This window comes from Denticeps clupeoides, chromosome 14 (genome assembly GCF_900700375.1).
Source record: "Denticeps clupeoides chromosome 14, fDenClu1.1, whole genome shotgun sequence".
Lineage (NCBI taxonomy): Eukaryota > Metazoa > Chordata > Actinopteri > Clupeiformes > Denticipitidae > Denticeps > Denticeps clupeoides.
The window spans coordinates 7,084,837-7,225,128 of record NC_041720.1 but is presented as its reverse complement, the minus strand read 5'-3'; the positions used below and the strand labels follow the sequence as shown (position 1 = coordinate 7,225,128).

At 43.9% G+C, this 140,292-nt stretch overlaps 10 protein-coding genes and 1 long non-coding RNA gene across 30 annotated transcripts in view; 8 read left to right on the top strand and 3 right to left on the bottom strand.

Moving 5' to 3' along the window:
- The window catches only part of taf1a (TATA box binding protein (TBP)-associated factor, RNA polymerase I, A), a 7,240-nt gene extending 5,601 nt beyond the window's left edge, over positions 1-1,639 (top strand). The window contains exons 6-11 of one of the 2 annotated variants that reach the window (XM_029002306.1): positions 1-35; positions 140-206; positions 311-434; positions 545-687; positions 812-868; positions 958-1,639. The exon at positions 1-35 is cut by the window's left edge and continues 124 nt beyond it. In XM_029002306.1, the coding sequence (XP_028858139.1) occupies positions 1-35; positions 140-206; positions 311-434; positions 545-687; positions 812-868; positions 958-1,004 (473 nt within the window). In that variant the 3' untranslated portion in view covers positions 1,005-1,639. The remainder of the gene's footprint in view (positions 36-139; positions 207-310; positions 435-544; positions 688-811; positions 869-957) is intronic. The other variant, XM_029002307.1, reaches the window with a different exon arrangement.
- An 18,000-nt stretch (positions 1,640-19,639) lies between these two features.
- dusp10 (dual specificity phosphatase 10) lies at positions 19,640-27,195 on the top strand. 2 transcript variants are annotated; one of them, XM_028953672.1, is made up of 4 exons: positions 19,640-19,725; positions 20,813-21,643; positions 25,056-25,403; positions 26,367-27,195. In XM_028953672.1, the coding sequence occupies exons 2-4, from the start codon at positions 20,860-20,862 to the stop codon at positions 26,630-26,632; spliced, it is 1,398 nt and encodes a 465-aa protein (XP_028809505.1). In that variant the 5' UTR covers positions 19,640-19,725; positions 20,813-20,859; the 3' UTR covers positions 26,633-27,195. The 2 variants fall into 2 exon arrangements, with proteins under 2 accessions (XP_028809505.1, XP_028809504.1); XM_028953671.1 differs by lacking the exon at positions 19,640-19,725 and adding an exon at positions 19,787-20,262.
- A 7,491-nt stretch (positions 27,196-34,686) lies between these two features.
- Positions 34,687-41,068, top strand: gen1 (GEN1 Holliday junction 5' flap endonuclease). The gene is made up of 13 exons (XM_028953424.1): positions 34,687-34,855; positions 34,943-35,144; positions 35,795-35,971; positions 36,058-36,168; positions 36,272-36,345; positions 36,636-36,721; positions 37,444-37,594; positions 37,938-37,974; positions 38,050-38,130; positions 38,210-38,340; positions 38,476-38,537; positions 39,622-39,771; positions 40,023-41,068. The coding sequence occupies exons 1-13, from the start codon at positions 34,695-34,697 to the stop codon at positions 41,066-41,068; spliced, it is 2,469 nt and encodes an 822-aa protein (XP_028809257.1). The 5' UTR covers positions 34,687-34,694.
- Positions 41,069-42,187: 1,119 nt separating this feature from the next.
- On the top strand, positions 42,188-42,667 carry msgn1 (mesogenin 1). The gene has a single exon (XM_028953494.1). The coding sequence runs from the start codon at positions 42,188-42,190 to the stop codon at positions 42,641-42,643; it is 456 nt and encodes a 151-aa protein (XP_028809327.1). The 3' UTR covers positions 42,644-42,667.
- A 414-nt stretch (positions 42,668-43,081) lies between these two features.
- LOC114763344 (splicing factor 1) lies at positions 43,082-48,299 on the top strand. Of its 4 annotated transcripts, none has more exons than XM_028952977.1 (6): positions 43,082-43,277; positions 44,725-44,831; positions 44,920-45,066; positions 45,167-45,304; positions 45,635-45,736; positions 47,826-48,299. In XM_028952977.1, exons 2-6 carry the CDS (start codon positions 44,725-44,727, stop codon positions 47,965-47,967), a joined length of 636 nt encoding a protein of 211 aa, XP_028808810.1. In that variant the 5' UTR covers positions 43,082-43,277; the 3' UTR covers positions 47,968-48,299. The 4 variants fall into 4 exon arrangements, with proteins under 4 accessions (XP_028808810.1, XP_028808812.1, XP_028808811.1 ...); XM_028952979.1 differs by having other exon boundaries at positions 47,651-48,299; XM_028952978.1 differs by lacking the exon at positions 47,826-48,299 and adding an exon at positions 46,029-46,748.
- Positions 48,300-49,206: 907 nt separating this feature from the next.
- Positions 49,207-52,005, bottom strand: mrps10 (mitochondrial ribosomal protein S10). 3 transcript variants are annotated; one of them, XM_029002900.1, is made up of 8 exons: positions 51,671-52,005; positions 51,313-51,561; positions 50,904-50,956; positions 50,751-50,820; positions 50,313-50,452; positions 49,949-50,057; positions 49,739-49,828; positions 49,207-49,414 (listed from the first exon to the last, which is right to left on the bottom strand). In XM_029002900.1, exons 2-8 carry the CDS (start codon positions 51,382-51,384, stop codon positions 49,334-49,336), a joined length of 615 nt encoding a protein of 204 aa, XP_028858733.1. In that variant the 5' UTR covers positions 51,385-51,561; positions 51,671-52,005; the 3' UTR covers positions 49,207-49,333. The 3 variants fall into 3 exon arrangements, with proteins under 3 accessions (XP_028858733.1, XP_028858734.1, XP_028858732.1); XM_029002901.1 differs by having other exon boundaries at positions 51,810-52,005; XM_029002899.1 differs by having other exon boundaries at positions 51,313-52,005.
- Positions 51,834-72,834, top strand: tulp4a (TUB like protein 4a). 4 transcript variants are annotated; one of them, XM_029002897.1, is made up of 14 exons: positions 51,834-52,109; positions 53,432-54,255; positions 58,803-58,931; positions 59,031-59,192; positions 59,938-60,118; positions 61,473-61,580; positions 61,712-61,878; positions 62,079-62,303; positions 63,206-63,440; positions 63,843-63,987; positions 64,848-65,019; positions 65,108-65,201; positions 65,293-68,948; positions 69,578-72,834. In XM_029002897.1, exons 2-14 carry the CDS (start codon positions 54,004-54,006, stop codon positions 69,692-69,694), a joined length of 5,643 nt encoding a protein of 1,880 aa, XP_028858730.1. In that variant the 5' UTR covers positions 51,834-52,109; positions 53,432-54,003; the 3' UTR covers positions 69,695-72,834. The 4 variants fall into 4 exon arrangements, with proteins under 4 accessions (XP_028858730.1, XP_028858729.1, XP_028858728.1 ...); XM_029002896.1 differs by having other exon boundaries at positions 59,938-60,148; positions 64,875-65,019; XM_029002895.1 differs by having other exon boundaries at positions 59,938-60,148.
- Positions 72,835-73,131: 297 nt separating this feature from the next.
- Positions 73,132-80,856, top strand: tmem181 (transmembrane protein 181). 2 transcript variants are annotated; one of them, XM_028953529.1, is made up of 17 exons: positions 73,132-73,399; positions 74,646-74,749; positions 75,805-75,857; positions 75,973-76,063; positions 76,157-76,278; positions 76,687-76,812; positions 76,918-76,998; positions 77,089-77,188; positions 77,505-77,635; positions 77,744-77,835; positions 77,914-77,971; positions 78,065-78,167; positions 78,599-78,650; positions 78,829-78,911; positions 79,013-79,102; positions 79,238-79,304; positions 79,423-80,856. In XM_028953529.1, the coding sequence occupies exons 1-17, from the start codon at positions 73,260-73,262 to the stop codon at positions 79,505-79,507; spliced, it is 1,578 nt and encodes a 525-aa protein (XP_028809362.1). In that variant the 5' UTR covers positions 73,132-73,259; the 3' UTR covers positions 79,508-80,856. The 2 variants fall into 2 exon arrangements, with proteins under 2 accessions (XP_028809362.1, XP_028809363.1); XM_028953530.1 differs by lacking the exon at positions 73,132-73,399 and adding an exon at positions 74,269-74,407.
- dynlt1b (dynein light chain Tctex-type 1b) lies at positions 80,783-82,780 on the bottom strand. 2 transcript variants are annotated; one of them, XM_028953531.1, is made up of 5 exons: positions 82,610-82,770; positions 82,027-82,068; positions 81,514-81,637; positions 81,122-81,199; positions 80,783-80,991 (listed from the first exon to the last, which is right to left on the bottom strand). In XM_028953531.1, the coding sequence occupies exons 1-5, from the start codon at positions 82,634-82,636 to the stop codon at positions 80,921-80,923; spliced, it is 342 nt and encodes a 113-aa protein (XP_028809364.1). In that variant the 5' UTR covers positions 82,637-82,770; the 3' UTR covers positions 80,783-80,920. The 2 variants fall into 2 exon arrangements, with proteins under 2 accessions (XP_028809364.1, XP_028809365.1); XM_028953532.1 differs by lacking the exon at positions 82,027-82,068 and having other exon boundaries at positions 82,610-82,780.
- A 4,239-nt stretch (positions 82,781-87,019) lies between these two features.
- On the top strand, positions 87,020-136,426 carry sash1a (SAM and SH3 domain containing 1a). 8 transcript variants are annotated; one of them, XM_029002457.1, is made up of 20 exons: positions 87,020-87,378; positions 87,683-88,176; positions 118,450-118,578; positions 119,297-119,346; positions 121,615-121,655; positions 121,836-121,916; positions 122,573-122,685; positions 123,736-123,813; positions 124,612-124,741; positions 124,860-125,182; positions 127,261-127,332; positions 127,595-127,729; positions 128,570-128,702; positions 129,034-129,203; positions 129,586-129,837; positions 130,279-130,429; positions 130,530-130,658; positions 132,248-133,020; positions 133,121-133,252; positions 133,463-136,426. In XM_029002457.1, exons 2-20 carry the CDS (start codon positions 87,685-87,687, stop codon positions 133,712-133,714), a joined length of 3,636 nt encoding a protein of 1,211 aa, XP_028858290.1. In that variant the 5' UTR covers positions 87,020-87,378; positions 87,683-87,684; the 3' UTR covers positions 133,715-136,426. The 8 variants fall into 8 exon arrangements, with proteins under 8 accessions (XP_028858290.1, XP_028858284.1, XP_028858283.1 ...); XM_029002451.1 differs by having other exon boundaries at positions 124,860-125,650; XM_029002450.1 differs by having other exon boundaries at positions 121,833-121,916; positions 124,860-125,650.
- LOC114803164 (uncharacterized) lies at positions 115,273-118,204 on the bottom strand. Its single transcript, XR_003751886.1, has 3 exons — positions 118,010-118,204; positions 116,278-116,346; positions 115,273-116,113 (listed from the first exon to the last, which is right to left on the bottom strand). It is a non-coding gene; the product is annotated as an uncharacterized LOC114803164 (long non-coding RNA).
- Positions 136,427-140,292: the final 3,866 nt, after the last annotated feature.

The window sequence follows — 140,292 nt, the reverse complement described above, 5'->3', positions numbered from 1 at the left end:
ACGCGCCACAAAATAAGCAGTTAGAAATTCTCAAGGTGTGGCTCCAGTTTGCCTGGAGAAGGCTGTTATATTGCAGATGCACCAGTGTTAAACGTGCAAAACATTCATTGATTGCTGCGTTTTGTGTTCTGTCTTTCAGATTCTTCAGACTCTAGTGCCAAGTCACGAGTTGATGTTGGAATATTGCAACATTCTGCTGGGCACCGGTGAAATACAGTTTATGTTGAGCCTCTTCAGATGGCTGCTGTAGTGAGAGAAATTCTCCTTTGGTCAGATTAATAGCAACTTGTTAAAATGCTCCTTTCTGCAGGTTTGCACGATGACCTCAGGAAAGCTCTGACAGTGGTCATGGATCTCCTAGAATATACCAGCTGGAAGCAAAATGTAGATGCTTGGGAGCATCTCAATGAGATTATGGAACACCTAGGAAATGGGTAACTTTATTTATTTATTTAGTTTTAAATAAAAAAAGTTATGTTATTTGCATGTGCATGAGAAGAGTTTACTTTGGGGAACAGTGGTCTGCAATGCATCTCTCGTGTAGACATTGTTTGGGGGAGTGGGAGTCAAGGAAGAATCTGTGGCTGTCGCTGCACTTCACATCTTACCATGCCAGAAAAGATGCCATACTCAGTGTTAAACTGGTCGACGTCAAGATCAAGTTCCTCACTCCCCTGATTAAGAATTGTAAGTGTTCCCCATTCTAACTTGATACATTAATTTCTTTTGCTCACACGTAATTGCCAGGTCCTGGAGTAACGTTGGTCTGTGGTACTGTCACCTAACCATTTTCCATCATTATCATTTCCAGACCAAGAATACACGACCGCTGCTTATAGAGTGAAGAAAAGAAAGGGGAAAAATGGCAGTAAGTAGATATGCGCAGTCCACACTTATCTACTTACAAGTTTGTGTTGTTCTAATTTCATAACCATTTTCCATCGTTATCTTTTCCAGGCCAAGGATACAAGGCCTCTGCCAATACAGGAAAAAAAAAAAAATAAGTAGATGAGCATGGACGACTGTGCATTCACACTGTAACTGGACGCTGGACGACCAAGTTACCTCATCATATAATTCTACTTCTATTCAGCTCTGCAAAGCCATGGGATTTGTCTGTAAATTGCTTCTCAAGTGAAATGTGTGTGACTGACATGTATATTTTCTTCTTGTAAGTGTTACTTTCATATTTGTGTCCTGTTGGAGCCACTCGGTGGCGCTCTGACTCCTGTTCCCATTTTGATGAATGCAACAGCAGAAACTGATTATAACAGAGAGTTGCAGTACTGTGTTTGCTGCTACCCTCATTCACTATAACACATACAGTGTGTATATATACATATATACACACACGGGAATAATGGGAGTTTCATTACTCCCCTTCAAGCTGTGTGCTGTTGGCCATTGTTTTATTCAGACAAGCAGGGTATGAAGGTGCACTGTGCGACAGACAGATTAAAGCTGTAGGCGTTCTCTGCCCAGTGCAACGGTGTAAAGGTCTTTTGATGTTGGGTCAAACCCAGAAAGTCCTTTTTGTGTGAAAAAGAGAAATAAAGACTTCGATGATCCCAAAAGGACATTACTGAACAAGGTAGAGCTATTATATAAAAAAAATCCCACGTTGTGATGAAACATGGGTGCCAAAGACTTGTCTTTTTCTGTTTTTTTTTGTTTTAAATGCACAATGCTTACAATAAAATCTCCTATGTTGATACTTATTAAAAGGTGTAAAACTAACTTTCTATCATTGATTTATTAAGACTGAAAGTGTGTGTATGTATTAAGCCTTCATGAGGTGGGCTGGGTGTGTTGACAGCGTTTTAAATGGGACCTTGTGGAGAGAATCGGTTCATCCCTGAGCAGTCAGCATCACCGCTTTGTCTTGAGACGTGCATCTTGGATGCAGTGTGAGGTTAGGCTTTACCTGACAGCCAGTTTAGTCTCCCTGGGCTCATGCATAATTCACAGAGCGCCGTCAGATCGTAATGCCCTGAACTCCGCCTGTGTCACCTGCTGCGACTGCCACTGTCATTGGAGAAGAGGACTCTTAATTTGTGGAAGTTCAAGATTTGTGTCAAAACATCTTTTGCATGCTTGATGTTTAACTGCAGTTGTGTCTTCAACACCTTTTTACTGACATTTCATTTTCAGTTTTTACATTTCTACAGTTTTAAAACAATACAAATATAAAGCCTCACTTCAGGATGATGATCACTTCACGTCACTCACCTGACTTATTTGAAGAATCGATGTAAGGCCAATTCTTCTCATTTTCCTTCAGGAAGCATGGAAGACTGTGATGCCATCAAATGCAGCTTCCTGTGGACAACGCGTGACAAATCTGTCCCCCACACACGTAAATATTCATTGCGAAATAAATTCTGGATCAAGGGCGGAGTAATAGATCACTATCATGTAGCAACAGCTCTTTTATTTTAATGGGATGCTGTAAGGATGGATGTCAAGGCCAGACTGCAAGCGATGCTAAAGGTGAACCATCAGCATTTCCTCCAAATAAATATTCCGCTTCAGCAGCCCAGAGAATGAGGGGTGTGGTACCAAGAAGTTCGTGTATAACTTCACATCGATCAGACTCTAGGTGTGTTCATGAATTTTATCCTCAGTACTCCGGCTCTCGTCACAGATTCAGTTTTTTTTTTTTTTTTTTTTTTAAGTAATCAGATTTTAGTGAGCCCAGAAGCATGACTGGCCACAGCAGGGGACACCTTAACACTCCCTCACCTTCCTGTTCAAATGACGAGACCTTCTGTACACTTGTTGGGCTTTTGATTAGACCAGTCGTGCTGTGGTACGCTGGGAGAAAGTTGGTGACTCTGCAGCCATTATGTAACCGAACCCCAGAGCGATGGCCCAGCCACGGGAGCAGCTGCTTGTGGGAGCGGACGGGGGTGGGGGGGTCTGCGACGGGGTACATCACAGAGACGCATCGTCTGAGAATTTATGCTCCAGGGGAACCGAGGGAGCTGTTTCTCAAAAAGACCAAAACCTCATAAATGGGGTCAGACTGGTTACCATGGTTTCCATTATGGTAACTAGTGTGCATGTGGGCATGTGGCCATCACGTATAACGGGCTTGCCATTGACCTTTCTGAAGTGGCATCGATTGAAACGTATTGATCAAACCTCTCCAAGTTGAGATTCAATTTAGTCAGCTAAGCAGACACTTTACCCAACAGCAACGTTCAATTTATTATCCTCATCTTGAGTGAAAACAGGGCTTAGAACTCACCATGCAGCTAATGTCCCAGTTGCTACAACAGAATCACAGATGCACATGTGGTCCAGCACAGGAGACAAAGAGAATTTTATTTTATTTTTTTGCACCACAGGATTGCATCATTTGCATTATTACACTGGAGACACACGTCAACATGTATTTCTGTTTTCGGTTTATGAGATGAATGGCTATAATCCCACAGTACAATTTACATTTATGGCATCTATCAGACACTGTTATATAGTAATATCCGGGGTTAATGTCAAGGGGGTAGGATTAGTGTTGATTGATGACCCTTGACCTTGACCTCAAAGGTCACAATCAATCAAAGTTGTTTACCAAAAAATCTGACAGAATATTAAAGATGTTGAAGCATGTAATTGGTTGTCAAGTGTTTTAATTGTAATGTTCCATGACCAAGATGTTACAATGAAAGATGTCCCACCTGTTTTGAACATGTCAAGGGTTGTCAAAAGAGTTGTTTTTATGGGAAACCTTGTGTTAAAGTATGTCTTTTAGCTGACATAAACTATTGATTCCAGCAAGTGGGGAAGAGAGAGAGACGCCCCACATCGAGTCTGGTGTGGCAATGTTTTTCCTGGCTGAGCAGCAGAAAGTGGCATCATGTTGTCTGCAAGCTCTTGGGTCGTACTGGCTACCATGGATCTCTAGTTATGATGGGAAACAGCACGAAAAATTATGTGCTCTGACATTTTCCTGTGTATTATATACATTTATACACATTTTTATATTGTTTTATATACGTTTTTATTTTCATGACCATTTCATGACCATTTACATTGGTAGATTCTCACTGAAGGCATCATTTCAGGTGACGATCTCTTGAAGCTCAGAATATAACTAGAATACAAAACATGTTTTCAGTCATTTCACACACACACACACACACACACACACACACATATATATATATATATATATATATATATATGATATGATATGATATGATATGATATAGAGAGAGCTCAAAAATATATATCTTGAAGTGTCATGATGGCAGGACATGGCAAGGAAAAATGGAATCACTCAACTCAACTTACCACAAGGCACGTACAGACAGCATCAGATGGACTATACACAACAAGGATACATTTATACACCAAGTGAACACAATCAGGGCAACAGGGACACACCAAGCCAATACCAAAACTCTGGAACGGAACACAGAATCGGAGCACCCAGCAAAAAATATTTTATAGTTTCTGTTTTGCTGGGATTGCAGACCTGAAACAGTGACCTGGATAAATGTTTTGAGAGTCAGTTTTCATTGCCATGACGGGGTATTTTATATCCACAGATGAACCCTGCTGACCTTCCCAGCAAGCTGTCCCGTGACCCTGCGGCCAGCTTTCGCTCTCACTGAGGGCAAGGCGTGCACCTGCACGCACACACCTGTCCAACTGATGATGAGTGTGAAGATGAGTCATATGGACACTAAGGGGGGCACTGCTGTCCAAGAAAGGCACAGCCCCGTCTCCACAGGGCCCCCGGGGAGCTTTCCTTCCTTAATTGTATCACAATATGTCACATTTCCTGGGTTCTTACATGAACATTTTTACCCAGGAAAGTATCTACTGCAGAAGAAAAAAGTTCCAAATAGACATTTTCTCCCTGTCGTGAAGATTTATATGTGGTCTGAAAATCCATCTCCCACTCATTCAGTGTGTCTACAGTATCTCTGCTTCTTGACAGTTTTAGAGTTAATGAGTATTATTTAAGAGCCTCCTCTAATCTCTCATCCTGCCTGTTCAAGTGTCTGATATAAAACCATCCTGTGGAATATGAGTTTATAATAAGATTCTACACTTCATGCAGAATAATTTTTTTTTTAATCAAATAGATGAAACTTATTACGATGAAATATATTACTTGCAAATATTAAACATGCTTAAACAAATGCAGCTGACTGGTTGTAAATATTTTACAGTCTGTCACAACACGTTATTTAGCCACAAAGGCTCAAACTAATGGTTGTTGAGCAAGACATATCAGGTATGTCTGCTGCTTCCAAAACATTAAAATGTGGGTAACAAAAGGCATTAAAGTTGTACTGAACAGTAAGATGAAAGCTTTCAACAGTGAGGACAGGCGAAGTGTCACTTGTGATACACAGCATCACAGCACACAGTGCACACAGTGAAATTTGTCCTCTGCATTTAACCCATCAACCTCAGTGAGCAGTGGGCAGCCATGACAGGCGCCCGGGGAGCAGTGTGTGGGGACGGTGCTTTGCTCAGTGGCACCTTGGCGGACCGGGATTCGAACCAGCAACCTTCTGATTACGGGGCCGCTTCCTTAACCACTAGGTCACCACTGCCCCCCACTAGGCCACCACTGCCCCAGGTAATGGCAGCGGCTGATGTAGAGAGCTCAAAACCAGTGCAGGGAAAAGAGCTTTAAGAGGAAGCTTCAGAGGAACACCAAGGTGGTGTGGCTCTGTGCTGGAGGGGGATGTGGAGACAGCCAATGACCAGGCTATGTATTCGAATAGGCTTGACACGCCACTCTCCATTGTTCCTGTTTTCAAGAAAAAAATTCCCATGAAGAAAGTCACCATTTGGGGGTTAGATGTTGAGCTTATGGAGAAATACAGGTACCTAGGCGTACACTGGTCCAGGAACACAGACGCTTTCTTTAAGAAGAGTCAGAGTCGTCTCAACCAACTGAGGAGGCCCAGATCACTCAGTGTCTGGAGGACCATGCTGTGTATGTTCTATCACTCTGTGGCGGCAAGTGTGTTATTTTTTTACATGGTTCATCAAGAAAGCTGGTTCAGTTCTGGGAGAGGACTGGGAAGAGAATGCTTAGAAAATTCATCAGCATCTTGGACAATCCAGCCCAGCCTCCACATCACCCTGACCGGTCCCCACAGCAGCACACACAGTAAAATATCTTTCTCTGAATGTCAGACTCTTTAACTCGTCTCTGTGCTGTCTGCAGGACAACTGCAGTATCAATAAACACAATACATGTAGTACAGCAATTAACTACAGCTTATTATAGTCCATATTTTATTGATCTTACGTCACCTGTCTTATCTTATTGTTGTTTTTATGTCACTTTAGGCCTGTTTGCACATCTGTCATTTAGTGTACCTTTTGATAAAGGCCACAAATGTACATGCCTTCATAGAGTTTTTACAAGTTAAACTGTACTTTGTGCACTTCACATTAGTGGCTCTGTTTTTGTAATTTTTAGATTTTCTTAACTGTAGTATTTTAGTACTGAGCATGTAAAGGGCAAAAGAATGTCCCTGGGGATTAATAAAGTTATTCTTAATTTTAATCTCTTTATGTGTAGTGCATTGACAATCACTTGGCATAGTTGAAAAGATGGGGTTTTGCTTAAAAGAAATGCAGTGAACCTGTGCTGTAAATTGCACTCACGGTGCACGTTGTTACAATAAACAATAAAGTTTTTTTTTGTGTCATATATTTATGAACGAGCAACTCCCTTTTTTTTGTTTATTTTTGAGACACTGACGCCCCAGGGGAGCAGGAGATGTGGGTGCCTATGCACAAGAGCACACACCCCACCAAGAGCACCAACTGGCTGCTTGGTTAAATGCACTGTAAGTGAACCCATTAACACCTGCAGTCAGCAGACACACACAACACACACTCTTTTGATCGTTCATGCTCATGCTTAATGTCCGCGCTTAATGAGACCAGTAGAGGTTCCTGAACAGCTTGCTGGTGCTTGTGGGTGTGTGGTGCTATCTACAAATTTCAGCATCTCTTACTGTTTCAGATAAAAAAAAAAATCTGAGAGAGACTGGAACCTGCTGTCTGTGGTCAGTAGTTATATCTGCCAATTTTGATTGGACTTGGGTTGCAATATTTTGACCACAGCATGTTGCAACTCTGAATGAAATACTTAATGCTTATCATCTGAGGTAATGTCTGGGTTTTGACGGGAGCACCCAAACTTGTTCTGGGGGGTTTTCTGTGAGTTAACGATGACATTTTAAAGGAAATGAAATTTGATTAAAACAATAATAAGACAGAGGCAATTCTAAAAGGCAGATTAACCCAGGCCTAGTTGCATTTTACTACTTACCACAGACACCCGGTTCAATCTGATCTCAGATTTTATTTTTCCATCTAGAAAAACAGATTGCAGAGAAGCCATGCTCACCCAACTACTTTTCAGTAGCAGGTAAAACCCGTCTTCCAACAGAAGCCTAGAGCCTTTACAAGATGTTACTGGCCGGGCAGTGGCCCGCTCGGGTTCAGTGGATTGTCAAATTGAAGTGCCGGTAGCGCAGCTGCTGGGATCGGAGCTGAGACCGGGAGCGGGAAGGCTCATGAATTTGGAGGCCATAGTGGTGAATGTCAGATGGTGTGAGGACAGTGTGGTAGCACGAGGATGGGTTGTGCAAAGTTGCTGTACTGACACAACCTTCCTGACACTTGGTTCCCTGTACCAAGAAATACACCATCGGCATTGGCTGCCTCCTCTGTAAAGTGGTTAAATCTACCTACATAATGGTGGTACTAGGCGATCGAAATATTTTCAAGTCAAGTCAAATTTCCAAAGCACTTTAACAGCAGTTCCACTGCCCCAAAGTGCTGTTCAAACATAAGACATAAATGGACACACAAATATACACAAGATGTAAAAGTAAAATTATGAAAATGATAGCAAAGGCTCGGTGCCCTCAACTATCTAGGGGCTCACTGAAGATGAACAGGAACAGCTATGAAGGGTGGGGCCTGTCCATTTAGAGCCTTAAAAACCATCATCAAAATTATAAACTGAATTCTAAAATAAACCTGTGCAGAGAAGCAAGAACTGTTGTAATGTGTTGAGTCTTCTGAGTTGGTCCTCATTGCAAAAACAGTTTGAGATCCTCTGGTTCATACAATGAATGGATTTGCTACTCCACCGTAGTTTGTATGCTTCTCAGGGAGAGAAGCGGAAGGGGGAAAATGTTTTAATTTTATGCCTGACACAGCATGGCCCTGGAGAGGTTTTTTTTTTTGCTTCATGCTTCACATTGCTGTTAGCAGCGCAGGATGCAGTTTAATTGAGTTTTCTCTGGCTCCACTACTCTCTTGCTGCACGGGCCCCTGCGTCACAGCCACCGAGTGACTCGGGGACTTGCTTGACTTGGTCCGAAGGACTCTGAGGATTTGCAGAGCCAAGCTAAAAAATCCGGGACTTACGGGCAGGATGACATGCAGCCAATCGCTACAAGGAGCTCCGGGTTCAGCGTGTCCCTGAGGGAGGATTTGGGCTGAGCATGCAGTGGGTGTCACACAGAGGAGAGATGAGTGTGTGTGTGTGTGTGTGTGTGTGCTGGGTAGAGACACATGAGTGAGTCGGGGCTGAACATCTGTCGAGAACAGAGAAGGGGGGGTGTGCTATTCTGTGCAAGTCTTTTTGAATTTTGATGTCTTTGCCAGAGCGCAGGCTTCCAAGCAGCACGAGATAAAAGGAAAACCTTCCAAAACCTTCCATTCTGCATCTTCGTTTTTTTGTGACTCAATGAATAATTCCATGACTGCGTCCAAGCCTGGCACAGAAGTATGGCAGTGTGCAGCATGCATGAGATGAATTAGCTGCTTAATGACATTTCTGACTTGCTGTGGCCTATGTAATAAAAAAAACAAGGGATTTTTGGGTTCTGCATATTTGAGTGTTCCTGTTTTTTTTATGTGTTTAACCCTTAACGCTGATGATTGCCAGCATGCCCTATAATCCACATAAGCCATAGCCTCCGCGATGATATGAATGAATGAATGCCTTTTATTGTCACTATACATATATTTCACTGTGTGCACTGGGTGCTGTGATGTGTCACATGTAACAACTGATCACTTTAACTTCACTCACTTTCACTCACAAGTATATTGTTTGTTTGTTTGTAAGTACAATGAGCACCTCTTCCAGTGCAGACACATATATAGGACATTTCACAAGATAAAGTGAATATCTGGATGAAATTTCGAAAATTGTGCATTCCTCTACCAAGGGTGGCAGTACAAACCATTGGGCCTCCACACTGTTATCCCCCTGATAGCGCAGATGTTCAAACAAAAGGCTTGGGAGGTGGTGTGTGTGAGTGTGTGTGTGTGGGGGGGGGGGGGGGGGGGGGGGGGTGATGATAATACTAGTGCTCTGTCAGTGAGGATGGGGGAAAAGAAAATCCAACGATTTCTAGCGCCCTCCCTTCGCCTCTCTCTGATCTGCGCCTTCACTCCTCTCTGAGGTTACTTTTGGCCTCATTAGCTTGAATCTAAGCTGTAGGGGCCTTGCAGACCCCCAAAGATTCAGGTTGAGATCTCTCTTTCTCACACGGTCATGCTGTTACTTTACAGCTGTAGTTGCTGTTGAAGAATGTTCAGAATAATTGGCACTAGACATTTATAGATATTTATAGACTAGATATTTATTTTTGCTCTGAGGTAATACAATGATGAAAAAGCACACAAATGGATAAATATTACAATACACCATAATAATTATGATACTCGATACATTGCAGTACAGATGTCCATAATCTCTTCATGATTTCTGTCATGAAGTTACTCCAGGGTGGGACTGTCCCTGTAACCACTGACGGTAAGTTGCTCTGGATAAGGGCGTCTGATAAATGCTGTTAATATAAAATGTAAATGGAGGTACTGGACAGTGCAGAGTAGGTTTTAGTCCAGTGTCAAGGTGTACATTACTTGTCCATTATGATGCTACTGGTCCATTTGAAAATCCCTGAATCAGAATCGTATTTATTGGCCAAGTAAGTTCCATACAAGGAATTTGATTCCGGTAGATGGTGTCTCTCAAGTGAAGCTTTAGTTGTTACAGTCGTGGCCATGGTGACCCTCTGGTTCGTTTAGTAGTTGTCAGGAACCAGCACGAATTTATCTGCTGGTCTCTTCACTGGAGTCTGCCAGTAGTCTGTGCGCTTGATTCAGTATCTCGGAGAGAACAAACAGAAGCAGTGGCAGACGGTGTCATGGTACGCCTGGTACAGAAATATGTGGTTATAGGGGTTTATTTGAGCTACAGTGGCCCAGTACAGTAACAAGGACAGCCTAACTAAGGTGAATTTAACAGTGTCTGTGTTTGACTAGGTAACTGTGTGATAAAGTGGACTTAATAATTGACACTGTGTCTGGGACTTTGACAGAAGGCCAGAGAAAACAGATGTGTTTTCAGTTTAGATTTAAACACTGAGACGGTGTCTGAGTCCCGAACACTGACCATCCCTTTGTCTATACGCTTTAAAAACAGTGTTTCACACACAGGCTTAAGTGTTCAACTTAAATCAGCCTACTGATAATGCATAATCTGTTGTTCTATTGCATTATTGTCCCATGCCTAATGTGCATGTTCTGTTACTCTGTTACTTGTGCCTCAGATAGAACCACAGATAATTAGTATTAATGCCCGGCAGCAATGACGCCTCAATGTCCTGCTTGATTCTGCCAGTCAATGAAAGTAAAGGGGCAGAAATGCTGTTTCTTTAAAACATAGGACAGAGTATGAGCAGAGCAGAACAAAATGTAACATCGGCCCCATCGCTGAAGGTAAAAATCTGCATACTTGTTGCATTCTGGGAGGCAGTGATCTGAGTCATCAAAAAATATTTTATCTTAAGACCATGACACCATAATCAGACCTACAGTTGCACAGCCCTGTCTGCAGAGAGCGCTCTTGGGAACGAAATTGACATTTTTCCAACAATTGAGCTTCATACATCTGACGTTGCTGATGTTGAAAATGATTAAACAATCTGAAAATAAAGCAAATGTCACATGAAATCATCTTGTCCAATGTGTTAACCTGATATTTCAAAAGGCTAAGATTTCTAAATTTTAAACGCAAATAGGTCTGTATAGCCAAATGTTTGTGTGACACGGTAAATTTGTATAACTACTACATATTTATTGTAGTAGAAAATCTGCAAAACTTCCAAACAAAATGATTACACATATGATTCAATATTCAAGCCTGTTCAAGTTGGAAAAAGGTTGGAAACACACCAACTCCTCCTTGTTTGTCCTAAGACACACCCCTCAGAACCATGAATCATGGTAATGGGTAAGAGAAGAGACCCGGAGAACCAGACCTTATCTACCAAATTTTTGTCCTAATATACATATAGTCATATTTATTTATATAATTATAAATATGTATGTGTGTGTGTGTGTGTGTGTGTGTGTGTGTGTGTGTGTGAGAAAGAGAGATAAATTTGTTATAATGCATAATGTGGGCCGTAACGGGGTAAGGAAGCGGGAAAGGAAGCTGACCCGTAATCAGAAAGTTGCCCATTCAAATCCTGAGCAAAGCACCATCCCCACACACTGCTCCCCGGGTGCATGTCACGGCTGCCCACTGCTCACCAGGGGTGATGGTTAAAAGCAGAGGACACATTTCGTTGTGTCACCGTGTCATTGTCTGTTCGAAATGAAGGGTTCCAGCCAAGACTCGTCATAAAAAATTGATATTATTTCAATATTTTTAAAATTAGGTTATATATTTTAAGTTTTTGGATCAGCAAAATCCTCTTGATAAAGCAGCCCACGAGTTTCATGAGGGAACACAGGCTGTAGGTGAATCATACATAACCTCCTGTCATTCACGTTCACACAGCAACCGTTTCCCATGGCTGACTCACTGCGGCTCTTGTTTCTACCTCCTACCAAGGAACCTGTAGCCCACAAGAGTGGAAAGTTCATTGTCTGTGGCTGTTTCTCACTGTTCCTCTCAGGTGGAGTGGAGTTTTATAGGAACCATTGTCATTGTCCTATAATGACACAAATGAGCCCATGGTCGTTTCTGCCATTCATTATGACCATGGTTTTTCTAAAGTCCATTTAAAAGAGTACGTAGATGAAATAATGTTTTTGTACAATTGAAAGTACAACTTCATTTAACATGTCCATCCCACTCTGTTTCAAAATCGATTTCCAATTGCCTGTATTGTGCACAGCTTTTTGTTTTAGAAGTTTATTCCTTACATGCAGAAGCTCTAGATGAAATATTGCTTACCCCCAACTCATTTGTCTTTTAACTTTAGTTTTTTGGAGGCTCACTGTTTAAAAATGTGACGGTTGAGGCTGCCCATGTCTGAATACCAGTATTAACCAGTATACAATGGGAGAGTGAGACTAAGCCCTTTTTGCGACCTGCCTGACTGTCAGAAAGGGGTTGATGTCATCCACCGATTCAGACTGTCACCCGCCTCTGTCCAAACACCATCGACGAGTGGCGGAATTGGAGCCCCCCGCGTCTGTTCCATGCACCTTTCTGAGGGAGGTGCCTGTTCCGTGTGTGTTGTGATGTAGAATCACTTTTCGGAATAGCTGCGCTGACATTAGTCGCGCAGCCGCAGATAAAATGGAGATAAGATGCGATTCCCAGAACAACCGCTGAGGTCCTGTGATCGTTCCTCTAATGATTGCTGATTGACAAGGTGGAAAGTCCTGAAATACAATTCTGCAAAACAAACAAAAAAATGTGTATTTGTCTCAGATGCAAGAAGAAAATAACCACAAATAATAAATAATACATATGAAATGTAATTGTTTCACAAGAATATTATGAGGGAAAAATGAGGGAGCATCTGCCGTTCGTGCCCAAAGGCATATGCTGTTTGTGGCTTGATCTTCAGGCTGTAATTATTAGCATTTATGAAAAATAATTTGCATTTTGCTTCAGGTTCCTTATCAGTGGAGGAAAAGAGTCACACAATATGCCGCCTCAGCGTAGCGGGGATTTAAACCTCACTAGTCACTTCTGCTTGGTGTATACGAGACGTTGGCCCACATATTGTCTTGTGCATGAATTGAATTGAACTGAATAGACAATTGAACCTTCATGGCTAAATAAATAATAATTTGTGAATGATCTAGAATGACCCATAACCTCAGCTGGACACTGACCATCAACGTCAGAAAGCCTATAACGTCCCTCTCGCCTATTCTCATTACCTCCTAGCAGGGGACCATCAAGACCATTCTCTGTGGCTGACCTAACGTCTCTCCAGCATATGGTGAGGACAGCGCAGATCATCAGTGTCACCCTGATGTCACTCCATACCTACCACAGCCACATTCCAATGAGACTTTAAAGGGACTGTTGTGTTGTATGCTTTTATTACCTACACAGATTATGAATTATGAGTATATATACAGCTCTGAAATCTGCATCACCTGATATTTTCTGGCACCTCAATAGTATTGGGCTGCCTAAACTATTCAAATAAATTAACAAACAAAATTAATGTGCCCTGCCTTTTGGTGATCTCCTGCTCACTTAACCCTTCAGAGTACGACACATTTTAAGCAATGCCTTGTCCTAATTTGCACGATTATGTAACGCCTGTTTTATGGCACCACTTTCAAACTGGTGCTGAGTGCTAAACATCTGGCTTGTTCATTAATACAAGGTCAAGATTTACGAGAAAAGTCTCACATTTAACACGTAGTGCTGTACATAACACCAGGTTGAAAATATTGCGTTGTCTGTTTCTTTGTCATTCGTTATACTGTTTGCTCCAGAGGAATGTTGTATCAACTCTCTGTAGGTGAATCTGGAGTTTTGCTAATGAACAGAAGTGTCGTCAATCTGTGGGGACTCAATTGTGCCCACAGATTCAGCAATTCAAAGCAATTTTACCTTGATCTTTATCTAATTCCACAACACATACATTTAACGCATATCCCATTTGTTACTCTTTGGTTATGTTGTCTTTAAAAAAAATCCCATTATTCTTCCGATTTGCAGGCGCAGTGCGCGGGCTGTGTTGGATGTGAACCATTTATGGAAAGTCCTCGATACTTTGCCCTCACATGCAGATATGGCGCTCAGACAGCACATGCACAACAACTGTTCCGCTGCATTTAGCGCAGCATGTAAACAAGTGTGAGCAGAGGGTACATGTGTCTGCATCTGTGCGGGTGGGCGTGGCTGCGTCTTTCGGGGTTGGGTTGCAAACCCATGGAAGTTTGGATTTGTTTAGAAAGAGACTCCCACACCAGCCGTGCACCATTTAACAGCCAGGAAAAATATCCAGATAATTAAAAAAAAATTTGCATTAAATAATGACATTCTAGCAGTAGAGTTGAAAGTGACAAAAACATTTGAGACAACAACAGCCCCAGTGTTTACATTTATGTGTATGTGTGATTTATTTTTAACAAAAAATAAATCTGTTCTGAAGAGCCCGTCCTCCTCGCTCTGCAGCAGGTGACCCCCGTCCTGGAAACGGTTGCTGTTTGTGTGCGACTAACAGCGGCGGCGCAGCGTCATTGTTATTTTTACCGCGTGCTGCACAGGGCCCAGCTGATATCGTCGCCTCGCTGCCGGCCTTGGTTGCCGTTCTTCTGGCTCAGCAGGGCGCCCAAGTGTGTCTCTGAGCTGCTTTAAATGCACAGGTCGATCCCCTAAATGTCAGTGGCCCCGGGTCAAAGGTCATGCTGTCCTGAATGGGAAGAACACGCAGAAGCAAAGTGGAAATATGATATATTTTGTTCCATTCGATCAGCCTACACGACGTGAACATGAGCCACCACTGAAAGCATTAGACATAAACACGAGCGTAACGGCGCTCGGTCAGAGGAGCATCCCTGACCCTCTTCTCTGTCTAATATCTGTGTCAGAGCGAAGGACAAAGCAAAGCACGAATGCAATGCCGCTTGATTATTAAGAAAACAATATTTGGTAGTTGCTTAGAGACTGGGAGTGTGATTCAGCGCCCTTATGGTCAAGAGGACGTGCCAGCCTGAATGAATAATGCTGAGAAGGAGACCATGTGTGCAAACTGTCTAAGTGGCTCATATGAATTTTTATAAAAAATGCTGATTGAATATTGCCTGATTGCTACTTATATATTTTTGCTAATTTTTCTTTTACTAATATTCCTTTGTTTACATACAAGTTGAATTAAAAAGTTGTCAGATATATATCTATTTGCACTTTCTGGCACTTTCGTTGTTCAAACTGCATGGGATTGATGATGTCATCCCAGCATAACAAAAAAGGAAATGTGATCTGGTGATCTGATATTTAATTACTGGACTGGAAATGAACTTTAGAACTTTAAATGCTTCTTCATCTGACTCGTCACAGGATGTGACCAACAGTATTTTTGCAAAATACATCACACTGCTGTGACACAAATTTTGGAACTGCTGACCCACAATTTAACATACTATTTATTTATTTATTTACATAATTTAAAACAGCTTCAAACGGCTGAATCAAATGTCACATGATAAAAATGAAGCTTTTGCAATGATAAAAGTGGTTCATATCAACTATATAAAGATAGCCAGTAGTAAATAAGGAGAAATATACCAGAAGTAACATGATGCTGGTGATGTTGTATGCTTTTTAATTCTGTAAATTGTGAACAATTACAAATACAACTTGGTTTTAGTTGTATAGTATGTAGTATGGTGAATCATACTTTTTTCCAAAGGTCAATCAAAAAGGTCAAGATCATGCGAGAAGCTTCTTGGGACTACTGCTTTGCTTATGTGGATGTAATTATGTGTATAACCAAGAAGAATTGATGTGATGCCAAACACGTGTATTAGTGTTCATTCATCACTCTCATTAATGCCTCTCATCCTTTCTTCCTTCACCATTTTCATCTCATTTGGATGTTTGGATAAAATGTCAAATTGACTGGTTTTTCTGTACAAAAGTGCAGTATTGTTGCTAATGTCTGTCTGAAAGGACTGGGCCATGATGTTTCACAAGCTGTTGAATCTGCAACCGCCCCACTGGTCAGCCTCCCTGTCGCTAGGCTTCACAGATTTTGTGCTAAAATGAAAGAATAAAGATTGACACGATTTAATGCGCTGGAAAAAGTCAACCTTAGCTGTCGTTTCCTCGAAATGTGTTTTTTCTCATTACAGTAGTTAAAAAATATTAGTTCGCTCTTTTAAACTAAGCTAATTTATTCTTATGAGTAAAGAGTTTTTTTTAACTTCACTATAATCTACATACAGCAGGTCACATTGCAGCAATGCTAAAATATTAGGTGTGGCAGATTCCATTTTTTCAGTGTACATTTCACATCTTAAATAAATTTTTTCCTCAGGTTGCGCCAAAAAACGTGGACTGCAAAACCACCCCCTCCACATGTGCGTTCCTCCCTGCAGTTCTGACTCGTTTTTGGAACTAACGCTGTTCTCAATTCTAGTCCTGCTTTTAGGTACTGAGCAGGAAGTGGGTTTCGTCTTCCTGTAGTTCAGAAGCTGTAAATACCACACATGTCAGCATCACATTTTCCACTCACTCATGCAGACACACACACACACACACACACACACATCACATCACATACTAAACCTTACCACCACATCTGGCTCTATTTTTTTTTTTGTAATGAAAATGTATAATTTCAGATCAAAAGAACCACTTCCTCTTAACAGAATAATGCAGTAATTTCCCCGACCCTTGCTTTAGTTATGACGTGATGCACACTGAAGTCTGGAACAGTGCTCAATCTGAGTGTTCAGGCTTTAATTAGACTCTAACTCCACTGATTATGACCCCATGAAGTATGTATCCAAGTCATCAGTTTGCTGTGTATACAACATCAATTTTAATTAATAGACCAAATGAATGTTTTATCTTAGGATAATGAGGAAGGTTTAATGCATGGTTTCTACATGGTTTGTGGTTTTTATGTTTCCTAACCACTCGCAATCATAGAAAAGGTTTTCAATTATTATCATGTTGCTTTTTTACTGTCTGAAAGGTCACTGTTATACCAGCTAGAGTCTTATATAAACCGTACATGCAAAACACGGGGAAGTTGAGGTTTTACTCAACGCATATGACTCATTATTTCCTCATTCAGGCCTGAGAGGTGTGAAAAATAACTTCAAGCAACATGTGGAATGGGTCCAACCAAACGGTCACAGTTCACATTAGTTTTGATAAATAATTCAATGCCTGCACCTTGTCAAACTTACTTCTGGCTTTTTTAAATGATTATACTTTGATTTAGTACATCCTGAACTGTATAAATATCTGTACATCCTTCCAGAAACTATGGCCAAGCAGCCAAAACAGGTGAGGTTACAGAGCAGTAGCCGCTTCCACAAAGCAGTTTCACCTACAACATGTACGAAGGTTTTTACTGCCTGAGATGCTGAAAATGCCAGTGGGTAAAATGAATAAAAAGGTGAACGACGCAACCAATTTTCCATTATTCTGTATTCGACTGAAAGAAAGAAAAAAAAATATATTGTCTACATGAGTTATTCGCATTAGCAAGTTACTGAGCAAGATTGTAGGTTATTGACGTTCATTGTTGGACTGCTGTCCACACCCGGATTAACAATTCCTCAGGTGGAGATGCCGGTTCTGTTTCGGAATCCCTCTGTGTGCTTACAGATTCCTGTGTTTTTTCATTTACGTCCTTGTGCATGTAACACTTATGTCCCCAAAATGGCAATAGCTGATATATATACATATATATATATAACAGGCAGTAATGTGGAAACCAATAAAAGGGTTACAACACACAACAGTGGTTTCCTGTATTAGCGGCTACTACGACCTCTTCGGAAAATGACTTAATGCGCTTCTACTAACATTTAACATTACATCTAACATTTAAACTAGACAATATTTGTCCTTTCTGACATACACCGCCTCAACTTACAACTGTTGCCATTTGATTGAATCTATAAGCAAAATGTAGTTTATAGAAGTGAAGAGTTGCTCGGAAGCCGCAACGCATTCTTTAACAGAGCAGGTCTATCAGCTTTAAGCAGTCAGAGCCTGGGGCCAACCTCACACAACGCATGATATCACCACGTTGACTGAACTGGTTTAACCCTGTTCCAAAAAAAATAAAGGAATCATCGCTGTGGTTGCATCCAAGGGGTGTCACTGGCGTATGAGTCAGAGCTGTAGTAAAATCATCTGGCCTGTGGTCGAGGGTTAGAATGCTGCTTTTCCACCCGCATGGCGCTGTCACTTCAGCAAACAAACACAGATAAGCCTTCTGATTCTAAGCAGGGAGCGACGGATGAAATGCAAGGTACCGTGCTGGCAAATTAGGGCTGGGCCGTGTGTTCAAGAGAGCACTTTCCACATCATGAGCATCCCATTCGTCATTCGACTCTCATGTGAAGGTGCCTTTTATCAGAGGCAATTGGCAGTTGTATCAGTAAAAAGAGAAAAAGAAGGCCTTGCATTATTCAGAACTACAACCTGGTGAAAGTAGAAACTGTACAGAACAATTGCAGCTCTTTTTACATTTTTAAGATGCCCTTATCCAAAGATCCTTACAATCTGTAGTTACAAGGACAGTATTAAGTGTCTTTGCTCATGGACACAATGCTAGTAAGTGGGGTGTGAACCTGTGACTTTATGATCATCTGGTTCATAGGCACACTGGGTTACTACCACCCAGCCGCTTTACCAAAATGCACTTTTTGCCATATGTATTGTTAAAATGACCAGTGAATTATACTTCAAAATATGTAAATGAATGTTGATTTTTAGCTGTAAGCCTTTTATGTTTACTATTTAGCCATGTGTGTTTATTAAATAAAAATTTTTAAATAGGCTTTGCAAGAATTATTTGATTATTACGACAATATAATTGACTACACAGCGTATGAATGAGTTCGATATGAATGGGTCTGAATTCACTCGTGGACTGGGTCTAGACTGGTTGTACGTCATGGGGGGATGGGATCTTTCCTTTTATTTGTCCGTCTGTGTTAGATGCGTTTGCCCTACACGGGCCAATGGCTGACAACGCGGTTGCTCACCGGTGACCGGCGCGCTGAGTCAACGGCCGCTTCTGATTGGCTGCAAATGACATCACCCTCACGCTTATCCACGGGACCGAGCATTGTTCATCCAGCAGCCACGAGAAAGCTGACTTTACACCCAACCAAGTCCCGCCCATAACTTTTATGTTGCCAGATCTCGGGACTAAAACCGAAAGACTTGTATACTTGGCCTATAAATATTTTTTTTCTCGAAACAAAAAATAGTTACAAAAATAATTCTCGAAACCAAAAAATGATTTATGCTAACGTGCAGTTCTGACATTTTAGCTCTCTTTGTCATGTCTTAACACAACAAATATTTGTAATATTTGGACCGTTTGTAATTTCGCTTTTACAATAGAAGGCCAACCACCAGATACCACGTATATGTGCCAAAAAATGTAATTACGTAAGCCCAGAAAATCACTTGCTGTTGCCGAATACGTCGAATGTAGAATAAGCGGACTTGGCAACAACGCCGCTTTTCGCTTCAAAGACAGCGGGGCTGCGGCTTTAACTCGACCGGCACCGGCTGTTGGTCCGCGGCCGCGTCAATCACTCCGGGAGGCTGGCTGGCCCTCTTCTACATTATATTGCTGGGAGGGAGGCAAAAAAGTGAAAATGCATCGGGACGGGCTGAGTTGAGTCAGCGCTGTTGACAGAAACAAGTGCGATCGGGTCCGCTTTTTTTTTTTTTTACCAACAAAGGTCAGTCTCATTCAAAAAAATTCTGCTCGAGTTATTATTACTATTATTAATATTTGTTTTAAGTTGTGTGAAATGGAACTAATGCAATGACAGGTTCATGAATGCCCTCCATATGTTCAAGCTTTTTTATTGAAAATATATAGTAGATTTCACAATAATGTCTCACAAATCAAGTGAAATGTGAAATGCCTTGCGCACGCTGCATGCACTGCCTTCCACGAACGAGCAAAACGTGATTCGGCGTCCATGTGACTTTATTAATTCACGAGCTCGGTTATTATCGCCCCGTTGTCCATGTGCGATAAATAAAAGTTGTCCGTCCGTGGACCGGGATATATTCACGGCACGTCCCCATGCCGGCTCCTTCAGATGCTGGGTTGGAGCCTGTGGTCCCTGCAGCCCCGCCACGGACCTATGGGATGCCGTGGGACTGCGTGGATGTGTCACGGCCCGTCCGTCTGTGCCGGTGTAATATCGAATCATGCCACCTATCACCGGCTGACACGTTGTGGTGGGCAAACGGCGCACACAAATGCGGTATATTATTGCTGCAGTGTGTGTGTGTGTGTGTGTGTATGTGTGTGTGTGTGTGTGTGTGTGTGTGTGTGTTTTATATATCTGTCGATATTTTTTTTTTTACAGAGAACCGGCCATCTAAGGGGGTATTTGCAGTGTCTTATTCCTAATGCCATGCATATCCTCCTTATGTATTAAGAATATATATATATATATATATATATATATATACACACACACACACACACACACACACACACACACACACACACACACACACATATATATGTGCTTTGTTGGTTCATACATTTTAGCCACAGAGCTATTGGAGCTTGTGTGGTGTGCATTACTATCAAATCTGACTATCATGGAGTCCAGGATATGGCGGCCGGCCAGGAACGATAGCGCTGTTCCTAATTTACTGTCCGCCACTCCAGTGCCGTGGCTGGTGTCCGGACGCATCAGCGGATGTACGTGGACACTCGTGGGACTGCATTGGCGAGTGCTGATAACCACTCCTCTCTCTCTCTCTCTCTCTCTCTCTCTCTCTCTCTCTTGCCCCGTTTCATAGCCCGGGCTCCTGAATTCTCCCTAGTCTTGCTGCTCTTCAGCCTCCCCATGCCTCCGTCTCCCCTCGACGACAGGATTGTGGTGGCGCTGCCAAGGCCTATCCGACCTCAGGAACTTCGACTCCGCCTTGACACCAGCTACCTGGATTCCGTCACCACCGCGAGCAGCAAGACGACGGTGATCAGCACCACTGTGGTGAAGATCCGGGCGACCAATCTCTCGTATATGCCCTCATCCAGCGGCTCCACGCGCTCCCTGACGTGTGGATGCAGCAGCACCAGCTGTTGCACGGTGACCACCTACGAGAAGGACGGCAGCCGGCCGCAGCCCCAGAGCCAGGTCAGCGCCAGCAGCCCCAACTTGAGTTCGGGGGTCTGCTACGGAGGCGGCCCCTCCGCCCCGCACCCCACAGAGGCCCTCAGTGCCCCGAGCCTCACTTCCGGCCCGGCCCGCTCCGCCTACAGGCTCCTCCACCCCAATGAGCTGGCCAAGAAGATGACGCGCTGCCCCATGGGCCACCCGATGGGGCCGGTGCCCGTCATCATCGACTGCCGGCCCTTCATGGAGTACAACAAGAGCCACATCCAGGGGGCCGTGCACATCAACTGCTCCGACAAGATCAGCCGCCGGCGGCTCCAACAGGGCAAGATCACTGTGCTGGACCTCATCTCGTGCCGCGAAGGCAAAGACTCCTTCAAGGGGATTTTCTCCAAAGAGATCGTTGTGTACGACGACAGCACGGTTGACCCCAGCCGGGTGACGCCTTCACAACCCTTGCACGTAGTGCTGGAGTCTTTACGCAGGGAAGGGAAGGACCCCATCGTTTTGAAGGGTAGGTGGGAAAAAAAACATTCCCAATTTCTCTCAATCAATGTATTTTGTTAACAGCTAACTGATTGGGACTGGCTTACGTAGACTTCGTTCAGCGATGCTCCTTGAGGGGGGGTCTGTTACAGCCTCAGCTAAAATCAAGTGTGCTTCGATTGTCTAAACAGACACTCATTTGCATACCCCAGACAGAGATACAGATAGTGGTGCTAAAGATAGAGCTCATGAAACGAAATGCCAGTCTGCTGCGCTGGCATCGGAACACAGTGCAAAGCAGCTGCTGCCACCCAACGCAGCAGAGGGAACGCTTCATTTCTAAATGAATAAACGGAACGTAAAAAAGATCCCTCTCACTCACCGACTGTATGTTAAGTGCTCTGTCTTCTTTAATTCCTCCCCTGGTCAGGTTCAGCCACAGATCGGAGTTTCGTACTGTTGAGATATCTGGCTAGGCATGGCCATTATATAATTAAACTAAGAGGCGATGAATAGGCTCCATCACCAAACACGTCTTGTGTAATTAAGAGTCCCGCACTGTTTTTTGTTATTGGCGTGGAGGCGCTAATTTTTACTTTTATCTCGCCACTTTTTATTACGCAGCGTAATATTTAATATTACTTTTAAAATAATTCCGGAGGAACCGTCCTGAGGGATTAATGAAGTCCTACCTACCTAAATATCTGTTACATTATCATAATTATTAGCTAAACAATCTGGTCATATTTTACTGCGTCACAACATGAGTTTGAGAATATTGTGGCAAATAAAACATGCATATTATCGAGATTTTATAATGCAGAAGGCTGCTCTCATGTCAAGAGGAGAGGGTCAGGCGGTGAATTATATATGCGATTAATTAAAGCAGCATTTAATACTGACCTGAATAGCCACATTTTTCAGAAGGCCGGCCTTTGATTTTATTGTAGTTGCACAGTTCCCTGAATCAACTCGCCATCACTTCATCAATTGAGGGAATTGTACAAATAAAATGCTAAAAACACAACTCTGACGGATTCAAAACCAAATGATTAAAGTTCTTTGGTGGTCAAAGACCTGAAAGTAATAATTTCCATCCAGTTAATTCCCAACCGATCTTCTTTCGTTTTTTTTTTTTTTTTTTCATGCAATGATGATTACGCTTTTAGAGCCAAACATTGTTGTCGTGGAAATGTATTCGGGACTCACGTGACCGTGAACGAGACTTTGTTAACAAAGCCGAGTAGAGGAACTGTTTGCTTAAAAGAGGGTCTGTTGACACTTGAGAGGAGCGTTCACCTTCCTGGTTGCCTTGGCTCAGAGCCGACGCCGTGCAGTGACCCGTCTTGAGCGTGATGAGCTCTTACCATGAGAATCAGTCAGAGCATGTGGATTTCATCAAATCACATGGCTTTCACGGAATATTATTCATCTTATTTGAAGGGAGTGAAGTGGAATATTTTATAAGTGTGCGTGGTAGTAGCCCAGTGGGTAACACACTTGACTATGAACCAGAAGACCAGCAAGTTACAGGTTCAGACCCCACTTACCACCATTGTGTCCCTGAGCAAGACACTTAAGACACTCCTCTCCAGACACTGTCCCTGTAACTACTGATTGTAAGTCACTCTGGATAAGGGTGTCTGATAAATAAATTGTTGACTGTTTTTGGGAGGTACTTGACTTGACACCAGATTATTATAGAGAACAAATAATTGAGCAAGTCACAGGTGCAACTATATCAATATTTTTTTTGCATACACAGAAATGTGTTTAACAGTTACAAATATTACAGAATGTTATATTGGCCATATCACATTACTCACTATATTCAAGCATGTGACATTTCTTCACCCGCTAGACTCTGGCTGACTTGCCTTGGGCGTTTTTTTTAAGATAATGGAATGTGTGTTCATGTTTTTTTTTTCTTTCTGCAGTAAGAGGAATTGGTTGGATAAGACAGTGCAGGGGCCATTTTGACACTCACTTCCTCCAGGGTTCTGTGTTCAGTGTAAACAAAGCTTACCAAAGCAGAATGGCGAAGTCATTAGAGATACGGCCAACAGTTGGCATTATGCATGCAGAATGCAAAAAGGCCATATCTCAAACTGACAAATTCAAACCTAAATTTAAATAGAGATCAAACCACCCCGCCATTTTTTTAGTATCTTGATATAAGCATTTGATGTCATGTTATCCGGTTGCACAGCCCACCTGCTGAAATGCATAGCAGAACACTGATATCTAGGTACTGAGTTCAGTCGCTAAACTGGCCACCTGCTTCTTCAGATCAGATTGTACAAGAGTTCAGAAAGAATTCACTTTAAAATTTGGCACTATGAAGCCACCTCCCAGTCAATCATAACATGCACATGTGTGTGTGTGTGTGTGTGTATTATTTTTTACAGGCATGTGATTGGCATAGAACAAATGTACAGTTGTTATTACAGATGGCAACATTTCAGATCAAATTCAAATTTTATTTGTCACATACATAGTCATATATGGTATGACATGCAGTGAAATGCTTTAGCGACTGCTACAGACCACCAATATGCAAATATTGCAAACATAATCAAATATTACACTTTTATGTCTTTAACACAATACATAAAATATGTGTAACAGGTAGGGTGAAGGTGTGCAAATGAGTGAAGTCAAAGTAAAAAGTAAAAACAACAGATAACGCATCAATCTATAAAAATTCTGAGCCAAAACTTGATCTGAACTCATCGTCTCAAAGGTTGCAATAAGAGGATCTACTTTAATATCTTTCGCTAAAACTTTAGACATACAGTAGAGGTCAAAAGTGTGCACACACTTTCTCATTCAATGTGTTTTCTGTATTTTCATGACAATTTACATTGGTAGATTCTCACTGAAGGCATCAAAACTATGAGTTATGGAGTTATGGACCTAACACAAAAAAGTGAACTAACTGAAAACATATTTAATATTCTAGTTTCTTCAAAATAGCCGCCCTTTGCTCTGATTACTGCTTTGCACACTCTTGGCATTCTCTCGATGAGCTTCAAGAGGTCGTCACCTGAAATGGTTCTCCAACAGTCTTGAAGGAGTTCCCAGAGGTGTTTAGCACTTGTTGGCCCCTTTGCCTTCACTCTGAAGTCCAGCTCACCCCAAACCATCTGGATTGGGTTCAGGTCCGGTGACTGTGGAGGTCAGGTCTCCACTTTTTGTTAAGTACATAACTCCACATGTGTTCATTCATAGTTTTGATGCCTTCAGTGAGAATCTACCAACGTAAATGGTCATGAAAATAAAGAAAACATATTGAATGTGAAGGTGTGTCCAAACTTTTGGCCTGTACTGTATAGTGAAAAGACAGTTTTTTTAATGGCCAGGACATATACATATAGAGCTTTGGTGTCACATTCTTTTCCCATCAATTCCCTTACAATGTCTTTGTATGTCCTTCTCAGGGGGCCTCACTGGCTTCAGGCAGTCCCATGAGAAGCTGTGCGAGCACTCTCTCCACCTGCAGGAGGGCTTGGGGGATGGCGTGGGGGCAGCCAGCCTGCCCTCCACTCCTGACATCGAGAATGCCGAGCTCACGCCCATCCTGCCCTTCCTGTACCTGGGCAACGAGCGCGATGCACAGGACCTCGGCCTGATGCAGCACCTGAACGTCGGCTACATCCTCAACGTCACCACACACCTCCCACTCTACCACTACGACCTCGGTCTCTTCAACTACAAGCGCCTGCCGGCCACGGACAGCAACAAGCAGAACCTCCGCCAGTACTTTGAGGAGGCCTTTGAGTTCATTGGTGGGTTTCGTCACATGGTCGTATTTCGTGTTTGACCTGTTAGTCTATCTCTGCAACAAATGTGCCGGTCAAGGTCTAAGATTAAGACCTAGTTTAGGTCATCTCACCAAGCACCCACAGTATCAGAAATGACAGCAAACAGGACACTGTGATGCTGGGTATCTGATACGTTATTTATACTTGATGTGATGGCCCTTCTTCTAAAGTTAAAATATGACCTTTAAACTGTATATTGTGGAGCTGACATTGTTTTTATGGATAGTTATAAATAATAATATTATAGTAATGGCCTTAAATTATAACTCTGAACTGCCAAGGCTTAGCAGAGGCACCGCTAGTAACAGCAATACCAAGTGAAAGTGAAGTGATTGTCACACGTGATACACAGCAGCAAAGCACACAGTGCACACAGTGAAATTTGTCCTCTGCATTTAACCCATCACCCTGAGTGAGCAGTGGGCAGCCATGACAGGCGCCCGGGGAGCAGTGTGTGGGGACGGTGCTTTGCTCAGTGGCACCTCAGTGGTACCTTGGCAGATCGGGATTCGAACCGGCAACCTTCTGATTACAAGGCCGCTTCCTTAACCGCTAGGCCACCACTGCCCCTATACCAAGCGATTGCATTCAATGCATTCAGTTGGGTTCCTAGTGAACCAGAACTGATGGTAGCCTGAAAGCACGTTGGAAGTTGCTCTGGACAAGGGCTTCTGCAAAAAAAAAAAAAGTGAAAAGGTAAATGTAAATATTCGTAAACAAGACCTATAGTATTTTATGTCGCCCCCTAGATGTCCCCAAAAGCAATTGTTCCTGACAACAAATAACCTTTTTGTGTAGTTAGAATCTCACCTAAATGTCTCAAATATTCATGGATAAAATAATATAGTTTTTTGGCTGTGGCATGTCAAATATTATAAGTGGAATTGCAATTTTTATTTATGTGTGTGTGTGTGTGTGTGTGTGCAGAGGAAGCTCAACAGGCTGGACAGGGTCTCCTCATTCATTGTCAGGCCGGCGTGTCACGCTCTGCCACCATCGTCATCGCCTACCTGATGAAGCACTCGTGGATGACCATGACAGATGCTTACAAGTTTGTCAAGACTCGCCGGCCCATCATCTCACCTAACCTCAACTTCATGGGCCAACTGCTGGAGTTCGAGGAGGACTTGAACAACGGCGTCACACCCCGCATCCTCACGCCTAAGCTCATTGGTGTCGAGACCATGGTTTAAGAAGCCTCGCCGAAGGGCTGCGCGGGAGCCTTTTGCTTTTTCCCAAGGTGAATTGTGAGCGCGTTGTTGATGCCAACCGCCTCGTGCTTTTTTTGGAACTCTCTTGGTCTTGTCCACTTGGGCCGAGAACTCCTCTTCCTGTTGGTTTTTGAGAGCGGCAAGATGGAGGACAGCTGGAGAGTGCACGCCCAAATGGCCTGCTGTTAAGACATGGCGAACGGCCAGGCGTACCGGGTGGGAGTGACTGGGCTGTGGAGGGAAGGTTAGATGTATTGCTGTTTGAACACAGATGGATGCAAGGAAAATTGTGCAAAAGGAGAAAAAAAAATCGAATAATAGAAAAATAGAAGAAAAAACGGTTCAGCTGGCTCTTTTCCCCACTGTTATGCCGTGAGCACAAGTGGGCGGTCGCGTGTCCACACTGTGTGTCCAAGCTGCTGTTTTGGGCTATGCCCAAGGGGTCTCTGGCATTTGCTTGTCAGAAAAGATGAAGACTTGTTTGGTGTGTTCTTCTTCTTCTATTTTTATATATAAACGTTTACTGGTCTGACCATGACGAGCCACAGAGGGCTCTTTGTGCAATAATTTGGGAGTGTAATGGGCACTTATGTGTATATATGGGTTTGATGATTTATCATTTTCCTTTCCTCTGGCGATTAATGACAAAATGCTATTTTCGGTTGTTGCTCTGTTCATTGCTGTAATAATATTCACACACATTTCTGCCAGATGTCTCTCGGGCATAGAGACACCTCAGTTTCATTTTGTCTCTGCTTACTTGTGCCTCACTTTTGTCTGTGTACAGTGTCATCGGTCCATTTGATAAAAAATACATTTAACCATTTAACCTTTCTTTGTGTGTACTTAACCACCTTCATGTCAGCTTTATTTTACTCGCCCCCATGATCCCACATTGGCCTTCACTCCTCGCGAGTTTCAGTCATACAGATGAAGCGATGCAGACGTCTGCAAAGTCTTCGTTTTAGTCATCGCTTACTTCGGCTGCTGCAGGCTCACTTTTTCCAGAGCGCTTTTTGTCACCACTTCGCACAGGAAGCCATGAAGTAAGCGGTTTGAATACGGCCCTGGTTGTTCAGATGGGCTTTTCTGTGCATGCTTACCAAAAAGACAAAAAAAACCCTCAAAAGACAAGTCTCGCTCTCATTGTAGAAAAGTGTTAAAAACACCATCTGCTATCAGCAGACGTGTCCTCATGTCTCAAACAGTTTCTCATCATCATAGCACTATGTCCATTTGGATTCAAGCTTCTGATACCACTTATTAAAATGTTGCGATTCATTTTTTATTTTTTTATTAAAAATTAGTCATCTTGCTAATTTAACATGCAGTTGCTTTAATAATACATAAAGACTGTCCTTTGTTGCTTTAGTATTTTGATTTTTTTCTTCAAAGTTCCTGGATCATATTTTTTGGGATTCAGAAAAAGGTCTCAGAAGCTCGGACCCCGCTGAACGCCACGCTGTGTTGCCTCTGTGTTTCTTTTCCCCTCCTTTGCTTCATCACTCTCCAGTGATTTACTGTCGTCAGCTAATCCGACACAAGCGTGAGGGCTCTGACATAACCACAGACGGGCTGTCTGGCTCCGAACCGGACATTCCTACAGTCTTTCTTAAAAAGGTCACAAGCTGTGGTGTATCAAACCAAGGTAGCTCCTTATCCCACCCTACCCCCTGCCCGGCTTCTCAGCACAGACAGTAACACAGTGCCTCTACCGATGCCTTAATTCATGTCCACCCTGTCGGGCTGTGGGACTGGCGCTGGGGTGGACATGTCTTCCACGGACAGAAATAAAACGGCTGCATGCTTTTTTGATGTAACTGAGTTGGTCAGCACAAGTCCTTCACTTGCAAATGTGTCTTGTGTCCGAATTTCCAGAACGTTTTTCTAACGTTTTGTCCTGTTAACTCTTTAAATTTTTGCCCAAAAGATGTGCCTAATGTGGCCTTTGCAAATACCCGTTTTTTTTTTGCTTTTTTGCTTTGTAAGATTTATTACAACAGTTTTGTCCAACCCAAAAATTAATTTACATTTAAATGTACATTAATTTACATTTATAAATAAATGTTTTAAAATGAATAATTAATAGTGGCTAATAAATAAAGACCCACATCACTTAAAAAAAGAACACTCTGGGCTCTCCAAAATAATAGTAATAATAATAATTACAATTGAATTCTAACTCTATAAAACATAACAATAAAAACAGACAAATATTTTGGCAGCAAGAACTTCGGTTTTTGTCTAATGCAGTATTACAGAGACAGTTACATCACAAGAGAGGCTTCACACGTGCATCTGTAAATAATTGATACCAAATTTGAACCAACATGCAACGTCATTGAGGGGTGATGCGCCATACCTTTTACAAGCCAACATTTTTAACCTATTTAATGCAACTCCAAATTTAGGGGTGTACACCTAGCCATTGCACTGACTATGAGGACAAATAACAGAAAAATAAATCTCATAATGTTCCAATTACTTACTATTATGCATGAAATTATCAAATTTATTGTAAGATCTTACAGACTTCCTGTTTAATAGTTTGTAATCTAAGCGCTGTAATTACAAAGTCATGACTGTAATGTCATTATGCTTCTAATGCTTATGACAGTTTTATTCAGCCCCACACACCATGTGATCACTTAATGAATGTTACACTGGGAAGACACAATACCGGAAATCAACTGTAACCTTCAAGCAGTCATGCCAAAGGTGTATTTGGTCTGTTGTGCTGAAAAAAAAGAGTAAAAGAGCTTTTTTTATAAAGGTCTACAAAACTTTCTAACATGCTAAAGTTTCTTGTAAATGATATGACAATGAAGGCAAGTGTGAGCCGAGCAACTGAGCCGATGCAAAGCTCGTTGCAAACCTCCGGTACCTGTTGGCACAACATCCTTCCTGGGGAAGATGGGAACGTGTGGATTACTTCTCTAAATCACAAGACAGATGCTGCATGTGACTTTTATTTTTTTCAGGAAGTTGGAAAATGGGAAAATGTGGTTGTTTTATCCCGAACCTGCTTTGTATATTATGTCCATTCAGTCCATGTATTATTATTATTATTATAATTCTTACTGTAACTGCTGCTTCTGTTTGCATCTTTCATTCTATGCATAAATTCATGACTACGTTCTTGCACTGATGTTAAGGACAGCTGGATTATTTTTTTTCCACAAAGGTGCTATAACATTCGAGGCCTTTTTTCCACACCTTTTTTGCATGACCCGCTCAGTATTTTCCCTTAAAAATGTATCCTATTCCTGTCACAGGTTAAAGCACTGTAATTTTGTAACCTTTGACCTTCCTTGTTGGGCTTTAAATAAACAAGGTTTATGAATTGTGTTCTTCCTGGGGTATGTGGTTTACTTTCAGCTCATTTGGACGTGAGGAGACTGGTACACCTACTCATTTGGTTGGCCTGCGTCCTGTAACCACGCCTTATGACAGCAGAATGCTGTTTTTAAAAGCCAAAAATGCAGATATCATCACAGAATAATCACAGTTTGAATCAGTTGCTGTATAATATATCATATATAATAATATATTGCAAAATTTTATTATTACATTTAAAAAATGCAATGTTGTACTGTAACAGTCATAATGTAATATCATGTACTTCATTTTCAGCCCCCTCATGTTTGCCCTGTATCACATTGCTAACACATCAAACTATATTTACCCCATCACTGTAGGCCTCCTCACACACCGAGGCACACACACACACACACACACACACACACAGACAAGTCTGTGTGTGTTGGGGGTGTCATAGAAAGAGCAGGGGGTGACAGGGGCTTGGTGACCAAGCGCTTCAAGTTCTCGCACCATAGGAACAGCCTCCAAAAATAGTTTTTAGTGTTGTTTCTAATTAGGAGCGATGCGCGGCCCTGCCTCATTAATCCTCCGCTATCAGCAGCGGGCAGGCGGCGGCTCCAGAATAGCCCTGATCTTACTGCGACTGTATGCGCCCCTGGGAACGGGGCTTCATGGACGTATTAGGAAAAGCAGGCGAGAGTACTCCAGTGGAGGGCTTCCCTCTCAAACACACACACACACACACACACAGACCGGCTGGTAATATACTTTATATGGAGGCGCCGCGGCCCAAAGATCCGGTGAAATTATCCAGAGACGATGCCTCGGGTCGGATGCTGCTCACCGTCAAAACAGTGTCCTGTGTCACACGGTGCTGCAAACAGCCTGCTCTCACGCCATCCCGCCACGACCGGCAGACGGAGCCAAGGCCTGCTGGCTCAGGACGCCGTCCAGCCCCGTGGGCAGCCAGTGCTTTCTGTCGCCCTCACAGTCTGCTTTTTTTACATGCTGTTTTGGTGCTCTACACTAATAACACTCATTATAAAAAAGAAGGTTACATTGGCGCAAACGGAGTTAGTGCAGGAGATGCAGGAGATGCAGGAGATGCAGGAGATGCGGTGCTGACAGCAGGTGACCACACAATGATGCACGGACACTTTCTCCATCGATGGCCACTACGACCATCGCTTTTCATTCCCCTATGTCCGTCAAGACATTAAAACGAGAAAATTTTTCGCTCTCAAATGTGATGAGTGTGTCAGAATGACAGCGGCCTCCCTGTTTCTGTGCCGTCAGCTCTTTCTAGCCGAATATGAATTATTCTCTGTGTGAAAAAAAAACCCCAAAAAAAAAACTACCCCAAAAAATGGATCGAGATGAACAGCAGGGCCACGGAAGGCAGAACATTAGCATGAGTGGCCAGGCATGACGTGGCGATGCTCGCAACGGCAGCGGCGCAGAGAAAATCAATCTGCTGTCGCTCAAGGGGACCGAGGCTGAAGGCAACAACCAAAGTCCTGAAAGAGTACCATGACTGATACCACACCACAGCTAATACCACGTCACAGCTGACTGTATTCTGACCAGGGATTCTGGGTCATTTTTTTAATGGGATGTGTGCCCAAATACTTCTTCATATCTAATATGTAACTTTTTATTCAATTAATAATCAAATTAATTCAATCAAATTAACAATGAATTTCCATTCATCAAAACAGGTTCCTCTGGAGCAATACAGGCACATCATTGTTAGCAGAAGTTAGTAAAAGCTTGGTTCACTCGTCCTGATTTTGTGGTTCAACTGGCTGAGGTCATCGCCCTCTAGGCTACTGCTGCCCTAATAAGTTCCCCTCGTGACTTCCCTATCATAATTGAAACTGCAGACAAACCCTCCTGGTTTCAAAAGGGCTTGTTTTATTTCTGCCAAACACAAAATGGGCTGATTCATCTGACACCAGCATCAAGCATGAGGTTCTGTTTCATTGCATTAAAACCGATTCAAATCCTTTCCTGATTTCCTGCAGTTTGGTAGCTCATCTTCTTCGTAACATAATATTAAAATTAAACAGACAGCAGTCCTAGGACATAAAATGAAACAGACAGCAGTCCTAGGTACAGTACAGAAGTCAAAGCCTATTTACAATATAAAACATGCACAGTCGGTGTGAAATGTCAGAAATACACTGGCCTGAGCTTTAGGGGAAATTACGTTTGGTTTCGTAAGTACAGTAAACTAATAAGTGCCCCAGATAGGAGGGCATGAGCATGGCGTCAACTGATTTATGTGGGTGGGCCGTCTCAGCAGTCATCAAGGACTTGCTTTAAAATGTGATTTCATCCACCAGGGGAAATTCCCCTATCGGTGTCAGCTATCTATGTCTGTCGCCGTCTCAGGACCAACGGGCGTTAAATGTTTTATTTACTGATCCTCTCTAGTGTTTATTACATGCACACGTACACACACACACACACGCACACACAGCTACACATCTTGCATCGGTGCCTGCGGTGTAACCAAATAGGCCTATCAATTACTTCTGTTTCCTTGGACACCTCTACAAACAACAGCTGTTGAGTCAAACAGGCAACCCATGCAATCCTGCCACTTCTTCACCTCGAGAGACAGGCCATGCAATGAGCCGTGGCAAATAAATACCGAGCACCAAGTATATACTCACAGGGAACTTCTACTTTCGACGGTCAACAGTTAATCCTTTAATCACCATCTTTACCACTGAGTAACGGTGTGTATTTAATGCTGTAAAAAAAAAAAAGGGTGTTAACATGCATTTCTCTCAGAAATTGAATTTTTCGCACGTGCTGTGCCACTGTGACCTGCTTGTAGACGGTTTATAGGTCAAAGGTGGAATGTTTCCATCACACCTCAAAATACTCAAAAGCTGTCCTTGCATAGCTGTCAGAAATTTTTCCTCCTCGTTTTAGATGTCATTTGAACACCCGAGACTGGGACATGTTCAGGCCCACAACCACATGCACCCTATTTTTAGAGTGACATTCACAACAATCACAGTCTGCTGCCTATTTATAGGCCACACTCCGTTTCACACGCAACGCATCATCTCCTAATGGCAGAATTTACTCCTCTGCTTATCCAAGCACAACAGAGGGCTTTTATCTGCGAAAGCGTCACTGATGCATTGTCAGAACGCTTTTACAGGACAGATGCTGCATAGGCAAAACTTGGTTTCAGACTCTTTGATCCAGATTCAGATGCTTTATTAATAAAAACCATTATGTTCATACACATAAACAAGTATAAGAAGATATTACTGTTACTGTTGATTTAAAGTGAATGTGCATTGCCTCACATGGGGAATCACTGGAAACGGCTATTACCATAGAATTGGCCTCCCACAATGGCCTTTTCTGTAGCTGAGCTGCAGGAACCTTGTGTACAGGGCATGAATTTTCATCGCAACTCTAACACGGAACCAGCCTTGATGGCAGGTGGCTGCAAAACAACCTTCCCACAGCCTGGTGCAGCATCCTGCTTCACACTTTGAAGAACCTATGTTTCCATCTCAGGAAATATGATCTGCGCTGTGCCTTCTTGCAGACGACCTCAGGCGCATTTCAACGCCTCCTCATAGCAAGAGACACGTTGTCTTCAGGTGTTACATCTAGTAACGTGAACATTGTAAAAAAAAAACATGTAAAAAAGAATTCCAATGTAACGTTATGTCGCCATCTAGTGAGTGGTGCTTATAATTGCACACCGATGTGAAAGATTGTAACCCCCAGTGTGTCAACTAACTGAAGTTTAAGGTTTGAATGAGGTGTAAATGTGGCTTAAGTTAATAATAAAAATGCAATTTTCACAAGAAAAATACGCATGTCCACATGTAATACCACCCACCCAATTCAAATCTTACAAACATGACATCACCATCCACACTTTCGTAATGGCGACCCTTGTTTCTCAAACTGGTGACACTGGGGCTCACACTGTTGTGGTTATGCAGTTAATATTCGTAATATTAATAGTATGAATGTAGTACAGTAAAAAAGGCTGTACTGGTTGTGAAAAATCTGTGCCCTCGAAGTGTGAATATATTCTTCTCTTCACACAAACAAATGCAAAAAAATATACAGGGCAGTTGGGACTCTAATCAACAGTCCCCACTTTTCACGGTCGGAGGACTATAAAAAATACAGATTAAATGGGCATTTTAATTAAATCGTTGCTCATACGGGTTCTGGCCGGGAGCAGTTTACCCTCCAAACCAGCGGCGGCGCTCGTCAGTTTCAGGCCGCTGGTCTCCCCGTTTGATTCTCCTGGCGCTGGATTTGAAAAGGTAACTTGCTAATGTTATTCATTCCACGAATTCTTTATTGTATTATATATCTAACAACATATACATTGCCGATAATTTTGCCGTGTTTATTAGAATGATTCTTACTATTGTAATAACTGCATGGAGCACATTATTATTATTACGATTAATTCGCTGTTTACTCTTAAGTCATTGCTACGTTGTTTGAACACTTGTGCCCCAAAAAACTATGTTGCTTTTATATCTTTCTTTATGTCACTGAAGACATTCCTGATTAAGTGACTAGATTTAAAATAAATGTAAACGTCACCATTAAATCATCTCACTGCCTAAATTCATACCAATCAATCTGATCCATAATTATTGCACTTGATACTTTCTTGTCCTCCTGGTTTATTGAAAGTTTTGTCTGTTAGATTGCTCAGGACATGGGGGTGACTGAGTTATGGTCCATTTTGGGACCAGTTCGAGAGTCTGTGCCACTTTACAGTCTAACTGGAAAGACCCTGGCTGTGGACCTCAGCCTCTGGGTCTGCGAAGCCCAGAATGTCCAAGCAATGATGTGCAAGGTCATCAGGCCTCACCTTCGGTAAGATACACGCTGATAGATCCCCTAAGAAATTGGCAAGCCACTCTCATTATTAATTTCATCTGAAACCATACCACTTTTCTTCAGCAACCTGTTTTTCAGAGTGTCGTGTCTTACACTGATGGGCGTCAAGCTTGTTTTTGTCATGGAGGGCGAAGCTCCCAAGATCAAAGCAGAGACAATGAGTAAAAGAACAGACATGAGGTTTGGGGGATTTCAGAAGAGAGCCACACAACAAACCTCCAAAAAGAGCACCAGCAGGGGGCACTTTAAAGCTGTGCTGAGGGAGGTGCGTCCATCATGAGCTTCGTAGCACTTTTTGGTGTCCCTTTATTGATTCATATACTTTGAGGTGAGGTTAGGGTGACCAGGGTCCATGAACACTTTTAGCTACTTTGGGTTTTACAAACTACTAAAGATACAAAGGTTCCTAGTTCTTGCTGCTACTGTTTCACATTAACGGTGGTGACACATGCAGGACCAATCAGTCAAATGCAGGCATTTGATAAATGCAGCATTTATCAGACGCCCTTATCCAGAGCGACATACAATCAGTAGTTACAGTGACAGTCTCCCTGGAGCAACTCAGGGTTAAGTGTCTTGCTCAGGGACACAATGGTAGTAAGTGGGATTCGAACCCGGGTCTTCTGGTTCATAGGCGAGTGTGTTACCCACTAGGCTACTACCACCCTGGTAGTTTTAAAATTCTTTTCCTAGTCTTTTCCTTGTCATTTACAAATCTGTTCATACAATCTGTCTATGTGTGTATGAGATGTTACATTATTAAACCATTAGGAATAATAATAGTTTTATAATCAGACTGAAAAGTACAACATTGACAGAAGTGTCAGACAAATTAGTCAAGGAATGTTCAGGTTTCTGTATATTCGTTTCTTTGAACTAAAACTGAAAAGTCTGTTTTTAATATTGTTTTTATAGTGTGCAGAAATGCTGGATTGCTTGGGCATTCCATGGGTGACTGCCGCTGGGGAAGCCGAGGCCATGTGCGCCTTTCTGGACCTGCACGGCTTTGTGGATGGCTGCATAACCAATGACGGCGATGCATTTCTGTATGGCGCTCAGACTGTTTACAGAAACTTCAACATGAACACTAAGGTTTGGATACTTAACCACCTGAATAAAAATACTAGCTTCACCTCTTGCAAATGGTTTTCAGGGTTATGAATCCGTGAAAATTTCAGGATCCCCAGGTGGACTGTTATAAAATGGCCAGAGTGGAAAATGAGCTGCATTTAAATCGTGAAATGCTTGTCGGCTGGGGGATTCTTCTCGGCTGTGACTACATTCCTAAGGTATCTTTCTGTTTTCCTGGTTTCTTATATTCCACCGTCCTATTCCGAAAATTTGTAGCTCTTAGTAATCATCTGTTGTTTCTCCTTTTTTTCTTGTTCTTAGGGTGTACCAGGGGTCGGCAAAGAAATGGCCCTCAAGTTGATACAGAACTCAGAAGGGAAAACCCTGCTGCAAAAGTAATGGTTAAAAAACAAACAAACACACACACACACACACACACATATACATACACTGTCACTTGTCATCACCTTCATGACTACTGCTTTCACACTGTTGGCATCATCATAACCAGCTTAATGAGATATGCAGCCAACAAATGTTCAACATCTGACACACACTACCCCTTACACTGAGCAGTGCTGACAAGATGACAGTGTCTGGCCATTTTAAACACTGACATGATGGTGGGCTCCAGACACCATTTTCTTTTCCTCATTTTTAAACCTTAAATGATGTCCTTGGCCAGGTTCACAGAGTGGAGAGCTGCTGGCATGGAAGAGCAGGAGGTGGTGGTTAAGAAAGTCCCCCACTGCCATGTGTGTCGCCATCCTGGTAAGGAACTTGAAACCCTGGGCCAGAGGTGTAAAACTCTGTAGGTGTTTACAGATGAGGGAACTAAGTACCAAACAGTTGATTAAGTCTATTTCACGTGGGGCTTTTGATGTTGCCACCTACGTGCTAGACGCTTAAGTGTGTGGCTTGTGTGTAGTGGCTTCTTTTTTTTTTTTTAATCATTTGTTAAATTTACACAAAGACTTGAGATCAAACTTTGAATATTCTTTGCTGGAGGCGAATTTGTAATGACATTCATAATTATATATGTGTAAAGTCTTAATTGTGTTTTATCCAATTTAAGTGATTGTCATTGTGAAACACTGCAGCACAGCACATGGTGACACAACGAAATGTGTCCACTGCTTTTACCATCACCCTCGGTGAGCAGTGGGCAGCCATGACAGGCGCCCGGGGAGCAGCGTGTGGGGACGGTGCTTTGCTCAGTGGCACCTTGCCGGTTTGGGATTCAAACCCACAACCTTCTGATTACGGGTCTTCTTCCTTACCCACTAGGCTACCACTGCCCCAACAGAATATAAAATGCATATAGAGAGAAAATATAACATTTTGGGTGAAATTTACACATAAATGAAAGGCCCTTGAACTATTTTTACTGCACAAATTTATTCTTGCTCTATTTAGTCGTTTAGATAATCAGTATTGAAACCTCATTTTCTCTGTAGTCGGCCCATTAACTTATTTCTCCCTTGATCCACTAGGCTCTGCAAAGACCCATGAGCGCAGTGGCTGCCGCCTCTGTAACAGCACACACTTCTGCGAGCCTCAAGACTATGACTTTCAGTGCCCTTGTGACTGGCATCACACCGAGAAGATACGCCAGTTCAGGGCTGTTGAGGCATCGGTCAGAAAGTACGTGTCCTTATAATAATTTTTTTTTTTTTTGCATCCTGGAAAACCTGTGAAATTGCACAGAGTGGTAATTTCTGGTGGAAAAAATATATTTATTGCAGAGACAAAGCATGTAGACACAGTTTCCCAAAACAGCTGAAGAGTCTTTGACGGTGTGACGGATGTATGATGTAGTTATGGTAATGGTTTACAGGTAATTTTGGAGAATTGTATGTATTCATTTATGTAATCATTTATTTAATTTTAAACCAGGCCTTTGCAGAGAAGGGCACATTTCCTTCAGCTAGAGCAGCACTACGTATGTAAGTGTACACTCATCAGGACACTTTCTGTTTCTTTAAAGGAAAACCCTGGCCTGTGACCGCTTTCCTTTTACTGAGGTAAGAACGGTGTATATATGACTGTAATAGCATAAATGACAGAATAAAAGTAATAGTTTAAATATATTATTTCAGGTTATCAATGAATTTCTGGTCTCCAAGGATAAACCCATTCAAAAATTCACAAGGAGAAAACCCAACCTTCTGTTGATGCAGGTAGAATTTGTGGAAATAAATTGAAAATGTTTATATTAATCAAAGTGTGTTTTAAAATGCACGACAACCTCTTCTTTAGAAATTCGCCCTTGACAAAATGGAGTGGCCGAAGCACTACACCAGTGAGAAGGTCCTGGTGCTGATGACCTACACAGAGCTGATGAACAGGAAGCACGGCAGAGGAACCGCAAGTCAGATTCACCCCGTGCGGTGTGTGCAGCTTTCCGTGTGGTTTTGGCTCTTTTGACATTTTATGCTTCAGCTCTATGTTGAAACCCAGCTTTTGCTTGTACAGATTTTGCCCCATTAATGCATCCAGAAGGTAACCTCTGAAATCCTTTTCAGGATCTATAAACCAAGAGTCCGAAATGGCATCTCGTGCTTCGAAATCATTTGGAAGAAACCTGGTAAGAAAATGACTATTTGAAGAGGTTAGAATGGACATTTAAACAATTGGACACCAAACTGGTTTCATGTCTTAAGATCAAACGTAGAGCCGCTGTCAGCTTTATGCCTTTGTCAATTGATCCAGCGGTTGTTTTCACAATCCTTCCTGAGCCGACAAACCACATAAAAGTGGCGTGTTGTCACTTGGTGCCCTGTTAGTGTCTTGTTGTGAGGTCAGGTTGAGATGGCAACAAAGGTGACAGAACAGGCGCATCATCTTTAGGTGCTAAAGCAGCTTCCTCTGCTAACCGGGAAACACCACCTCGTCCAAGGTGGCACTTATGATCCTGCCATTTTAAAGCCTGTCGGGTAATATCCTGCCTTTTTTAATGCACGGTGAATAAAGCCAGGGTGGCGATATCTCATGATAGCAGTGCATGTTTTTAAAATCCGTGCGTCCGTATTTGCGTCTCTCCAACGTTGCTGTAACGGCAGCGTTTCACATTCATTGCTCCTCTCCACCACCTAAGTTAGACAACGGGGACGGTTTTTAACAGTCCTGAAGGTTTATGCTGAACGCTTTCTTATCATTCACTCATGTTAATGAGCATCTCATCAAGCGGCTTTTAAAAATGACAATAGTGAACAAAGTAGCCATGAAGGTAAAAAGAGGCGACTCTTTCATCAAACAAACTTCACTTTCTCCCGCTACTAACAATACTAAGTATGTTTCTTGCATTGGATTCTTCAAAATGACTCCATCTTAGTCTCCATAGCAACCACAATGTAGGTGCGTTGAAACTGGTAGTGAACTATGATGGTATAATCTTGTGTATTATGTGCATAGACCTGTAGGGGTCTGTAAGTAAGTAAAATTCCTGTGCTGTCTTTATTATATCTGTTGAAAACGCATGGTGTTTTTTCAAGATGTTCCACTTTTACACTTAAAAAGTAACCTCATGAATATGTGTATGACCTAGAGAGAACTGGTTGACTTTAGAAGCTCCTGGTTGATGAAGCCCATCTTCACATCACAGATTTTTTAGATGAAGAGTCCACGTTCAGGACTTTTCTTCATATGTTCAGGAGTTGCTTCTCTTGCAGAACACTACGCCTTTCCTGAGGATCAGCCGTCTGAGAGCCAGGATGTGGTGAGAACCGTGGAGGAGGAGTTACTATTCCGTGCAGCTTACCCCGACGTTGTGGACCTCTACATGAAGGAGAAAGAAAGTGTGGAGGAGAGCAAGAACGCAAGTACGTTTTCCCCCTTTCGTTCAGAGAAGATCTGTGGCCCTTTGTACTTGAGAAGGAACGTTTTGTTAGTGGCAGCCCTAAAGGGCTTTGATGAGCAGGAGGTGTCACACAGAAGCTGCTGTCAGTTTATCCCTGTTTGGGTGGTATTTCACTCCCCTCCCCACCGCTGTCACGTCACTCACACACACACACACTCACACACACACACACACACACACACTCATACAGATTTGCTTCTCTTTTTCACACAGAAAAGAAACAGAAGGCTAAAAAGGAGAACTCCGCGGACGCATGTGATGATGTTTCCGATCTCATGGGCCGAATGTCACTGCAGGGCTGCTCCGCGTCGACAACATCAAGCAAACCAGCCGCCACGTTCTCCTGCGCCGAAGCAGCGCGGAAAAGTCCCAAGTTGGCCGGAAGCGAGGTCATCTCTGAGGAGACCAGAGGAGCTATGCTGTCCCCTCTGTCACTGTCCAGAGTGATCGACCAGCTCCATCTGAGTGACATTGACTGGGAGGCCTTGTCCTTCACATCGTCCCCGGCCATGTGTGCGAAAGAAAGCATGAAACCCACCTCTCTCCCTAACACTGCGAAAGAGGGATGTTCACCAGCACAGGCCGAGCGTGCCAGGGACGGGTTCGTGTCCACGCGTCCACTTGAAGGCGCAGACGTCCAAGTGCTGTCAGATGGGAGCGTGAATTTCAAAGCAGACGTCCATCCTCCCAAAGCAGTCAACTGCCGACTTGTCTTTCCCGAGCCGACTCTGTCTCGGCTGACAAGATGCGGTGTCCGCAAACCAGAAACTCCGATCTCTACCACGGAACCACCAAGAACAGGAAAAGCAAAGTCCCCCACCAAGTTCAAATTTGTCCGATTGAAGAAGGCGTACGCCCCCGCCCTGCTGCGCCAGCAAGCCAGACCTCCTGAGCAGCCCGCCAAACACAGCGTTTGTGTTGGACGAGTGTCCTCGGGCGAGGACAGCGATGCGGAGAACCGCCGGGCAAGGGAGAAGACGTCCAAATCGAGACCGAAGGCCTCCAAACCCCCGAGAGCCTTCCCGGCAAAGCCAACCGGCCACGACGTTTCGCGGCCGCGCCTTGCCCCTGCAGGGAATGTCGAGCCTCGCCCGCCGCCCGGCAAGCAGCGGCCGCAAGTCCAGGAGGACGGCCCGTCATGTCCCGTTTCCCCACCGCCTTGTTTCTCGTACAGTAACAGTACGGGTAACGACTCTGACGTGTCCATCGAAAGCCCGTTACCGCTTGCAGAAAGGTTGCGGCGTAAGCTGCTAAAATAATCTCGTCTTAAAACCACGCAAATGTTTTGTTATTATCATTTTAATGGACGTTTTGCTGTTTGCCATTGGCTGGGGGGGGGGGCGGGGATAATAAATTTCTGTGTTTTGAGTGAGGACCACGTCTGCTTGTCAACCTGAATCCACCTTGGAACAGGAGATGAAAGTCGAGTAGAGATTTTTTTTAAACGTGTTGCTTCCTTTCACAGGACAGGCGTTGGTTTCACAGTCACCAAACCAGCAGCATCACTCGCTTTACGATGCGGCCAGCGCTGGTGTTCCTTGATCAGTAGTGATGCGTTGCACACCTTTCCCGACATGAAAGGCTGCGGAGACATGACAGCTGTGTCTGGTTTGGGCCCACCTATGCCTTTCCCATGAACAGACTCCAAGGTCAGATTAAGTCTCTCCAAATACACATTTGCTTTACCCCATTATTGGGAAAACAGGCCCAGGGAGAGCAAGCCCCATGCCAGTGATCTTGAACTTACGAGTCTAAAATAAAATGCATGTTTATCCCGTACATAAGTTAGTAACCTCAGTCACACTAGGACTTGAATACACCTTAAAAAAAACTGTGAAACACAAAAAACTAAAAAAAAAAAAAAAAAAGCTTTTTATTATATCACAAACTTAAGACTTCTTATTTTCTTATTTATTATTCTTTTTTTTTTCTAAGCTTTAACCTCAAACGGGAAATCTGGACAGTTTTCAGGCCTGTTACAGTACAGGTATAAGTACAGTTTGCGCTCTGTACTCTACTGGAGTGGAGCGGTCCGTTTGACATCCTGGTCCCAACACATGGGGACCTCGGGCGTCGTGTCAACGTCCCCGGTGCAGCAGGCCTGGTCGTCCCTTTCGTTTCGAAACGTTAACTGCCGCCAGACCAATTTAAAGAGCGATTTCCCACAAAAGCGAATCTAATTATTTGTCTTTCTGCTGCGCATTAGCGCGCTGGTGCGTCTTATTGGCACCTCGGTGAGAACCAACGCGCTCCTTGGGGAAGGTCGCGCTTTTGCCCCTCGGGGTCTCTTTGAACTGCGGCCCGAGCTGTGAACTAATGACACGCGAGAGCCGTATAAAGCCCCCTAATCCCGAGCCCACGGGCCACGCAGACACGCCATGGACGTCGTCAGCATGGACCACGACGTGGACGCCGTGACCGCAAAAATACTCTCGCAGTGGGACTGGAGAGCCGACGGCGCCTTCGGGACCGGACAGGACGCCTCGTCGCCGGAGTCTTCGTTCGACTCGATGTGCTCGTCGCCCGAGACGCCGGCGAGCGGCGGGTCGCCGACGTTCCCCTACGCGCTCTCCGCGTACGGCCAGTCGGCGGCGGGCGCCTGCGCGTCGCCGAGGCCGCCCAAGCCCAAGATGTCCACCAAGCGGCGCATCAAGGCCAGCGAGCGGGAGAAGCTGCGCATGAGGAGCCTGGCGGAGGCCCTGCACCACCTGCGCGACTACCTGCCCCCGGACTACAGCCGGAGGGGTCAGCCGCTGACCAAAATCCAGACTCTGAAGTGCACCATCGAGTACATCAGGGAGCTGTCGGACATTCTGAACGGCGCGCAGTTCTAGCCGCCCGTGGCGGACCCGTGTACATAAAGCCTGTGTATAATTCTGCTTCACCTGGCACTTGCAGATGTGTGGACCTGAAGTAGCCAGTTTCCTTTACGTGTTGACCCTGTTCTAATTAAGACGATGTGGTGTGTTTAATTTGTGTTGACGGCAAATATAGCTAGTAATTAAACGGCGTTAATGAAATGCTCTGGTCTCTCTCCAACCAAGACGTGTCCTAGTCATTATTCGGAAATATTAGCCAACGCTTCAATTAAATTTTAAGATCTTCCCGTAGGTGGCGCCAAAGACGTGGTTTCAAAAATATCAGCTGCTTGCGAGCGTTTGTGCCACCAATGACGACCCCACGTTTAACGTTGCGATGCGGGCGCTCGGCCAATCAGAATGCCAGTTTGTTTCCGGTGGGCGGGTCCCGTTCGCAATGACAAAGAAATCTGTGCCCTGGATGCGTCGGGTCGGCTCCAGCCGCCATTGCGCCTCATATGAGGGCACAGAGAGCTAAAGTTATATTTCTTTATTTCCTTATTTCTTTTAATTCTGTTTCAACAAAACTGTGAATAAAACAACTTTTTGGGGGGTGGGCTAATTGTTGATATTTTGGAAGCGTTTTTCTCTGTTGCCATTCCCGACTAAGGTAGGTCCATGTCCACATTTTATTTAATCCTTGTATCCCAAAACCTTAATATAGCGCCACTACACCAGAACCGCTTACAGTTTTTACCCTCTAAATGTAAAATTCCCCGACAAAACCAGCAGAATACGACTGTTATTCAGTGTCATGACATGCCGGGATGGCGTTGTTGTTTATTTAATTGAATCGAAAGTCTGGCCTGTTCAGTCCTGGTATCGGCCGTGCATTAATATTACGGAATAACGCCGTTGTTTTAGACCAAATTACTGTAAAGTGTGTCTTAAACGTTTAGAGGCAGCGCTATCGGCGTTTGCTGAAGTGTCGCCGATGTGTACTGTACCTGTTACTGGCTGCTGTTGGTTAAGCTGTTGCTTTATATTCGTGTGCTTCTTGGTGTGTGCTTTATATTCGATGCATTTCGAACCATAGTATGAAACGAACCAAGCAAAATAATACACCCAGAAGTACAGCACGTTTATTTGTAGATGTCGAGTGTCCATCAGTTAATAAAAAAGGGGTGGTTGTAGCCTAGTGGGTAACACACTCGCCTATGAACCAGAAGACCCGGGTTCGAACCCCACTTACTACCATTGTGTCCCTGGGCAAGACACTTAACCCTGAGTGTCTCCAGGGGGGGACTGTCCCTGTAGCTACTGATTGTGGCTCTGGGTAAGGGTGTCTGATTAATGCTGTAAATAAAAAAAGTTTCAGCGCTCATTGCTTTATTGGCTTCTGCATGCCAGAAATAAACAGGCAGGTGAACGTGTCGCGTCCTCATGGGTGGATCTGACTTTGGGACAGTTGCATGCGTACCTCCCCTGGTGCGGGTGCTGCATTCTGCACTATAAATACTCGCAGGCTGGATTTCCGAGCTGCATAAAGCCCTGTGTCGCGGGCCCGGGTGCCTGACCTCTGAGTCACAATCTCTTGATCTGCAGGGGTGCAAAGCTCACACAGTTTGAACGCACCACATATCAATTTCCATCTTATCAGAATCAATCAGAACAATCAAAACTTTACTAACCACAATGGAAATTGCTTATCCTGTTTCAATATTTATTACATTCTAATAATCATTTGCAGTTGCATGAACATTGGCCCATTTTGAAATACAATTTCATTTGTTCTTATCATGATTGATTAGTTTAATGCTTAATTTATTCATCTTTTCTTTCCTGATATTTTGTGATTTTTTGCTGTTTGTTCAGGCAGCAAAGGCTTCACTCACTTCTTGCCAAACTCATTAGTAAAAATATGTATGTAATATTATATAATTTATTCACATGTTATTATTTTTAATATATTACACCTATAATAATTTGACCTGTTAAAGTGTAACAATATTTCCATTATTGCTTTTGATGCCATCTAATGCATATTCGAAGAGGCCAAGCTATCAAATTTATTATAGATTCCAAAGAAATGCACATTTAATATTTTTACATCTTAGATGGATGTTGCCACAGAGCAAGCGGAGGAGCTCGCTGAAACCCCAGCAGCTTCTACAGAGGAAACGGCAACTGAAAACAAAGGGAGGTTGGAGTCACAACCGTCCAGGTGCACATACCTGTAAACCTTTATTCTTATGCATTTTTTGCTTAAATTTTCTATTAGGAGTATAAAGAGATGTTGTTTGTTTGCACAGGGATCGAGGGATGAAAGGTCATGCGCGAGGTGGGCGGATGGGCCGAGGCGGGCGTGGTGGACGTGGACTGATGAAAGGATACGGGCCCCCTGACCATGGCAGGTGTAGAGGTCGTGGTAGGGTCATGAATGGATTTGGTCCTATGAGGTACTAACTCTGTAAAATCCATGTTGCTGTTTGTGGGTCTTAAGATGTGAATGACAAGCCCACAAAAAAATGTGGTTTTTTTTTTTTTTGTTTTTTTTAGAAGAGGCATGGGAAGGATGCGACCCTACCCAGACATCAGAGGCCGTCAAGGGGGGAGGGGTTGTCACATGGGTATGGGCCCTCCCCCTCCTCCACCACCTCCAATGCACCTAAGGGGACCTTATCCACCCCTACACAGGTAGGTCACATGATATAGGTCTCCAGAAAACAAAGGTATGTCCTACAAACCAGATTTGAAAGTCTTAACCTTGACCTCAAAAACCACCCATGGACAGTGACCAGTCTGAGAATAATCTTTACTGTGTTGTTACTTGGCGCTAATGCTTTATTTGTTCTCATCAAATTGGTTGTACACGCGTACAGTACTATAGTTGGCTCTCAGACCCGTGTTCCAGGCAAATGGGCGTTTAGACGTGAGCCGTTATTCTTGTATAAGCACTCTCATTCGTCCCATATTTACCTTGAGTGAGCAGTAATCATGACTGAGGTGTGTTCTGTGCACGCGCAGGCATCCACCACCACCACCTCTTGGACACCCGGGCTTCAGAGGACGGCCGCCCCACCCCCGAGGCATGTCCCCAGGTCCACCTCGTCATTTCCACCCCAGAGGGTAAGACCCTAAATTTTAGCCCGCTACATTTCCGCTGTGCTTCAGTGCTGTGTTTCTCTATCAGCGTATGCTGGACCAAACGACACAAAGTAAAGCTAACTGATTAAAAGTACGGATGATTGGCAGGGCCTTGTCTTGGCCATGAAATGCATAATCCCTTTTAGGTTTGTCATGTAGCACATGAGCAGTGTAGCCCTTAATCTACTCAGGCTGTAGAAGCTGAGGAAGCTCACCTCCAAAATCACAGCAGACCACCGGAAGTCAAATTGTGTGACTTTGTCCTTTTGTACAGCTACCACAACGGACCGGCCCCTCCTCCACCTCACCCCCCACTGGGCAGGGGCCAGCAGTGGCCAGGTCCCCCTGGTGGCCGGCGGTTTTAAGTTTTAACTGAACTCTTAGCATACAAACCATAGTCGTCTAAAACCCAGCGTCCCCAAATGTTTGGAACAGAAATTCTCAGAAGAGTAGGGAATCAAAAAGAGTGAAGGAACAGAAACCACTCTGGACTATTGTAACCAATGAAGTGACATTTTTTTAATGCGTGACCTAAGTTGATCTATAAGACCTTTATAAGCCCTTGTTATGTTGTATTGTATCTTTGTGTTTCACTTGTGAGCTTTAGTCCTGGGGATAGAAAATACAAATATTTTAGACGGAGGGAAAGAGATGCACAACAGCCGTGATGCACCAGTGTTACAAACGTTCAAATTCCTGGACTCCTTGGACCTCCCTAATTTTCCCTTTTGTTACCTGGATTTAGCTTTTTTTGTAACATCACTAGATAGTTAAATGAAGGCACTATGCTACACAAAGTATTCGTTCTCTATTAACAGCTACATTTTATATGATATGATGTGCAGCTAATTCAATTTAATTGTTCGGAACAATTCATGTATGTGTTCTGCAATCTCTAATGTGGAAAAATGAATTTAGATTAATGACCATAAAATTGCTATTATAAATAACATATAGTATATATATTTGCATTTGTATGTCAAAGAAAATTATTCTTTTTAAAAAAATACTACTATCTGTGTGAAGTTTTGAAATGTGACACTTCTACCTTGTGTTAACGTACCTAAGCTATGTGGATTTGTGAATGTACGTTTGGTAAACGGACGAGTTTTGACATAGTCGTGAACAAAAGAAAATAAAGTAAAAATAAGTAAAACCTCTCCTTTTTTTTTTACTGTTTATTTAAATTCAACTCATATGTCCGTTCTCTGTCCAATGGACAGTTTAAAGTCATTGTTCCATCTCCACACTTCCAGATCTGTTACTACTGATCTTGTGCTGCAAGGATAATTTTTCAAATAACAATTGCACATCATAACTCACTACTGCACACACTGTACATTACATTTTCTTTTGCATCATTTATACAATCGAGAGAATGTGGAGGACCAAGAACCCTTCGGGAAGTTAATTAGGAGTAAAACGGGACATAAGTGTCTGAACTGTGTGGTCCTGTATGTAGTCATTAATGCATAGGGCTGAAGCATTTCAAAAGTCCCGTACTTTATGATAAAAAAAGTTCACCGATGGACACAAGCTGATGGGTTTATGTTTGTCATTTGGCTTTGGATAAAGGGGCTGACGCTACCTTCTTTCTGCAGCCAGTTTAAAGGGACATGGATCTGCATGTAAAGGTGCAATGCCTCTGGACAGGTGTTCGTCTCTGCTAGGTTAAACAGGAGCTTCTGATGCTTGTTTGGTTTTTTTTTTTGCTAAATGCATTTTCAAATATGTGGATGTGTCCATTTTTTTTAGACCATTCTGCTATAAACGGATGTGCTCACCAGGCTTCCTTCAGCTCTTCTTTTGTGCCCCTCTCTCCTCTGCGTCTGAATGCTTCTCTGCTGCTGCTGCTTCTAACAGTGATGACGGACTGATTGTTGTTGTCTCCTGAAGGGGTGCATAGTCACCCCTTTTGAAGGTGATGGGACCCAGAAGCAGACCAACCCCCCCCTCTCTCTATCCCCCATCCCAGCGGTGTGCAGTGCGGCGCCCGTGCCCCTAACACAGCCCAGGTGAGCCTCCTCTTGTGTCCAGACCACCTCTAGCTTTTCATACCTTTTTCTTCCAGGCAGGAGGTGGGGAAAGACAGCTCAGTGCGTGATGCTGTAACAGATGAGATTTCACTGTTTCAGGTAAAAAGGTATACAGGAAATCATTATGGAGACGTACCTATACTGCGAAGTCCAGCCCATGTCCTGAACACAGGGTAGTTCGAGGTTCTTGTCTTAAATCCCAAGTCATAGCCTGAGCATATGGTGTCAGTCACCAGATTCATAACACGAACCATGTGACTCCAACGTGAGCATCAATTAGGAAGTGTCGGTGTAGTTTAACTAGAATTTACTTCTGTGCATGACTCATAAGTCAGAGAAAAATATTCACGACATTGGCGTGAGGTGTGAATCCTTTTTATATAGGTCCTGGCACGATGTGTTGAAGGGACTGAAACAGAATAGTCCAACAAGAGAAAAAAAGAAACAGCCCATCCCAAACTACTATAGTGCTGGGCGAATAAGATAACATTAACTGACCACTCTGAATTGTGTTTTTTTTTTTTTTAAATAATTGTGTTCATATTCATCATTAAATATTTCATGTTTGCAAATCATTGAGTTTCTATGTTTTCATTTACATTTACGGCATTTGGCAGACGCCCTTATCCAGAGCGACTTACAACGTGCTTTCAAGTTACCATCGATGAAGAGATCAATTCCGGTTCACTAGGACCCCAACTATGAATACATATTTTTATTCACTCTGTTCGACAACAAGAAAATTACAATTTAATCCAAATATTCTTTAAAGAGGAAGGTCTTGAGCTGTCGTTTGAAGGTGCTCAGTGACTGAGCTGTTCTGACCTCGAGGGGCCAAGACGGAGAAGAGTCTAGATGAATGTTTTCCTTTTACCTTCAGAGATGGAGGGACCAGGCGAGCAGTACTGGAGGCTCGGAGTATATGAGGTGCAGTGTGAGGTGTAATAAGGGCTGTGAGGTAGGATGGTGCTGCTCCATGTTTGGCTTTGTAGGACAGCATCAGTATTTTGAACCTGATGCGTGCAGCTACTGGGAGCCAGTGGAGGGAACATAGCAGAGGGGCGGTGTGGGAGAATGTGGGAAGGTTGAAGATCAGTCGTGCTGCTGCATTTTGTATTAGTTGTAGAGGTCGGATGGTACGTAGTGGTAGACCAGCTAGAAGGGAGTCCAGTCGTGAGATTACTAAGGACTGAACCAGTAGTTGGGTGGCCTGGGTTGACAGATAAGGGTGGATTCGTCTGATATTGTAGAGAAGGAATCTACACAAGTGGGAAAGATTGCTGATGCGAGTTGAGAAGGAGAGTTGATTGTCATCATCCAAGTTTGAACATAAGGAATTATGAATCAACAGCAGTAATTGATCAAAATATAACTTTTTACAAAAGGAGTAAAAATGACAGAAAATGCTCATAAAGATTTGTTTTTGATCAGAAATGTATTATTATAATACATGTACACATTCAAAGAAAAAAGAAAATGTCTGTATAAATAAACAAGTGTCACAGAGCTAATGAGTATCCAGATCATGGGGCTCTGCACTTCCTCATTTGCTTGTCTGTGCCTTCTGCACAGCATCATCCCACATAGGCTTCTCAATGTGTTCTGGAACCTTCTCTATGGCCACCTACAGGAGTAGACACAATAAATCATACATTTTAACTTCTGATGTAGGTTTGGTGTGTCGACCTTTTCTTATAATAGTGTGGTAGTGCACATTCGCCCATGAGCCAGAAGGTGACAAAGTCACACGTTCAAACCCCACTTACTACCGAGTGTCTCCAGGGGGGACTGTCCCTGTAACTACTGGTTGTAAGTCGCTCTGGATAAGGGCATCTGATAATATGGAAATGTAAAAAATACTGGATCTGATGTTCTGCCAGGCTGATATTTGGTTTATTGCTAGTACAGGTCAGAGCGTTACCAACAACCCTTTTCACTCAGAACTTACCTTCTTTACTTCCATGGCCACACCTTCTGGTAAGTTCCGCTGAATGTACTCCAGGTATACACGTGCAGTGGAGCCGGTTATATGAGAGAGCTAGTAATGAAGAGGGAAAGAAATACATAATAGATATTAATAATATATTCATATTTTGCTGAAAAAAGCAGATCACATAAAATATTTAGCTACTTCAGAATGTTGCAACCTTCCTCTCACCTCTATGCACCGATAGTGTGTCCTCATTTCATACTGAACTCTGTGCTTCTTGAAGATGTGTATGGATTTGAGCAGTGTGAAGCGCTCAATGTCCTTGGGAGGCTCATATCTACGTAATTCAGAAATACAAATATGATGTGCACTAGTCAATACAACAGAACCAAACAGTATGGCATGATAACAATATTTATCAGGTTATACTCCACAGAACAACAGTGCCTGCCTACACAGGTATATTGACAGGAATACTGATCCACAATAGCAATACTAAAATATTACCCTGAAAGAAATGTGACATTTTACAATGTTATGGCTGTTGTGACAACATTTTACAGTAGGGTAACAAGAAGATGGTCACACTCACACTTTGCCAAGTTTGATGCCTAACTCATGTGCAGCCATGGATGCGAAGAATTCGTAGCTGTCCAGGACAGCCTTGTCATGACCCTTAACCAGAACTGTTATCTTTTTGAAGAGCAAGTCAGCTTCATCTGTGACAGTCACCTTATGGTGAACAAACACAAAGTAAGAAAACACCGGACATCTGGTGGTAATGAGGGTGGTAGTAGCCTAGTGGGTAAGACATCGATGAACCAGAAGACCCAGGTTCAGACCCCATTTACGACCATTGTCCCTGAACAAGACACTCCAGGGGAGACTGTCCCTGTAACTACTGATTGTAAGTCGCTCTGGATAAGGGCGTCTGGAAAATGCCAGAAATGTAAATGTCCCACAGCTTCTTATTCCTCACATAGCTCTACAATTTAAACCAAGATAAGTAGGAATTATGAAGCCTACTTACAGATGGAGAAGCACCTTGAAACACGGCTCCAGTGTGAAACTGGGTCTGCAGGCTTGTGTGGCGGATTTCACTAAAAAAAATAAGATGCAGACTGTATTCAATCTATTCTCCTGGTTACAGGCTACATTTCAGTTTACGTTGTGAGACACCAACCTGGGTGCATTTTGCCTTCCACGAAGAAGACAAAAGTCAGCACGACGTGCTCCCTACACCAGAAAAAAAGAAGGAATTTAGTCCTCTGACGTGGACAAGTTATTACAGTCAGCTTCTCCAGACTAGTGGCACATGATCCAGTGACAAGTCATGTGACACTGGATCATGCTGGTTGAGTTTGTAAAGCAGCAAAGAGCAGAAAGTACAGGGAAGATCTTAAATCAAACGTCAGATGTACCGTTGTAGGTGTGTGTGTGTGTGTGTGTGTGTGTGTGTGTGTGTGTGTGCTGTCCCCACTGTCCACTCTATCTGGCAGCTCCACAATGTCAAACAAAAACGACACAAATGTGAAACGCGTACGCGGTGACACCGCAGCAGACTCTCACCGGCTCCGCGAAACAGTATTTACCTCGCGATACAGTCTGAATATCCCGCCGCTTACAGCACGCAGGTTTCTGCAGAGAATTATGGGCGCCGCCATGTTGGATATCAGGCGAGCTTCTTCTTCTTCTTCTGCCGCTTTTTCTCTTTTTTGCCGCAGTGGCGCAACACGCGGTTGCTCACTAGCGCCACCTAGACGCTGACGTGCGTGGCGAGAAACGCCGACTCGCTCGGAATGTCCAAACCGAGTAACAATTTAAAGTCAATTCATGATTGGCTGGAAATGTCGAAAAAACAAATCCATGTGTATATTAATTAAATGAATTTCCTTATCAGAAATAGGTGATATGTAATATTAATAATAATTACAACAACACTTCAATTACCATATGTGGACAAGAATAGACGGATGTATATATCACCTTGACAATTTTAAATTGAATCAATATCATATAAAATCACTATAAAATCGGAACGATCACAGTCAATGTTACATTTTTTTTTTACACATAAGGTTACACGTACACCGAGCCGTGATTTATTGCCCCTCGACCCCCGAACGCAGCCGGCGATCTTGCAGAACGCATTTTCCCCACACAGGCTGGCGAAATGCGACGAACGGAGCGGAGCAGAACAAAATAGTCCGTAAGTAAAAGAAACACGGCGACGGCAAGCGACAATAGTCGCCTCTACCCCAACAACACCCACAGCGAAGCGTAACCGAGGCAGTGACATTGGAGTCATGTGACGGCCACGTGACCCAGTGGCCAGGCCCTGTGCTGTGAGGTAGCTGGCTACAGCTATTAAACATCGGGACGACAAAAGGTAAGGGGCTGGAAGTGGCTCTTTTTTTTAAACGTTTATCCCGGTAATTTGTGTAGCCTGTGACGGGATTGAACCGGACCACGATTCACCGGGGCCGCACGGTGCATCGACGCCGGCAGGGCTGTCTTGTCCGCCGTCCCCACTACTTGGGGCTTTGTTTAGTACACGTAACGCGAGTTGGGGAGGAATAACGCTAGCTAGCCGTAACAAGTGGCTAACCGGGACAAAACGGAGATCCGGCGCGGAGGATTTTTATTTATTTATTTATTTTACCGGCGATTGACATTCATCGTGAGCTGAGCGTGTCTTCAGTGGGTTTTATGGGTTCAACGTTGGCCACCTTTAGCCCTGTGGCACCCGAGGCTGCTTGTCGGCGTAGAATTCAGAATACCATTTTATTACAAACCACAAGATGCCAGTTCGCACCTGGTCGCTTGGCCATTTTACGGTTTAACCGGGTTGCCACATCTTGATAAAAAGGCTCAAGTGTCCGCCACCAAAATGCGATATACCGACATTACTTTTGGTAGATAGGATTCAATGTAATGTTGTTTTAATGACACTCACGCTCATGCACGAATAGGATGTGAATGCTGTTTCATTTCTCTGGAAAATATCAACACCTCAAGAAAGAACAGCGCCTCCTCCGAGTTTTTGTCTTCGCCTCCGTTGTACACCCGAGCCACATTTTGTTACATGTTGTTTTAGACCCGTGTTTGAAGGCTAATTCTTATTCTGTTGGAGAGTAATTGGAAAAAAAGGTCATTTTTGTTTTCCACCATATTGTTAATAAATGACAATTGAAAAAGCGTGGAAAACGGTGTCGTGGCAACACTGTGTTTCAACGGGAATCGGCGATGCAGGCAGAATGGCGCTTCTGGTCAAATTTCACCCGTCACTTGTTATAAAGAACACTCTTTATAGTATGTTGCACTCGTTGTTCGTTCAAAGTGACACCCGTGCCGGCGTTCGTCTTAAAATGTGTATAATTTAACATATATTCCCGAATAACTTCCTACAATATCCGCAATCATTATTGTTAGAATCCGACTGCTGTTCTGTGAGAACGAGGCTCAGACAGTCCAGATATTTGTGACGACCCCATTGTCATTATTGTGGGAAGTCGTCGTATTTGTCACTTGTTAAGCACAGCAACTCTGGCTTATGTAGGAAGACGGGTGAAGTACATTATTATTTTCAGGGGCAAAAAATATTATTATTATTATACGGCATATTCCAAAATGAGGTTTGTTCCAGGGCGTCGCTCTGGGCTCCTGCCTGCTAACGTCGGTGCTTTTGTCCTGTCGCTGTGCTCATTAAAGGGATTCCCGACGCTGATTGGCCGCCGGCGTGGTGACGCAATGACGCTGCGCGCAGGAGCGGACAGCTGATGAGGATTTCCTGTCTGCTGTTCGAAGAGAAGAAGAAATTCCCCCTCCTCGCAGTTCTTTTTCCTTTTCTCTCTTTTTTTTTTGTGTGTATGTGATGCGCTGCTCTTTCCGTCCGCACACGGACGCCGCACGTCGGCGGACGCCCGGGACGCGTTTCCAGCGTGCGGTGCGCGGACTTGCGTGAAAGGACGAGTCCTTTATTTTGTTCCCCTCGATAGTCCGGTCGCGGTTATACGGGAATAAGAGGAATAAAGGACGCGTTTCGGGCAGTTTTTTTTTTGGAGAGGACCGCCTCCGGGTTCAGATGAATGGATGAGTGAACTCTAACCCCGAGCAACAGACTGCTGAGGAACGTTTGGTCGGAGGAAGTGGTGGAAATGACTTGATCCGTTTTATGCGAGGTGTGATCGCTGCTCGCTCGCCACAGCAAGGAAGGACGCCCCCCCCCCGCGCCGCTACACTTGACGCTTCCACCCCGCGGTGCGTGTCGCCAGGCGGCAGGGATGTTCGCGGCGGTCGAGCACGGCCCCGTCCTCTGCAGCGACTCCAACATCCTCTGCCTGTCGTGGAAAGGACGGATCCCGAAGAGCGAGAAGGACAAGCCGGTGTGCCGCCGGAGGTACTACGAGGAGGGCTGGCTGGCCACGGGGAACGGCAGGGGGGTGGTGGGAGTGACGTTCACCTCCAGCCACTGCAGGCGGGAGCGGCCCACCCCGCAGAGAATCAACTTCAACCTGAGGGGTCACAACAGCGAGGTGAGTCTGCCCCTGGAAATGCACGCATGTCTTGCCATGTTTTAGTCAGGAGGTTGCCGGGTTCGAATCCCAACACGCTGCTCCCCGGGCGCCTTTCATGGCTGCCCACTGCTTGCCAAGGGTGACCGTTAAAAGCAGAGGACACATTTCGTTGTGTCAACGTGTGCTGCTCTGCAGTGTTTCACAATGACGATCAATCAGTTTCACATCATGTAACGCATGTATAACATATGTATAGATGTCGAGATGAGCCACGTGTTAAGCCACGTGTGTTCAGCAGGATCTGAATAGATTCACACTTGGCAGCGATTGGTTTGACCATTGCATTTTTTTATTTTTCTTAGTTTACTGGACCTATGTCCAAAAAATGTGTTGGAAAGTCAGTAATGTTCGTGTTTTAATAACTATAAAATAACTGCATGTGTGTGTCAGCATCTTTAGATGAAATTCACATTTTTGTAAAAATGGTAAGAGGACGGGCGTAAAAATATTTAAGAGTCGCTGTGCACAGGCATGCAAAAGTTGATTTTAAGTTTATTTACTTTTTTCATGCCTTACGTAGAACTGTTAGTGCGTGTGACTGCAGGTAGACCCTCTGAAATCCACGATTCGTTTTCTGTAACATGTCGTTTATCAGTCAAAGGATTCAGTCAATAGAAATGAAGTCTAATTCCATTCAAATTGTTACTTGGTCATATTACTTTGGGTCCAGAGATTTCCCCCCCTTATTGCTGTTTGCACTGTTAGCTAGCTGGAGGTGTAGGACGGGGCGAGGACTGATGTATAGCTGTGTTAGCTGGAGGAGGAGGACAAGGCAAGGTCGGGTGTATAGCTGTGTTAGCTGGAGGAGGAGGACTGTGTATAACTGTGTTAGCTGGAGGAGGAGGATGGGTGTATAACTGTGTTAGCTGGAGGAGGAGGACTGTGTATAGCTGTGTTAGCTGGAGGAGGAGGACTGTGTATAGCTGTGTTAGCTGGAGGAGGAGGACTGTGTATAACTGTGTTAGCTGGAGGAGGAGGACTGTGTATAGCTGTGTTAGCTGGAGGAGGAGGACTGTGTATAGCTGTGTTAGCTGGAGGAGGAGGACTGTGTATAACTGTGTTAGCTGGAGGAGGACTGGTGTATAGCTGTGTTAGCTAGAGGACGGGGCGAGGACGGGCGTATAGCTGTGTTAGCTGGAGGAGGAGGACTGTGTATAACTGTGTTAGCTGGAGGAGGAGGACTGTGTATAGCTGTGTTAGCTGGAGGAGGAGGACTGTGTATAACTGTGTTAGCTGGAGGAGGAGGACTGTGTATAGCTGTGTTAGCTGGAGGAGGAGGACTGTGTATAACTGTGTTAGCTGGAGGAGGAGGACTGTGTATAACTGTGTTAGCTGGAGGAGGACTGGGCGAGGACTGGTGTATAGCTGTGTTAGCTGGAGGACGGGGCGAGGACGGGCGTATAGCTGTGTTAGCTGGAGGAGGAGGACTGTGTATAACTGTGTTAGCTGGAGGAGGACGAGGACTGGTGTACAGCTATGTTAGCTGGAGGACGGGGCGAGGACGGGCGTATAGCTGTGTTAGCTGGAGGAGGACGAGGACTGGTGTACAGCTGTGTTAGCTGGAGGAGGACAAGGACTGGTGTACAGCTGTGTTAGCTGGAAGACGAGGACTGGTGTACAGCTGTGTTAGCTGGAGGACGAGGACTGGTGTATAGCTGTGTTAGCTGGAGGAGGACGAGGACTGGTGTACAGCTGTGTTAGCTGGAAGACGAGGACTGGTGTACAGCTGTGTTAGCTGGAGGAGGACGAGGACTGGTGTATAGCTGTGTTAGCTGGAGGAGGACGAGGACTGGTGTACAGCTGTGTTAGCTGGAAGACGAGGACTGGTGTACAGCTGTGTTAGCTGGAGGACGAGGACTGGTGTATAGCTGTGTTAGCTGGAGGAGGACGAGGACTGGTGTACAGCTGTGTTAGCTGGAGGAGGAGGACGGGGCGAGGACGGGTGATGAAGAAACCTTGTGTGCACAAATAACTCATGAATATAACGGAGACTGTACTCCAATTGTTATGGTAGTGATATTAACTGTTTCTTAAATTTTTAATACATTTTTTTTGTCTGTTTTCATAAAGAGAATAGAAAGTTTCCAGCAGTGAATGGGAGATCCCGCCTCTGAAATAAAGGGATTATATTAGTTAATATTGGCCTATTGCAGGAAGAAAAAAGAAATGAAGTAATGCTCTGAACTGGAAATCAACTTGTGCATTCATTTGATTTTTATAATCCAAACAGCAATGCACTGTTAAATGTTCAGCACAAACAAAAATAGGCAAAATGAAAACGTGTTGGTCGCCTAATCCAAAATCATCTGTAATCCCAGAACAGATCATCTGTGCTGATGGGGGGGGGGGGGCACTAAAATCTGTGTCTGACTTTTTATATGTGTCTGATTTATTGTTATTTTTAAAATAAAATTATTCCCAGCACTAGAAATTACATTAAAAGAGTGAATTAAGCATGAATGTTTTAAATAGATGAAGGAAGATTGTCCGAATGGTGGTAGAAGCATCATACATTCATAGTATTTATTTTTTTCTTCGCCTAAAATGAGGAAATGTCAGCGCGTGCATTGGAACGCATACGTTGTCCAGGAATAGGTTTAATGTGTTGCAATATGTTAACGAGATTAGTGGAAAAGTCATTAGGGTCGAGTGTAGAGTCTGTACAAGTAGACTCGTGTCCCTCGTGGCCTGAATGGGATCACGCTGTAGTCCTGTAATTGCGGTGGATCGGACGAGAGCCTCGCAGATCTCTGGTGTTCTTTTGAAAGCCTTTGGACGTGTTGAGTCCTGAGATGCATAAGTCTTACTCATCACGTTCCCTTTCCAAAGATGTATGTTTCTGTGCAGCTTTTCTTTGCATGGCCATAGTTTAGTGGCCACACCATGTCAAGAAAAAGAAATGTCAAGAAAAATCGTGACGCACATGAATATATTAATCAGCGCAAATTATAGCTATGTGTGGGACAACAGAGTTTAATGTATCAGAATTAATCAGCGTTTTCCAAATATTCTGCTTGGTAAATAATGATGGTTAATGTATTGCAATATGTGTAGTGGTGCACTGCTGAATTTGCATTACAGTGCTGTAATACTTGTTGTTATTATGCACACATAAGACAGGGAAGTCAGGGACGTAGCGTATAGATAAAGATATACAAGTCCCAGGCTGGATAATTCTGACCCTCACATGCTTCAGTAAGCCATTCTGACCTCACCTTCACTTTGCTATCGGCCTCCAGTTAAACCTTTGAAACCTTCATCATCTATTTCACCGTGTGCAGCAGGGGTAATTGTATGATCCAGAATTTCCAGGGGGAATGTCAATACAAGCATGACTGGCCGTGGACTCGTTTATTTCCGTTTGATTACCGCATAGCTGTGTTGGGTACAGAATTGGACTTCACCCTCCTTAGTAGTGTCATTAGACGCAATTTAAATCCCTTGGTATAGTTTTTAAATGGAGCTAGCACCATCTGTTTTGCCTTCCTCCTTTATGACTTCATGTTCACCATCATCCAGTAGCAATTTTCTCTGAACCAGTTCACCTTTTGATTTGACCAGCAAAGCCATTTTGGATGAGGACTGTACAGATATGAAGATATGGAGAAGATATATTCGTCATCTGACACAAGTCAGTACAGTTGAAAAGTTCATCCAGCGTTTCTGTCATGCGTGCTGAGCGCCTGATTTTCGGAATAAAGCCCCACCTGGGCACCTGGCCGCTCCTCTGGCTTTAGGGCTGTAATCTGGGTCCTGTTCACATGTGACATCTGATCCCAGGAGCTGCTGCGTCACATGCAGTCTCTTATCTGTCTTAAACTGTCTTGTCAGGGAGAGCTGTAATCGTCCTCCCCCTAAATTTAGAGCGGGTTGTTGTTGCACGTTTTAGTTGTTGTAGTCTCAGTAGACCCGTACATGCAATACATTTCACGAGTGTTGAGCAGTTGACCGAGTTTCTCAGACAAAACGATCCACAATCTCTTAGTTTTTACTTACAATGTCGTACTTTGGTTGCCCCTGCGGTCCCATGTGTTATTTTAATAGTTGCGTGGCCTGTGAAGCATCGTGTGCATCAGACCCGTGTTTTTGGCGTGTGTGGAAGCTAATCCTTGCACTCTGTTGGGATTTGCTGCTGGGTGCCTGGTCAGTTCAGAGTCGGTGAAAATGCTGGTCACTTCCCGGCCCACGTGCTCTTTGGTTGGGAAGATCCTGTAAAATGTTGGTGATTTTAACGTGTGTGTGTGTGTGTGTACAGTAACACTGCAAAGAGCGTTTCACTGCATGCCGTACTATGTATGGTGGAGTATGTGACGAGTAAAATCTGAATCTGAAATACTTTAATTGGTTTACTGTTCTAGTTTGTATTATATGAGGCAGGATTAGTTGAATGTGTACATAGGAAGCATGAATAATGCAGCCGATATCTGCTGATAGCCGATTACTCTGTAAAAAGAATAATTTAAAAACAAAAGAAATACTGCTTATTGTTCTTTAAACTTCTCCAGGTTGTTCTAGTGCGGTGGAACGAACCCTTCCAGAAGCTGGCCACATGTGACACAGATGGGGGAATCTTTGTGTGGATCCAGTACGAAGGACGCTGGTCTGTGGAGCTTGTGAATGATCGCGGTGCTCAGGTAAAGTCCTATGACAGTTAATGATGTTAACACCTAATTATGGGATGTTTCTGCTTTTGGTTATTGATTGTTAACCATTCCTTTGTTTTCCACGGAAAGGTGAGCGACTTCACCTGGTCACATGATGGCACGCAGGCCCTCATCTCCTACCGGGATGGTTTCGTGCTGGTGGGCTCTGTTAGCGGCCAGAGACACTGGTCATCCGAGATCAACCTGGAGAGCCAGATCACATGTGGGATCTGGACCCCTGATGACCAGCAGGTAACCTTTACTCCTCTGTTGCTCCTTGTTTATCATATATTTATTTCTTAATTCTGTTTGCAGAAATTAACTCATCAAATGTGGTTGGGCAGTGTGTTCCAGAGCATTCAAAGCAATAAACATTCAAACTGTTGTCAGAAGGGTCAAGCTATTATGTGCACTTTGCAGCAAGAACATAGACTAAACTACTGATTGGCCAAAATAAAGACTGGTCTATAGAGCAATGGAGAACATTCAGATTTACGCTGTCCCAGAGTCATTGGTGCATCATGGTAAGAATGGAAGCGCATGAAGCACTAGGTGCATGGTACCTAGGATAATCCTGGGGGGGCAGTGTTAAGATCTGGGATTGCTTCGTTTGTTTTCCATTGCCCGATGGCATAGACTACAGGAGTCTGTGAAATAGGGAGAAGAAAAAGAAAAAAAAAGTATTTTACTGTTCACCTCCACTATCCTCAACGCTAAATTGCGGTGAAAGTTAACACAGCTGTGAACTGAAATAAATGTGACTTTTTATCGACACTGTGCCACAGCAAATAATTGCAGCTATCGAAAAGTCCTACAGATTATTAGAGTGTGTAGCAATTTTTTTTGGCAGGTCAGCGTATGAATAATCTGCTTTTTGGCACTAAACAACAAGAGCAGAAAAACAGAATCAGACAGGACTTGTCTGGGTAGGGGTAGGAAAACGCTGAGCTGGAAGCTGATTATCACTGCCTCATCACTGCTCCTTGCTCCCCTGCAGGTGCTGTTTGGCACGGCCGATGGTCAGGTGATCGTGATGGACTGCCACGGCCGCATGCTGGCACACATTTTGCTCCACGAGTCGGATGGCATTATGAGCATGGCCTGGAACTACCCCAGTTTCCTGGTGGAGGACAGCAGTGAGAGTGACACTGATTCAGACGACTACGCCCCGCCTCAAGGTCGCAAAGTCCCTATCCTCCAATCTCTTGGTGCTGTTCTTCTTCTCTACCTGTTCCACACACACTCTTGTTTTTCATGTGGAAGGTTAAAACACAACCAAACAGCCTTCTTGGTGGAAGATGCATTTTTGCATACAATTGTACTAGAGTAATCATGGCATTTATTTTATGCCAAAATGATGGACAAAAATCCCTTTTTAGAAGTGTGCAGTATGAAGATGTCCTTCGACGTAAAGAGTATTTCTGACTGCTGAACCATCCGCACTATAATCCGTTGCAGAAACAATAACCAAAGCAGGGACGTTAATCTGGTGTAAATTTAGGATCGCAAAGACTGGTCCCCTTGGGAGAAGGATCCTGGGAAAGCTGTTTAGGGTCTTGTGTGGCTTTGTGCAAATGACAGCTGGTGCCTGTCCATTGTCTTTCACTCCACCCCTTTTCTGTTTCTACTCCTCCTTCATAACCTGCCCCGCATGCTGCGGCTTTAACATCATTGTGGCTGAGTTTTTTTATTTAAGCGAAACGTTCCACAATTACCGCGGATTTGGTCATATTTATCGTGCTTGGTCATATTTATAGGCACAATTACATAGTATAGAGCATGATGTCTTTGCGACATTGGTATGACTTTGTCACATAATACACAGATTGCAGCCCTTGGTGCGTACGGCGCAGGGAACATCTGCCAGTGTCAGCGTCATTGTCACGACCATGAGTTTTCATGTGCGTTTCAGTGTGTGTGTGTGTGTGTGTGTGTGTGTGTGTGTTTCCTGCCCAAGTGACCGATCTAGCCATCACACTTAATTATTTAGAAAGGGAACGTCCATCGGTATGTGAAATAAGGCCCTGTGCCTCCGTAGCCAGATGGTCTGACGTTTCCCTTGAGTCTTTGATGGAAAGTTACCCGCCTTTTCATAACTACGCATCCGTATACTTAACAATCGCACTTAATTGAGTCTCCCATGTCCTTCCTTGGGGACCCTCTCCTGTTTGTAAACAGTGGATTATAACAAAAAGCGCTTAGCTTAGCTGGGTAGTAATTAGACCTCTAATTAGATAATTAAAAGAGACAGCGATAATTGATTTCCCTGCAGAAAGAGGCGCTTCCTCCCTTACAGCAGCCTTGCGGTGGTGCTTGACTAGCTGAGCAATCTGTCACAAGCACATCAGGCTTCAGGACCATTAAACTTGTACAATTTAAAAAAATAAATATTACGCCTTGTTTCATCTGGGGTCTAAGGACCGTTCCCAATGCCCGCCCGTTCTCCGTTGTTTGTTGTTCTCAGGTTCCTGACTGTAATGCTAAAATGAATGAATGATTATGTGTATTCTGTTTGTTTATATATCTCTGCAGTGCACAGTCTGAAACCTCTGCTCACGGTCTGCTTCACCTCCGGAGACATCAGTCTAATGAACAACTATGATGACCTCTCCCCTGTACTCATCCGCTCAGGACTCAAAGGTTCATCTTTTGTGAGCCTGTGACGCATGGGGCTAAATTAATTTGCTTAATAAAACTCTTGTAGGCATATATGTAGGTATGTATGTTTTTTTTATTTTGTCATGGATGATAATATGTGTGTTGTCTTGTAGATGTGGTGGTGCAGTGGTGCTCTCAGGGTGACCTTTTGGCTGTTGCCGGGATGGAGAGACACGCTGTGATTCCTGACTCTTCCTGTGCTCCAACCATTAAAAATGCTATTGTCAAATTCTACAACGTCCGTGGAGAGCACATTTACACCCTGGACACCCCTGCACAGGTGTGCCAGCCAGCTCCTACTGCCTTATTGGTGAATTCTGAACATTTGGAACCTCTGTTTTTAAGAATCGCTTCTTGTAAATACTGTCGCCACTCATCAATGACTTTTTCTTTTTCATGTTATTTTAATGGAAAACAAGGCAATTTCCTGTAAACTTTCAAATGATTTCCACTTCTCTGTCTATCTGTATGTGTGTTCAGCGACCCATCACCACTTTGTGTTGGGGACATCGGGATTCTCGGCTGTTCCTGGCCTGTGGGCCAGCACTCTATGTTGTGCGTGTGGAGCACCGCATTGCTAGCCTGCAGCTGCTGTGCCAGCAGGGTATCGCCAGCACCCTGCGGGAAGAAAAAGATGTAGCTAAACTGTCCATCCCACCCCGCCTTAGCACCCACGTCTCGTCTGCCTTCGCACCCACCATCAAGGTACATATTTGCATGGTGGTTTGGAATAAGATCTGATACCCTGGTTTTGTTAAATTGCCAGAAACTGAAAGAAGCACCGTTATTTGCTTCATTAATGTCCCTATAGTTCTCAGGTAAAAGAAAACAGAAACGTTGATTTCATTTTGGATCTAATTAGATGGGCATACTGCTTCACTTAAAGGTCCCCTGACATAACATTAATATGAGTTCCCCTAGCCTGTCTATGGTCCTGCACTGGCTAGAAATGCCAATAGGTGTAAAGCGTGCTTTGGCAATTCTGCTTTGCCGTTCAGAGAGCAGCAGCTCAGACGGTAAGATCTGGAATTTGTCCCCGTATATCATAATAAGGGGAAAGGTTACCTCCCGTTTCTCATGCCTTTTCCACCCAGAGAATTTCCCACCCCTCCCCTAAAAAAAGTAGCTCCACCAAACACCATGGCTTCCAAACATGTGAAACATTCCAGTTGCTTGGTGATTGGATGTAAAAATGAGCACAAATGTTGTTGTTTTGACCAGTGGACTAATCCTTATTCTTTCTGGAAAAACACAGACACAACATTTAAAGCTGTGCACACCAAAACAGCACTGGCTGTAATTCTGCTCAAATTTCTGAAAGAGATTTTAAATATAGTATTACAGGACCACTATATAAAAGGAAACAAAAGTGATGTCAGGAGACCTTTAATATTAAAGATGAGATTGCATAGCAGGGGTTGGAAAATTGAAGCACTTTGGGTCTTGTAAGAGTAACCTAGCAATAAATAAGCCACTGAATGCAAATAAAAAAGATTTTAGTGTCTTTTCAGAATTAGAAGCTGTATTTGCCCTCTGATTTAAAGCTCTTCAGTTGGATTTTTTGCTGGTGTACACACTTTATTGATTTTGAATGTATTCCATTACAGCCTCCTATCCCAGACCCCAACAATATGCGAGACTTTGTGAGTTACCCAACGACTGGGAATGAACGTCTGCACTGCACTATGAAGCGAACTGAAGACAACCCCGAGGTGGGTGGCCCCTGCTACACCCTTTACTTGGAGTACTTGGGAGGGCTTGTTCCCATCCTCAAAGGAAGGAGAATCAGCAAGCTCCGTCCAGAATTTGTCATCATGGATCCCAAAACAGATGGGAAAACAGGTGGGTACTTCCATATTTTTTCCATAATTTTTCCATAAAAGTATTAAATTTTTTCCATTATTCACACATTAAATTAGATGGCTTATTATGCATGCTAGAAGAAAAAATAACTAGCTATATTTGTAATGTATGTGTATGCTGCACTTAAAAAGTTCCTTACAAGATTACACAAGGCCCTTTCATGGATGATGCCTAGTCCTAGACGAAGAGTTAGCGTTCATTGAGGTTTTCAATAAAAAAAAATCTTTTAATCTAAGTCCAGGCTTAATCCGTAAACTGAAAATTGATGGATAGATGAACACAGGTGTTTCTGCCATGGGCTTTTCACGTTTAAAAGGTGCATTTCATTTTTATTTATTTATTTATTTTTTTATTTGTTTCTTTCTTCCATTTACTCTTTAGATGAAGTCTATGGAAACAGCTTGATATCATCAATGATTGACAGCTGTAACTGTTCAGACTCAAGCGACATTGAGTTAAGCGACGATTGGGTGGGGAAGAAATCACCAAAGATCTCCAGAGGAAGCAAATCTCCCAAGCTCCCAAGGTATCCAATCAAGATGACCAGTTGTTTGAATCGCATTGTTCATGTATTACAAAAAAGTTCTCTATTTTCACTGCATAATGAATATACTATTTTAAAGCCGGCCTACCACAGAAATATCTGAAACTCGTGAAAATGAGTCACATCGCATGCTTGAAGCCACGCCTACTTGCAGAACAAGCCATTTGTTTTGGGCAAGAGCACATAGTGCATGTCAGACAATTTTCTGACAATATTTTTAATGTAAACTCTACAACTGAGCACAGAAAATTCTTAAATTGTGTATAATCGCTTGAGTCGTAGTAATACCTGGTATTTCACTCGCCACACAAAGTACACTTTCAGTAGAATTGACCGAATATTGTTTTATCTGGTATACGGTTATGCTATATGTTGATGCATTTGTAAACTGTTTATTATACAACTTCCTGGTGCAGTGCATTTGCTATGGACATGTTACCCCTCAAAAACAGATACATTTAAATTTACTTATCAAATTATATAGCACAAATGCCCGCTTACTTCTTTAGACCGCTCTTCTCCTAGTCCTGCCTCTCTCCTCCTCATTTGCATTTAAAGCTACACACACTGAAATGGTGTGTCCTGGGGAAATCACCCAGGCTCAAAGTGGCTGTAATTCTGCTGAATTTTGGAAATAGACTTCAGATATTGTATTAGGGGACCATTAAGACCTATATACATTTTTCATAATAGGGGACCTTTGGGACCTTTAAATACCTTTCTTCATGCCATGTCCAGATCACAGTTACTCAGTCTACCCAGTTGTAAAATACTTAATACTGTATGTGCATCTTGCAAGCTTGGTTTTAAATGTCTTTTTCCATCCACTACCTTCTCTGTAGAGACTTAGTGTGTCCCTTTACCAACAGGATCAATATAGATCCCAGAAAGTCTCCAAAGCTATCCCGTGCCAATCAAGAAATATCTAGATCTCCTCGGTTACCCATTAGGAAACCTTCTATTGGATCTCCAAGTTTGACCCGCAGAGAGTTTCCATTAGATGATATCACTCAGGTATATTTACTGGCTGTCTTGGCTTTATTTGAATTTTTTTTTAACTGGAGACATGAGCCCACTCAATATGTTGGTCTGTCTCTTGCAGCATAACTACCTTGCCCAGGTCACAAGCAACATTTGGGGAACAAAGTTTAAAATAGTTGGCCTTGCAAGCTTTTTGCCAAGCAATCTGGGTGCAGGTAAAAAAAAAAATTCAGCACATATGTATATATTTTTTGGTACCCCCAGCAGATGTCAAGGTCTCATGTATCTCTTATTGCTCTTTTGCAGTTGTTTATAAGACTAGCCTGCTACACCTTCAACCTCGCCAAATGACTATCTACCTACCAGAGGTTAGAAAAATTTCAGTGGACTATATAAACCTCCCCATGTTCAGCCCAAATGTCTTCAGTGAAGATGAAGATGACCTTCCTGTCACAGGAGCTTCAGGGGCATCTGAGGACAACCCACCTTGTACTGTCAACATCCCTATTGCCCCCATCCATAGCCCTGCCCAAGCCATGTCCCCTACTCAGAGTATTGGACTTGTCCAATCCTTGCTAGCCAATCAGAATGTTCAGTTAGATGTTTTAAGTACTCCCATGGCAACTGCTACAGCAGCTGACCAGAGCCAGGACACAGTTTTGACAGCTCAGTACACTGTTCCCACAAGGTACTCAGGCCCCGGCCAAGTAATCTTTGGAGGTTTGGACGTTGGACGTCTTTTAGTTGCTCCTACACCATCTCAGCAACAGTCACAGCACCAACAGCTTCATCAACAACAGCAGATTCAACAGCAACAGACCCAACAACAGACGCTACAGCATCAGCAAATACAGCAACAACACATACAGCAGCAGCTCCACCAGATGCAGCAACAGCAGTTACAGCATCAGCAGATACAACAACAGCAGTTACAGCATCAGCAGATACAACAACAGCAGTTACAGCATCAGCAGATACAACAACAGCAGTTACAGCATCAGCAGATGCAGCAACAGCAGTTCCAACAGCACCAACAACATTTCCAACAGCAGCATTCTCAGATGCAGCCACAGCAGTTCCAACAGCAGCATCCGCAGATGCAGCAACAGCAGCATCCGCAGATGCAGCAACAACAGTTCCAACAGCAGCATCCGCAGATGCAGCAACAACAGTTCCAACAGCAGCATCCGCAGATGCAGCAACAACAGTTCCAACAGCAGATACAGCATCAGCAGATGCAATTACAGCAACATCAGCAGATGCAGCAACAACAGTTGCAGCAACAACATCAGCAGATGCAGCAACAGCAGTTACAACAGCATCATCAAATGCAGCTGCTACAACAACAGCATCAACAGATGCAGCTACAGCAGCAACAGCAGCAGCAGTTACAACAGCAGCAAGTTCAGCAGCAGCAACTGATCCAGCAACATCAACTTCAACAGCAGCAAGCAATCCAGATACAGATCACAGGTCACTCCCTACCTCAAGGTCCACCCTCTAACCCAGTTCTTCAGATCACACAGAGTGCTTTGCAGGTCCCCCACCCCACCAGTGATCATAGAACAGAACGGGTAGAACATGAGCAACTGCTGAAAATGAAGCCAACACGTTCTGCTTCTCAGTTGGCTGACGGAGATGCCGTAGTGTTCAACACTCCTTCAGAAATCAGCAAAATGAACCCCCCACCACCTTACCCTGGGACTTTAGCAGCTGCTGCAGCCTCAAACGCCACAGCAGCTGCAGCATCAACACCCTGTTCTGTTGGAGCATCCTCTGGGGCTGCAGGTTGTGCAAATAGTACCCCACCACCTGTAGACCAGTGCTTGAAAAAAGGTGAATTTACGCTATATCCTGCTGGTGCACAGGCGGTGCAGTACCCAACACCACTGGGCTATGAGAGGATCACTACATTTGACAGTAGCGGCAATGTGGAAGAGGTCTGCCGGCCACGGACGCGGCTAATCTGCAATCAAAATGTTTACACGCTACAGGGCCCTGGAAGCTCTGCCACCCTCAGGGTCACCTCGTCCTCTGGTTTGTCTTCTTCCTCTGCTGATGGCAAAAAGATTCAACTTCCTTATGCCTCTGCCACCCTTAATCGTCTTACCGTGCCCAGGTATTCCATACCTAGTGGGGACCCACCACCCTACCCGGATCATGCAAATCAGACAAACTCAGGGCGGATGTCGGGCCAAAGGATTGACAGTACCCTGATCCATGCAACTTTGCGACGGAACAGCCGCGAGGCAGCGCTGAAGGTTTCTCAGATGTTGGATGTGCGGACTCTTCCCACCAAAGCCAAAGCTAATGCCCTTGCTGCGAGTTATCAGCAAAGAGTGCCCCCCACACTTTACACCTGTAGTCAGTGCAGCAGTAATGGCAGTGTAAGCGCTGGAGGTGCTAGTGGGGGTAGTAACGGCATTGCCGGGGGAACAATCATACGACAGGATTTTCCTCCAACAGGAAATGGTGCCCCCCACAGTACAGTCATAGTGCATTCAAGCAGTGCTTCACCAATACCATCTCAATCTTCGTACAACTTGTTGAGCTTAGATGGCAGTGGTAGCGTTGGTGGGGGGAGTGCGGGAAATAGAGAGCGGGCAGACTATGTGAATTCTGCTTTCACTGAGGATGAAGCGCTGAGCCAATCCCTTAGGCATCTTGCCATGGGCACCGAGGTGACCACCTTGACAGTCAAACAACCCCCTCCGTATCAATGGGACCCATCGGCCACAGAGGAGATTTGGATCCCACAGGAAAGATCTGGCACTTTGCCTACGTCCTCCACTCTTACTGGCTCACACAAACCACCTCCAATTATCCTGACCCCCAATCAGCATCTCGACGTGTCCAGGGTGCCCATTGTCCTCTCACCCAAATCTCCTACTTCCCAGAGTTCTTCCTCTTTCCAGGTGCCTGCTGGTTACCAGATTGCATTGCCCTATTCAGCAGGTGCAGGTTATAGTGGGACACAGATTCAGGCCATACAGGCTCCCCCACGGCCTTGTTCACCTAAAGAAGTTGTTGCACCTCTCTCTTTTACCCAGCAAGACCCTACTCTTGTCTTGCCACCTGGCTACCCAGGATTTGCTTGTTGTCCACTCCCACCTATGTACCCTGGTGCAAGTGCTTGTGCTGGACTCCCTATCCCTCCTGTTGGTCTGCAACCTTGGGGCACCTACAGTCCCTGCCCACCTACTTCAAGTCCGTCTGGTACACTTCCTGTGAAGTCCTCCCTCACGGTGATGGACAAACCTATACTTTCCCCACCACCACCACCACCACCACCTCCCCCTCCTCCTACCTCTGACATGCAAGAACACCTTGGCTCCCCTGACGCAGTGGCTGAAGCTAGAGAAAGTTTCCCTGAAGTTCTCTCTTTGAATGAAAGTCCTATCCCTCAGAGAGCAGACAAGTTTGGCAAGAAGAGCCGCAAACGGTTGGACAACAACAACCGTGCAGATGAGACTAACATGCCGGCCATCACAGAAGGAGGAAACAAATCCAAGAAGGAAGGTAGAGCACTGGGGGACTTCAATTCCCTCATCTCTAGTCCCAGGCTGGGTGGGCGCGACAAGAAGAAACCTAAGGGGCAAAAGGAGCAACTGAAAGCCAAGAAACTGAGCAAAGGCACCACAAGTGAGTTCCAGGACAGCTCTGAGAGTGAACCAGAACTTTTTATAAGCGGGGATGAGTTAATGAACCAAAGTCAGAGCAACAAGAAGAGCTGGAAGACTAAAAGGAACTTACGGGCCGGTGCCTGTGAGCTGGATGAAATTAAGTGTCGCAAGGCAAATGAAAAAGAAGACCGTGGCTTGGGCAGCCAGGGCTTTGTTTATGTCATGGCAAACAAACAACCACTATGGAATGAAGCCACACAGGTCTACCAACTGGACTTTGGAGGAAGGGTCACTCAAGAGTCTGCAAAAAACTTTCAGATTGAACTTGAGGGTAGACAGGTAAGAACTGGTGACTTTTTTTTTTTTTCCCCTGATATTACTCTACTGATACATCTAGTAAATCTACAGGGTGGGCCATTTATATGGATACACCTTAATAAAATGGGAATGGTTGGTGACATTGAACAAATTTTATAAGTGGTCAGAAACTTGTAAATAACTCATGAAAGAATAAAGTTACGTTCTTGTGAAATTACCAATAAATTTGATGCATCACATGACCCTCTTCCTACTGAAAAAACAAAAGTTGGATCGAAGATGACCGACTTCAAAATGGCCACTATGGTCACCACCCATCTTGAAAAGTTTGCCCCCTCACATATACTAATGTGCCACAAACAGGACGTTAATATCACCAACCATTCCCATTTTATTAAGGTGTATCCATATAAATGGCCCACCCTGTAGATGCATCTAGTACCACCTATTGGATCTGCAGTTGATCAAGATGGTTTTATTGGTCAGACTGCCAACACAACAAAGTGAGACAACAGATAAACTTTGTGAACATGGCCAATATATTGGTGAACAAGGGCAAAACTGTTCTTTGTGCTCCTAACTGCTTCATAATAGATCTATGTTGTGTATTATATGTGATTTTTGTAACCTGTGTTTATCTTCATGTACAGGTGATGCAGTTTGGCAGGATTGATGGCAATGCTTACATCTTGGACTTTCAATATCCATTCTCTGCTGTGCAAGCTTTTGCTGTGGCCCTGGCAAATGTGACACAGCGCCTCAAGTGATTTTTAGCCTGTCTCCCTCTTACTGTGATTTTTCAGGAGTGACATCGAGCTTTTGACTGTTGTGGCAGCACACCTCAAGATGCAGGCACAGATTTCCTGATGTGTTTAATGCTGCCACGAGATGCAGCGAATAATATGACCCTGTGAGCAGCTGTTTCAGACAGCTGAAGATCTCCAGGAGATAAATGCGGAGCTCTTCTGGTTGTTAATGGTTGTTATGGCAAGACATGCTGCTCTAGTTTACAAAGGCTACCAGAAACAGACAGACTTTATATATTTTCATTTACTTCTTAAAGAGTACATTTTGACCATTTTCCTTTGGTTCTGTCTGGTTTTAAATGAGCAGCAGGAATACTTGAAATTTTTATTCTGGAAGATGACCATCTCATTTTCCAGATCATAGAGGTACTTATAGGCACTGAAACCAATTGCTGTATGAAATGAAAGTGATATCGTTCGTGCTGAACAATACATTTACATTAGCTGTCTTTTTTTTTTTTTTTTTTTTAAACTCAGAGGAAGTAATAACTAGTCTATTAACATATTATGGGGAGTGACCACTTTGGTCATGTGAATTGGAATCTTCATCTGTTTCAGGACATTTATGCAGGATAAGTCATATCAGCATCCATTTTTGTGTCAGCATGACTTAAATATTTGTCGAATGAATAGGATGCTACAGAAGGTCCCTGTATTGAAGAACTTGAGGGAAAAAATGCCTTTGTTCTGGGTTATTTGAAACAATTTCTTGGACGACAAAACCTACATATAGTTCATATGGATCACATATATAGGTGCATTTGTTTCCATGTCCATTTCATATTATTACCCATAGCTTTTTATAGAAATGATTTATTTGTTTTTCATTGTTTGCATTATATTTGCGTGTGTTGTACATATTTATGTTAGTTTGTCATATAGTCTTAGTACATCATTTTTGTATATTAATTTGGACATCAGGTGGTTGAATCAAAATGTGAGCGTAATCCTCAAAACATTTTTATGACACAAATTGCTAGCTGCCTGTTGTCACTTCTGTGAAGTGCATGAGCATTCAAGTTTTAAGTGTGCAAACAAGGTACCAGAAATATTTTTCTATGTTCCACTTATGCCATTTCATACTTTTTTAGTCATGCGAATTATACAATATGCATACCTTGTAGTGTCATACTCGTGGGGTGACACAGGCATATTTGTTAATGCACTCCTGTTGAAGACATATTCATGGGAGAAAGGTCTGCCACACGCTGTTCTGTGGCAACAGTACTGTACAAACCCCAAGAAGGAATAATGCTTGTACATTAGTTGGGGGTGAAGTGAAATACAGCGCTTGACATGTCTGCTGTTAGAAGTTGTTTCCTTTATTAACTACATGTAGTGGTCTGTGTAGGAGCTCAGTATTAAGAACGAGTCACATGACTGTACTAGCTCTTTTGGCGCAATGTCATTTATTTGCGGAGGACGACAGATGGAGAGCCAATTGCTCTGTATTGTGTGCCATCATGTCTTATATTAGACTTTCTGGATGCCATCTGTGGACTCATTTTGGTGTGTTACTGTAGGTTTCTTTAAACAGGTTGTGAACGTATTTATATGTTTCCATTTTCATATGAAGTAAACAGATCAAAATGCTGAAAACACCACATTTTCTAATCTAGAAATATTTGTGCCAAAGTCTAAAATTCTCAGCTTTCTCTCTCTCTTTTTTTTTTCCTTTCTTCTTCCTCCTCTTCTTCTGAACGTGCTTTTGGTGCACACATTGGTCACTTGGAGTGGATTCTGCACATTCATTTATCGATGTTGAGAACATCTTGACAGATTGACTTTGCATTGATCTGAGATTATTTGAGGTGAATAATTCTTTTTTTTAACATGTATGTATACTGATTGGATAAGGTTTTGGTTGGTGAGTGGTTATTGACGCTTGAAAGCCTGACCTTTTGCTGTGCATTGGTTTTAGTAGCATGAAGATTTTGTGTCTTAGTGAAATGAATGAATGAGTGTTGTTTTTTCCCCCTCATTAATTTGGGTTCTATTTGTGCAATATTTTGAAAGACTGATTATCTTATCACTATTATAGACGCATTCACAAAATTAGGAAAATGAAATGGGGCGTGTGCTTGTCTTTGCATTTTATTTATATGAGAATTGTTTCTTATTCTGATCACTGTATATAACTTGAGTAGTAAGTTGCTGACTGAGCGTTTCTTTGTATTGAGGAGGTCTGTTTGTCTTGTTTGTAGGGGTGGGGATGGGTGTGAAGGGGGGGGCCAGAACAGAACGAGATCCTTCCGTGTTGGGCGTGGTCAGTGGTGTACTCACACCGGACATTTACACTATGTTACTTGTATCTGTGTAATGTTGTGAGTGCAACCGATTGCATTACATTGTACCTTTTTAAGGACACGTGTTTTCACCAGCTATTCATACCAGATGCTGTTCATCTCCCTCCAACAGGATACATCAAGTTCATTAGGATCCATTACAGTATTTAATTTAATTTTTTTTTTTTTTAACTCTTCACTGTTCACTCTATTTTGAATGGCAAGATCTGTTACGACAACCCCCTACACATCTGCTTAAATATTAATAAGCCACTTAAAAAACATCTTGAATGTTTTAGTTTGAATTCTTCTCCCCGATGGACTGTGAGGGCGAGTGCGGAACTCGTAAGGAAAGTTATTGATCTGTGCTGGATGGTGTAGCATTTTTAAGCGATCTAATGTGCTCTGTGTAGGTGTAGGCAAAATAAGGGGACGGCGGGCGGGGGGGTTGGAGTGAGCGGCGACCAGGCATGCGGTGTAAATTATTTTACAAATGTACATATATCACTGATTTTCAAGGTATTGTTGTGAATCGTTTTCAAAGGGAAAACCGAGCATGAATTGACGAATTACACCACCGTTGGCATATTACACAGGACTCTCTCCTGCCCCAGCCCCCGTTTTTACCTGGTGAATTATCGAGGTCTGTCCCGGGTGTCCCGTCCCTGAAAAAGACTGTCGGAGACTCTCCAGGGTTTTTTTTTTTTGTTTTGTTTTTGTTGTAAAAGAAAAAAAAACCTGTTATGTTGCCCCGAAGGTCGGACTGTGTACGTGGTTCAGGTGTGGCTTTAATAAAAACGTGTGGGTTGAGACGTTCGTGCTCCTCTGTCGTGTGCTTTCTCACATTTGCCGTTTCCAAAAAAAACAAAAAAAAAACAAACGTGGACCTCCTCATCACTCACGCTGTTCATTTAACCAAAGCGATTCGCACAATGGGGGGGTAAATAACAAAGGCCGAGCTCTTTTTGGAGGGTACAAACAAGCGTGTCGAACTTTTACCGCGTCAGCAGCTGCATTGTTTTTACGTCACTCGGTTCGTCGTTGCGTGGACGGCGTGTGGAGCCCCGTTTTTTTTTTTTTTTTTTTTTTTTTTTTTACTCCGTCGAGGTGCAGAATTTCGACGCCGCGTCGGAGACTCTGTCCAGCGTTCTGAAGCCGGTCACGTCACCGCCGCCGCCGTCCTGGCGCTTCCGCGTTTCCCGTCGGCGACGCTGCAGTGCAGGGCGAGCGACTGACTGGCCATGGACCGCGCCGAGGCGGACTACTCCGGCCTGGAAAACCCGCTCTACAGCGAGTTCAAGTACTTCTGCAAAAAGATGCAGGAGGCTTACGAGGATTTGATGGAGGACCTGACGCCGTACAGGGACGACCGGTTCTACAGGTAGGTGCGGTAGCGGTTTTTAAATGGCCGCTAGTCGTTGTAATTTCAACGATATATCTTTGCATTCGTGAATGCGTTGAACTTTGTCGCTGAGCCAGGCGAACGTGTACGTAATACGGTTAAAATATAATAACGCATTCGGGATACAGGGCCTGCGCCGCAGCCGGGGACAGCAGGTCTTCAGTGAAATAATGTATAATGAAATAATGCATCTTCAGTGAAGATAATGTATAACCTTTTTATTTTTTAATCTACATACGACATTCATTATTGCAATAATTCGTTTTCCCGTATAAACCGACAACGTATATAATACTAGTTATGTAATATTCCCGCCTTCTGTGAGAACGTTGTCGTAATATTATTGTTATTGGGATGATGTTGCAACTATCAGGTTGGGTTTAATGTTCCCACTATTTCCCCCTTGGCCTTGAGAACACCTAGACCTCCTGTAAGTAGATGCATATTTAAATGGTACCATAATGACGGGTGAGCGTTGTCAGAACCATTGTTGGCCCAGGCCGTGAAAGGACGCCGAACGGGAAAGATTGGGCTCGTCAACATTCCGAATCTCGAGATCGTTTAGAGATCATTTGAGCGTTTTATATGATGAGAGCTACACTGCTGCTTTGGGGACAGTCCACATGGGTGTGGGCGGTGCTGTCCCTTAGCATATTCGAGAACTTCTATCGCTAGATGTTCAGTTACTAGAAACGGGGCATTCTGGTAAGTCCACCTAAGCAGCTGTAAACTAGAGTATGACAGAAACGCCACCCGCGGATGCTTTTATCCCTGGGAAGTCCGGGGAGACAGTGGCGTGGATTCAGCGGGCCTGGCAACTCTATCGCCGCAGGAGCCCCGCCCACCGACGTGTCACGTGAGTGACGTAGTTCTCGCGCTATTTGTCGCATAGTCTGATGTGTACGGATGTGCGTCCGAGTGCACAGGAACTGGGGGAACAAATCCAGAATCCCCGACAGTGTCTTCTGAAGGAATCGACATGGACATGTGAGTTCGAAAAAGAACAATAAAACCGGTCGTGACGGTCGGCGGTGCCGCAGGAGCCCGGTTTTTAACGCGAGAAAATGGGTGTCAGTGGCGGGCGTGTTCAGTAAAAACCGAGCGCTGCGTCCTGTTACGAACACTCTCACCCGGATCGTCTGCCTGAACCTTTCAACGCTTTAAAATTATCCACAAAAAAAAACCTCCCTCTCTCTCTCTTTTCCTCTACCTGTTCCGTTCGCAGGCTCGCCCCCATGCGGCTTTACACCCTCTCCAAAAGACACTTCGTCCTGGTTTTCGTGGTGTTTTTAGTGTTCTTCGCTCTCACAGTCTTCATCGGCGTAGCAGGTGAGCAAGTGACACTAACATAAAAACAACACGTTTTTTTTATGCAAGTAAAGCGTGTTTTTGCATTCAATTACTTAGCTGGTGCTCTTGTCTAGAGGTGTAACTGTTGGCTGAATTCGGGTTCGGCCCTGTTGAGGGGACACGATCACACCTCAGTAGATGGGGTCTGGGCTGTAGAATTTGGTTCAACTTGGTACTGTATAAAGCTTTCCTCTCATACACAGATTCTCCGTCTTGTTCCCGGAGCTCCAGCACATTTTCGCATCACGTCATCTCGTGCCACCCGATCGTACATTCTGCCGATGAGACGTTTTTAATGTCGCGTCTCATCGTGCGTTCATCATGCGCTCCTGCACAGTTCTCAACCTGCGTAACAAACTGTGAAAAGCGGGAGAATACGGTGCAATGTGGAATTCGGTGTGCTGCGAGATACTAAGGATGGCACTCCGTATTCAATATTATTCGGGAGGCAAAAAAACACAGGAACTTTTTAATCAGTAAAGAATATTTTAATAGTCAGGACACCACCAAAAATGAAACCTATTAAATAAAAAAATGGCATTAATATTGTAAAGTAAATAAAGTATCGTAAGGCTCTATTCACAGGTCCAAATATTCCGTTTTCTTCTGAGCAAGATCCAGGAACAGTCTACTGTTAAGTTTAAAGAGTATAATTTGGAGTGATGGTATTTCAGATTTTTTCTTGCAAATGGGTGATATCCGGAATACTTACTTTTTTTTTTTTAGCTGGCTTGGTGCTGCAGAATTAACGCTGGAGCAGCTTTCGCCTGCTGCCATGTTGGGTCCTCCTGGTTAGCAGGGTTTGGGCTGCCCGCTGCAGTGCCTGTTGAAAACGGTTGTAGTCTGCCTGTGATTTCCGTTAACCGGCAGATACAAAACTGCCATTATGTGTCAATGCCAGTGGTATCAATTCAGTATCTGCATTTTTTTTTATTAAACATCATTATGTGGAATAAAGTTATAATTTGTGGCTGTGATTTATGTAGTTTATAACTTGCCTCATCAGTCTTCATCATATCTTTTTGTCCTTGAAGGTCCTAAAGTTGTAGAAGAAACCACTGACAGGAGTTTAGCAAACAGTTCCAAGGTGAGACATCATAAAGTGTGACCCATAAACATAAAGTTCTGAGGATGAATTCATTTTGGCATTTTAGAAATCAGGCATTACTTGGTCTTTGATTGACGCTGAATTTTATTTCCAGACGGGACCCTTTCACTTAGGATCCCCGCCTCTGTCCACCTACAACCAACAGCTTTGGCTTACCTGCATCATTGAGGTGGATGAGAACAATGGTAAGTGACTTTAGGTGTGCAGCGTGAAGGGATGTTTGGTGTAATCTTGTCCCCCCCCCCCCCTTCATTTTGTGGTGTTTCCCCTTTGGTCAGTGGCAGACTTTAAGCGGCCTTTTGAGATTATCGTGGAGCTGGAAGGCGTCATGCAGGATGCCAGCATCACACACATCAGTGACAACGAGCACCAGAAATCCCGCATGCTGCACTGTGGGATTGTGAGTGCATCAACCATCACTATGCATAAAACACACAGACCCCTGTAATTAGCTGCAGTGATATTTGCCATATTCTGAGGAAAACAACCTCTTCTCTATACTATCTGTGGTGGTTACGGAAATTATGATTGAGTCATTTTGAAGAATTCAATGCAAGAAACACATTTAGTATTTGTCGTATCAGGAGAAAGTGAAGTATGTTTGATTAATCGTCCCTGTTGGTGGAGAATGTGAATGTGAAATGCTGCAGTCACAGCAAAACCTCCCTTATTTGGAGGGACTCAAATTTTCAACTTTTTGCTTTGTTTGCAATGATCTTTTTTGTATATTTAGAATTACACTGGTTTTAATAGTCCTCAAACCTCCTTAAAACCTTAAAACCATGTCCTCCTCCTTTGCCCATTTTAGGCTCAGCAGAGCTGTGATGAGACCATAATAATGCACCTGGGTTATCTGAATTACTCGAAGTACCAGGTCAATGTGAGGTTCGAAGGTCTGGAGGATCTTACATACATCAAGAACATCACCTTTGTGGTAAGCATTGATCTGCCTTTTTTTGTCATGTTTTGAGTTTTTATTTATTTATTTTAAAATCTTATTTCTCTTTTTTTTTTTTTTTTTTTCTTCTTTCTTTTACAGTGGAAAACGTACAATGCTTCATTCTCCCAAGCTGAGATTTGGTTCAGATTCATCTTTGTTGTTTTGACTTTTATGGTGACGGTAAGACTATTTGAATTCATGGAGGTGCGTCCGCAACAGCAGTAAATGTGTCAAATAATACGAACTCTTTGGTGCCTGTGTTTATTCCAGTGCATGTTTGCTCACTCGCTGAGGAAGTTTTCCATGAGGGACTGGGGGATTGAGCAGAAGTGGATGTCTATACTCCTTCCACTCCTCCTTCTTTATAACGGTAAGACTTTCCTTGATTTCCTCGCATGCTTCTGGCGACTTATCCATGTAAAAAGGATAAGCACTGTACATTCAAGGTTTAAAGAGTCAACTTCATCAAACTCCAAATGCAAATTTCACTGCTTAGCTCATCACTAAACTGCCATTATGAGTCACACGACAAAATAAGTTATTATTTTTGGTGACTATGGAATATTCCGGATTGTCCACAATTGACGGAAGTAAGTAAATTTCTTTTTTTTAAATCCAGTTTTACAGCCCACTGATTGACACGGTCCTCTTTTGTTCACTTCCTTCTCGGTGCCTGCTGGAATCAGATCCCTTCTTCCCATTGTCATTCCTGGTGAACAGTTGGTTTCCTGGAACTCTTGACACGTTTTTCCAGGCCTTGTTCCTAAGTGCTTTGCTGCTCTTCTGGCTTTGTGTTTATCATGGAATCCGCGTTCAGGTGCGCCCTTTTCCCCCGATACTCTGCATTTATTATATTGTCAACATATCTGTGAAGTACTATGTGAGGATCAATGTTTCTTTTTTCTTTCTTTCTTTTTTTTTTTAGGGAGAGCGGAAGTGTTTAACGTTTTACCTCCCAAAGCTGTTGATTGTTGGGCTTATCTGGCTCTCTGCAGTAACACTGGGCATATGGCAAACGTGGGTTTCGTACCGAACATTTGACTGCCATCTGCTGCACCAAGATGCGACCACTGACTTTTCATTTCCTTTTCTCAGGGTAAACGAGTTGCAGGATCCCACTTATCAGTATAAGGTGGATATTGCCAACTTCCAGGTTAGTGGAATCCTAATCCTATATCCTGGAATCCTATGGCAGTTGTGTAAGTTTTTTTTTTTTTTTTTTTTTCAATGGATTTGTTTTAATAAGGGGATGAAGATTTTTTTCCTGCTGGTGGTGTGTCTTTATATCCTTTACCTGGTGTTCCTGGTCGTCCGAGCGTGCTCAGAACTGAAGAACATGCCGTACTCAGGTATTTTCCACTAAATCAAATGGAACAATACATGAAAGGGGGAGCTTTTGAGATACAAGGTCTGGTTGGGTACATGTCACATGGATTAATGGGATTATACCACAATGTACCTGTTAATATTTGTTTATGGCTGTTTGCACTGTAAAGACTTTAAAACCCTTATATTGAAATGTTCAATTTCTCTTCATTAAATATTTAATCTATCAGATCCTAATCAGCATCATTCAGAAGCAGTTAGTCACACACTACACTACAGATAGTAGACCGATGTCTAAAGAGGGTCAGAGTGGTATTGTGACGATCAGTCTGAATGTAAGGTTTGAGCTAATTGTATAGCTGTATAAAGTCAGTGCATCAGTTTGTACAACATTTTCCCCTTATAATAAAACCCTACTGTTGTTTTTTTTTTTTTTTTATTTCCTTCTTCCCAGATCTCCGGCTGAAATTCCTGACAGTGCTGACTTTTGTTGTGCTGATAATTAGGTTTGTTCTGCTTTCATCCATCACAAATGCTTGCATGACCACTTCAGCGTTTCATTCCAGCTGGCCAAAGCGCTGTCCAGCCAAAAGCACCCGCAGTACGACGCTGCATCTCAGTTTGGGAAGTGGGGTTTTCTGTTCTGTGATGCTGACAAGGTTTTTTTTATTTTTTGTCTTCTAGTATGGTCATACTCTACCTGAGGTTTGGGGCCAAGGCTCTGCAAGACAACTTTGTTGCCGAACTGTCCACCCACTATCAGAACTATATCCTTTTCATAATGAATTTTCAGGTCAATTCAGGTCAGATGTGCACCTCTACAGGCTACACTCTCGTTTGACCCTCTCTTCCTTAATTCTTTGCTCACCAGCTGAATTTTTATCCTTTTACGGATTACTGAATTTTTACCTGTATACATTAGCCTTTGTATATTCGCCATCAAAAAATGCTCTGTATGGTAAGTTGTATAAGACTATGTGTACATATTCGAATATTCACTCCGGTTGTTTAATTGATTACACTGCCCGTTTCTTAAGCCTGTGTAATATAAGCAAATAAGTTTCAGAACTTCTGCATTTATTCTTTTTAACAGACTCCCAGCTTAAGGATAACCCTGCGTTTTCCATGCTGAATGACTCCGACGATGAGGTTATTTACGGGTACGGTTCTCTTTTCATCACACAAGGATTTTACAAAGACGCAGATCCATTCTTTTCAGTCAAATTATAATCGTACATATATGTATGGACTAACTCTTGATTTTTTGTCTTTGTGAAGGAGTGACTATGAAGAAATGCCTCTTCAGAATGGCCGTGCCATCAAAGCCACTGCCAAGTATCAGGATGAAACGGACAGTGACTGATCTAGTCTGAGGGAGAGTCGCTTCGCATCAGGCATCTGTGGAACCACAGGATGTATATAGATCGGCTTTGTTTAAAAGTGATCTAATATAAAGTCTATTTTTAAATATGACAAACAAAATCTTTTGTCTGAATGTAAATTCAGTGCTTGTGTACTGCTGCTCTTGTAAATAAGCTTTGACACCACATCATGAAACTGAAAAATCTTTATTTTATTTCTGAAAACAGGAATAGGTTGTTCTAATTAAGGGCAAAGTGCTAATGCTGATCACGTTGTAATATTTATGAAAATCAAATTTTTTTTTTAACCTTGTGTATTTAATTTGGATTTATTTTCCACAAAAGGTTCAATGTAAACTTAGCTGTTGCCATAAAGAACTATGTTCTGCTTAGTTTTATACCCAAAGGATGAAATGTGTTTCTAGCACATTTTTGTTATTCCTTCCTTGTACTGTTGGTGGGTGCAGGGAAAATACAAAGGATTGTCCTTTGTATGCATTTGTTGAGATTCTGTGGCTAATAACTAAATTACGTGTACAAGCCACTTCGCCTTTTCATTCCGTTCGTGCTGAATCTGTTACTATTTTTTTTTATATGCATATATATAAATTCACACAATATTATAGTGATTTTGGTTTATGCATTTGTTGTGATGTGGTATCAGTTAGTTTACATTCCTGTCCGTTTCTCCTCTTCCTGAAATAATTGTATAATTGAGTGTTTATTGTCTGGAGGTTGGTGGCCACTGTAAGAATCAAGCTTCTGCTGGGATTTTAACGTGTGAGAGCTATTAAGATTGGAGCCTTGTGGGAAGATTTTTGCCATGGATATGATTATAATTATTTCTACTATTAGAATCATTCTAGGAACTCTTGCGGATTTGTGCTTAGCTGTTTCCTTAAGGGTTTGTGATGCAGAAACTGCAGGCCAATTTTTTTTAATTCTTGTACAAAATTGCATCACTTGTTAAGCATTGTGCCTTTTTTACTTCATATGAACTCTTTGTGCTGCAGTGTGTTTCCTTTCTAAATCTGTTTTTTGATGTACTGTTGAGTATTAACTCTTAATGCCATCTTGTGGGTGGTCATTCCTATTCACTGGACTTTTTTTTTTTTTGCATTTGTAAATATAAATTGTATAACAACCACGTGTGTTGATTAAATCTTCATATTCAAAAACATACTGCAGAAGAATATGTATTATTTAAATTAAACCCATTGTCTAAAAGTCATAAATCACACGGATAGGGGAAAAAAACCCACTCATTTTACAAAAAGCATGGTTCATGGTTTTATTTTGTGACCAGTAACTGTACATTTGGAGACAAACAAGTAAAAAAATGAAAAAGAAATCATGTTGGTGCATGTCATTTTTGCAAATACGTCAAAATATGATACTTAACACCGCGGAGCGGTTTATATGGCAAGCCCAAAGACACTGACGATGCAGTACACAGATTTGTTTTCCCATCTTACTGTGCAGCTTCCTGATGGGAGAAATGACAGTTCAAGTCAATCAAACTTCAGTCTGACTTTTACATGTTCACATTTTTAAACATGAAAAGAGAGCAAAATTATAGGTTTTCATTACGTCGGCGACCGAATTAGTCAAGTTACCGTCGGTAGCGTTGTCCCAGAAGCAGGAGCTTGCTGTCTGCAGTCCGGCTCCGTTTTTCTGCATGATGATGCAAGTTACTGTTAATGGAGTGGAGAGATGGTTTGTTAAGGTCCATTCAGTTAGACACTTCAATTTTAAGACACCGGTGTGCAAGATTATGCCCGGAAACAGCTTCTTAACAAATTAATACAATACACTAAAACCCACATTACCATTTACACAAAAATGGATAAACTCTGCTCTTGTCCTTGGCCTCATTTTTGTTTTATCCACCCCACCCATGTATTCCACATAAAAAAAAAAAGGATTTCTCCTCAGATTCACACATAATTGCCGTTTGGTCAGAAGATGGACACTAAGGACTCCGGGGAGGACGGGCCCCCATACGCACCGATGTACTTGAAAGGCTTGTCCAGCTTGCTGAGCTGGCCGAGGCACTGCTCCACTATGCTGTTGGTCCACTGGTTGACCCGGCTGTGCTGGTACGTGCTGCCTCCGATGGCCCCTTCAACAGACTTGCAAGCGAGAGTTTCGTGATCTTTTTTGTCACCGCGGTACACACACCGAGCACGGGGAGCAGAGTGTGGTGAAAGTGAAGTGATTGTCACACGTGATACACAGCAGCAAAGCACACAGTGCACACAGTGCAATTTGTCCTCTGCATTTAACCCATCACCCTGAGTGAGCAGTGGGCAGCCATGACAGGCGCCCGGGGAGCAGTGTGTGGGGACGGTGCTTTGCTCAGTGGCACCTCAGTGGTACCTTGGCAGATCGGGATTCGAACAAGCAACCTTCTGATTACGGGGCCGCTTCCTTAACCACTAGGCCACCACTGCTGAGCCACGTCGATCGGGCCAGGAAAAGAATCACATTCAAACAAACAACGAGCAAAAGCGCAACTTACCTCTTTGATAATGGAGTTCACTTCGTCAACGACAAAGGCCACCTGGGAGAGACAGCGTTTTTACACAATGTTCGTGTAATCTGCATCAGCAGTTGCTGCAGCACAGTGTTGTCACTCAACGCAGCGTATGGTGCTAGTAGCCTAGTGGTAACACACTCGCCTATGAACCAGAAGACCCGGGTTCGAATCCCACTTACTACCATTGTGTCCCTGAGCAAGACACTTAACCCTATAGTTGCTCCAGGGTGACTGTCCCTGTAACTACTGATTGTAAGTCGCTCTGGATAAGGGCGTCTGATAAATGCTGTAAATAGGCAGTGAAAACTCCCGAGTTTGGTCAAGTTAAAGTTCTGTCTTAGCGCCTACTGACCCTGCCAAGCGGGGGCCAGTTCGAGCTGTGAAACTCCGACCGACGTCATCGCCACGAAACGAATTCGCATCTTCGGTTAAAGGCCAAACAACAAACCGGGTCAAAGCAGGTTGCCTGGCTAGCACGCTAGCTAACGAGGCGGCTTAAAAAGCCGCCAACGCAACACTTATTCTCGCCGACCTTCCACACCCACTACACGCGCGAACGCCGCACCTCGTCGCCGGTCTGGTACTCCTCCATCGTGCCAACGCCGTCTGCCGGGCCGCTTCCAGGCCGATGTTTATCCGTCGTCTGGGGGAACCGGCTCACGAGGTTGCCGTGACGCGGCGCCGTCTGGTGTCGTGCCGTTCGCGAACGATTCGATCGAACGAGCGAATCTTTTAAGGGAACGCACGGATCCGGATCACTTCCTCGAGTGATTCGTTCGGTTCCGCAGTTCGGTTGAGCTGCCAGCAGGGAATCTAACGAGTATTTCAACATAAATACTTTACAAAATGATACTTTACAAGTAAATTGCTGATTATAAAACCAAAAGACCAATTGACATGTATGAATTAATTATTACAGTGAAGTGTGTTCTTGGAGTGGAGGGAACGTAGCAGAGCGGTGGTGTGGGAGAATTTGGGAAGGTTGAAGATCAGTCGAGCTGCTGCATTTGTATGAGTTGTAGAGGTCAGATGGTACGTAGATGTAGACCAGCTAGAAGGGAGTTACAGTAATCCAGTGATGAGAATTTAACCAGTATCTGGGTGGCCTGTTTTGACAGATAAGGGCGGATTCGTCTGATTTGTAGAGAAGGAATCTACATGAGCAGGAAAGATTGCTGATGTGAGTCAAGAAGGAGAGTTGGTCCATGCTTGTGTGCATCTACAGAAGGAGAGGTCTGCAAGTTTTTCAAGTAGACAGCAAGATCTTGATGTGGCAAAGAATCTGCTTGAATCAATACTAGTTTGGTTTTAGTGAAATTATATTTTAGTCTGCTATCGAAGATGAACTGTTAGTAAGACATGCAGAGTTCTTGGATGCAGCATGTACAGCTGAAGGAGGAAAAGAGAAGACAAGTTGCATGTTCTCTGCATAGCAGTGGTAGGATAACCCATGTGAGGAAATGTTCTGTAGAGGGAGAAAAGGAGAGGACCGAATAGTGAGCCCTGAGGGATGCCAATAGAGAGTCATTACGAAGCAGACGTGAATCCATTTCAAGTCACTTGGTAAGATAGATAGGAAGGAAGCAAACCAAGTATCTTGAGAGTCTTGTGGTTAACAGTGTCAAATGTTGAGAGGTTGAGGAGAATAAGAACAGACAACGGGTTCGCTGATCTGATTACATCTTCTCAGAAACTGCCAGAAGGGCCATCTCAGTAGAATGAGCTGTTCTGAAGCCACACTGGTTGGGATCAAGGAGGTTCAGAGAGAGATTAAGTGATATCTGATTGTAGACACAGTTTTTAAGGACTTTAGAAAGACATGAGAGAAGAGACACTGGAAGGTGGTTGTAGGATGAGTGGTGGGCTTCTTTATATGTTAAGAACCATGAGTCTTTCAAAGAAAGTTGGCACATGACCAGAGGTAATTGAACCATTTATGTTGTTAGAAATGAAAGGGGGGGTTTTGGAGAGATTGTTTCATGCATTTTGTGGAGGGGATTGGAACCAGTGTTTATTTACATGCTGTTAGAGCTCTTTGACTGCTGTGCAATGTATCAGATAGCCAGGGAGCAGGAGGAGAAGTCCTTTGGATTTGAAAGTTAGAGGACAGAGATGATCCGTTGAAAGAGAAAGTGAGGAGAGGAGGAGACAATACATAGTAAAACAAAACAATGTTTCTCCTGAACCTGGTGCTACATGTAACATTTATGTACTGACATAAGTGGATGTGTGCAACACAGAAAAACTGGGGTACATGAAGTGTAAACCTGGGACACAGGCAGTGCAAGAAAAACATAAAGGCAAACAAAACAGACAGACAGTGCTAAACCAGTGAAAGGAATGTAACATGGGTAAATTAAAAGTGCCAAGTACAAATAGGGCAAATACTGTGGTGCAATATGGAACAGTGCAAATAATATTTTCTAGAGTTGGTAAGGAGTAGAATGAGTCAGAGGTTTGAAGATGTGAAAGAGTGCAGGAAGATATGGATGAAAGTGAGACAGAGCGAAGATTTTGTTGAATGCAGGAGGAATGGTGGTCAATCTTGGATTCGGAAGGTGGAGTAAGGGTAAAGGACAGAAAGTGATCAGAGATGTGAGGTGGTGTGGAAGAGAGATTGGTAGCTGGGAAGAGACAACTGAAGACCAAGTCCAGGGCATTCCCTCCTTTATGTATGGGACATCTGCTGCTGTTGGCCAAGGAAAAATGAGGAAAGAGGAAAGAGGATTGGAGTTTGTTCTCCAAGGTTGAAAACATCAAGGAGAGTTAAAGGGGTGTCTATGGGAAATTTTCTGAGTAGTGTGTCCAATTCATCAATTAAGTGTCCAAGTGTTCTGATATATAGACTGATATATGACAATGAGATGGATGTTCTCTGGAGACCGCATGATACTCAAAGGATATTATCCCTTGCTTCCAGCAACTTGCCCATAACACCATTACATTTAGATTTACAGAATTTATCAGATGCCCTTATCCAGAGCGACTTACAATCAGTAGTTACAGGGACAGTCCCCCCTGGAGCAACTTAAGGTTAAGTGTCTTGCTCAGGGACACAGTGGTAGTGAGTGGGATTTGAACCTGGGTATTCTGGTTCATAGGCGAGTGGGTTACCCACTAGTCTACTACCACCCATTGGGACATCTGAAACACTAAACACTAAACTGAAGAAGGCTTTGAAACCTTTCTGTATGTTTTGTGCACAGCAGAAGGCTTTGATCCATCGAAATCTGGGTTATGGGCCCAGCATGCTTTCGTTGCACCACTCTGCCAACAACCCCTGACTTAGGTGGTCAGTACAACAATAAAACAGTAGTATAAAATAAAATGTGAAAGAATATTCTTGATAAATGTTGATAATGGTACTATATATCATTTGGAATTTATTCATTTGAAAATGATTCGGGTGAATAACTCATGGTGTTTGCATAATATTTGAAAGTTAAATATGTGTTGGTCCGAATGCAATCTAAACTGAGACCAAGGCTTTTTAAACAATCATGAAGTCACCTTTGAATCTTCTTCAGGCATCAGGGTCACTTCCCTTATTTTATGGCAATAAACACACACACACAAACACATTCTAGTTTTATTTTCCCCTTTATTCTATTTGATTTATTTCTATAACTATTACTTTAACATAGCACAGTCAAAACAGAGTTGTTCAGGATGCATTTTTTTCTCGTGCATATGACTTAGACTAATATACTATGACCGTCTATATAAAAATGGCAGGTTTTTTCTCGCGCACGCCCATGCTGCCCTGACATAATGATTGCATGGCCACCGAACGTTTTTCTATTTACCGTTTGCGGGGAGTAAGGGGCGGCAGGAGATTTACTGACTGGCATCTACTAACCAGCTCAGAAAGTAAAACACGACGCTGAAGTAGCTCCTTGTTCGAATTGTCAGCTCCACCTTAAATACCGCTCAGCAGGCTGCAATACCCGTATTCCGCCGGTAGGAGGTGTAGTTCAGCGAGGTCTACATCCAGGAAATCTGTTTCAGAAATAAAGAACCTATTAAATATGTATATGGTGATGGTCTCTGTGCCCTCTCAAAATTCTGAACTATTAGAAATGGCCCAAAACTGATTTAATTTCACATGGAAACTGTGCATTGGATTGATTTACAGCATTTACAGCATTTATCAGACGCCCTTATCCAGAGCGACTTACAACTAGTGGTTACAGGGACAGTGCTGGAGCAATTTAGGTGTCTTGCTCAGGGAGTCAATGGTAAGTGCACCCTATGTGGTAGTAGCCTATGGACATTTAGTATGGACATTTGTACATTTCCATGTAAAATAAATAGTATCGCAAGCTTATCGCCTGCTGAGCAGTATCTAAGGTGGAACAGACCATTCGAATAAGGAGCTCTGAATAATGAGCTAAGTTCTACCACACCCATATATGCGGGATGTGAACACGAGGTCCTCGGTGTGCCTGCTAATGGGGAGGGGGCGGGCTGCTTCCAAATAAAACATATTTCATACATAATAATTTCAAAACAAGCTCATTGTGTCACAATTAACGTTTCCTGGCTTGTGCGAAATCGCCAAAAAAATAAAAAACAAACCGATCCTGGGCACTAAAATCTCTATTAATTTACATTGTGGTGTTCGCCCAGGGCACCAAACAGGCGAGGGCCGCCCCTGGCCGCACGGGAGAAAAGTTGCGGGGCCTGCAGTTCCGCGGACGTCCAGCAGGTGGCGAGCGCCGCGGACGAGCTACCGGGGGGGGAATGGCAACTTTGTATCGAGTCGCGAAAAGCGCAGACGGCGGCTGCGCTGCACAGCACGCAGGAGGGCAGCGCCGCCGCGAACGGACGCTCAATTAGCGCCAGTCACGCGGGACCACGGCCTCGCAACTCGTCCGGTCCAAATAAAGTGGCGCCGCTCGCCGCTGCGAGGTTTACAGTCCGGGTGGGGTATTTTTTTTTATCTTTTTTTTTTTTTTTTTGAGTGATCCGGCGACGACTGTCACCACCCGCCCCCCGACCCAGGAGCGGCGTGGAACGGACCCGGAGTGGATTACCGACGTTTTTAAACCGCTGTACGCTTTATTCATGGCTCCGCTGCCGTCACACGGCCGCCCTCCGGCTCGTACTTTTCGGCAGTGAGTGGAACCAACGTGCGCTGCCATTGTTCGGAGGCAGAATGCGGCGCGTTCCCTGCTCTGGATCTGGTCGGATCTGTCCGGGGACCCGCTGCTGAGGTGACCCCGGCTGGGCTCGCACGCCGCCGCCGCCGCCGCGTTCCCTCCTGCCTCTCCCCCGAACGCCCTCAAGTTCGGCGGCTTTCGGAGGTCGCAGCTCGTCGCGGATGTCGCGCAGGTGAGGGGGACATGCGGGGCATGTCAGCGGAACCGCGATGAGCGCCCGAGGGGGCGTGGAGCGGAAACCGTGGAGGGGGTCCAGCATTTCATTCTCCAAACGACCAGTTTTTTTTTATGGCGTAACAGTGGATGAAATAACCTACTGATGCATATTTCAGAAATCGAACCTGTAACTACAGTTATAATGTAGACCACTTGAGTTCTGCAGGCTCCGCCCTCCTGCCTGGACAGGACAGGAGTATAAGAGTAAATGCCAGTCTGCAGGTTTACATATATGTTTTGTCTTGTTCCTTTATGAGCAGAGATGACGACCAGCGGTGCCGACATCGTCTATGAATGGCTCCGCACGCTACACCTGTGCCAGTATGTGGAGGCCTTCGTGGATAATGGCTACGACGACCTGGAGGTCTGCAAGCAGATCGGCGACCCCGACCTGGACGCCATCGGCGTGCACGTCCCTCACCATCGCCAGCGGATCCACAGCGCTGTGCAGAGGCTGCGTGACGATGACCGAGATCTGACCAGTGGACTGTACTTCACGCTGGAGCCTCTGGAGCCGCCGACCTCTAACCTCTACACCAGCCAGCTGGCAGAGAGGTACGACACCCACTTATGGGGCTCCGGGCTCTGGACGGACTCCAAGGGCGGCTGTGGACTGGTGACGAGCCCAACGGAGACCCAGACTCCCAGGAGTCGGGAACTGATGGTCTATCCTAAGCTCCGGCTGAAGATCATGATCCGAGATAAACTGATCCAGGATGGGATTAACTTGGCACGGCCGCCCTACTCCGAGCAGGTAAGAGCCTGCTGCCTGGCCCGGGGGGGAGGGCCTGGGTCTGTATCAGGCCTTCCAGATTGCACTCTTACCCAAGTCTTTTTTTTTCACTGTAGCAAAGTGTGTGCGTGTGTGTGTAATTGCGTGGTTTATCTGTCTAAAGATATACATCCCAGTCCTTTCTCTCCAACCTTATCTCATGATTCGAATAGTCTGCTAGTTCCCTATCATGGATAAAGATGCTAAATATAGAAATTTCTCCTGCAAAATATGGATGAAAAGGCGGAATAAAATAATAAATAAATAAATAGACCCACACCGGTTGTCATTCAGAAGCAGAATCGAGGTGAATCTGTCACTTTAGTGCACCTCAGTCATATTGAGAGATGACCATTGCCCTCTGGGGAGAGGGTCTGCTGCCTGCCCGCCGGCCGGCCGGCCGCTGTACAATCAGGCTGCGTTTGCACATTGTTGGTGTCTGGCATCAGTGCCTGTGGTTGTTCCATTAGGGCCCGAGGACGTTCTGCTTTTGGCCTGAGCTGTGCGATTTTTCCAGCGCATGCTACATATTTCTGACGCTGTGCCTGTAATTTAGTTCGAGGTCGCGCTGCTTGGGTTGAGGGTCAAGTCTCTGAGCCTCGGGGCAGGGACGTCCGTCTCTGGGGACAGCTTTCCCTCTGCAGAGTCTGGCTTGTTAGCGACCCGTTGCAGGGATGTTAAATTCCTTACATTTACAAAGTCTCGTACTTGGTGGTCAGAAACTCTTATTAAACTTATAAGTCTGTCGTCTGAATAATGTAGAAAAAATGCATTCATCCAGTGCATTAAAAAAAAAAAAAAAAAAAAAAAGTGACTTGTTCATCAATCTTATTGATCTTACAGATTTTTCCAGCGCTTAAAAAGTTCTTTGCTTAAAAATAGTTCTAAAAAAAAAAAAAAAACACATATATATATATTTCCCCACTTTTGAGTTTTTGAGACGCCCATAATGAAGTGTTTGTTTTGAGGTGACCGGGCGGGGCTTTGATTGCGACGTTTACATCGATGAAATTTGAAATTTAAATGTGTTGACTTTCAATTAGAGGACCTGGATGCACTAATTGGAGGACCCCGATGCATTTTTAATGTTTCTGTCAGCACCCCGAGGACACACTTGCAGGATGCTGCGTGTAGCTCTTTAGTCATTTTTTCCCCTCTTTTTCTCTATTTTCCCAGTTTGGGGTTTCACTTCATGAATAGCCACCAGTTTGCTAGTAACTCAACAACATGGACACATGCAGGTTCTAGTCTGTGTGTTTATCCCTACGCACATTTTTTAATGTTTGTTCGGACAGGAACCAATAGGGCAGTTCCTTTCGTCCATTGCAATTGATCATATATGCCATATGCCATACATTCATTCTAATTCATTTAACGATGCGTCCATTTCACCCAAAATGCTACATACATCCTTCTGGTTGTCACACCTTGATGTTGACGGACACAGAGCAAAAGGGCGTGAATCCTCAGAAACCTCTTGCGAGCCCGACCTGAAGCACTTTTATTGGCAAAATCCTGCCCCTCCTTTCAGCACCGTGTAATAAGTTCGCGGCGTGGTGTTTGCGGGCCCAGCCGTGTTTTTTGGTACGCGGTGATCTTTGCGAGGGTGATGAGATGTGACCTTGTCCTACATCCAAAGGACAAATCATGTTTGAATATGCATGAGGGTGTGTGTGTGTGTGTGTGTGTGGATCTGTCATTGTAATTAAGGTGCGATAATTAGTATTCAGAGATGGGAAGCGGGCAGAAATTTCAGCGGTTCGGCTTGTCTGATTAACCGCCCAGTTAACTGGTGCGGCACCTGTGCAAACGCATGTGAGAATGCGACGTTTCCGGCAAACAAAAAAAAAAAAAAAAACCCCAACAGGTACGTTAGGGAATCAGAAATGAACAAGAACAGTTTGGAAGGAATAGTTAACAAGGTGAATATGAATGAACAGCCGGTCCAACCTTTTCTCTAATCTTGCAACTCCAAAAATGATTGAAATGTTGCGGTTTGCAGCGAATTTCAATGCGATGTAAATTCATAGGAACATGAGGGTATTCGTTGTTTTTGGATTAATAAAAATATGGCATTCTTCATACTGGTAATGGAAGAGCAGTGAAATGTTGTCTGTGCCAGAAACGGCATTTTGAGTGACGTAGCCGTGTCTTGGTGCTTGTGCCTTTGGTCCCCGTGATCGTGGCCGTGATGAATGCTGGTGGCGGAAATGAGAAAGGGATGAGCGTGCCTGGCCTGCCAGGGCCCGGAGGAGACGGCTTGAGGGATGATTGATGGCGGCGGGGCTAAGTGGCTAATGAAGGGAGCTCTGCAGCCTCATCTGTCAGTCTTAACTAAACGATCCGTCTCGTAACGTCTTCCGAAGGCCTGATTAAACAATCTGTCCCCGCAACATCTACAGCGGGCCTCATTAACGAACCCGTCCACAGCAGACCCGATCAAACAAGCTGTCAGCTCCGGCACCTGCCGCGGACCCGGCGTTTAACCCCGCGAGTCTCCCGCCTCCGGTGCAGCGGATCTGCCCTGGTAGCGTATTCAGCAGGCCCGGCGTAACGATCGCTATTTTCTGTCTCCGGCACGGCAGACCCGACTGAACGATCTGCCCACACACATCTCATTAGCTCTCATTAGCTTGGGTAGCTGTCTCTGCCTGTCTGTGTGTGTGTGTGTGTGTGTGTGTGTGTGTTCTCCAGCAGCTCTTGACATTTGGAAAATCTTGTGCTTTCTGATCGGGCCAACGCACCAACACACTTTGGTGCCGGAGGCCTGTATGACACACAAAAACGCACACAAACGGACAGACGACCAAACCACAGCAGCTTCAACCAGCGCGCGTGCGGGATCGATAAAGAGCATCCAGACGAAGGCGGGTGGGGGGAGAGGGGAGGACGCGCCGTGCGTGGCAGCTGCTGTCACAATATTGATCGTGAAATAATTAGTGGCGGTTTACACTTTCCCCCGCTCGCCCCCGCGGCCCCCTCCCCTGGCAGCGGAACGTCCGCCCGTCTGCTCCACCGATTCTGCCGCGGCCCTGCGGCCCTGCGGCCCTGCGGCCCTGCGGCCCTGCGGCCCTGCGGCCTGGGCTGAGGGACTCAGTCACACTCGTGCAGCTACCGAAAACGAGATTTCATTCACAAATAATACTTACATATTTCACGTTTAAGTGTAATGAATGTTATGGGTCATGAAAAGTATCAGACCTCAAAGAAAAGACTCACAAATTCACTGTATTAACGAAGATGGTTATAATGCAGTTACTCTGGCCTGTGTAAGTCAGTTCATGGTTTAATATTCCATCATCTCTAATTATTAGTAAAACTATTTGGTCGTCGCAATCGGACCTGGTTGAATACTTTTGTTTTAATTTTTCTTTTTGCCATTTTTCATATATGTTCAAATAAATGAATAATAAAAAAGGTGTTTTATTAATGTTTTTTTTTTTCTGTCTTTGTGTGCCTTTTAAATCGAATAAGACTTGAGATTCATGCGCTCAGCAACTTTCTGAGTCTCATTGGGAGGAGTTATTTCAGCGGTGAGAACACCTACCTGAATACCAATGGTGAAATCCAGACACCGGCATCTCCTGCACGTTGCTGCTCATTTCAACAAGACGAGCCGCATTCTCACTGCGTCTGGCAGGTAGTTTCGAATCCCGCATTTCACTGCATCGGTACAGACGTCGTCAATGTTTCTTTCATTTAGATATTTTAATGTGACAGTTTTTTGTGTTGAATTATTTGATGTACAGTTGAAGACTCTAGTAAATTTCTGCTAAATGAAAAGCGAAAGGCAGTCGCAGCTGCATAGATTGGCCACTACTAGAAAATGCTGAGATGCTCCAGACAACTAGGTTTTCTGTTGTGCCATGGAACTGAGCAGCTCTCAGGGCAGATGGCAGATTGTCCCACCAACTCGTTGCCATTCGTGAGGACCGCCTGGGCTGGGACGTAGACGTTGATCTAAATAGGGCCTTGTGATGTCAGCTGATCGCCCGAACGTGTAACCTGGCTACTGTGAGCAGAGCTCCAAAAATGAACATTAAAAACTTGATGCAAAATGTTGCTGATGCTCAGTTATGGTTCTGCATTTAGGACCCATACTAAGTTTGTTCTTATTCGGCCTGTGCTGTTCCCTGCATACCTTCTCGTCAGGTTCCTAGAACGGAGTTGTTTTAGTGGACCGCGTTAGTACTAGCCAGTAATTATGGGTTGCGTTGCATTAGTTGGTAATTGTGGGTAATGTAGTTTCATAGCTGCCAACATCTCGGAGGCTTGGTTTCCATTGCTTGGTTTGGGTAATTACTGGTCTGGGGAATCAACCGAATTTGAGTAACCAAGCAAAAATGCGCAACCGCAAATGCTTACTCATCTCTTGCTGTCTGTTTTCCCTCCTTCCTCCTCACTGCCACTTTGCGTTTTTTCCACTTTATTGCTGAGGATGGTAAAGCACGTACGCGTGAGGCAAATACGGAGCAGGCGGTCATGGTGCGGTTTGTTCTCTTAAGAAAGCCAATTAAGTGAAATTAGTTCACACGAAAGCTTAATTTGTTAATTTGGCTCTTGGGTAATTACAAGGAAAGAGCTATACATTATTATTAGTGAGCATTTATAGCTCATTGCCTTCAGTGGGGAGCAAGACCATGCAGTGCAGTGCGTTTTTATGCATTTGTGAAGGTTATTTCCTGAAGGTTGGATGGAAAGAGAACGTTTTACGCCTTTCTTCCTCCTATAAAAATGCTCCTAAATCAAAGCAGATGTCCTTGGCCACTTCACCAGAAATCTCTAATCTGCAGATACACCATTTATGTGTTTTATATGCGCGTACGCCCCGACTGTTGCCATGTATGGATTGGATGACGCGTCTTCAGACCTTCTTCAGTGGTCCGTGTCTGACTGATGGGCTGCTGGTTGGCTGGATATTTTTGGGTGCGCTGAGCCACTTTACGCCAGCGATGCTCTGATCAGGGTTTTCACAGCCGATGCCAAGCATAGATCTTCTGTCATAACAACCCTCCCTCTTTTCCTTTCTTTTCATGCAGTCAATGAACTCTAGACTACAGTAACAGCAGTGCTAGTGCGATGTTTCATTCATCATTTGATTTGTAGCTGTACTTCAGGTAAGTTTAAGTGGCCGATAATTGAACTTTTCATTCTCTGTAACTGCGTAGCCAAACAAAAATTACCACTGCTTTCTGGTGGCATGTGATTGGACTTGACAGTAAAATAGGCCTAATAAACAATGTAATAGCCTCAAGTGGTGATTATTGGTCCCCAGGCATTTTAGACATTTTTCACAAAGCTATATTATTACAGTTGTGCACACTGGCAGGCATTCACTGTGGTTGCATTAGATCAGTGGTACAGAGGATGCCCAAGAAGGCAATGCACTACATTCCACTTTGTCGGGCAAACTGTTAAGGAGCTTATTTTTTAAGTCATACCATTGCTTTTGTAAAAATAGAAACTATCTGTCTGGCTGGAGGGGGGAGGAATCCAGAATGAACCTGCAAAAAAAAAAAAAAAAAAAAGAGGATTCTCTCTTCTCCTAGAGGCCTTGTGCTTCTGTGTTCGAACACAGCTCTGAAATGGTTTTAAATTTTTTTTATTTCAATAAAAGTGGATGGAAATGGGCGTTCCATTTAATTAAATGTGAAAAGTAGATGACAAAGCCTTTCCATTACAGCATTGGTGTTATGTAACAATCATTTCATGTAACATGGTCATAGATGCTTAAAGCAATTAAACGGATAACTCACTGGATAATCACCTTTCTCAAATAGAACATGTACTTCATTCTAATCCTTACAGTCAGTTATTCTATATTGCGCTTTGTATTTATTTACCTTTAAATGAATGGTATTGTGGTTATTGCTATATTTCTGTTTAGGTATTAGTTTCAGTTAATTATGCAATATATATGTTAAAAATGTCCAGTGTCCAAATGTCAATGTAATGTTTTCCACCAACAATGTGACCTCTTCACATAAATTACATATTGAATTTGAACATTTTTAATGCATGTATATTATTATCTTGAAGATGCATATTTTCTGTAGCATGTGTTTATGTAGACACCCCTGGGTGTGTGTGTGTGTGTGTGTGTGTGTGTGTGTGTCCTGGTGCTTTCAGAGATGCCTGTGCCGGCTGACGTAAGCAGTTTGAAATCCGGAACCATTGTCTCTACTCTCCAACCCCGCTGGATGAATCACGCCGGCACACTGCTAACCCCCGTCAGCCCAGACTCCATTTAAAATCCATTCATCACCTTGACAACAGCCAATAGCTTAGCAACTAGCATGTAGCTGCGATTCGGAGCCGTACACCATTTACACCACTGCCCTGTCCTTCAGGTGATTAATGTTAAAGTCAATATTTAATCGTTGGAGTCATGATTCAGCAATTATGGCCTGAACCTGACCACTGCAGTGGGCAGCAACACACAACTTGGCCTTTGTTTAAGTCTAGTGGATTTTGCGGTTTGCCTGGAAAGAAAAAAAAAACAATTCAGTCAAAATGCAGTACACTTCAATGACAAAAGAGCAATAAAAAAAACACATTGCATTATATAAATAAGTGTTCAAACTCTTTCACATGCACATACTAAAAAAAAAAAAAAAGCATGCTTTTTTTGTTTGTTTGATAAATGGTAATTGAACTGAAGTAAATGCTTAATAGTTCATGCTGCAGCCTTTGATGTGAATAGACCAGTTAACAAACTGTGGCTATTAACTACGGACCATTATTATACACTGTTACCGTGCCAAATTTCACTTCAAAACACGAGGAGGGATTTTTAATCCTCAATGGCAGTTTTTTTTTTTCTCAAAATGTACCTCCTGTATGAATTTTAATTTTTTGTTGCCCAGAAGGTTTTACAGAAGGTGGGAATGAAATATACAGTAAAGTTCCAGTCAGGGGGAAAAAAACTAAAGCTTGGATGGGAGACGGTGGATGCTGCCAGCATGCATTTGTCAGGGCCCACGGAATCTCTTTTTGTCTCTGCGACTTGCGGTTTACAAGCTCCGTGGTGAAACATCAAAGTTCTTATAATAGACATTGGACGGGAGCCAAAGAATAATAGGAGAAAAGAAATCCGAGTCCGCGACACGCGTCCGCAGCCACTACCCTGTAGCGCCACCGGCCTTTTACGCTTGTGCCTCGCACCTTCCCGCCGACACAAAATGTTGCGTTTCTGAGCATTAATGTGCTGTTTTATGCAGATAATGAGGACCGCATTAAATATGGACCCCTCAGCTAAACAGATGCATGCGGAGTTTAGGCAGACCGTATGAAAACTAGCTGTGGGTGCAAGCCAGGGAATTAGTCTGAAGGCTTCAAAGCTCCATTCTGTGATTTACATTTTTTTTTTTCTTTGTAAATATAGTGCTGTGCAGCTGCATGAAAATTGAATTTGTGCCCCTGAGATTCAGCAGTGGGAGGAGCGATTGCATTTTGCCCTTTTTTCTTTTTATTAGTGCTCTTTAAGTGCTTTACTGACAGTATGTGTGTGTTTTGTTTTAGTATGTTGAATGAAGTGTAAATGTGTGTGTGTGTGTGTGCGTTGGTAGGTAGGTCACTGTGTCCTTTGACTCAGCATGTGATGCAAATCTCTGTGTGTAACCTTACTAACTGCCCATACCCTGCTAGCATTCACTAAAGAGTGTGTGTGTGTGTGTGTGTGTGTGTGTAGCCACTAATGTTCGCTTCAGTAGGAGCACTCAGTCAGTTACCTACCTACCTGCCTAAACACAAACACACACACACACACACTAAATCACGGAGCCATCTGCTGAGGCGCAGAGACGCAATCTTCCAGAATCTTCTGCGCCTTCTCCGTCTGTCTGAGTCACGATCAGCTGCCAGAAATTTCCATCCCTGCTCTTGGCCGTGTTCCCTTCCCTTTCACACGCTATTGCACGCACTCTGGAGCGTGCACACGAGAAGCACACGCTCTCCCTACGATAAACACACCCTCACTCACGCTCCACCTCCGCACAGGCCTGCACACTCCGCACACGCCACACACACACACACACACACGTGTGGTGGCGGCGGCGGCGCAGATGCTTTTTAACACCAATGCAATGTACCAATAGCAAGCATTTTGGGGGGTTTATGCATATATTCATATTTTCATTCTTATGTTAAGTTGGATCCACGGTAAAAATATTAGAGTAAAAAAATGAACAAAAGCCATATAAATATAAATGTCATTAAATATCAAGCATTTATGTTGGGGGGGTTGCTTTTATTTTTATATACATCTATTCCCCCCCACACACACAAACACACTGCTCCCCAGGTGCCTTTCATGGCTGCCCACTGTTCACCAAGTGTGATGGTTAAATGCAGAGGACACGCAGTGTTTCACAATGACAGTCATGTCTCTAAATATTTTGGCTTGGAATTGGACGGTTCTTTAAAAGTCTCCTATAGAGGTCACCATGCAGGGAGGGCATTTGAAACACTGATGTAAAAAAAAATTTCAATTTCTGTCATTTATCAGACGCTCCTATCTAGAGCGACTTAGTCAGTAGTGACAAGGACAGACAGTGTCTTGTTCATGGACACAATGGTAGTAAGTGGGGTTTGAACCTGGGACTTTGTGGTTTTATAGGCGTGTGTTTTACCCACTAGGCTACTACCATCCTATACAGAAATGTGTCTATACACACACACACACACACAAATATGCATATGATTGCACATGCTGTCACATGCAAAATCACACATGGAATCACGCAAACTGTCTGTCTCTCCCCCTCTTTCTCTCGCTATCTCTCTGACCAACACATTGCTCCCCTCTCTCTCTTCTCCCACACACAAAGTCTGGTGGTACGGACCTGCTGCGTTTGTTATGACAGCACACACAGCGGGAGGGGAGGCTGGCAGGGCTTGTGTCACAAGCGCTGATGTTGTGTGTCTGTCTGTGTGTGTCTGCTTTCTTGTTTTATTAGCCTACAGCGTAAAGCGGGATTAGTGTGTTAGCGGCCCTATAGGTTTGCAGTGGCAGTAAGCCATTTAGCTCTCCGCCATGCCCAGGTAACCGTCTCTGCGGGACTAATCCACGGCACAGCCGGTTACGTTGACGCTAATGGAGGTAAAACCTAAAGCAAATCCTGCCACCTGCCCAATCACGTACGGACCAGTCACAAACGCCCTTTCGCCTTTACCTCCCGCCCAATCAGGTACAGACCAGTCACAAATGGCCCTTTTGCCTTTACCTCCCACCCAATCACGTACAGACCAGGTACAAACGCCCTTTCGCCTTTACCTCCCGCCCAATCACGTATGTACCAGTCACAGATGCCTTTAGCTCCCGCCCAATCACGTACAGACCAGGTACAAACGGCCTTTCGCCTTTACCTCCCGCCCAATCAAATCACGTACAAACCAGTCACAAATGGCCTTTTCGCCTTTACCTCCCACCCAATCACGTATGTACCAGTCACAGATGCCTTTACCTCCCACCCAATCACGTACAGACCAGGTACAAACGCCCTTTCGCCTTTACCTCTCGCCCAATCACGTACGGACCAGTCACAAATGCCCTTTCGCCTTTACCTCTCGCCCAATCACGTACGGATCAGTCACAAACGCCCTTTCGCCTTTACCTCCCGCCCAATCAGGTACAGACCAGTCACAAATGGCCCTTTCGCCTTTACCTCCCACTCAATCACGTATGTACCAGTCACAGATGCCTTTACCTCTCGCCCAATCACGTACAGACCAGGTACAAACGCCCTTTCGCCTTTACCTCTCGCCCAATCACGTACAGACCAGGTACAAACGCCCTTTCGCCTTTACCTCAAAATGGATAATTTCAAAATGGATAATCTCGCAAAATAGGTGAACAAGTTACTGCTTTTTTTCATGATTTTCAAGTTGGTTTGTTGATTTGTTTTTACTCTGTTCATGTATATATACCAGCACACGTACCTCAACATGATGAGCTGCTGCAACCAAATCTCACCAAAAAAAAAAAGGGAAGGTTTGAGAACCGCTGCTGTGGAATTAACCCTCCGGCATCATCCAGTTTTTTCTGAGGAACCCCACAGTTAAAGTGTTGTTGTTATTATTATATTATTGAACAGTTGCTAAATATGTGTTTTAGTTAGGTGTTTATATTCAGTAAACCAATAGTCAAATTTCGAGACACGTTTTACACACAAAATGTTATATTGTACACATCATAATGAAGGAAATGTTCATTTTTTTTTATCTGAGGTTTATATACAGTAACTCACTCTCCCCCTTTTACACGCATGTAACACACACACACACACACACACTCCTACACTCCTCACAACTTTGATTTCTATTGAAATCGCGTTCAGACAGACTAGGATGACCAACCCGGTCTGTGGTTCTGAGAAATTGCTGATCGAGTCCCAGTCTGTTGCCGTAGAAACTGTCTGTTACCATGGAGACCTGGCTAAAGATGGGATTTGCTCCAGATCTTCTACCAGTGCTGAAAAACCGGTGGAGATTCCTCTTTACATTTGTCTGTGTGTGCGTGTGTGTGTGTGTGTGTGTGTGTGTGATGTACATTTAGAAGTTATTTATTCATTTGAGCTTTTGCTGTTTGCAAAGAGGTTGCATTCCTCTCCAGCTCATAGGTGGCAGAGCAGAACAATCCAGCAGAGCAAAGGACAGTAGGAACACGTAGCAGGCACCATCAAGAGGTCTTTAGGTCCTGCCTGCGTTATATAAGTACGTCTGCATTGAATGTGTAAGTGCGCTAAGTGCTCTTGTTTAAGTCATTTGCCAGGCTTTGATGTGACAGCAGGAAGAGAGCGTGGCTCATGCACCCCAGAAAGGAATTAAAATTCATAAGGTCTCATTACAGATCGTGATTATTCATTATGACCATTAATTATTCAGGATGCTGTTGGAGCACAGTTTATATGAGCCTGGAAACACAGCGAGGAGGCTGTGCGTGTTTAAAAGTTAAATATGTAGGGGTATGCATTGGAGTGGTGGGGGGGTTCGTACTTAAGGCTTTTATACAAGAGTTCCTTGTTATATGTTCCTTGTATCTATTATTGTGTTTTATCTTGCTGAACATGACAGTACAGCACGAATTTGACAAGAGAGAGGGCATACCTTCAGAAGGTACCTGGCTTTGCTCTTGAGATGTGCGGTAGCGGTTAACCAGTATGAAATATAATAATGAAAACCTTTAATGTACAGGCATAGACTGACATCCTGTATGTTTTATAATTAATTTGGCTTCAGAAGACAGTCTGTCCAACAGCACACCCCACTCTATAGAGGCCTCATTTTCCCGGCGCTGCTGAATTTTGTGATGATCCTGTAAACATCATTGCTGCTCTTGGGTCCTTCCATGGCATTTTGTTCCCATTTTTCATCTGCAATATAGTATTTTTGACCACAAGTTCTAGCGCCAAACAGCCCGTCAGCATCCTTCCACCGCTGCTGTTGGTTTTTCCAGCTCTGTGTGTTCCAGGAACTGGAATCAACGCTTGTATGACACCGAAGCCACGCATAAGAATTAAGCATGTATAATGCCGTATCGAGGGACCCGTACAAGCTGCTTTTCTTGTCGTCAACACGAAGATTAGTGGAGCGGGATCTCATGAGCCAGAGGCCATGAACCTTTTACTGATCTCATAGGGAGATGATATGAAGTGGCTGCATTTATGGAGATGTTCTGATGAACCGTCTCAGCAGAAACTTTAGGAAGAAGCCTAAACCAACTCTCTCTCTCTCTCTCTTTTCCCTTCTTCCCTCACTGAAGTCCCAGTGAGGCATGCTTAATAATATAATAGTGAGCATAGCCCCAGGGAATCTTCCGGATTTTGATTCTTGTTGATATATGCTGCTGCTTTGATACGGCCGACCATGAGATTCTACTTGACCGACTGCAAAATTGGGCCAGCTTGTCAGGCCTGTTTTAGCCAGTTCTTTCTCCTTATGAGTGCTGAGTAACGTGAACTCAATGAACCCGTTCCTGGTTGATCCTCATACCTGCACTGCACATGTGCAGAACTCAGGACCAACCCCTGACCTTCTTTCTCTCAAGGAAAAGCGTGATTTGGAGAAATAATGGGCTGTGTAATACCTTCCTCCATAGTCTGAACCATGCTTCCTTGTCTTTCTGTCCTGATATAATATAATATAAATTATCTTGTTTTCACACTGCCTTACTGCCTGTTTGAACAGATAACTTGTCTTATAAACCGATAAATGGTTAGTCTGTAAGATATTGTAGCATCTCTGTTAAAATTGATGGGAGAAGAGCTGTGGGAATATATTGGCTTTGTTGGCAGAACGTGCAGAGAAGAGACAGAAAAGTCAGGAGGTCGGTTAGCTGAGATTGATGGGCCGTTGGCTGCTAAGGGAACGAAATAAAATGGTCGGATAAATGAAAGCAACACATTTTAATCTTTTCCTTTTCTTTTATAGAAAATTGTACCACAACACCCCTCCCCTGCAGATAACACCCTTTTACTCTGCAGCGATTTGAACCTGTAATTTGTGGGTGTAAGTCAGTGTGGATGAAAGCAGCAGATCGATGAGGAAAATGGCTGAAAGGAAAATGAAAACGTCCTTCTGGGAAGCAGGGCCACAAGGAGCTGAGGGACCTTCACATTAAGGTCCTAATGCTGAGGTCACGCTCTACCTCGGCCTGACTTTGTCACGTTCCTGTCCAACAAATTTCCTGTGTCAATTATTGACAATTTCTTGAGCCTCCTTTCTTGAGCAGTGACATGAAAAGATGTGATCAATCATTTTTGATTTGCCAGGCTTCTGAGCTTCTAAGAATTTGTGGGACTATGATCTGACGTGATGATCTCATTTCTTGTGTAAAAGAAGGTTGATAATGAATGCAGCTAGATTGGAAGATTTAATTGTTTCGTTGGCCTAGAATGTGATTATAGACTCAGTCGTTGCCCTGAAGGGTTTACATTGGTGTATTTATCAACCCTTTATATATAATATAAAACCCTTTAATAGACAGTTTGCTTTAATTTAAGTCTGTTGTCTTAGAGCACAATATGTTATGTCCATAATTCATTGTCAGGATGGTTGTAAAGTACATGTTGACCACGGTGAAAGATAAAAAATATGGTGTAAAATTACCTGGGTGGCCATACCTGGAGTTGTCGTAAGGGTTATAGGAACACACACACACACACACACACACACACACCAAATCACAATATAACAGAATGGACTTGAGTGTGCACAATGACCAGTGTAATTAAAGAGACACTGACCCATTCTCCTCTCATACACACCTCACTTAAGATGAATTACATTTTTATTACCACGGCACATCATTTCTCAGGAATGTTCAGTGGAATGTCACCCTCAGTCATGCCAAGCTGTGGTACAGCAGCCTCATGCCAGCCCTTTGATGTTTGCACGAATTGTGTTTTTACGGAGTTAATAATCAGCGTCTCGCACGCTTCACCATCCCCAATCTGCCAAGCATTTTTCTCCACCTTGGTCTTCGCCTCCGACTCCCTACAACAAAACGCACAGATTAGTGGCAGAACACAAAGACAAATGTCCCGTGGAGTCCTGATTTCAGACTCAGTCGGAATTGTCTCTGGAAACTTCCATGTACGGCCCTCGTCCAATCAGCCTGGTGAAAACCGTGCAGAGCCAGTACATACCCAGCCTGAAAGACTTCAAGATCTCATTGTGCCAGAAAGTGCTCTTCATAGTCACTACTATCAAATTTTGATTGTGTGCTTAAAGCATTTATGCCATTGAATCAAACATTCAGAGCTTCTATTCCAGCATTGTATCCCAACAATCTGCTGTTTAGTTTTGCCCACTTTTGAATGACAGAGGTTGAGAAATGGGTGTGTGTGTGTGTGTTTTTCTTGTTCAGTGCCAGCCTTCTCTGGGCCACCGCCAGGCCTTTGATGATCACAGAAACACACCAGGCATGACCGTTCCCATTTACCCATTATCCATCTCTCCGCAGCTCGGCGTCGGCGGGCACAAGCCTATTCCTTGTGTAAAAAAACAACAAAAAAGCTGGAATTGTGGTTGAAAAATGAATGCAGCTCTGTTGTTTCGGAGGCTCAGTAATTTCCTCGAAGGGTTAAAATCGGTTGGACGTGTCAACACTATAATTGATCATTTTTTTTGATAATTTGCTCTAGTTCAAGCCCGCTGTATTGGAGCAGTGCCTGATAACACCATCAATAATTCACAGTCAGGATGGTGGTAGTTTATGGGAACTTTGAAGGAGTTTGGGGATTCAGTAATTATTCATCATTACTGTACAGCGTGCCGCTAACAGCGGTATAATATGGATTTTCATACCAGCTTGAAGCTCAGGACGAGGCTCTCTGGGCCTTAGCCTCGAATGATGTAGGCCTCGGGTAGCTCTGCGTTCCATTTTTAAATAATAAAATGCTCTCCAGCAGTCCTTGGCCCGTTTTTGATCTTGTTGCCTCCAGAGCAGCGCGTGTTCTGCTTTTCTGCCGAGTTCGTGGAAATTGCCTCGTTTTTTTTTTTATTTTTTAAATCCTGCATGTGCTGATGGGCATCGCGGGCGAATGGCGTTTTCCGGTTGAGCGGCGCACCGTGATTTTTACAACGCCGAATGCCGCACTGGCATCACCGTTCAGAGTCGTCGCCTCACGCGTCATGAACTTTGCGCACGCTAACAAGCCCCCGAGGACGAATTCGCGTTCTGAAACGGCCTAATAATAGGATCATGCAGACGCGTGTGCTCCGTGTCACAAATCTCGAATAGGTTCACGTGGGTTTTCTGCTTCGTTTAATAAAAAGTGCCCCGGCCCCGTTCCACCCGACTTTATTTCACGCGGCCCAGCGCCGAACGGAAGGCCGCCCCGTCGTGGAATCGCGTACGCCAAGCCGTTTCATGTCAGGCTGTTATTAGAGGGCGAAGCGGCCAGATTAATGGACAGTTGGCCGGGGTCGGCGTCGAGAATTTCCAGGAGCTCGTGAGCTCCTTGTCACAGAGCAACGGAGTTTCATTATCCGACGGCGCAAATGACTGGAGCGCATTAAAGTGGCTTTTAATCGGACGCTACGCCGACCGCTAACTGCTGAAGAGATGGAAACGTGAAAGCATCCATGGCCTGGTTTACGGCTGAATTTTAAACACGCTAAGCCATAGAGTGGCTTGAAGTGCTTCAGAAAATGGACGGGACTAAATGAGCTAGGGCTGGGTAAGTAGTGGGCGTGTGACGTGTTTATCAGTGTTTTCCATTTTGAAAGTGAAAGTGAAGTGATTGTCATTGTGAGACACTGCAGCACAGCGCACGGCGCCCCAACGAAACGTGTCCTCTGCTTTTAACCATCACCCTTGGTGAGCGGTGGGCAGCCATGACAGGCGCCCGGGGAGCAGCGTGTGGGGACGGCACCTGATCGGTATTATATTTCATATTTCAATGGGGTATTAAAGGTATAAGTGACATTTTGCCCACTTTAGAGCACTAACAAAAAATTGCCATATTTTCAAAATGTGTGTATGGATGACCGTATACATACCGAACATGTGTATCTTATTTACATTTTTAAATGGCAGAAATGGGTTAAATGGGCACCTTGCTGGCTGGTGGAAAAATTGGCATTATTTAATGCCGGGCTTTAATATGACAAGCGTCACTTTGAACCACTGCCGCTATTACATCTGTAGAGATGTCCGTGCACAAGTGTATAGATTTGCGGCGCGCGAATGTTTAGCTTCATTATTCTAATTCGGCTGATCACCTGCTTGATTAGGTTTAGATTGGGAAGACTGCCTGGTACGGCAGATGGGGTCTTGGTGTGCGTGCCGCGTCATCTTAATAAGCCGCATTTTAATGTAAGGAGCGGAGAATAGACAACAGCAGAATAAATTTCCATATTTTGTGCTAGTTAACAGCGAAGGGTGAGAGGTGGTGTCAGGTTTGTACGTGCAGCAATGCGACATGAGCCTAATGGGGGCAACGTGACGGGATATCAATGTAACGCATCATCGTCCCGGGCCTGTGGAATTGTCATTATGGAACGTGACTCGCAAACACATCGGCTAAACAAGCAGAAGGTGCTGAGCCGAATTGAAAGTCTGTGCAGGTCTCTCCCTCCGATCAAACTTCACCTGTTCCTTCCAGACTCTTCCGGTGGATAGTAGCCAAAAAATACAAATGTTTACAAGGTCAGTTCCCACAAATGCCATCGTGAGTGACCTTGTATGCACATCATGTACACGCGTAGGCATCTGAGGTTTTGTTGGCTTCATGCTTATTTTTTCTTTTTTTACATTGCGGCTGTCACATGGTGGATATAGTGCCGGGAGTCACAAAGTCACACGACCAGCCGCTGTGGCATCAGAAATGAGCAGTGGACTGATGATGACCTACTGAACTTGACCTTCAGCCTCATGCTGGACACCACAGATCACCAGTGCTGATTTCAATGTTAACACGCTCGTTTATTACGGGACCATTTTTAAAAAAAAATTTTATTACCGCTATCTTGATTAAAGTTCTTATGCAAGAAATGAAAAAAATAATTTTGTGTTCTTACACACACACACACACACACACACACACACACACACACACCAGGAGCAATACACACCCAACAAACGCATGAGGTCTCAGTTAACTGGATAAATGGAGCCAAAGTGTGTTGTCAGTTGTGAAATTTGGCTCTGCTGCGTTTGCTGTCATATTGCCCTGGAAAAGGAAAGGGGTGGGTGGGGGGTTGGGATGAACTTCATCTTCCTGTGTTCTTCCAGCCCTTTCCTGCTCCCCTCTCCTATTGTCTGCTTAATGGATTTGAAACCGTCTTTTAACGAGATTCTATTTTGGGGTTAATAAGAAAAATTCCCTGGAGTTGGGAAGGGGGTCGTCACGTATAACCACGCCGCGCATCGACACTTTGGCAAACTAAAACCAAATTGCACACAAACACGCATACGCACACTGGATACCCACTAAAAGGCTGGAACCTGAAACACTGACATATGTGTTTGAATGGATGAAATAAGACTTTTTGTGGCTTCTTGAACAAAAGAAGGGATGCTTTATTTCCATTTACGGCATTTATCAGATTTATTTAAAGGACGTGTGCGGTTTTGAATGTCACACTGTTGAAGTGAGCGTCCCAGGCTGCACAGTGAGATAAATGGAAAGTGTGTGGCTGTGAGAGCGCGTGATGCACCCTTCGCCTGGTTTGTTCTCCCGTACGTCAACTACAGACACTATTTATGGGTAATTTAAAAAGAAATCAGAAGCAGGTTGTCTTGTGTGAAAGCGAACAGCTCATACGGTGGGGTTTGTGGGTGGTTTGTGGGGGTGGGGACACAAATCTTTATTAATTGGTATTTCTGGGCCACTGGGTTGCTAGAGGGCTTCTTATAAGAAGTTCTTAAAGAAAGGAGACAATCCATTTTTCAGCTGTTTAATGCTTGCGCACACACACTCTCAGAATCATTCTTAGTATTCAGAACACAACACATCTATGTGCTACACACACACACACACACGGAGTAACACATACACAATCACGTCAACATGGAGGTGTGAGTGGAGCAGATATAGGAAATACGAATTGTAGAAGTGTGTGTGTGTGTGAGAACTGTGGATTTGTAATTAAAACCAGTCAGGTAGAACATCCCCTCTGAACTTTATCTTTTCTTCATACTTTCGCTCTGCCATTAAATTACATTACATTCTCTCTCTCTCTCACACACACACACACACATACAGACACATACGTCACATCTCTCTGGTCTGGGTCACTGTGTGTGCTGCTGGTGTGTATAAAGATAGAGAACATACTGTATATTATTGCGGATGTTGAAACAGGACAGGTCATTGTATTCCGCCTCTATGAATGTTCTCACTTTTCTACAGAGACGTCAAATTATGACGCCATCCAGTGGTGCGGTTCTGTCTGTCGTGTGTGTGAGAGTGATGGACACACACGCCACGCTCTCTCTCACGCCTCTATATTAAATAACCAGTGCACTGCAGTGAATTCTTTAACACACACACACACACCCATCTCAGCTTTAAATCCACACGTGAACAGTATCTGCGGCGAATTTTGAACATGAGCAAGCATACCATCTCATTTGCATGTAAATTGCCTTGAGTGACACATGCCTGTAAAATTCCTGAACTGGGCGTGCATGTGAATTGAAAAATCACCTTCCTTCTCCAGTGGTGTCACCATAGCAACAGATCTTTTTTTCTCTTTTTGTGTGTGTGTGTGTGTGTGTGTGAACAGGACTGCCGGTCTGTTTTTGTGTCCTGATTTTCAGTGATTTGTTCAACCATAAACAATCCTAATGTTAATCCTTAAACCCGACCTTTGACCTTAAACCGCAGAATACAGGGCACCCATGCATAAGGCATTCAGCTTTTGCTTCTTCGAGAATCTCAGTTTCAGTAAGTTTTGCCCGGTCTCAGTACGTATCTTCATAACTAATTTTGTGATCACCTACGTTTATTCGTGAGTGTCTTTCTGCCTAGACGCTCTCATTAAGAAGGAAAAACAAGCCCCAGCTCTGCTGGTGGTAAAATGAAGACGACGGCATGTGTTCCGCCTGAAGATGGCGCTGTGATGTTTCAGTCTAAGCAGCTGAGGCGTGGCTGTACTCTGGGTTAGTAGGTTACTTAGAAGGCTTTTTTCCAGTTAAACTTCTACATTGGTTGTTGGCAGCGATCAGCTTGCTTGAAAAATGTGTGTTGCATTAAAAATAATATCAACTGTAATTAGTGCCTATTAAGTGATTGTGTGAATGATATGAATCTTGAAAGATTGGTATTTTATCATATGTCTCAGCATCCAGATATAATTTTTTTTATACTTTTTTTTTCTTTTTCTGGCGAACAAGAACAGTTCAGTATCTTGGTCCTGGGTTGGTGTGACTTTTTGGACACAGTACAGGTTGTGAAATAATGTTTTAAAGCCCATTTTTAAAACATGTATTGGTTCGTACCCTACAGGTGGAGCTGTTTGTCTGGTACAGAGATTTTAGAGAAATGTTGCACATGTGGATATGGCGTCTGTTCTTGAATAACGTCATAGATTCAGATGAAATGGACCACACACAAGTATACCCACGGACATTTGCAAGTGTGAGTGTAAGGGGGGAATGATGTGTGTGTGTGTGGGTATATATAAACACATAGGGCATATGGGAATTAAGACATTAAGCTGTCTGTGTGGTCACATCTGTGCTTATGACTGTGTAGACGCGGGTCCTCGTGTGCTCTCTGGCCTGGATTGGTCACTGTGGCAACAGAAGTGTTTCCCCCTCAACAGATGTCAGAATCCATCGGCCTGAATTTACAGACAAGAGGAACACAGTTGGGTAGGATTAAACTCCTTATGTGGGAGGGGGTCATAAAGCCACTGATATAAAAGCTAAAGTCTCGGTAGTGTTTCTGTCTGGGTGTCTAGAAGAATCTAGATGACTGTTTTGAGGTCCTGGTGTCCTAAATCTCACCTCATGACGCTCATCTCATGAACCAACCATCAGTAATTTGATTACTGACATTAATAAGTAATTAAATGGATATGGCAGCTCAGTATTGACCACAACAGAAGTTCACACTTGTACATACTGTGTCTAGTGTTTTGGGAGGACATTACAGTCCTTACACATTACAGTTGTGTTGGGTGGAGTCTGGATGATTTCATTCTAGGCTTGTCGTAGTGGCTTTATTTCATGGTTCTTCAGGAAACATTTCTGCAGTGTGAGAGTAAGACACTTTTTTGCTTTAGTCAATTACTGTAATATGTGATAATCAGTTCATATTGTGTGTTTCATATTCTTTAACACCATAATCACGACAAATAAAGTAACTACGAATACAGATATCCTTTCACAAAAAAAAAAATTTAAACCATTATGATTTGCCTTTTAAAAAAAAGACAGCGCAGTGTTTCTTTACACCAAACCACATCAGAGGACATGAGTGGAACAGCCTGAGGTCACACGAGAGGCAGGCTTTATTTAAACACTCTCACCCACAACACTTACACTTAATTATACCATCAGACTCACAAATAAGTCTGAGAACTCAAAGTAGCTACAACGCTTGACACTCCTTCCCCCAACTTGCCTTTCATGTAACCCAGTAAAGAAAAAAGAAAATATACACACACACACTAATAATTTTATGTATATATAATGAATTTGTGTGTATTTATTATTTTGGCAGCCGATGGGCTGAATAAGATTAGAGGTCATGGTTTACGTCATGCTGAGATATTTCGGATTTTGTTTTGTTGTTGTCGGGCTTTTGTTTTGGGGACCTTTGTGCGACGCTTTGTTCCCCGGAGCTGCGCGGCGCAGACTGAGCGGCTGGAGAATAAAAGTTCCGAACTCCACTCGCAACACGCTGTCATCTCTGCGTAAAGCTCCTGCTCCCGAAACCCGGGCAGATTCGCGTTAATGTCGCCGTCTTGGCATGAAATCTTGTTTGTTTTTCTGCTCGTTGTCCTTTTTGTTCCACTTGTCCCGTGTACTGGGGAGCGCCAGCAGGCTTCGGGGTTGCCAAGTCCGTCTTTTCTAAGCGGTTTAGATTTATTTCCCCCATAATTTGGTTTAGAAATACCTGGCCTCAGTATTTTTAGGCTTGATGCCAAACTCGAGTTTGGTCTTGTTTGTGCTCGGTATTCAAGAGCAAGACGTTTTGTGTTGTAGGATTTAAGGTCGCTACAAATGATTATTATTAATTAATTCCACCAATAAGACAGTTGCAGACATTCTCTTTGTCTAACGAGTATGTAGAAATATTTCTTACATGCACACACGCATTTTACAGTCACTTATCGAGCTGGCCCAGCCTTTAGTTTTCCACAAAGGACCACGGCGTTAGAAGGAGTTCATTAAAACTGCGCCATTACCTGTGTTTTTGAGGGGATAAAGTAACTCCGACCAGATTAAAGGCAGCGGACCTGGCAACAGGCGGAGCTCCGGCGGGGAGGAGCGGCCCGGCGAGCGGACCGGGGGAGGAGGGAAAAGTGGGAGAAATCCAGCGGGGAGAGAAAATGTTTCTGGGGACTCGGTCGGCTGATTAGCTCACCCGGGCTTTTTTTTTTTTTTTAAATCAATAATTTTTTTACGGTTTAAATTTTTTTTCTTTTAGGTTTTCCACCTCCGGGCAGAAGACAAACTTTTTTTAAAGTAGCCAGAGTAAAGCGATTTTGGGGGGAAGTTATCTGGACGTGTTTGGGAATTCTGTTTGTATACGTGAGGGAATGTCCTGGACTTCAGGGGGAGTTCGCAGCACAGCCGTCCCCGGTCCTCGGCCCGGTTCCCCCCGCCGCCGTATTTAAACCTTTTTTTTTGTTTTGTTCGTGTTTGTTTCGCATCGATGGAGGGCGAGCAGGCGTCCGCTCCAGACCCCGCGGTCTCGGACAGCTTCTCCCAGCTGTGGACGGACGTCATGGGCATGTTGGTGAGCGTCTACCGCTTTAAATCAACTTGGTTTCTCTCGGTAAAAATAATAAAAAGCGAAGCCGTGGTGGCTTTCAGCCGGAGCGGAGAGAGGGAGCGTCGGCGCACGACGGGACGTCAGGACCCGAAACGCCGGCCCGTCCACGCTGTTGCGCGGTGGCTTTCGACGCCCGTCGGCCGCGGGGCTTCTGGAGACCGCTTTACATTTACATTTACAGCATTTATCAGACGCCCTTATCCAGAGCGACTTACAATCAGTAGTTACAGGGACAGTCCCCCCCTGGAGACACTCAGGGTTAAGTGTCTTGCTCAGGGACACAATGGTAGTAAGCGGGATTTGGTCGGGCTGAGGGCAGGACGGTGGTGAAGATGGATCCCGAGAGATCCAGGGTGGTAGTGGCATAGTGGGTAACACACTCGCCTATGAGCCAGAAGACCCAGGTTCAAACCCCACTTACTACCATTGTGTCCCCGAGCAAGACACTTAACCCTGAGTGTCTCCAGGGGGGGACTGTCCCTGTAACTACTGATTGTAAGTCGCTCTGGATAAGGGGGTCTGATAAATGCCGTAAATGAGTGATAATTGTGCCATTTAAATGTTTTTTTTTTTTTTTTTTAAACGAGGGTCGCCTCGGAATCTGGGGGTGGTGAGTGTGTGATAGGGGCAGGAAGTGTGTGTGTGTGTGTGTGTGTGTGTGTGAAGTGTAAATAGAGGGGAGATGCGATGAAGATGTCTGTGCCGATTGTCCTCCTCCCTCCACATTCCTCCACTCGGGCGGCCCGCTGTGTACGACGCTCTGTGTGCGTCTCTTTGGTTTTGTGTGTCATTGTTGGTTTGTGTAACAGTAGCCGTCAGTAACAATAAAAGCGCATGCTGTGGTGGGTAACAGGGATAGCCGGTGGCCATTGTATGTTGCGAGAGGAATGACTTTAATGGCTGTTAGTGTCCGTGGGCTCATGTCCTGGCCCAACAGACTTCATAGACGGGACACGGAAAGGCCTCGGTCAGGTAAAAGGGGCGTACCAACTCGTCTATATTTACATTTACAGCATTTACCAGACCTTCTTATCCAGAGCGACTTACAATCAGTAGTTACAGGGACAGTCCCCCCTGGAGACACTCAGGGTTAAGTGTCTTGCTGAGGGCCACAGTGGTAGTAAGTGGGGTTTGAACCTGGGTCTCCTGGTTCACAGGCGAGTGTGTTACCCACTAGGCTACTACCATACACACATATCAGAGTCTTCTCCTCGAACTCGCTTGTTTAGACTGCGAGCAAGTTTTATCGCGCGACTGCAGAAAAATGCGAGGCCTTCTGATCTTTCTCCAGCTGAAAGAACGGTCAACACGGTGATCATGGGACTACTTTTTTCCCAGAGTAGGAACGTCGATTGTGTAGACGCGTTTTCTTGGAATCGAAGGGTGTTCAGATGGGGACTCGTCCGCAGATGTAATCTACAGTAGCGCTTCCCGCAGGCCAGGTCCTCATCCAGCGGTAGGGTCTCTCTCATTTTCACTCGTGCTCGAGTGCAGAATCACGGCGGAGAAGATGAGTTTTTCGGAAACGCCACAGTTAGAAAAGATCTCATTTCTGTCAGAGGCGGCCATTTACCCGCTTTATTTATTTGCAGGAATCCGTTTGTGGCCGCAACTCTTCTACCTCGCACATGCTGAGCAAAATGAGCGATGACGAGGGGATCAAGGGATGCCTGTCTCTGAACAGCTTTCCTTTCCTGCCGCTTCCCTCGTCTCTCTTGTCCCTGGTTGGGCGTATGTGTCCTATGTCTGTACGTGTGTGTGTGTGTGTGTGTGTGTGTGTGTGTGTGTGTGTGTGTGTGTGTGTGGGTCAGAAATCCTCAGGAAGCCCACTACCACAATACTGAACTGAGTCAGCGCCTCATCACGTCCGGTCTTTGTTTGTCACCGAGGGCCTTATTTTTTTTAGACCACAATAAAGCATTTGATGATGCTGATAATGGCCTCAAAGAATTCGGGTTTCCTTCACGGTGACTTTCTCTTCGGCATTACGTAAGCGTCGGCTTGTGGACTTACTAATAATATATTTTGGCTTGATGTAACTTTGCTCAGGTTGTGTAACGAAAATCTAATAGAGAATTAAAGCAGAACATGAATGGATTGAAGCATCCGAGCTGGCCAGAGGAACAGATTTGCAGACTGGAGCAGCTCTGGTGTGAAGGCATTGTAGGAAAGTTCCGTGATTTCCGTTTGTGTCGCCCTACGTTTTGACAGCAATTCCCCTGATTTGTAAATGATCTCGATCAACCCTTTAAAAAAAAGCATATTGGGAAGGTACTGCGCCCCAAGAATCTTGGACTGGAACAATGACAGGAAAGTGTTTCGGGTCTGGTAGGGGGAGGGGACATGGTAGAGGGGATTGATGTCAGGAGAGCTGAAGTAAAGAGTTTTTTTTTTTTTTTTTTGAATGGTACCACAATGCGCCTGGGGCATCTTTCTATTTGGTAGAGTTACGCGGTGAGAAACCAGATTTGGGGCCGATGACCGTTCTGAGGGACACCAGGTTATGGTTTATATGGAATATTTTGAAGGTAATAGCATTTATCTTTGTCTCATTTCATATGACATTGGCAGTAAATAATGGCTGGAGATAGGCAAGAAGTTTTTTGGAGACTGTGTCCTCTTACAGGTTGTTTTGAAGTAATAAACGGGCAAATAGTTTTGATAGCGAGCAGCACCGATACAGCAAAGTGGGCGGAGAGATAAGACAGGAATTCTTCACGTGTCTTTGTAGGGCCGTAAATTATGTCAAGTATGTACGGCTGAGGCTGGATTTGAAAGACGCATGCCAGGTCACCACCCTCACCGGTAGACAGCAGGAAGGAAAGGCTGGGTGGAGTGGCAGTGGTGAGTGGTGTTAGCTGGGCAAAGAATCCCTAATGATTTATTTAGAGGACGTAAACGGAAGTGAATAACAGCACCGTAAGCATACTAACAAAATTGCACTTGGTTTTGGGTGGTATAAGTAAAACCCAATTTACCAAATTGTGGCCAATCCAGAACCTCAATCAGTATAGCGGAAATGGAAAATGCTAAGTCAGAGCAAACCCTGCTCACCAAGACGTTTTCACATGAAGTGAGCGGCACTAGAAGTGGGATTTGCTTAAAGTGTTTCGGTGTTGGTGGCGTTGCCACCACAGCGGCTCAGAATCACTGCCACCAACCAGCCAGGCATCAGTCGTGCTTATGTTATGTTTGACATACCCTGCTATTAACTTCATAACCCTGAAGAAGACTAAACTGTCTTTACTGAAATGCAAATGGCGGTAGATTTCCAGCTAAACGTTAACTTAGGAACAGTGGTAGTACGACTGAAACCGCAAACGCGTTAGTTCAACAGAAATCATACCGGAGAGAACTTCAAGTCTGACCAGCACACCCAGATTGTCCAGCCACTCCTGTATACATTTAGTTGGACCCAAAAAGGTCTAGATGCTCCACAATTCTTTCGCCAGGGTTTTGTGACCCGAAGAAGCCAATTACAAAAGCCAATCCCACCTTGCCTTCAGACAACACTAACCATAAGGGATATCAGGAGAATCGAATAAGTAAAGCATACAGCACACATGGAATGTACTGCTCGACGTCCGAATAGTTCTTTACGTATGAGCAGGAATAGATCAACCCGAAAAAAGGTGAAAGGGAGCGTATTGCAATGTATAGTAAAAAAAGAGTTGATAAATCAGTTTCCCTCCCGTGCTTGTATGCAGGGACAAGGACGTTTAGTCTGATTTTAAATGGCCTTGTCGTACAACAGCAACCATAGCTAGACTAAACCGTGCATGGAAATGTACTGATTCCAAAGACGCCAGGGACAAACAGGGCCGGCGGCTAAAGCTCAGCAAGTGCAGAGACTAGCTCAGTGTGTGCATCCGCGGCCTGACAGCTGGCCAAGGAGCAGAGTGTGGTGAGACGGGGCAAACGGAGCATAGCAAACAGTCGAATGTGAATGCGGGTCTGGAAGTCAACGTGTCCCGCTCACAGATGCAGAGTCAACGATCAAGGCGGTTACCCACGTTTATTATGATTCACTTGGAATGTTCCAGTTGAACCAGTAATGCAACTGTTATGGCTCGATTTTTTTTATTTTTTATTTCTTCTCAAAAAGCAACTCAATTTAGATGTATGGCGTGTTGAAGTTTTAAAGTGGCAGAAAAGTCAACTGGAACCCAAGATCAGCCGCACAGTGCTCACTGAGCTGGAAATCGAGCCGCCGCTGGTGTCCCTGAAAAAGCAGCGGCGTCTCGGCGCTTGGGCCCAGCGCTTATGCTAATGGCCTTACAGGATGTGAGGGGGAACAAATGCTCTTCTTTTCTACTTGGTCTAATGGAGGACCTTCCAAATAAGCCAAGCAGAGTTAATGGAGCTGTGAATGGTTTCTTCTTTTTTTTTTTTTTTTCTCTTCAAAATGGACCAGTTCATTATTAAAATTGGGAGGGAAAGGTTCCTTCAGCACTTGTACGGTGTAGCATTCAAGGCAGGGGCTTTTAAAATATGCATCAGAACTCCACGTGAAACAGTGCTTATATGTGCTTTGTTAGTTTTCCATTCAAAATTAAATATGTACAAATTACAACTTATTGTATTTTCATTAGTGCAAACACTGAAAATTCCAGGCTAATAGCTTAGTATTTGTAATAACAAAAGAATTACGTAACCCAGTTTTATGCAATTTAGCCTTTACCACACTAATACTATTACGTTTTCTCTTGCCAAAGTACTAGCACCTCAAAAATATTATAGATAAATTTTTTGAGACACTGTTCTATATTGTAAATACTGTTTTAATTGTAGTCAATATTTGTCAAATTAATTGGTTGTAAAGCAAGGTGTTAAAATGTAAAATATGGACCTAGAAGAGCTTGATTGAGTTTAACTTGGGAGAACTTTTGCACATGACCACCTTATTTCATCATTCTTAGCTCAAGCCATTGCAATATGCGGCAGGTGTGTGTGTGTATATGTGTGTGTGTGTATATATATTTTATGTTGGTGCTTACATTGGTGTGTGAGTGGCAGTCACTGCACCCTCTTTGATATTGATATTTGCCATTCTGGGCACTATGACGTCCCCTCAGCATGCTGGGCTCATTTTAACAGTAGGCAGTCACTTCGAGACATCGGCTATTTTTGACCGCTCTGCAAAAGTCCATTGTAAGATTTTTTTTATTTTTTTATGACATGACCATTTCTTTGCTGATGTAAGCTGGTAAAAGTTTATTATTTCCATATTGACTCTTTTTGTTTTGCTCTCTCTTCCCTTTCTCGCTTCCTCTCTTTCTCTCTTCCCTTTTCCCAACATTCTTTTAGACAATTTACAAGAATTATTTGAAGCCATCAGGCCACACAGAGCTCGTGTCAACTCTTTTATTGAGTACTCTTTTTTTAGGAGCACTCTACAGGATCATGCTGAATATCTGACTATTTAGGTATTTTAACACAACAATTCCTTCCTGTAAATCTTGGCATCTTTAACCGAAAAGGGAGCCTTGGTTGTGTATTTTACACTAAACGTAGGCATTGCTAGAAACCTAAAACGGGAAGCTTTCTTCCATAGCCACATTCTGTCCCGTGCCTCGAACCTTCAGGTTCAGATCACGAGCTGGTCTGTGCCCGCTACCCCATGCACATGGGCACTTTTTATGGCATTGAATCACATCAGAAATGTTGTGCAGGTACACAACAAACCAAATCCAATTCGCATGTAGCAAGTCCAGTGAGCTGGAGGTTTACAAATCAATAACCAATAACATTTGAGGTTTCTGGATCATTTTCTAGTATATACATACATAAGCTATCATTTTTTTCTTTCGTTTTCTTTCACTGTGCCATTCTTCTCTCAGTTCACATTTGAAAGCCTTCAATGAACTCTTCACCTCTTCCTGAAACCAGCTGTATTGTCGATCATGCTGTCTATTGTGACGTCTGTGTGCTTTCTGTTGGGTGTTTGAGATCAAGAGCTGCAATCTGTGCATGAGCTCTGCTCACTAGCGCTCAATTGGACCTACTGGAGAAGAGGCTTCATGGTAGCTTCAGGAAAAAGAAGTCTCGCAGGTGTGAAGACTGTGGTGGAGGGTTTATTAGCATGCTTGAGAAGTTCTTTTCAGTTCGAGCCCTGTCAGTCTTGAGCAGAACAGCATTCCACAGGGTAGTGGTTTGAAGGGTGTCCTACACGCCGCTGGTGTTGGTGGAGCTCTGTGAGACACATACCTGTACTGTGCATACATGCACTGCATCGTTTTGGCGGGATTCACCCCCAGGAACCATCAAATTTTCAAATCATCTGTAGAAAACAGGATGAAATTTTTCACTGAACTCTGTCTTGGTTTTTTCTATTGACACGTAGGTGTCACGTGGGTGATAGGTAGGTGATGAAGTGGTCAGCTGACTTCACACTGATCAGAGGAAAAGTTTAAAGTGAAGTGATTGTCACATGTGATACACAGAAGCATGTGCTGGTCTTCCATCTGTTGGACAGAGAAGGCTTTTATTAATTGCAAGGAACGGGTTTGTTTGTGCGTATATTCAGGAACATTCCTTATCATTCTCTTGCTATGGACTGAAATTTGGATTTTCCTGTTTGCAATGGCTGAACATACTGAAATTAGCAACATATTTTCAGACGTCTTACATGTGAGACGAGCCTTTTGTCTTGCTGGTTTATCCTGCTCGCATTGTTTTGAACAGCGGTGCCAGTTATCTGAGGAGCAGAAAGGACATCTGACCTCTTAATCTGTACAAAGACCAGGATTATGTTGTATATGCTACTTTTATGGGATTGAGTTGTCAGTAAAACCCGGACACCCCGCTGCCACCCGGCCTTGATGTTTCGGTCTGCTGCGGACGCAGACATGAGAAGGGCCGTTTGGGATGAGCCACCGCGAGTGGGAGGTGTGAGCGTTTGAAGGAACGGGCCGCCGGTGCCACACGCACATAAACACAATGGCAGGATGCGTGGGAGGCGATGTCTGCGGAACAGGAAGGCCGACTGTGCGGCTCTGTGGAAGGTGCTGAAAGGTCACGTCCAGTGAACGCAGCCTAACCCCCCGTCTGGGAGAACATTATGGGTCCTTCTGGACAATCGGCCTGCCTGCAAGAGTGTTTGTTAAAATACTGTATACTTATTACACCATCTTTAATAATAAAAAGTGTGATGAGAACACTGTGATGGTGGAAGTTTTGAACTGCATGTCACCGTGTTCTGTAGCAGCTAGAGCGTGACGAGAATGAGAACGATGCTGTGATATTTGGTTTGGGCACAAGTACACCGCTTGAGCACCTTGGCAGGTGTGTTAGTGATTGCTGTCGTCATGGTTACAGGGCTCGTCTTTATCCCGTACGCAAGCTGTGAGGATGTGACCGCAATGACAAAGACGAAGATCGCTGCCGAGTCTCTTTCGCTCTTTGCAATTTGCGCGGAGCGTCGTGGTTATTTGTGTTGCCGTGTCGTGCGGTAAACACCGTAAACGCGGCCGGGGTTGCGGCGGCCGTGTGTGTTCAGGCGTCAGTGCGGAACCGAGAGAGGAATGGCGATGAGGAGAGGCGTGGACAGAGACAGGGTGTGAAGATGAATGTACAGATTCACTCGTCCGACGACAGCTGCAGAGGTCCGATCAGGCCGCGGTCCGGCCCGGAGAGTGTGTGTGTGTGTGTGTGTGTGTGTTTCAGTCTGTATGAGCTCACTGTGTGTGTGGTCAATGCTTTGGTATGAAAGGAGTAGTGTTTTCAGCACTGGGCCGAGTGTTTGGAGCTACACAGACCCTGGTTAGGAAGTGGCACCGTTACGATCCAACAGCAACACCAGCTCCAGCCCAAGAACACCAAACAACGAGCTGCACCACCCCCCCCCCCCCCAAACCCCCCAACCCTCCCACCCCAACACGCGCTCCAGCGGAACCGCAAACCTGCTACGCGCCAGGCCACTGCCAAGGGAACTCTGTTTCTGTAAATCGCTCCACACGGCGGACGTCACTACACCAATTACACCACCGCGACGCCCCAAAAAGCTGCGTCGTAAATCTCCGCCGCATATTAATCATATTTCCCTGGATAATTTTACTGCAACCCGTTAAAAACATACAAACGCTGTAATTTATTATGTTGTAAAGGCTATAATTAAGTTGATTTGCATTGATGTGAGTTCATTGCTCTGAAAGATTCAAGTAGTGTCTTCACTTCTCAACAAGAACCACTTAATAAAATTGCTAATTAATAATGGGGAGGGGATATGTTGAATATGCACAATTGCAGATTATTAATATTATATTACTATTGTATGAATACTATTATAATTATTAATAGTCACTTACATTGGATAGAGTAAAACATTATTAGTCAAACATTTGTTTTAAACCCATAAATACCGGTATTTTGTACTTCGTGACCCCTCTGGACACTTTATTAGGACCGCCACCCTGTGATGTCCTCTGTTAAGGTGTCCAGCCGACACTGTAGACGGTTTATCAGCCGCCCCAAACTGCCCCGTTCAGCAGCGGTCACCGAGCAGATCCGATTACGCCGGTCACTCCGCCGTGGTGGCAGCGCGTCGCTGTTGTGCTTGTCCTATTGTGAGCTGCGCTGATGGGAGCTTAAATCACGTGAAAGTGTCTACACCGGGACTGCCGTTCGGGGAGTAGAGTGCGGCCCTAAATGCGTTTCCAGCGCGTTCTCGCCAGAGATACCGCGACCCTGACCTTGCTTGGCAGCACTCTGTTCAGAAGAGCGTGTGTACGAGAGGAGCGAAAAACAAGAGGCAGGCCTGACTCTTAAGTGCTTTCTTTCCCTCTTTTTTTTTTAAACACAGGACGGGTCTCTTGGCACCATAGACGACCTGGCACAGGAGTACGCTGAGTACTACAATACCTGCGCCACGGACGTAGCCGACCGCATGGAGGAGCTGCGCCGGCGGGCGGTGTCTCAGGAACTGGACGTGGTGAGGGGGTCAGGCACAGATGGACAAAACACACACACACAATGTACAAAATGTGCTTACACCGTGCACAATGTACATGCAAAGACAGACACACACACACACACACACCAGAGTAAACATGTGGCTGAAATGTGTGATCGTAAATAAACAATGCATGACACTGCATAGCAAATGTGTGTGTGTGTGTGTGAGTGTGAGTGTGAGTGAATAGTTTTTTTTTTTTTAAGGTTCTTTGTGTTCTCCAGTCCTCTCTCATGGCCTCATGGATATAGGGTAGTGGGCTAACCATGGTTGCTAAGTAACCAGCCAGGTTTTTCCAGGCGTTTGTTGGTTACCGCGCAAGAGAATAGAACATTTAAATGCGTCTATAGAAGCCGCTCTCTATAGTGCTGGGGCCACACCGACACCCATACAAAACGCCTCCAGTGTGGTCCCGCCAGAATTAACTTCTTCGGTGCCGCGACCCGGAGCAACGAATCACGCGACAAAACCACCGAAGGGTCTTCAGCCTTCCCCCACGACATCGGGGTGAAATCTGCATGCTGTTAACCCAGATGTGGGCTCAGATGAATAAATACCGCCACATATAGAACCTTCACGCGTTTTATTCCTTCTTTTCCCGCGGGAGTGAGGTGTATGGGTGAGTGCATGTGCACATCACACATCTGCCTGTGTAGGCGCTGGGTGTGACCGGCTGTCCTGTTCTTTCTGTCTGCAGGATTCTCGTGGGTTTAAAAGTGAAGTCTCCACACCAGAAGCTGAGAGGAAGTAAGATATTTGCCCGTCTCTTTTTCTGTGTGTGTCCGTGTGTGAAAGAGAGAAGAAGTGTCAAAACGTCATGATTTCGTGAAAGATGTAAAGTTGCAGAAAGTACCAAATACGAGCGACCACAAACGCAGCGTTATTTCACATTGTCTATAAAACGTTGTCTACTTAACAAGTGCCGTGCATTCCATCACAGTACGAAAAATGCCATTTTTTCACTCATGTGGTCAGAACACCAGATGTTCTTTTTTTCCGCCTGTAATGTCTGAAAACGTTTCATGGGCAGCTGCTCGGTGCAGCGCTGAACAATATGGACTTGTATGGTCTGAGCGCAGCGGGCTGATGTCCGCTGGACTGTACAAAGTTAACTTAATAACGGAGGAATCTTCCTTTTCCGCAGAGGGGCTCTCACTTGTTTCTTTGGGGTTTGTTAGTTGTGTGTCTGTAGTTGTGTGTTTCGTGCGTGTACACACCTCACTCTTTCTGACATTCCGGCTTCCTTCCTCCATTTGTGCCCAGAGGACGAGGGTTTGGCGTGGGGGTGGGGTTTTTGAGGAATTGAGCTCATATCCATGATTTCATTAGTCTGAACTGCCCGACCGTCTCTTTACTGCCGGAGTATTTCTGTATTAGTTTGTTTTGTCAGGGATAATCTTAACAGTGTGGAATGCCGGCTAATGCGGCACAACTGCTTATTCCCTGGGATTTAGCCGTTAGTGCCCACTTTGTGCCCAAAGTAAGTCGTCGCTGGTCTGCAGTGGCTCAGTGCATTAAAGCTCAACAAAGGATCTGTAAATTATTCAAACCTGCACGACCCACATATGGGAACCGAAGCGCAGTTGCTTCGCTCTGCAGAGTCACGTTCGTATTTTTGCTGCTCCTGTGAACTGGTGTATTGCGAAACAGCCGCTCAGACCCGCTCCACAGTAGGACCCCCGTCCCCGGGGGGATGGGCGGGGCCCGGCTCACCAGGTGTGCTGAATCAGTACCGGGGGGGGGGGGCTTTGGGTGGAACCGTGACCTGAATGTCCACGACCATTGTGCCCCCTGAGCAAAGCCCTTAATCCCCGGGTGCCCTGGGGCCACTGAAACCTGGTACAGAGGGGGACCTGTTACGGGTGTAACACCAGCACAATATTGTGACTGTAACTGATATTAGCTACGGTGGTGGGTGTTACTCACCCATTCTCTTGCTTATCTCCATGAGCTGGTGTGCTCTTTGTTTCTGTATGAAGACTTTGGGGACAGAAAGTACCATGAGCATTTATTCCACATTTCATGTATTGGGATCACGCTTGTCCATCAGTGGCGTTTTATGGCGTTGATGGAGATATGAGGTGCTCATGCAGAAATGCCACCACTTCCAAGAAGCTCGCACAGTTTCTCACTTTTGAGGAAAGTATAAAAAATGATGGGTGGATCGGGAAAAAACGGACGCGCGAGTTCCAGAGTAAGGAGTGATTTTGATCGGGTGTGATGAATCGGCGGGTGGAGGTGTGTGTGTGGGTGTGAAAGGTGGCTCCCCTTATCCCGGTTATGAGTTCATTAGAGGAAGTGAGTGAATATTTGCCTGCTGAAGCAGCTGTGCATATTACTGACTCAGATGGAACTGTATTGTCCTGCCCTAGACCTTTACACCAGAACGCCATTTCCCGACTTTGTGGTCTCTTTGGGGTCATCGTTACTCTATAGATTATTACTCATTGGTCTGGTGTATGCTTGCAATTATGTACAATGTCATATTACAGATACATTGGCATCCCATCCATATCTAATATATGACTAAATTTATGTTCCTTAGATTCAGCCTATTTTTTATGTTCCCTAATGATTGGGAACAGGATGGAGGGTCTTGGTCTTTGTGTCTGCAGCCTCCTTGCTCAGATAAATATTACTTTATGAATTTGTAGTATCTAGGTTATGTCCAACTGGCTGCATTTTTATCTTATTGGACAATCACAAACCCTGCAATGACACCACTTGCAGGCTCACTCTAACCTGGAAGGGGGTCCCTCTCTGTATCACTCCTTCCCAACGTTTCTTCCTTTCTTTTTTTCTCTCTTAGTTTTTTTGTGTGTGGAGTTTTTCCTTGTGCGCAGAAGGGTCAAGTGTGGGGGGTGTCAACTGTAGGGCCTGTCAAAGCCCATTGAGGCATACTGTATGTGATTTTGGGCTATATAAGAAATAAATGTTGCTGTTGATTTTGAGGTACTGGAGCCATGACACAAGAGAAAATGTCATTCATCACATTTGTGTGTCTCTTTCGCTTAGGGTTCCATTGCACAGATCAAGCTCTGAGGATGGCTCTGTAGGTTAGTACACTCCTCTTATCATAGGCATAAGATCCTACTCGTGTGTGAATGTGTGTTTTAATAATAATGGGTAATGGGGTAAATTATGTATTTATCATTATTGACATAATGGAATTTAACGACTCTTAAGGTTAATATATATATATGTGTGTGTGTGTGTGTGTGTGTGTGTGTCAGCAGGTAAATGGGATGGTAAAAAGAAGAGCAAATCATTTTGGCCCAACTTTCGCAAGAAGACGGTCATGAGACAGTCATCTAAAGGTACATGTGCTCGCGCACACACACACACCCACATGTACATGCATTTTTACCTTTTTCTCTTAGATCACACACCTCGGTCCATTATAGTGAGTAATTAGTACGATGCAAAAATGTTTTTTTAGTGTGCAATTAACATCCAGTCATGCAAAGCCTTATTATAGCGCTGTCCTCCTACTGATCTTTATCATGAGATGGTAGCATGTGATGCTGAGGATCGCCACGCTGTGGTTGGCAGGAGCTTCGAACGCTTAATGAAGTGCGGTGTCTAGGGGGAAAATGAGATGATTTGCGCACATGATTCAGTCATAATGGCAGAGGCTATTTTAGATGCTAGCAATCATGTGTTTTGCTCAGAGTAGTCTGGATTTTGGGTTTAAATTTGTCTGGAGAGTACAAATAACTCTTATTATACCATTAATTATATATTTTAAAATTACATAATTCTTCAAGTGTTCATTTATGTACTGAACACTGGGTCTTAGATTTATTTTATTTTATTATTTCTTATTCATATTCTTATATTCTTATTTTCTCTTTAACACAACCTTAATATTCTGTGTGAAAAGATTTCATATGTGTGTGCACGAATCATGATTCGTGCACAGTGAACGAAGTGATTACACTGATCACCACCGTCTTTCTGCCTGTGTGTGTAGGAGAAGATGTTGGCTACGTGGCGAGTGAGATCACCATGAGTGATGAAGAGCGTATCCAGCTGATGATGATGGTGAAGGAGAGAATGATAACAGTGGAGGAAGCTCTTGCTCGGGTACATAAACACACATTGTACATCCACTGTGTGTTTGTGTATACACACACACACACACACACACACACACATACATATACATTAGTACAGGCCTTCAACAGAAGCACATCAGCTGCAGTTTAGAGAAATGTTCAGATCCACAATCAACAGGGACAACAGGCACCAGGATTCAGAACAGTTCATACTCCAGCACGGCAGAGTGGTCATGTGCACGTTTTTTTTTCCAATCCACATAAAAACGGAACTATAGCCAGTGGGCATTTTGGACAAAATAAAAGCTCACTTTTTTCCCCTGTGCTTTTGATGGATTTGATTTATTTTGAAAGAACAATCTGTTCCATAAAACCTCATTGTGTGTCCAGAAGATGTTTTCCACTTCGCTAGTGGGAGTTTTCTACACTTTAAATATTTTCTAGACCACCCAGATCATGCTTGAATCACGTTGGCTATATAACATGCATTTAACCACACTGCTGTCTTGTGCTGCTCCATCCTGTACTGTCTACACTGCACTCTTGACTGTTGCTGTTATCTCTGTCTGTGCCACCTCCGCTCCCCCTTCCCCCAACAAAGCTGAAGTTTACTGTAAAACCGTACTGTTATAAACAATTTCAGTGTTCGCTGAACGTATGCCGCGAAATCCAAACCTGGAAAGATTTCCATGTACATTCCATATACATTTCACAGCTGACTTGAAATAGTGAAAAGCTGTTAGGCCTGGGTGAAGTTCTACATGCGGTAAGCTGTTCTTTTCACTGCAGTAGAGCCTGCTGTGGTGAGCTCAGCAGCTGTCAGCTGTTTATTGGAATCCGGCCCTGAATCCTGACCGTTATCCAATCAGTGGTGCCGTGGGGTGACTGGATCGGCTCAGCCGAACTGCTGCGATCGCCAGCACGCTAATGAGTTAACATGCGTAAACACTGAAGTGAACGCGCGTGCAGAAGCACACGCCCACAGATCCACTTAGGCGTAATGTAAACTCGAATTGCATTTGAGTACACACTCGAACATGCCTTTACGTTGTGTCTGTGTATTATATGCTCTATTTAGCTGAAGGAGTTTGAGCGCATCAGCAGAGTGAGTAGCCCAGAGTCCGACTGGGCTGAAACACCCAGCACAGTTACTGGTGTAAGTACTCTTTATACTCACAACGTAAAATACGTAAAATTTTTTATACAAAGGCAGCCATTCAACACACACGCACGCTAATTCATGTAGTCAACACAAAATATTGGAAAATATTGATACAGCAATATATGGTGATATTGTATCGATATACAAATGTAGTCCAAAATTCAGTCCTGAATTGTGGTGTTTTTCTGATTTCAGATTTTCATCAGCATAAAACGAAGGATATTTAACTTTACATGTAATGAATAACATGCAAAAAGTATTAATTTTGAAAAAAAGTACTGAAAACCAGCTATTTCAACAATAATCAATATTAGATGGGTGGTCTAATTATTGTATTGACACCATGAATTAGTTAGGATGTGTGCGTATTTGTTAATTTTTCAATGAAATGAATGAAAAAACTAACTTTTACCCACCAACATTCTACTTCAGTAGTACCAGAAAGTAATGTACTCCCAATCTGCCCCGCAACCCCCTTATTTACATTATTTCACGGTATATACAATGATGAACATTCAGCTCTTTTTCATACATTCAATACATTCCTGCCTCTTCTTTCTTTTTCTACGCCTCTTTCTGTTTTGTACAAGGAAAGTTTGTTTGTGCGGCTTTGACTAACTGAGGCAGCCCATAATTTAAAAAGAACTGCACCGTAACAGTCAGTCTGCAGTCATCCCCCTTTAGCCCGACGCCCGCTGTGTGTGTCTGCTCATTTCGGTGTGTGTAAACAAACTGTGAAATAATAATGGTGTCTGTGTTTCTCTTCTGCGCCGCGCCCGCCGTCTCCCGCAGCCTCATGAGCACTCCGAGGAGGAGCAGGACGCCTCAAAGTTCAAGCGGCTGCACAAGCTGGTGAACTCCACGCGCCGCGTGCGCAAGAAACTCATTAAGGTGGATGACTGCAAAAGGCAGCCTTCCGAGGGTACGGTGGCCCTCAGGGACAAACAACACCAAAATTCCATCATGAAAAGGCTTTTGATTTGATTTTTTAAAAAAACTTTTCTTTGGTTTTTAGTTTTGTCTCGCTCTGCTTCCGGTAGATTCTCTGAGCTTGGACATGTCGTCCTCGTGTGACGATGCGTCTGCTTTGTACGCCGGGGTACAGAAGAAGCCCCCCTCTTCAGCACAGGATGGTGACACCGACAGCCTGGCCACGTCCCAATCATCTAGCAGCCTTGACACCTGGAGCTCCGCCCACAAACTTGTGAAAATGCTCCCACCCGCCCTCCGTAAGCACAGTGAGAGTGGCGGCTCGGAGTCGGAGGGCGGAGTGGGCGGGGGCAGCGGCCCCGGTCACGCGCTCGTGTCCCGCTCGGCCACGGACGGGGAGATGAAGTGCTCGCTGACCTCCCTGGCGCATGGGGTGAGTAGCCGGAACGCGCACACACTCTACAACCCCGCCCACCTGCGCTCGCTCGTTTCTCATGGCAACGGCGTCAACAAGAGCAGCGCCCAGCATCGGCGCCACCTGCCACCGCCGTCGGGGTGGCAGAGCAGACCGGACCCCAACTACGCGTACCCCACAAAACACCAGCGTCCCAAACCCAACCCCCGGCTCAGCCCCTCCCCCTCGTCACCTGCCGCTCGGGCCCCGCTTGGCTGGCGGCTGCGCGGCCGGGCCGCCGTGAGCGAACTCAACATCACCTACGTGGTGGAGCGCAGTCTCCATGGCAACCTGAGCTGGACACAGCTGGTGCGGCCCGTCGTGCTCAGCAGCATGGAGCGCCGCTGCCTCCTGGAGGATGAGCAGGGCGACGGCGCGGAGCGGAAGTGGGGCGCGAGCGTCGACCGCTGCACCAGGCGCATGCTCCTCCGCTTCCAGCAGAAGTCTGTGAGTGAGGAGAAGCCAGCGAGGGCCCAGAGCACCGCAGCGCTGCAGAACACAGGAAGCTCATTCTAACCCGCTCGGCCTGCCTTCCTCACTGTCTGTCTCCTGTAGGGCTGGGTAATACCCCATACAAGCTATATCTGAGTTATTACATTTCAGTATTCAGTAATCCCTAATGCATATTTAATAATGCTATAATTGATGCACAACTAACTAACAAACCAAGAGATGTGTTCATTGCAACAATTGAAGTGGCATCTAAAAATATCCCGTATTTTCCCTCTTATTAACATACTCACTTTCTTAACACTACTAACACGACTATCTTGGCATAATTCAACATGCGTATTTCATGCATAAATGCAAATTATTATATAAACATGTGATTTTTATTTGTCTGGTAAATTGGCTGTAAGAAGTTTGGATGCACACAGTTCTGACCTTATATTTGTAAATGTTGGATTGGCCAGCCTGAAAATAAGATGTCAGGGGTCTTTTCATACTTTTACCATTAATAATATGAAACCTATAATAAAAATGGTAAGGATTTAAAAATACATCAAGACTGAAATCTGTTGTCGACATCTAGTATTTAGGTTATATCACTATAATGCAGTAAGTTTTTCTATGGATTTTTTTAAAAATATATATTATCCAGCCCTAGAGTTTTCTCTTTTGTCTGCTTTGTCAGATTAATGGAGACTGGAACAGCTCAGCTAGGCTCTGTAGAAAAATCCCGATTTTGAGGAGATTAGTAGACTGTTGCATGGTGTCAGGGTGCCACAGCAAATTAGCCCCTCCCCAGCGCGAGGGGATGAAAGTTCCAAAGAAGCCCGTCACACGGCATGACGAGAACCGCCAGCTGAACTTTTCCAGTCCTGGCGATCGGATTCCAGCTGCACTGAATTGGAAAGAGACAGCTGGAATCCAGACCGGTCTCCGAGGGAAGAGCGTTTCTTCCCGCCCGCTCTCATCTCTGATCCCTCTGTCCCCCCTTGCAGCCCCAGCTGTCATGCTTCGATAAGAAATAAAGACCTGTGTTCTGCAGCCTGGCCCGTGTCGGGTCCTCTCACGTACTCTCAGTATTTCATGCGTTCTGTCGTTCATTCCGTCGACGTGCTTTTCGCTCATTTTATCATCCCTGGTTTCTGCACAGATTGGATTTTTTTTTTTTTTTTCCAGCGAATTCTCAATCATCTCCTCCATGCCTTTCAAACCTAAACATTTACAAGACCGTTATCTCATACACCCTACAGACCAAGCAAACGCCTGCTCCCATCACACATGGCATGATTCCATTCAGCCGTGGCTGATACGGTTGTTAGGCCGTGAAACAGATTGCTGTTATTCTGCCATTATTCTTGGCCATTTTGAAGACTGTGAAGCTGAAGGCCAGTTTCTCTCTGTGCTGCTCCTCCACGGGTCATTTCAAGCCACCAAAACCAGCCTGAATCTGAAGCGTGTTGTAAATTGTATGCAACTCTTCTGTTGCTTTATTTGTTGCTTGTCATTTGTTGTTATTGCTCTGTAATTCGCTTGAATGTTTTAGTGGTGGTTTTATACCAGAGGACCGTTGTGCATGTCGAGTTATTAGAAGTGTGTCTTCCCTGTAGAGAACCAACAGCTTCGGAGGGTTCGACCTGTCCAACCGTTCCCTGCACATTGTCAATACGAGTGAATCGAACGTGAGTTTCTCTTTCAGACACACACACACCACATGCGTGAATGCACACAACATATGAAATTGCGTGCAGCGCTGTTCACTACCAGAAGACTCCACACCGTGAAATTAATTCAAGTCTTATCTGTACTCAGTGGGGCAAGACCTACATGAAATTCAATTTATTTTGTACTCTCTCTCTCAATCACCAACCTTTTATCTATGGCCTCGCTCACTCTTCCTGCCTGTCCTCTCTCTCTCCCGCCCCTTCTCTCTATCTCTGGCAGGACGAGGACTTGTCTCGAGAGGGGATGAAGTCTCCCTCCATCTCCAGGATCTCTTTGGGGAAGAAAGTCAGATCAGTCAAAGAGACCATGAAGAAACGCATGAGCAAGAAGTACAGCAACTCTCTGTCAGAGCAGGTATTGACACACACCGTCACACTCTGTTTCTTTCACTAACACACACACACTCTCACACACACACACACACACACACACACACACACACACACACACACACTCAGTGAATTGTAAATATGCACATACTTGACAGAAACTGCCCACCCCGCTCATTATCTACTTGCCTTCATGCTGGCTGCATTTTCTTCCTGAGAACATAAATATAGTTCAGTGGGACAAAAACATTTTTTGAAGACTTTCTACCAGCATGAGGGCAAAAAACTTAGACCAATTTTCTTTGGGTGAATTCTTTGAGGATATTTTGTTTTTATGAATTGCTTATATCTCTTTGCTCATTTGGTTAATAATAAACTGAATGGTTACTGAAGAACATCACACGTTCATAAACTCACATGGTTCTTTTAGTTCAAGCAAAAGTTTCTATTTTGTGCTTTTACAGAACATTTTTGATAATTCAGAACAAAGTTGATCATTCAAAGTTGAAGTTGAACACTGACAACAATTACACATTTTGGTCACATTTTGGTCACTTCTTTATAAATTTCTGCTATATTAGGGAAAATTCAACAACTCTGTAATAAAGATTTCTCTAATAACATAATAAAAGTCGTTATTGCCTTTTTACTTGTTGCAATAATTAACAGAAATGTTGGCTCCAGTATGCATTGTGGCAGAAATACCCCCCCCCCCCCAGATACAAAATATCCCATCTAAAGTGAAGTCCCAGTGTCTTTTCCAAATATACCCTGGATTGCATTTCACTAAATAAAAGGTAAATGCGGGTTAGGGGTGTCGTCCACTTGAACAAATGAACTAATGATGAACCTCCCTGTGTCCCAGTCGAGTCCAGACAGCGCACCGCTCTCACCCCTTTCCCCGCCCCAGAGTTGTGGCTCGCTGGAAAGGCCCTCGCTCAGAGCAGGAGGGTCGGTCGAGTCGCTGCGCAGTTCCCTGAGTGGACAGAGCTCAATGAGTAAGTGTGTGTGTGTGTGTGTTCGTGAAGGTATATTTATTCCCAGATGTATGAGCATTGATAACCGCTGATGCCATGATGTTTCTCAATTATGAGATATTATTTCACATTAGAATGAAGTGCCACGTATTTCAACAAGTCTGATGTCTACGAGCTCAGTTTGAATTATGGCAGCTGGCTCTTATTTTTGCTTCCTGTCTTGCTGACATCAGAGCTTTGGAATTCGGGTCCTATCACACTGCTGCGAGCGTGTGTGAATTTCTACGGAGTGTGCATGTGTGCTGCTTTTTGAACGAGAAGGGTTTGGTTTTTGAATGGTCCCTGTGTGCAGGTGGCCAGACAGTGAGCACCACCGACTCCTCCGCATCGAACAGAGAGAGCGTGAAGAGTGAGGAAGGCGAGGAAGAGGAGCCACCCTACAGAGGGCCCTTCTGTGGCCGTGCTCGTGTACACACCGATTTTACACCAAGCCCATATGACACAGACTCTCTCAAACTAAAGGTATGTGCACATCAGAGTGATACATCATGTCTTACTAAACTGCAAACCGAACTTTATTTAAAAGCAACACAGTTAGTTTTGAAACTGCAGATTACTGAGCCCATTGTGGAGCCCTGAGGTGTATTTAACTAAACATAAAAATACATCAGTATTCTAGGATCCCCATGTCATATTACAATAAAATGATTGAAGGATTACGGTATGTAGAGTAATAGGAATTTACATTTTCATATCCTGTCACTCCATTGTTCTCCTTGGATTGACGTCTGTAGCACTTGGTGCAACCTGCTTGGGTTAAAAGTACATTTATGTGTGTCAGATTGTGTCAGAAGTGTCAGATTCATTCAGTTAAAATGCAGATGTTCTCTGCCTCTGTCTGCAGCGAGGTGATGTGATCGACATCATCAGTCAGCCCCCCATGGGTACTTGGATGGGACTGCTGAATAACAAAGTCGGGAGCTTTAAGTTTGTCTATGTGGATGTGCTGAGCGAGGAGGAGGAGAAGCCAAAACGCCCAGCCCACCACAAGAGGAAGAGCAGAATGGCCAAGTCATCACACTCTCAAGCGCACACTCACACACTCCTCCCTAAACCGAAATCTGTTGAGGAGCTGCTAGAGAGGATTAATCTAAAGGTACACACACACACACACACACTTCCATCATCTGTCAGCAGGTGAAAATTAAAATGCAAAAGATTATTTCAAGACACATTCCAAGTCACGCAGCTGACAGGGCTGTGCTGTGTACGGTGGGGGAATATTATAATTCAACTCGTATTGAGTCGGAGTAGCTGCCAGTTCAACACAAGCAATGAGACGGAAAGGCAAGTTTTGAAAGAAATGCCGTGCTCAAACTACACTGTGATGAATCATTAATGGATTGTTTTATTTTGAACAGTCCCACAAACAGTCCCACAAAATAAAGCACACATTAGTAATTAAAATAAAGCATCCTGCGAGCTAGTTTCTGCAACTCCCTCTTTAATTAAATATGCCAAGATTTTCTTTGGCTGAATGGAACAAAAAACATTGATTTCTGGTTCATTTATTTGTGACCTGTGTGTGTGTGTGCAGGAGTATATGCCCACCTTCCTGTTTAATGGATATGAGGACCTGGACACGTTTAAACTGCTGGAGGAGGAGGATTTGGATGAGCTCAATATCAGAGACCCTCAACATAGAGCGGTACTGCTGTCGGCTGTGGAGATGCTGCAGGAGTATGACAGTGAGTGCACACACACACACACACACACACACACACGGTCACCCACATTCTCTCATATACACACATTCATGTATGTTTTCTTGTGTGCGTGCGTTTATAGGCAGCAGTGATTTGGAACATAGCACTTTATCTGGCTCTCAAGAGAAGCTGCTTGGCGAAGGGCGTGGCTTGATGGGTGACTCCCCGAGAGACTCTGGTTGCTATGAGAGCAACGAGAATCTGCAGAATGGTAACCACTCCTGGTCCAGCAGTTCCATGACAACTGCATAATCATTTCCTCATTGCCGGACTCCACCTGTTCCTCTAACAGCTCAACGCTGCCCTCCGCTGGGCGTCCTCAGTCACCTCCGCCTCTGTCTATCGGCACGTCTCGCTTCATCCTTTCATCCTTCGCATACCTCTTTATCATTCTGTTACGCAGTGTCAGGGGTTTTAGCTCCTCTGTGCAGATTTGTCAGCATGAGGTTCTTTCATACAGTGCTGAAAGGTAAAAAAAAACTGTATTCTAATTCTGGAGTGGATTCTGTCAGGTTTCATGCAAAGTGCGGGTTCTTCTAGTTTTAGGACCTGAGCTGTAGTTTTCAGAGTTTGCCTCTGCTGTCTCCTTTGTGAGCGTGAATGAATGAGTCAGTGTGTGTGTGTGTGTGTGTGTGTGTGCATGTGTGTGTGTGTATAATGAACATAAATCTACAGTCTGCCATGTCAGAGAATAAAGCCATTCTGTTGTCTGCTGCATTCTTGCCTCTGTGCTTTCTTTCACCGCGCTCCTATTCCATCTCTCGCCTCGTTTCGCTGCACCCGTCTGACAGCCTGCTGCATCTTAATAATCATCCCGTATGCTCAGCGGCGTTGTCGATCACCAAATCACATAAAGGACATACGGAATTAGCCCATGTCATAAAACATATCACATTTAAACATTTATTTTTTTAAAATAGAACAAAATTTACATTTACTGCATTTATCAGACGCCATACAATCAGTAGTTACAGGGACAGTCCCCCCCTGGAGACACACAGGGTTAAGTGTCTTGCTCAGGGACACAATGGTAGTAAGTGGCATTTGAACCTGGGTCATCTGGTTCATAGGCGAGTGAGTTACCCACTAGGCTACCATCACCACTATAATATATAAAAATATATGTGGGCCAGGACCATAATTATGATGAAGGTTTATTAAGGAAACAGTTGTAATAGATTGTTGATAAAGTAAAAGTAGGACTGATCCGCTACAAATTCCTGCTTCAATTACAGTCTTATACCACATTTTCGGTTTATACTGATACACTGGCTAGAACTTTTCTCGTGTTGCTACTGATTTGAAGAAGTGCAGCTTCTGGTCTTGCCTGGATCAGCACATGTTGGAGCGTAATGTGAGCAATGGCAGTTTCTTTTCCCCAGAGATGAAGTACGACCAAACCAAAACGAACATTTACATTTTTGAGGGGAAATGTCTTTAACCCTTGTGTGATGTTCAGATTTTTGCAGGTCCAGTGAGAAGCTACTGAAAATGAATTTTTTCGATGGAAACAGAAAGTTGGCCAGTGTCGAGGAAATGTGTGTCTTTAATAATTTGCATAATTTGTCTTTTGGAAAATATGATCCCATACACCACATCACAAGGGTTAAATTCATTCCAAACCTGACCATTCTGAACTAATTCATCCTCTGCTGTTTCTATCACTAACCATATTCATTCTATCCTGCTTACTCAGATAAAAGGTATGTTCATGAGTTCATCGTCATAGAATGGATTATATCTGCATTGATGAACATGTTTGAAGACGTCAATGCATGTGTTGTGCATGTTCTGCTGTAGGAAAGACTGGAAAGGCCAGTTTGGATGGCTCAGTTCTCCAGTCAGAGTATCCCATGATGCCTCTGTCTCACTCCACTGAGCCACTGCAGAGGGAATTCAAGTGTAAGGACACTCGAAAGCACGACTCAAAATTCTTCCTGCAGCCAATCAGAGCCCTCGGTCGGCTGGGCCTGGGTCCCCGCTGCCACGGGGTCAATATTGTCACCAGCCGCAGTTGTGAACTTCTAGATGGGTCTCCAGAACCCCTGCCAAGGCATGGCCGACGGTCACGCTCCCTGGGAGACATTCTGGCGAAACAACAGGTCTGTGACCTTCAGGGGGCGCCATCTCACGTGCAAAATCCAGGGAGGAGGCGGGGCAGTGTGGAAAGAGATAAAGAGGACAGGAGGGAACTTGCATTGCCTGTGGAACCCTCGCTCCCTAGGATATTGCCCAAAAAGCCTCCAGTGCCCCCGCCTGTGCCGGTGAAAAAGTGCAGAGAACGTTTGGCCAATGGAATTTCCTCCCCAACTCCGTCACAGCCCAACAATGGTGCCAGTCCCCTGTCGACGCCTACAAAATCCCCCAACACCATCCTCTCCCCAGGGCAGCCTGGTACACCATCCTGCCCTCCAGGGCCTGAAGGCCCCGGTGAGACACCGTGGCCACAGATCTCTACCAGGCCTCTCGGAGGCAGGAAAGGAGCGTCCAGGGCTGTGGATTTGGAGACACAACTGGGAGAAAGGCTGAGCATGGAAGGCATCGACCTCACTCAGGAACCGTACTCCGACAAGGTGCAGCGGACTCACTATTATTCATTTTTATCTCTCTCCAGGTTTGGAATTCATCTGTATGGTAGTTTATTTATGTCCCCTGTCTGCCTGTCTTCACCAGCATGGACGATGTGGCGTGCCTGCATTGCTGGCCAGGAGGTACAGCGAAGAGCTGCAGCGCCCCCTGCAGGCAGTGGCCTCCACCCTGGAGCAGATCCGAGTGAAGCACCTGAGGAAGGAGCATCGCATGGCTGTGAGTTTTGGAGGAACAGGACACGTCTGACTTGTTTATGTGTACCACTTTGCCAGTTTACCTCCAATCTTCAGATAAAATGTGCAGAGACATCGAGATTTTTTGCAAATCCAAGATCTAGTTCAGAGCAGTTGTTCATTACGTACAAGCAAATTGCAAAGCTGAGTGTGTACAAAAACGTGAATAATGTGTGTCTGGTTTGTTGTCCAGATTCCATCCAGTGGACTCGCAGATGACAATCGTAAAGCGTCCTCGCTGTGTCGAGCAGGGTCCGTGTCTGACTGGCTGGTCTCCATCGGGATGCCCATGTACGCCACAGCCTTGGCGGCGGCAGGCTGTGACACGCTGGACGGGGTGTGTTCTCTAACCGAGGCTCGTGTACGGAAGGCAGGAATTCAGGATGGGCACATTCCGTGGCTCCTGCGTGAGGCGGGTGTGATCGCCGCCCAAAGATTTGCCTAGTTCTAACCCTACAACCTGTATTATTAAAACAAGGATACTTAGGTCAAGACACCACCCACAAATCCACAGTTATAACCTACCTAACAGCCATGGAACATCTATAACCGAACCTGTAAACTAAAGGCACGGACATAAAACACTCATGTCGTGTTTGTGAGCAGCCATAAACACTTATAACCTCTCTGTGACCACAAAACCATTCATTAGATTCCCACGCCGAGCAGACATGCTGATGACTGTGGGATCCAGTACATTTACTGATGACGGTAACTGACTTGGCTAGTTGGCCTTCTAAGAATTGAGTATTTATGGCCTTGAAATCTGCTCCGGGATCTACAGAATGAAAGGAGGTGTCTCATATCTCAGAATATTCTGTACATAGACTTTCACTTTTTTTTTTCACCGCTGACTTAGTAAAGAGTTGGTCATAAATGGATCAAAATATATCATTTAAATTCAGGCCCCAGTTACATTATTGTACAGTGCATCTGGAAAGTATTCACAGTGCATCACTTTTTCCACATTGTGTTATGTTTACAGCCTTATTCCAAATATGGTTCAATAAATTTTTCCCCATAATGACAATGTGACAAAAAGTTTACTTGAGGTTTTGCCAAATATAAAAAAAAAACTGAGGGCACATGTACATAAGTATTCACAGCCTTTACCATGAAACTCAAAGGTGAGCTGTCTATAAAAGGTCACACACTTGACCGTTCATGTCAGAGCACAAACCAAGCAAGAAGTCAAAGGAATCATCTGTAGACCTCCGAGACAGGATTGTCCCAAGGAACAAATCTGGGGAAGGTTACAGAAAGATTTCTGCTGCTCTGAAGGTCCCTGATGGAGCTTGAGAGGTGCTGCAATGAGGAATGGGCCAAACTGGCCAAGAATCGGTGTGCCATCATATTTAAAAAGACTTGAGGCTGTAATTGCTGCCAAAGGTACAAAGTATTGGGCAAAGGCTCTGAATACTTATATACCAAATACTTACATATTTGGTTTCTCTTTTTTTTTTTTTTTTTGTATTTTTAATAAAATTTCCCCTTCCCTGTGTATACGTTTTTTTTTCACGTTTTCATTATGGGGTGTTGTGGGTAGAATTCTGAGGGGGGAAAAAAAAACTTCCATTTTGGAATAAGGCTGTAATATAACAAAATGTGGAAAGAGCGATGCGCTGTGAAGACTTTCCATATTCACTGCACATTATAGATAATGTTAGTGTTATATACAGAGCAGTGTTGCTATTTCATTCCAATGTGGTTCCAGAGCTCTTGTTGGAGGTGTGTGTGTGTGTATACTCTGGACTGAATTTTCAGTTTCAGCGTGTGTTAGTTCACCAATCACACCTCACCCCTTTTGAATAAGGACGACTATACTGTTCCTGGCTGCTGTTCACCGGCGTTGTGGAACAGTGGAAATTTTGTCTTATCCAGGGTTACTCAGGTGGCAAGTGGAAATGCTATCAGTCCCAGAAGAGGAATCATAGTGACCACCAGAGTGACATGTTTCTTATTATTCAGGGCTAAAGGTGACAGGTCATGTTTAGGTTTTACTGGCTATTAAAAAACACCCCAGTTTCAAACCCAAAGTGTAAAATTTGCTTCTTTTTTTTGTTCTTCTCAAAGGTACAATGTGTGGACAGCGACGCTATTATTACTTCAGTTGATTCTATCGTTTCTGTTGAGAAACTACAGCACAATTGTTTTTCTTAATATAAATAAAGCAAAGAAATAACTGGTAGTGAATGAATGAAAACTCACATTGCATAACATTTTAAACATTTCTATTGTTTCAGTCCTGTTTTATGGTATAGATATAAATTCTATCTTTAAAACACAGGACCAGAATACAATAGAACTGTTCCTAAATATTTTAACTAGGTTTGGTGTGCTACCAACAAGTCACACTGGAAATGAGTGTGTGTTTGTGTTTGTGTGTGAGAGAGAAAACTAGTATCTGGCCCTTAGTGAATTGGCCTCGAAATTGTTATTTAATCAGGCTGTGGATGTTTATAGCATTTTTAAATTGTACAGATATTTACTACTATTGTGAAATGCACTTTATTTTTTAATCCACATAAAGCTCATTTGGGAAATCTACTGCCCATAAAGTAACTCCGCTCCCCCCACACTCACCTTTTCACAATGCTTTTAACAAGAATCCCAAGAAGTTGCAATTATTATTAACAGAGTCTAAAGTCTTGAACCAATCCCTTTGGGTCATGTGATGCTAAACAAAAGTGAGCCATCACTTACGGACCTTTGTTGCATGGGTCTCATTTGTACCATGGGTTAATATCATGTGGCTCAATAGGATTTCAGGCTCTCTATCAGCAAAATCAGAAATGTCAGAATTCAGATTCACTATACGTTAATGACTTGTTATTGATTTTATTTAAGATTTGCCTTCCTATATGAAAAAAAAATATTTACATGAAATTAACAATACATATTCTGTATATGTAATTGAATATTAACTTATTTTTTTCTTTTTATATCAACTACCTGTATTTTAGAAACATAGCAATACCTTTTTGCGTTTTGTTTAACTGGTGCCGCTCTGCAGCACCTTTTGTAAAAAAAAAAAAAAACTTGTACAATTTCCCCATGGTTTTAACTAAAATGTCATTCCATTGTATCAAAACATAATGTTTATTAGTATTTGTCATGCAGAACTATTATATATAATAAATATCTTTTTTTGCCACAATTCTTTTTACTCTGCACAAACATTATGCTGTATGTTCACATTAATATATGAGGCTACATCTCACTGTCTACAACCGCTTAGTCCAGTTATTAAGGGTCATGTCTGCCCGAGCCTTAACTGGGACACAGGGCACGGAGCGGGGGACTCACCCAGGGCAGGGTGCCAGCCCCCCACAGGGCACGTACCCACACACACTTAGACCCACTGACAAGTCAGAGTTGCCATTTCGCCTAGTGTGCATGCCAAGCAAGAGGAAGCCTGCATAAGCAGGGAAATAAACAATCATTCTTAACTAATTGCAATCACAATTACAAATTTGCTAACATATGTCTGGAGATTAGGGTTAATTTTTATGTTCGATTTTAACTAAACCTTAGTTAAGAATGACTGTTTTCTCTTTCCTCTTATTCATCTGGTATTTATGCTCTGTCTAAAAATAAAATGATCGGTATTAGGTGAAATGTGATCATAAGGTGCGGATTAATTTGTGTTTATTTTAATTAAATGCGGGGTGCTACTCTGATGCCAAGCTATTGACATTTTCTCTCATCAAAATTCCTTAAAAATAGAAAAATGCTAATATACCCTGAACCCGCCTACTGTGCTGAAATTAGTGATCTACTTTCTGTTCTGAGAATAGGTTTTCACACGTCAAATTTAAATATATGTTTAATCCAGGAATTTATTTTCATGTCCAACTGTAATATAATTACATTTACAGCATTTATCAGATGCCCTTATCCAGAGCGACTTACAATCAGTAGTTACAGGGACAGTCTCCCTCGAGCAACTTAGGGTTAAGTGTCTTGCTCAGGGACACAATGGTAGTAAGTGGGATTTGAACCTGGGTCTCCTGGTTGACAGGCGAGTGTGTTACCCACTAGGCTACTACCACCCCTAATAAGAGCAAATTTAGTAATTTGTCAGAATAATAAAATAAACCCTGTCCAGAACTCAGAGATCTTCTCCCGATATGTTACCTTTACATGGATTTCAGGGCATGTTGCTTTAATGCGATGTCTGCATTTGTTCCCGCAACACCTACCCGTATCTGAAGGCAGTGACGTCACCTCCTGCAGCGTGAAATGGTCTCGGAACGTGTCTCGTCCTCGCCGGGTGCAGTGGCGTGCGCCTGTAATCCAAGTCACTGGGAGGCTGAGGCTGGCGGATCACTTGAGCTCAGGAGTTCTGAGCTGCAGCGGACTATGCCGATCGGGTGTCCGCACTAAGTTCGGCATCGATATGGTGCTCCTGTGGGAGCTCGGGACCACCAGGTCGCCTAACGAGGGGTGAACCGGCCCAGGTCGGAAACGGAGCAGGTCAAAGCCCCCGTGCCGATCAGTAGTGGGATCGTGCCTGTGAATAGACGCTGTAGTGCAGCCTGAGTAATACAGTGGGACTCAGTCTTTTTTATTTAAACCTCACCTGCTTTACCAATGAGATCAATATAGGACATTTTTTACATCATGATGTGTCACATTATGACATTTTTTGGTCTTCAGGAGGTTTCCTTAGTGAGTCTTTACTAGTACGATTTCATGTAACATTACTGCCTCCTTCAGGACGCAATATGCAACTGCACACAAAATTTTTTTAAAGTTTACAAAGGAGAACAGGAGAACTTGGAGAACAGGCCCTTTGTATCTGGTGTCATAAATTATGAAATTGGATACCAGATAAAAGTAAAATACGCAATATATAAATCTAATAAATTGTATTAATTCTTATAGAAAACTTTACATGAAGGCCAATAAAACATGTTAAGATCAAAACGTTGCTATCGTGTAACACAAACATTAATGAAATAGAAATATTAATGAATATGAATGAAATCGATCAATATTTGCTAAAAGCATATTTTTGCTGCAGTGTTTAAAACGGTAATCCTTTAATAAGTTTACATAGAGAAAAATAAAAGTTATGTTTTGCAATTTTCTAGAAAGTAACGTTTATGTAATGAGTGCATGCTGTACACAAAACTGCTATCATATGTGTTCCCAGTGGCTATATAATCACATTTGTATAATACATAAAAAAATTACATCCACTTAACAAAGACACCAGTTTAACAAATGTTTTATTGCATTTAGTCGTGTGATTAACATCTCCAGTTTTTGTCTCTGTTGATACAACATGCTCCTATTGAATAAATGATGAGCTGTTTGATCTCAATCAGCCCCTCTTCTGGAAATGATCGGTGCCATTCCTGACCTCTACATCTGCGATGACATTGGTGGCATTTCCTCACTCTGTCACTTTATCATCATCATTAAAAACGCAAATAACAAAACCAAAGTTTCCGGGTCATCTGTCTCACCATTTAAATGAAAAGAGTTTTTATTGTGTCCAGTGTATTGTGCAAGATATAAAAACTATATATAAAAAGACCCTTATACTATGTGACGTACAAGAGACACGGGGGGGTTATACATGGGCATCATTAATATAAAACATGTTGCAGGGAAATGATGGTCATTGTGAAACACTGCAGCACAGGACACGGTGACACAACGAATTTTGTCCTCTGCTTTTAACCATCACCCTTAGTGAGCAGTGGGCAGCCATGACAGGTACCCGGGGAGCAGTGGGTGGGAACGGTGCTTTGCTCAGCGGCACCTCAGGATTCGAACCAGCAATCTTCTGATTACGGGGCAGCTTCCTAAACAACTAGGCCACCACTGTTGATATCTGATGTCTATAGACGAATGATTTCAGTGCATCGATGCTGAAGCTGAAGCTGATATGTGTGGATACAGAAGGCCTGGAGAAGAGCCGTAGGTGTAAAGTAAAACCAGCTCCGCCCGTCTCTGGCTGAAGAAGGTTTGTAAACGTCTCATGCAGCTGATGCTTTTTCTGCTCAATGGTGTCAGATGTTAATGCCCCGTGGGACCCACAATCTGTTCCGTTACCCTTATCCCCATCCAGGAGATCCACTGTGACAGCCCCGCCGAGGTAGAGCCCATCTGAGGTGCTGCTCCGCCCCAGGACAGAAGTCAGCTGACATGCTCTGGGCCGGCTGTGATGTCACAAACAGCTGACCTGCCACAGCGGAGGCTGTGTGAGTGACTAGCTGCCGGGCAACATGATTCTATAATATGATCTGAAGGTAAAATTATAATTCAGAGATCTCGGAAGACTTTGTCCCCCTTTAAATCTCCTTCATTATTCACCCGGGTTACACTCCGCCTCGACAACGAAGCACCAAATTCATGTTGACGGGGCGTTGTGATAGGTGAGCCTCCCTTTTCTGGGTTGCATAATATTGTAAGTTGTAGTAGTTTCTTAATGTCACCATCAATGAAGAAATCTCTGCCTGTAACGAGGGAGAATTTCCGGCTCTTTAACTCGACAAATCTTGACAGTCTTTTAGTTACACGTGAGCTGGAATGCAGGTGTGGGAGTGGCCATATCTTCCTTTTCATAGAATTTTTGTTGATTATGGTTGGTAGCTTAATTCAGTATGTAAAATAGATTAAAACATTAGTTATGAACACACAAATATTGTGTAAAGCACCTTCATTAATGGTCATGTGAAGTTCTCATATTTGCCGTTTTGGAGCAGTATTGTGATGTAAAATCTACACTATTACTTAATTATAATATAAATAAAGCAATCAAAAGGACTAATGTGATCACATTTTTGAAGGTGGTGCTCATGACTGGATTATTGTAACTCCCTTCTAGCTGGTCTACCTCTATGTACCATCCGACTTCTACAACTAATACAAAATGCAGCAGCACGACTGGTCTTCAACCTTCCCATATTCTCCCACACCCCCCCTCTGCTACGTTCCCTCCACTGGCTCCCAGTAGCTGCACGCATCAGGTTCAAAATACTGATGCTGGCCTACAAAGCCAAACATGGA

Bases quoted from the DNA above. Each gene is read 5' to 3' on its own strand.
- gen1 (XM_028953424.1), top strand. From the start codon at position 34,695: ATGGGGGTGACTGAGTTATGGTCCATTTTGGGACCAGTTCGAGAGTCT. The intron at 37,595-37,937 runs GTACGTGTCCTT...GTTTCTTTAAAG, and splicing joins GTTGAGGCATCGGTCAGAAA to GAAAACCCTGGCCTGTGACC. The intron at 38,341-38,475 runs GTGTGTGCAGCT...AATCCTTTTCAG, and splicing joins AGTCAGATTCACCCCGTGCG to GATCTATAAACCAAGAGTCC.
- mrps10 (XM_029002899.1), bottom strand. From the start codon at position 51,384: ATGGCGGCGCCCATAATTCTCTGCAGAAACCTGCGTGCTGTAAGCGGC. The intron at 50,821-50,903 runs GTTGGTGTCTCA...TATTTTTTTTAG, and splicing joins GGAAGGCAAAATGCACCCAG to TGAAATCCGCCACACAAGCC. The intron at 50,453-50,750 runs GTAAGTAGGCTT...GTTCACCATAAG, and splicing joins TTCAAGGTGCTTCTCCATCT to GTGACTGTCACAGATGAAGC.
- tmem181 (XM_028953529.1), top strand. From the start codon at position 73,260: ATGGACCGCGCCGAGGCGGACTACTCCGGCCTGGAAAACCCGCTCTAC. The intron at 74,750-75,804 runs GTGAGCAAGTGA...TTGTCCTTGAAG, and splicing joins AGTCTTCATCGGCGTAGCAG to GTCCTAAAGTTGTAGAAGAA. The intron at 76,999-77,088 runs GTAAGACTATTT...TGTTTATTCCAG, and splicing joins TTTTGACTTTTATGGTGACG to TGCATGTTTGCTCACTCGCT.
- tulp4a (XM_029002895.1), top strand. From the start codon at position 54,004: ATGTTCGCGGCGGTCGAGCACGGCCCCGTCCTCTGCAGCGACTCCAAC. The intron at 62,304-63,205 runs GTACATATTTGC...ATTCCATTACAG, and splicing joins CCTTCGCACCCACCATCAAG to CCTCCTATCCCAGACCCCAA. The intron at 63,441-63,842 runs GTGGGTACTTCC...TTTACTCTTTAG, and splicing joins CAAAACAGATGGGAAAACAG to ATGAAGTCTATGGAAACAGC.
- msgn1 (XM_028953494.1), top strand. From the start codon at position 42,188: ATGGACGTCGTCAGCATGGACCACGACGTGGACGCCGTGACCGCAAAA.
- LOC114763344 (XM_028952977.1), top strand. From the start codon at position 44,725: ATGGATGTTGCCACAGAGCAAGCGGAGGAGCTCGCTGAAACCCCAGCA. The intron at 45,067-45,166 runs GTACTAACTCTG...TGTTTTTTTTAG, and splicing joins AATGGATTTGGTCCTATGAG to AAGAGGCATGGGAAGGATGC. The intron at 45,737-47,825 runs GTAAGACCCTAA...TTTTTCTTCCAG, and splicing joins CGTCATTTCCACCCCAGAGG to GCAGGAGGTGGGGAAAGACA.
- dusp10 (XM_028953671.1), top strand. From the start codon at position 20,079: ATGCCGGCTCCTTCAGATGCTGGGTTGGAGCCTGTGGTCCCTGCAGCC. The intron at 21,644-25,055 runs GTAGGTGGGAAA...TGTCCTTCTCAG, and splicing joins GGACCCCATCGTTTTGAAGG to GGGGCCTCACTGGCTTCAGG. The intron at 25,404-26,366 runs GTGGGTTTCGTC...GTGTGTGTGCAG, and splicing joins GGAGGCCTTTGAGTTCATTG to AGGAAGCTCAACAGGCTGGA.
- sash1a (XM_029002450.1), top strand. From the start codon at position 87,685: ATGACGACCAGCGGTGCCGACATCGTCTATGAATGGCTCCGCACGCTA. The intron at 121,917-122,572 runs GTACATGTGCTC...CTGTGTGTGTAG, and splicing joins CATGAGACAGTCATCTAAAG to GAGAAGATGTTGGCTACGTG. The intron at 129,838-130,278 runs GTACACACACAC...GTGTGTGTGCAG, and splicing joins TAGAGAGGATTAATCTAAAG to GAGTATATGCCCACCTTCCT.
- dynlt1b (XM_028953531.1), bottom strand. From the start codon at position 82,636: ATGGAGGAGTACCAGACCGGCGACGAG. The intron at 82,069-82,609 runs GTGCGGCGTTCG...TGTCTCTCCCAG, and splicing joins AGTACCAGACCGGCGACGAG to GTGGCCTTTGTCGTTGACGA. The intron at 81,200-81,513 runs GTGCGTATGGGG...CTCCATTAACAG, and splicing joins CAAGCCTTTCAAGTACATCG to TAACTTGCATCATCATGCAG.